The sequence below is a fragment of the Pongo pygmaeus genome, chromosome X (assembly GCF_028885625.2).
Source record: "Pongo pygmaeus isolate AG05252 chromosome X, NHGRI_mPonPyg2-v2.0_pri, whole genome shotgun sequence".
NCBI classification, from domain to species: Eukaryota; Metazoa; Chordata; class Mammalia; order Primates; family Hominidae; genus Pongo; species Pongo pygmaeus.
The window spans coordinates 154,362,288-154,506,129 of NC_072396.2; the positions used below are offsets into that span (position 1 = coordinate 154,362,288).

The 143,842-nt window shown below is 45.2% G+C and overlaps 4 protein-coding genes and 1 pseudogene across 6 annotated transcripts; all 5 read right to left on the reverse strand.

Moving 5' to 3' along the window:
* Positions 1-19,495: 19,495 nt before the first annotated feature.
* On the reverse strand, positions 19,496-20,651 carry LOC129025105 (melanoma-associated antigen 8-like; annotated as a pseudogene).
* A 19,572-nt stretch (positions 20,652-40,223) lies between these two features.
* Positions 40,224-45,550, reverse strand: MAGEA9B (MAGE family member A9B). 3 transcript variants are annotated; one of them, XM_054471739.2, is made up of 6 exons: positions 45,444-45,534; positions 44,915-45,046; positions 42,349-42,420; positions 42,114-42,200; positions 41,892-41,962; positions 40,224-41,816 (listed from the first exon to the last, which is right to left on the reverse strand). In XM_054471739.2, the coding sequence occupies exon 6, from the start codon at positions 41,749-41,751 to the stop codon at positions 40,804-40,806; it is 948 nt and encodes a 315-aa protein (XP_054327714.1). In that variant the 5' UTR covers positions 41,752-41,816; positions 41,892-41,962; positions 42,114-42,200; positions 42,349-42,420; positions 44,915-45,046; positions 45,444-45,534; the 3' UTR covers positions 40,224-40,803. The 3 variants fall into 3 exon arrangements, with proteins under 3 accessions (XP_054327714.1, XP_054327715.1, XP_054327713.1); XM_054471740.2 differs by lacking the exon at positions 42,349-42,420 and having other exon boundaries at positions 45,444-45,550; XM_054471738.2 differs by lacking the exons at positions 42,349-42,420; positions 44,915-45,046 and having other exon boundaries at positions 45,444-45,550.
* Positions 45,551-50,626: 5,076 nt separating this feature from the next.
* Positions 50,627-53,594, reverse strand: HSFX1 (heat shock transcription factor family, X-linked 1). The gene is made up of 2 exons (XM_054472179.2): positions 52,254-53,594; positions 50,627-51,416 (listed from the first exon to the last, which is right to left on the reverse strand). Exons 1-2 carry the CDS (start codon positions 52,815-52,817, stop codon positions 50,709-50,711), a joined length of 1,272 nt encoding a protein of 423 aa, XP_054328154.1. The 5' UTR covers positions 52,818-53,594; the 3' UTR covers positions 50,627-50,708.
* A 2,453-nt stretch (positions 53,595-56,047) lies between these two features.
* On the reverse strand, positions 56,048-58,700 carry TMEM185A (transmembrane protein 185A). The gene is made up of 3 exons (XM_054473225.2): positions 58,426-58,700; positions 57,678-57,801; positions 56,048-56,389 (listed from the first exon to the last, which is right to left on the reverse strand). The coding sequence occupies exons 1-3, from the start codon at positions 58,672-58,674 to the stop codon at positions 56,145-56,147; spliced, it is 618 nt and encodes a 205-aa protein (XP_054329200.2). The 5' UTR covers positions 58,675-58,700; the 3' UTR covers positions 56,048-56,144.
* Positions 58,701-101,202: 42,502 nt separating this feature from the next.
* On the reverse strand, positions 101,203-106,403 carry MAGEA11 (MAGE family member A11). The gene is made up of 5 exons (XM_054471847.1): positions 106,295-106,403; positions 105,221-105,333; positions 103,892-103,987; positions 102,791-102,864; positions 101,203-102,715 (listed from the first exon to the last, which is right to left on the reverse strand). Exons 2-5 carry the CDS (start codon positions 105,314-105,316, stop codon positions 101,695-101,697), a joined length of 1,287 nt encoding a protein of 428 aa, XP_054327822.1. The 5' UTR covers positions 105,317-105,333; positions 106,295-106,403; the 3' UTR covers positions 101,203-101,694.
* Between the last annotated feature and the right edge of the window lie 37,439 nt (positions 106,404-143,842).

A 143,842-nucleotide genomic window follows, 5' to 3' on the forward strand; every position in this document is an offset into this window, starting at 1 on the left:
CCTTTTCTTTAAACAACCAGTTAATTTATTTTAGGACAAGAATTTACCATATAACATTCTTTTTACTTAAATTCCCCCCCACCCTTTTTTTCCTAAAGATGATAACCATTCTGTTCCAAAGCGAACTTCTTTCATGTCTGTGGGCTAGACTGCCTAAGGCCATAAGATTAGAAGTTAGGATAATACATGTTACACTGAACTTTTAGCAAATTTTACTTTTGTTGAAAACCTTGCAAGTTTGGGATTTCAATTATCCTTTGCTGTTAATAAGACCTTGTTTAGTTCAGATTTACTTAGAATTGGTATAGATGGTTCCTTCCTGGTTCTTTAAGTACTTTAAGGCTTGGCTGAGTAGAAACAGCTCTCAGGTTTGAGCAGACCAATTATTAGGCCATTTTCCTAACTCTGCTTTTACAAGAGTTTCCCTATCAATTACTGAATACCTATTGTGTCTTTTTTCCCTCAGTCAGCCGGGAGGAACCATCTATTGTCCTGTCCTGAAGGGAGTTCCTCCTATGTATGGTCAGACCTTTGTATGGTAATTAATTAAGATTTAGATCCCGTGTTAGGAAACCTGCTGGGTTAAGGGAATTATCAGTGGTTAATTAATGTTAAATCATCTTTTTCTAACAGAAGAGTCCCATACTTTAAGATTTTTGAGTTAGTAAGCTACCTTTTTGCTTTTTTTTTTTTTTTTGACTTAAGATAGTTCTGAACTTGTGAGGTGTGCTCACAATGAAGTTTCCTCTAGAAGCTATTTTTCTACTTCTGCTAGCAAAGCAGTTGCTGCTACAGATTAAATGCATTTGGGCCATCCGCAGGTTAAGGATTTTAGATAGGAAGGCTACAGGTTGTCAGTGGCCTCAGTGCTTTAGGGCTATGCCCTTGTTTACACTGACAACAAGGTGGTATTGGAGTGTTATAGGGTTATGGAGAAGACCTTCAATGATCAATTATAGGTTTTAAATTTACCCTGGGCTTTTAAAGGAATAGGGTACACTGTTTCTTCTTTACTACTTCTATCTTTCTTTCTTTCTCTCTTTGACTTTCTGTCTCTCTCTTTCTCTCTCTTTGACTCCCTCTTTGTCTCTTCCTCTCTCTCTGCCTCTCTTTTTCTCTCTCTTTCTGTCTCTCTCTCTGACTCCCTCTTTGTCTGTCTCTTCCTCTCTCTCTCTCTCTGACTCCCTCTTTGTCTCTCTTCCTCTCTCTGCCTCTCTCTTTCTCTCTCTCTGACTCCCTCTTTGTCTCTCTGTCTCTTCCTCTCTCTGACTCCCTCTTTGTCTCTCTGTCTCTTCCTCTCTCTGACTCCCTCTTTGTCTCTTCCTCTCTCTCTGCCTCTCTTTCTCTCTCTCTTTGACTCCCTCTTTGTCTCTCTCTCTCTGATTCCCTCTTTGTCTCTTCCTCTCTCTCTCTCTCTGCCTCTTTTTCTCTCTCTCTCTTTCCCCCCTCTCTCTCTTTCCTCTCTGATGTTCTTTCCCTGCCTCTGCCAGCTGCTTATGCTGCTGTTCTCCCCTCTCCTTCCCCTTCCCCTAGGGGAGGGACCGGCAGGAGTGGAGCTACTCTTTCTTCCTCTGAAAAGAGGATGCCCAAGATGGACATTAACTCGACCCAAGTGTACAACTGAGGTCCTAAGAATTGGTCAATTTGGTCTGCCACTCTATAAGGGTCATCTAGTAGTGATTTAAGCTCCTTTTTTAAAATTGTAGACTTCTGAACTCGTTAGGGTAGCATTTACAAAGCCAATGCCCCTTTCCCCCCTCCCCCCACCCTCCTTGTGGTACTTCTTTCAAAGGTAAGAGGATCAGGGCTAACCCCTTAGGTACAGAGGGAAATGGGAAATTCTGAATATCTTTTTTACATCGTTCTACCTCATGCTGGAGTCCTTTTAGACAGGGGTATTTAGGTCGGGAGGGAACAGACTGATGGAATGGTAATTCCCAAGAGTCACGGTTATAAGGAGGAGGGATAACATGAGTAGAGGGGGAATTTGGAACGGGATCTGAGGTGTCAGTGGCTGTCTGAGGGGAAAGACTGGGGACACTGAATGGGGGAAGATAGTCTAGAGGATCTCATGCACTGGAATTTTTAGGCATGAGAGCTGGCTCCTCTGACTTTTCATTTTGAGGTGCCAGATTGGGTTCTTCCCTATTTGTTTTTAAGGGAAAAAGGAGGGCAGGTCCTTGTCTCCATAGCCTAGTTCTTCTTGAGACACTGGACTTTTATCATTAACATACCGGATTAGAAGCTGACACATTACATGCTCATTCAACCTAAACTTTAGCCAGAAGATTGAGGGTTTGAGGATGGGTCCCTGAGTTCAAATAAAACAGCAATATTTTATCATTTGTTGCTTTTTCCCTTTTTTTTTTTTTTTTTGTAGTCTCTTCATTATCCTTCCAGTGTTTTAGCATGAGACCTAGGGGGCTATCCGGGGGGATATCTTTGTTACCATCTTTATCCTCCTTGCTCCCTGTCTTGCTTGGGGTATTTCCCATCTTGATGGTTTTGGGGTAAGGTTCAAGGTTCAATTTCCCTTACTGGGAATTTCTCACCTTTTGGGGTGAGGCTCAATGTCCCCACTGGAAATTTCTTGCCTTTTGGGGTGAGGCTAAATTTCCCCCACTGGAAATTTCTTGCCCTTTTGGGGTGAGGCTCAATGTCCCCACTGGAAATTTCTTGCCTTTTGGGGTGAGGCTCAGTTTCCCCACTGGAAGTTTCTTGCCATTTCTACTACTGGAGATTTGTGTGAGGTTCAATCCCCTACAATGGGGATGTCTCACCACTTTTTAACTTCTAAGCCACCCCAACCAAGGAGTACTTCACCGCCCCCGCCCCACTGCAACTTTCTTACCTTGGTCCTGACCACCAAGGAAATATTTTACCAGCTCCCACAGCTTCTCCTTCCTTGGTCTGTGCACAGAGTTGTTGCTGCACTATGTAAGGATCCTTTAAGCTAGGTTTCTGGCCAGTCCCCTGCCCCCACGTTGCTGAGAGCCCAGGTTATTCCTTGCACTGGGTGGGTCTTGATTTCTCACCCCTGAGGCTGCCACAAGGGGGCAGGGGGTGCCTCCTCACAAGAGAGAACCAGAGAACGTCCCTAGAGGGGAATGTAATCACAGGCGAGCCCCCAAATTGTTATATATAAAGTTTCAGTGCAGCAAAAGGAATAGCACTCAAATATAAAATTTTATTTTTAATTCTCAGCAAGGCAAGTTACTTCTATAAAAGGGTATGCCCTTACAGGTGGAGCAATGGTGAGTGCACACTTGGACAAGGGAGGGGAAGGGATTCTTATCCCTGACGCATGTGGTGCCTGCTGCTGTGTCATTGTCCTATTGGCTAGGGTTAGCCTGCACAGGCTAAACTAATTCAGATTGGCTAATTTAAAGAGAATGTTGGGTTGAGTGTTTTGGCGGGAGTCAGGGCAGAGCAGGTAGCAGGTAATCTGAATGAGTTAGGGTGGAGCAGGTGATCAGAATGAGTTAAGGTGGCACAGGTGATTGGAATGAGTCAGGGTAGAGTAGGTAATCGAAAAAGGTTGCTTTACGAGGAAGTTAAGTTTAAAAGTAGAAGGCAAAGAATTGAACATACTGACATACTAATTATTTGAAAAGAAATTTAGAACTCATATCTAACGTCTGAGAAAAAAAAGAAACAAGAATTTAAAAAGGTAAATATAGAGCAGTTTCAAGATGGCCGAATAGGAACAGCTCCAGTCTACAGCTCCCAGCGTGAGCGATGCAGAAGATGGGTGATTTCCGCATTTCCAACTGAGGTACCAGGTTCATCTCACTGGGGCTTGTCAGACAGTGGGTGCAGTCCATGGATTGTGAGCCAAAGCAGAGCGGGGCATCGCCTCACCCGGGAAGTGCAACGGGTAGGAGAATTCCCTTTCCTAGCCAAGGGAAGCCATGACAGACAGTACCTGGAAAATCAGGACACTCCCACCCTAATACTGAACTTTTCCAACAGTCTTAGCAAACAGCACACAAGGAGATTATATCCTGCGCCGGCCTTGGAGGGTCCCATACCCACGGATCCTTGCTCACTGCTAGCACAGCAGTCAGAGATTGAACTGCAAGGCAGCAGCAAGGCTGGGGGAGGGACGTCTGCCATTGTTGAGGCTTGAGTAGGTAAACAAAGCAGCTGGGAAGCTCGAACTGGGTGGAGCCCACCGCAGCTCAAGGAGACCTGCCTGCCTCTGTAGACTCCACCTCTGGGGGCAGGGCATAGCTGAACAAAAAGCAGCAGAAACTTCTGCAGACTTTAACGTCCCTGTCTGACAGCTTTGAAGAGAGTAGTGGTTCTCCCAGCACAGAGTTTGAGATCTGAGAATGGACAGACTGCCTCCTCAAGTGGGTCCCTGACCCCCAAGTAGTCTAACAGGGAGACACCTCCCAGTAGGGACCGACTGACACCTCATACAGCCCAGTGCCCCTCTGAGATGAAGCTTCCAGAGGAAGGATAAGGCAGCAACATTTGCCATTCTGCGATATTTGCTGTTCTGCAGCCTCCTCTGGTGATTGATACCCAGGCAAACAGGGTCTGGAGTGGACCTAGGCAAACTCCAACAGACCTGCAGCTGAGGGTCCTGACGATTAGAAGGAAAACTAACAGAAAGGACATCCACACCAAAACCCCATCTGTACGTCAAAGACCAAAGGTAGATAAAACCACAAAGATGGGGAAAAAACAGCATAAAAGCTGAAAATTCTAAAAATCAGAGTGCCTCTTCCCCTCCAAAGAAATGCAGCTCCTTGCCCACAACAGAACAAAGCTGGATGGAGAATGACTTTGACAAGTTGAGAAAAGAAGGCTTCAGATGATAGGTAATAACAAACTTCTCCAAGCTAAAGGAGGATGTCTGAACCCATTGCAAAGAAGCTAAAAATCTTGAAAAAGGATTAGATGAATGGCTAACTAGAATAAACAGCATAGAGAAGACCTTAAATGACCTGATGGAGCTGAAACCATGGCACGAGAACTATGTGACACATGCACAAGCTTCAGTAGCCGATTCGATCAAGTGGAAGAAAGGGTATCAGTGATTGAAGATCAAATGAATGAAATAAAGCAAGAAGATAAGTTTAGAGAAAAAAGAGTAAAAAGAAACAAACAAAGCCTCCAAGAAATATGGGACTATGTGAAAAGACCAAATCTACATCTGATTGATGTACCTGAAAGTGATGGGGAGAATGGAACCAAGTTGGAAAACACTCTTCAGGATATTATCCAGGAGAACTTCCCCAACCTAGCAAGGCAGGCCAACATTCAAATTCAGGAAATACAGAGAAAGCCACAAAGATACTCCTCGAGAAGAGCAACTCCAAGGCACATAACTGTCAGATTCATCAAAGTTGAAATGAAGGAAAAAATATTAAGGGCAGCCAGAGAGAAAGGTCGGGTTTCCCACAAAGGGAAGCCCATCAGACTAACAGCAGATCTCTTGGTAGAAACTCTACATAGAAGCCAGAAGAGAGTGGGGGCCAATATTCAACATTCTTAAAGAATTTTCAACCCAGAATTTCATATCCAGCCAAACTAAGCTTCATAAGTGAAGGAGAAATAAAATCGTTTACAGACAAGCAAATGCTGAGAGATTTTGTCACCAGCAGGCCTGCCTTACAAGAGCTCCTGAAGGAAGCACTAAACATGGAAAGGAACAACTGGTACCAGCCACTGCAAAAACATGCCAAATTGTAAAGACCATTGATGCTAGGAAGAAGCTTCATCAACTAACAAGCAAAATCACCAGCTAACATCGTAATGACAGGATCAAATTCACACATAACAATATTAACCTTAAATGTAAATGGGCTAAATGCTCCAATTAAAAGACACAGACTGGCAAATTGGATAAAGAGTCAAGACCCATCAGTGTGCTGTATTCAGGAGACCCATCTCACATGCAGAGACACACATAGGCTCAAAATAAAGGGATGAAGGAAGATCTACCAAACAAATGGAAAACAAACAAAAAAGCAGGGGTTGCAATCCTAGTCTCTGATAAAACAGACTTTAAACCAACAAAGATCAAAAGAGACAAAGGCCATTACATAATGATAAAGGGATCAATTCAACAAGAAGAGCTAACTATCCTAAATATATATGCACCCAATACAGGAGCACCCAGATTCATAAAGCAAGTACTTAGAGACCAACAAAGAGACTTAGTCTCCCACACAATAATAATAGGAGACCTTAATTCCCCACCATCAACATTAGACAGATCAACAAGACAGAAAGTTAACAAGAATATCCAGGAATTGAACTCAGCTCTGCACCAAGCCAACCTAATATACATCTGCAGAACTCTCCACCCCAAATCAACAGAATATACATTCTTCTCAGTACCACATCACACTTATTCCAAAATTGACCACATAGTTGGAAGTAAAGCACTCCTTCGCAAATGTAAAAGAACAGAAACTATAACAAACAGTCTCTCAGACCACAGTGCAATCAAACTAGAACTCACCATTAAGAAACTCATTTAAAACCATACAACTACATGGAAACTGAACAACCTGCTCCTGAATGACTACTGGGTACATAACGAAATGAAGGCAGAAATAAAGATGTTCTTTGAAACCAATGAGAACAAAGACGCAACATACCAGAATCTCTGGGACACATTTAAAGCAGTGTGTAGAGGGAAATTTATAGCACTAAATGCCCACAAGAGAAAGCAGGAAAGATCTAAAATTGACAGCCTAACATCACAATTAAAAGAACTAGAGAAGCAAGAGCAAACACATTCAAAAGCTAGCAGAAGGGAAGAAATAACTAAAATCAAAGCAGAACTGAAGGAGATAGAGACACAAAAAACCCTTCAAAAAATCAGGTTTTTGAAAAGATCAACAAAATTGATAGACTGCTAGCAAGACTAATAAAGAAGAAAAGAGAGAAGAATCAAATAGAAGCAATAAAAAATGATAAAGGGGATATCACCACTGATCCCACAGAAATACAAACTACCATCAGAGAATACTATAAACACCTCTACACAAATAAACTAGAAAATCTAGAAGAAATGGATAAATTCCTGGACACATACGCCTTCCCAAGCCTAAACCAGGAAGAAGTTGAATCCCTGAATAGACCAATAACAGGCTCTGAAATTGAGGCAATAATTAATAGCCTACCAACCAAAAAAAGTCCAGGACCAGACAGATTCACAGCCAAATTCTACCAGAGGTACAAAGAGGAGCTGGTACCATTCCTTCTGAAACTATTCCAATCAATAGAAAGAGAGGGAATCCTCCCTAACTCATTTTATGAGGCCAGCATCATCCTGATATCAAAGCCTGGCAGAGACACAACAAAAAAGGAGAATTTTAGACCAATATCCCTGATGAACATTGATGCAAAAATCCTCAATAAAATACTGGCAAACTGAATCCAGCAGCACATCAAAGGATTACAAATCATGCTGCTATAAAGACACATGCACACGTATGTTTATTGCGGCACTATTCACAATAGCAAAGACTTAGAACCAACCCAGATGTCCATCAGTGATAGACTGGATTAAGAAAATGTGGCACATATACACCATGGAATACTATACAGGCATAAAAAAGGATGAGTTCATGTCCTTTGTAGGGACATGGATGAAGCTGGAAACCATCATTCTCAGCAAACTATCACAAGGACAAAAAACCAAACACCGCATGTTCTCACTCATAGGTGGGAATTGAACAATGAGAACACTTGGACACAGGGTGGGGAATATCACACACCGGGGCCTGTCGTGGAGTGGGAAGAGGCGGGAGGAATAGCATTAGGAGATATTCCTAATGTAATAGGAATGTAAATAACAAGTTAATGGGTGCAGCACACCAACATGGCACATGTATACATATGTAACAAGCCTGCATGTCATGCACATGTACCCTAGATCTTAAAGTATAATAATAAAAAAGGTAAATATACATACATATACACATACACATACATATATATATGTATAAAGCAAGCATATATATATATATATATATATATATATATATATATCAGGCCTTTATGCTTTCTTTCTCTTCTAGGATATTTTTTTTTTTGACAAAAAGGGATGTTTTTTACCCTCCTCAGTCAACCGAATTCTGTTTTCTCCATTTATTTCTGCCTGTCTCTTTCTTCTTGCTACTCTCTGCTGCATAAGGGACCTTAAATAATTTTGAGGTTTGTAAAATTAGATATTTTTCTAATTTCAAAAGAGCTCATTAGATATCTTATATATAATTATATATTATATATTTTATATACTTATATATAATTTATATGATTTAATTTTCTATATTTAATTGACTTAAAGACAAAAAAAGTGCTAAAAGACTTTATCAGAAAAATAGAAGCCCAGATGCTTTTTTTTTTTTTTTTTTGAGACTGAGTTTCGCTCTTATTGTCCAGGCTAGAGTGCAGTGGCACAATCTCGGCTCACCGCAACCTCCACCTCCCAGGTTCAAGCGATTCTCCTGCCTCAGCCTTCCTGAGTAGCTGGGATTACAGGCATGCACCACCATGCCCAGCTAATTTTGTATTTTAAGTAGAGACGGCTTTCTCCATGTTGGTCAGGCTGGTCTCGAACTCCCGACCTCAGATGATCTGCCTGCCTTAGCCTCCCAAAGTGCTGGTATTATAGGCGTAAGCCACCGCACCTGGCCCCAAATGCTTTTTAAAGTTCACAGACAAAAATCTCTAAATGGACACATTGACAAAAAACATATGCAGATGGAAAATAATCATAAGAGAAGATAATCAACATTATTCTTCAGTAGAAAATTGTGAATTAAATAAAAGTGAGATACACACCTATTAGGATGACTAAAATCCAAAAAATCGAAAATACCAATGGCTGGCAACAAGGAACAAAAGACACTGTCAGTCATCACTGCTGGGAATGCAAAGTAGTAAAGCAACTTTCAAAGACAGTTTGTCAGCTGTTTCCATTACAAAACTGAACACAGTCTCTTCAATCCTAGGTATACATCCAACTGGTTTGCAAACTTATGCCCATGCAAAAATCTTGCATACAAATATATGTGGCAGCTTACTTCATCATTGTCAGAAACTGGAAGCACACAAGATGTTCTTCAGGAGGTAAATGGAAAAACTGTGTTCCAACAACAACAGAACATTATTCATCAACCAAAAAAATGACCCCTGAGGCACAAAAAACATGAATGAATCTTAAGTGCTTAGTGTTAAGTGAAAGAAGCCAGTCTGAAAATGATAGATAGTATATGATCTAATTTACTTGACATTCTAGAAAAGGCGAAGCTATAAAGACAGTAAAAATGTCTGTTGTGGCCAGTGATCTGGGGTGGGGAGAAGGTATACCTTGGATAAGCAGAAGGGATTTATTAGACTGGTGAAATTATTCTCTAGGATACTGCAATGATGAATTACATTATGTATTCTAGAAATAAACAGTCCTAGCCATGAGTGATCAGATAAAACCCAAAACCAGAAACTCATTTGTTTTCTAAAATGCTGATACGGTTTGACTCTGGTCCCCACCCAAATCTCATCTTGAATTATAATCCCCACATGACAAGGGAGGGACCTGGTAAAAAATGATTGGACCATGGGGGCAGTTTCCCCCATGCTGTTCTCATGATAGTGAGTGAGTTCTCATGAGATCTGATGGTTTAAAAGTGTTTGGCAGGTCCCCCCTTGTGCTCTTTCTCTCCTGCTACCATGTGAGAGGTGCCTTGCTTCCCCTTCACTTTCTGCCATGATTGTGTTTCCTGAGGACTCCCCAGCCATGCGGAACTGTGAGTCAACTAAACCTCTTTTGTTTATATATTGCTCAGGCTCAGGTAGTTTATTATAGCAGTGTGAAGGTGACTAATACAAATGCTTTGTCTGAAAGATTTTCAAAAGAAAAGAGGGAGAAATGTGAAAGAAACATAAAGATGTGGGACCCTAATGCATTATGCCAAAAGAAGAAAATGAATCTGAAAGGTGAGTCATGTAAGAAGCTGCCTTTCCTTTTGTTCCTAAGCAGATAGCTACAGATAAAAGGTTAAATATATCCACAGGTAGCTACTCTACGTTCACTTTATCTTATGTAAAGTGCCAGTTTAATGAGGGAGAGAGGAATACATAACTGGTTATGCCCCTACCTGCTCCTATTCCTCTTGTAACATGTGCATTCAGTAATGTGACCACGGCCTCCCTCTATCTCCTCCAGCTTGCTTTTCCCCTTTAAATATTGAAGCCCTCAAAATCATCTCTGGAGAAAGGCACAGACCTACCTCCTGGGCATGCCCTTAACATTGGCAAAATAAACTTCCAAATTGATTGACACTTATCTCAGATACTTTTTAGTTTTCAGATGAAATTCAGGGAAACAAACTAAATGTAAGAAATTCCCAAGACACATGTCTTTTCGAGAGCATACCTCTCCTAGTCAACAGGATATCTACCAAAAGAAATGTAATAATGAAAAAATAAACTGAAGATTCTTTTCTCAACCTCACAAAGAATTTTAAGATTAAAAAAAATTAGACTACTGAAGAGAAGGGAAGAACAAGGAACAACTTTAATCTCTCCCTTTCATTTTTTATTTATTTTGGTTCAGCTTACGCAAGATTTTGTATCCATGAAAGAATTTAAGTTTATTCAATAAAAAGTATTGATGATTTAAAGCCATTAAAGCAAAATAAATTGCTAATGGGGTATCATTTATTGAGTTAAGTAATACAAGTTTTTCTGTATTAGTAATTGATATACATTTAACTTTTTAAAAGACACCGTTTGAATAAGGTCACCACAAGACATATTTACATACAACTGTTTATTGGAAAAAAAAACATAAGAAGGTATATTATGTGATCTATACAGATGTACTCTTTCCTTGATCATATGAAAATGCAGTCTTTTTAGAAATTTAAAGCTATTAAATTTAGAGAAGTACCAAACAACAAATCACTTTAAGCAAAACTCTTCATTTTTCAGAAAACAGTATGATTTCACATTTTCTATTTTGGCATAGATTTTAATTCTTTCCAGTGGAACCTAAACCTTCTGAAGGCCTTTCAGTTTCATCCAGAGCTTGAACTTCTATTTATGGATAAAAAATCCATTCACAGAAAACTTGTGTAATTTGATCACTTTTTTTGACTTCAAACCTTTCTTTACCCAAATTAAGCACTACAGCACCACCATTTCCTCTATAAACTTCGTCTGTGACACCAGCTCCTGTATCTGTAAAGTGTTTTGCAGCCAGGCCAGACCACTGAGCCACTCATCCATTGCAGCCAGCAGGAAGAGCATTTTTCACAAGAGCTTATTCCGTAGATGGTATTGTATAATTGTAGGCACTATACAGGTTATAGTCTGCAGTCAGCCAAGACCCCTGGTTCAGGGCCATGGCATGCTTGGAGAGCAGGCAAAGCACAGCTGCATGCTGCCCTCCTGGTAGGTCAGGCCTGCTTACTGGGGGAGAAATGGCAGAAGTCTTTTCAGAGCAGGGCATAGCAGAGCAAAAGGAAAGCAGAGGAGACAGTCCAGGGAACAAGAGAATACAGGATGAGCCAACATTTGCTTTGATTAAGTGACAATTAGCACCAGTGTCTCCATTCTGTATTGGTCTGTTCTGCTAGGGCCTGGAGACAGACCTTAGTCCAAAACAGTCACCTAACATGAGTTCACTTATCACAAATAACTAAATTTTGTAAGCGGGGAAAAGATATCAATAGATACTTCCCCTAAGTGGACATATGCATGACAAAGACATGAAAAATTATTGTTCATCATATCTATTAGAGAAGTGAGAATTAAAACATAAAGAGATAGCATAACACATAGTTTAAAATGACTGAAAATTTCTCAAAAAAGATATTACTAAGTGCTAGCAAGGATGCAGACCAACTTAAAATCTGATATGTTGCCAGTGGGAATTATGAAATAGTACAACCACTGTGGAAAATGATTTGGAAATTTTTTTTCTGGCTTTACAATCTTTACTGCATTTATTTTTTAAAAAATTTTAATTATGTTTTGGTTCTTTGGTTCTTCCCAACTTTTATTTTTGTTTCAGGGGGTACCTGTGCAGATTTGTTGCATGGGTATATTGCGTGTCATAGAGGTTTGGTGTACTGATGACTTATCACTCAGGTAATCATCATAGTATCAGATAGGTGGTTTTCAAATTGTCACCCTACCCCTAGGCTCCACTCTCCACATTGGTAAAGTAGTTTCCAGTGTGTCTATTGTTCCCTCCTTTGTGTCCACATATGCTCAATGTGTAGCTCCTACTTATAAGTGAGAACGTGTGGTATTTGGTTTTCTGTTCCTGCATTAATTTGCTTAGAATAATAGCTCCAGCTCCATCCATGTTGCTGCAAAGATCATAATTTTGTTATTTTTAATGGCTGCATAGTATTTCATGGTCCATATATACTACGTTTTCTTTATCCAGTCCACCATTGATGAGCATCTCAGTTAATTCTATGTCTTTGCTACTGTGAATAGTGTCTTTATGGTAGAACAATTTATATTCCCTTGGGTATATATCCAGTAATGGGATTGCTGGGTCGATTGGTAATTCTGATTTAATTTCTTGGAGAAATCTACAAACTACTTTTCACGATAGCTGAAGGAATGTACATTCCCACCAGTAGTGTATCAGTTTCCTCATGACCTCAGCAGCATCAGTTTATTTTTTGACTTTTTATTAATAGCCATTCTGACTATTGTGAGATGGTATCTCATTGTAATTTTAATTTGCATTTCTATATTAGTGATGTTGGACACTTTTTCCTATGCTTGTTGGCTGTGTGTATGTCATCTTTTGAGAAGTGTCTGATCATGTCCTTAGCCCATTTTTTAATGGGGTTGCTTTTTGCTTGTTAATTTGTTAAAGTTCCATATAGATTCTGGATATTAGACCTTTGTTGGATGCGTAGTCTGCAAATCTTTCTCCCACTCTGTAGCTTTTCTATTTGCTGGGTTGATAGTTTCTTTTCACGTGAAGAAGTTCTTTAGTTTACTTAGGTCTTATTTTCAATTTGGGGGTATTTGCAATAGCTTTTGGAATCCTCATCATGAAATCTTTGTCAAGGCCTACATCCAGAATGGTATTTCCTAGGTTTTCTTCTAGGACTTTTATCGTTTTAGGTTTTTCATTTATGTCTTTAATCCATCTTGAGTTGACGGATTAAAGATGAATTCACCTTGAGTTGAAACTGGAAGGGGCTCAGTTTCAATCTTCAGGGTAGGGGCTAGCCAGTTATGCCAGCACCATTTATTGATAGGAACTCATTTCCTCATTGCTTGTTTTTGTCAATTTTGTTGAAGATCAGATGGTTATAGCTATGTGGCTTTATTTCTGGGTTCTCTAACCTGTGTTAGAGAAGAGTATCATGTTTTGGTTACTGTAGCATTATAGTATAGTTTAGAGTCAGGTCCTGTGATGCCTCTGGCTATGCTCTTTTTGCTTATGATTGCTTTTGACTATTCAGGTTTATTTCTGGTTCCATATGGAATTTAGAATAGTTTTTTTCTAATCTGTGAAAAATGTCATTGGTAGTTTGTTAGGAATAGCATTAAATCAGTAAATTGCTTTAGGCATTATGGCCATTTAAATGATATTGATTCTTCCTATGCATGAGCATGTAATGTTTTCCCATTTGCCTGTGTCATCTCTGATTTTTTTCAGCAGTATTTGTAACTTCCATTGTAAAGGCGATTCGCTGCATTCCTAGGCATTTTATACTTTTGTGACTATTAGGAATGTGATTATATTTTTGATTTGGCTCTCCACTTGGATATTGTTGGTATATAGAATTGTTGCTGATTTTTGTACATTGATTTCGTATCTTGAAACTTTGCTGAAGTTATTTATCAGATCTAGGAGCTTCTGGGCAGAGACTATAGGGGCTTTCTTGGTGTAAAATCATATCATCTGCAAGGAGAGATAATTTGACTTCCTCTCTTCCTATTTGATTGCCTGTTATATCTTTGTCTTGCCTGATTGCTCTGGCTAGGACTTCCATAATACGTTGAATAGGAATGGTGAGAGTGTGTATCCTTGTTCCGGTTCTCATGGAGATCACTTCTATCTTTTGTCCATTCCATATGATGTTGGCTGTAGGTCTGTACATAGATGGCTATATTATTTTGAGGTATGTTCCTGCAATGCCTAGTATGTTGAGGGCATTGTCCAGTGTGGACACATGCATGACAAAGAAGCACATGAGAAATTATTCTACATCACAGCTATTAGAGAAATGCGTATTAAGGCATAATGAGCTACAGTAACATATATTTGAAAATGACTAAAAAATTTTTTAAAAGACATTACTACATGAATGTTTACAGCAACTCTAGTCATATTTTAGAAAACCTGAAAATTACACAAATATATTTTTGTGGATAAATGGATAATGAAATTTTTGTGCATCCATACTATGAAATAACTACTCTGCAATAAAAAGGAATGAACTGCTGGTATGCACAAGAAGGTGTATCAAACTCAAAGGTGTCTTGCTGTGTGGAAAGAGCCAGTCTCAACCAGGTACATATTCTATTTTTTCTATTCATGTGATATTCTTGAAAGAGAAAACTGAAATGGTGAGTACAGATGAGAGGTTCCTACTGTTAGTTGTAGACGTGTGGGTATAACTATAAGTGTATAGCAAGTAAAAGGGGTTTCTTTTGGAGAGGAGGGTGACGGAAGTGTTTGTATGAAGATTGTGATGGTAGTTCCATGAATCTACACATGAGCAAAACCCACAGAACTGGACAGAAAAAGGAAAAAAAAACACTGTCCATTTAAATAATAAAATTGAAAATTAAAAAGAAAGCTGGAAAAACAGAAAAGTAAACTTTTAAAAACTTTATGGGAAGGAAAATTACCCTGGATAAATAGGGACATTATGCAATGATAAAAGAGTCAATTAACAAAAAAATACATCATAAACCTGTTAGTTCACCTAAAAGCATTGTTTTAAAATACATGAAACATCTGATAGAATTGAAAGAATAAATAGTCAAATCTACACTTGCATTTGGAGATTGCAAAACTCCTCTCTGAGTAAATGATTAAAATACACAGAAACTCTGCAAGGTTATAGACCAACCCGAATAACACAAAGAACCAACTTGAGCTGACTGGCTTTTACTGAACACGTCACGGAACAACAGCAGAATAAATATTCTTTTCAAGTGTATGTGGAATTTTTACCAAGATAGACCATAAAACAACTCTTAACAAATTTAAAATAATTGAAATTGTACAAAATATACATTTTAATATGAAAAAAGTATGCATTTCAAAGTATACATTTCAATTTAATAATTGAAATTGTACAAAGTGGAAATTTTAAAAATCCAGAAAAAAATAAAATAAAAATATAACAAAGGACATATTTGTAAAGTCTCCATGTAATTTTAAATAAACAACACATTTTTACTCTTCTTTGTTTAAAAAATTATTAAGGAAAATGAGAAAATATATTCTGATAAATAAAAATGGTAATATGATGTTTTAAAATATGTGGAAATCAGCTAACGTAGTGCCTAGAGGAATTTTTATCTCCTTAAGTGCTTATGTAAGAAAGTAACAAATGGCTCAAATAGAACATCTAATCACTAATGTTAAATAATTAGGAAAAGAAAAGTAAATTAAACCTGAGGAAAACAAAAGGATGGGGATGATACAGACAGGAAGAGAAAAATTATGAAATTGAAACTTCAGAAACTTCTGGAAACAAATGCAATTGATGAAACCAAGTGTTTTTTTTTTTTTTTTCAATAGATCAGACTAGCTAAAATGTCCCATGTCAATCCGAGAAATTTGAAATATATAGTGTGGAGAAACAACGGTTATGAACCCAGCCAGAGGTAGAAGAAACTACATACAAACTCTAATTTGTTATGATAACTACACTCTTCATTTCTTATAGACGGTTCTGAGAAGACCAGTTTTGCCTTGAAATTCTCTGAATTTGCAAGTGTCTACCACGTAGCAGATGCTTTCAAATGCATTAACCCATCAAATTGAAGAAGATCCTGCAAAAGTTAGCAGGGAGGTTTCACCTTCCATACTCCATAGCATTTACTGCACTTCCCTTTGCAGTGCCATCTATCATCTCAGGAGGCTGCGGATTTCCTCCTTCCATCTGATGAAGGGGCAGAATCTTACCTGACATATCTGCTTCTCTCCACATAACTGTTCTTGCCTGAACACCTGTGCACGTGCCACTAGTCACACTGAAAGCCGGTATGTCCCTGGGTGCAGATGCCAGAAAGGAGGCAGTGGAAGAGTGATTCATTATTCTTTTCAAATTCCAGCTGGCATGTCCATCAAGGACGCATTTCTCATGCCCCGGGAGGAGCCCAGTGTTTGTAAGAATTCACCTTTAGGGGATGGGTGCTCCTCTTCTACCTCTTATGAAGGAATGGAATTTCTGAGCACTATCTATTTGTTTGCCTGTTCAGTTCCCAGCTTCAGATAAGAAGCTCGTTAAAATCCTACTGCAAATATGTGAGTGGCTTAAAAATCTACTCTCCACCTTCAGGGCTGTTTCCCAAGAGTCAGGAGATTATGGGCAAAATATAGACTATTCACAGCCCATTGGGAAAACAAAGAATGTGTATAGAACTCCCAGGGAGGGAGGACCAGGTGGCTGTGGCTGTGGGACAGGACCGAAGGTGAGCCGTGGGAAAGCTAAGGGGATTCTGCAGGGGATAGGGATGCTCCATGTTCTGGGGAAAGCAGGGTATTCTGTGCAGCCTCCTGAGGCAGCAAGGAAGAGCAAGCACCAGGCTCGGCCTCTGAGTTGGAATGGAGGGCACGTGAGGGTGACCAGGGGAAGGGTGTTGTAACTCGGGAAAGTGTTGGGGCCAGACAGACATGCTGGCTGGGAGTATGCTTGTCCCTTGTGCCTTTGAAAAAGAGAAGCCAAGATGTGGATGAGCACTTGTAGGCTCTCCCGTAACATCTTTCATAGTAGGTGCTCAACAGAAAGCACCCAGCAGTCAGCTCCCAGGGGCCCCAACACATGCCACCCAAATTCTGTTTGATTCTCATTGTCACCTTCTTTTGGCCTGCTTTTAGTACTTAGTCCCCAGGGTCCTTCCTTTTGTCACCCGAGAGACATGATGCAGTGGTGAGAAATGAACTACTGCTCAGGAAGTGGGCCTCAGGCTGGGAGGAGTGGGAACAGCATGGGCTGCAGGGGAATCAGACTAGAGATCTGGTTCCAGCCCTGTTACTTACTACCCTTGTGATCCTGGGACATTCTCAAGCCCTGTGAGTCTCAGATTCTTCGTCCGTGAAGCATGGGTAATAAGCCTTGACCAATAGGGCTGCTGGAGTGTATGTAATGTAAGTGATGCACCTGGCTCAAGTCCTGACACAAATAAGAAGTTTACGGAATGGCAGATGGCTTTTATTTCTAGTATTTGACCCCTGATCCTAGTATTCTGGGATTTTGTTATTGTTGTTGTGGTTCTCCAGGACTTATCAGAAACTATGCAGGCGAATAGGACATGGAACAATTACTCAGCCAAAAAAAAAAAAAGGAAGTTTTGTCAATGAATTTCAGTTAGTTTACCCTCTCAAGGGGCATACTTCAAAATTTCAGTGTGCGGGACTCTCCCTCAACTGGAATACAACTCAAAGCTCTTAGAATATGAGTCAAGAATAAACTCCTCCCCTCTCTCTCAGCTTCTTTTACATCCAAACCACTTTTTTCATTGATTATGTCATGACCCAAAATCTTTCCCTTGTTATAATTGGCCAAATTGCACTTCAGATAAGCTAGTTAGAATGTCTCTTTAATAGAGTCAGCTCTGGCTCTCACAACCAGGAAGAAAAGCACCTGGCCAGTGGCATCTGAGCTTCACATCCCGGGAGATTCACGCTTCTCTCTAAGGAAACCGTTCCGGATGATGGGTATCCATCATCAACTTCGTGTGCTGTGTTCAACTGCACTGAGACAAGAGTGCAGGACACCTCCCATTCCTGCCCCAGGAGGAGATGCCTCTCTGTTTCATCCACCATCCAAAAGGAACTGCTGAGCAGGTTTCCCTTCCAAGCTTTTCTCTCATCCTCTGAGAATCTGGCTCTGGTCCTACCACATTTCACTAGAATCAGCTCTCCCAAAAGGTACTGCAGTTTCCCAAAGCCCAAAAGGCCTTGTCTCAGGGCATGTACGCTCCGCCACTCTCACCTGCTGCCCCACACCCTCACCCCTATCTTATTTTTCCTCTAGATGTTAGAGGACATCTCTCCACCTTAGTTATATGACTGCAGATCCTAGACTCACCCACCGTAAGGTTAGGGGTGGGACTGGCTTACCTTAGCATCTCCAGTACTAACCCAGGTTCTTCCAAATAGCAGAAGCTCAATGACTCAATGAATGTTTCAGGATGAAATGAGCCAGTGAGCAGGGGAACATATTTATTCATATTTAATTCAATTACATTCTCAAAGAAGCCAAGCTAATCCAATATATATTAGCCAAGCAAATATGTATTTCTTAACTACACAGAATACAAGAAAGACAAGAATTAACTGTAATTTAATTTTTTTTTTTTTTTTTTGAGATGGAGTCTCACTCTGTCGCCCAGGCTACAGCAGTGCGATCTCGGCTCACCGCAAGCTCTGTCTCCTGGGTTCACACCATTCTCCTGCTCAGCCTCCCGAGTAGCTGGGACTACAGTCACCCACCGCCTCACCGGGCTTTTTTTTTTTTTTTTTTGAGACGGAGTCTCGTTCTGTCGCCCAGGCTGGATGGAGTGCAGTGGCGCCATCTCAGCTCACTGCAAGCTCCACCTCCCGGGTTCACACCATTCTCCTGCCTCAGCCTCCCCAGTAGCTGGGACTACAGGCACCCGCCACCACGCCTGGCTAATTTTTGTATTTTTAATAGAGATGGTGTTTCACTGTGTTAGCCAGGATGGTCTCGATCTCCTGACCTCGTGATCCGCCTGCCTCGGCCTCCCAAAGTGCTGGGATTACAGGCATGAGCCACCGTGCCCAGCCAATTTAATTTCTTTATTTCTTTATCTCACCCATTTTACCACTTTGTTCTTTCACATTATAAAAGGTACTTAATCCCCTGCTATGTTATGTTGTCCCAATTCAAGAAATAACATAGATTTTCTTACATAAATAAAAAACAATGCACTTACTTTTAACTATATAAAAAACGGTAAGTCTGCCTACTGTCATACATGAAGTGAATGTTGAAGTTCATTACACCATCCATTAGAAGGAACATTTGAACGACTCCGAAAGGAAACAAAGATAAACCTCCAAATCGCCCAAGAGAACAGGAACTGAGAGATGGCCCACCTTGTATTCCCTCACACCCAACACGCTCCCCACTACTGAGAACATTGACTGCTCTCTTCAAACACAGAGTGAAGAATGGGCCTCATGTAACAGGACAGGGAAGGTGGTGGATGTGGCTTTGGAACATGCACTGGCCCAGGCCCTCCCCCAACCTGCCCCCCTGGCCCTGGCTGCAACTTCTGCTCAGACTCCCTCTTCCTCCTCTCCCAAAGACTCTTCATGCAGGGATGGGTAGGAAATGCTGTCTCTAGTACTGACCCTGGCTGCATACTCCAGGACTTTCACATAGCTGGTTTCAATGAGGGCCCTTGGACACCACAGGAACTGGTAGCACGGGGGATCACTGCTGGGCACCTGGCGGTATTGCAGGTAGTTTTCCTGCACCGAATCTTGGGTGAGCAGCTTCCTCAGCTCCCCAAAGAAATTGCTCCATCCCGTCATACACCTCCATTACACTCAACGCTTCCCAGATTGCCTCCTCAGGGGCACAGTGGCCCTCCATTAAGATCATGGTCAAGACCATAATCAGGAGGCCGGTCTTGGGCATGCTCTGATCATCACCCAGCAGGCCATCTTAGGAGAGGCCCAAGCAGGTGACAAGGACGTAGGAGTGGCCGGCAGGGTCCACTTCCTTCACGTCAATGCCAAACATCAGCTGCATGCACTCTGAGGCTTTGCCGTAGATCACAGGAAAGTAGTGCTTGTAATTTTTGATGACACTCTCCAGCATTTCTGCCTTTGTGAGCAGCTCCTTGACTCGATACTTGTGGAGCAGGAAACGAACCACCTCAGCCACCTTCCCATTGGAACAAGGACTCCAGGTGAGCAGGGTCTGGCGAGGTGGTTGGCCCCGCCTCTTCCCGGCTGCTGGTGCCCTCACTGGATTGGCTCCATAGAGTGTTGTGGCTGATGGTCAGAAAAGAGGAGGAACCCTGAGACTCAGGGGAGGACTGGGGGACCCAGCAGTAGGCACCTCCTCCAGGGTGCCTTCAATCAGAGTGAAGGAGGAGGCAGCCTCGTGCTCCTCAGTGGCAGGAGCCTGCGCACCCACCAGGCCCAGAGCCTCCTGTCCTTGGGCCTCAAGGCCTTCCTCAGGCTTGCAGTGCTGACTCTTCTGCTCATAAGACATGATGACTCTGGTCAGGGCAGCAGGCTGGAGTGTGGGCAGGAGCTGGGCGATGGGGAGGAACCCACAGATCTGGGGCGAGAAGGAGCTTGTGAGGGGCCTCATTTGCGAACCACGCCCTGGAGGCCCTAACAAAGGCCTACTTACAGATCTTCTCCTTCGGTGCTCCTCTGGGGCCTCCTGGGGCTTCTAACCTCCCGGTCGGCCTGTCCGCTGAGAACCTGAAGGAGGAAGTGAGAGGGCACCTCAGGGTACAGCCGGCCAGCAGAGGCTGAGGCTGCAGGACTGACAGTAGGGAGGGTGAGGCTGGGCTCTCTGGAGTCCCTTCTGTTCTGGGGAGTGTGGGGCCCTTGTTGTCCATTCAGATCAGAACCTCGCCTTGACTGCTAACACTGCCTGCGACTCCTCTGCTCTGTGACCTGAGCACAGTACCTCAGACCAAGGCCTAACTGCCTGGTTCCTGGAGCTCCTAAAAGAGGAATCGAGGGGCCCTCAGGGTGCAGACCGCAAGCACAGCCCCGGCTTTCCAGTGCTGTCAGAAGGGTTGACCAGACTCTGTGAGGTCCCTACTCTCATGGGGTACATGGTCCCCTCTGTGCTCACTCACCTTTCTCTTGGAGGGGCCTCATCCTGCCCGTTTGCTGGCTCGAGAAAGTCAGATAAAGAGTTCACAACCCTGATATGGAACAGAAGGGTATGAGGGGACCCACATCTGGCCACACGTGCCTAGGTCCACTGGGAGAGACAGCAAGAGATATCCAAATTCACTGGACACCATGTGTCCTGGGCGAGGAGCCTGCTGGGTCCTCATGTTGACTCCTGGCAGAGTCTAGGGCCCTCCCTCTACTGACCTGAGTGCAGCCCCCTAAGACCAAGGCATCCCCCTCCCTGACACTGATGATCCCAGGATAAGAGAGGGACCTCAGCTGACAGCCCTGCCTATGCTGTCTGGGGTGACATCGGGGCAGGGAAGATTTCTGTGGAGCCCCCGTTTGCGTTCTTGCCTGGGGGTACCCTCAGTCCTCCCTCAGGTTCCTCACCTGGACACCTGGCAGATCCTGAGACCACTGTGTCAGTCGATCAGACTGGGGTCCCTGTGTTGACCTGAGTCACCCTCTGAAAACAAGGTCCTCACCTCCCTAAGATCTAGAAACAGAAGTGAGGAGGCGGAACATCCCATAACCCTTGGGTGGAGTGTCCGGGGCTCACTCCAGGAGCGGGCCCCTTTGGTTCTGGGGTGAGGCTTCCCATGTCTTCCGGTGGGTTATTCATCTTTACTCTTCCTGGCGCCTGCCCTTCCTCAACCCCCAAACTCCTGAGAGGAGCAGCCATCTCGCCTTTACACCAACACCCCATGTCTCCAAGGGTTCCCCAACTTCCTATCTGTGGTACAAATGAGATTGCCAATTAGGGACATTCCTGATCTGGTTGTCCCAGAGCTAAGAACAAGTGCCAGCCATAATCTGTGGAGTCCTTTCCTTCTGGGCCAAGGGTACCGCCAGTCCTCATGAAGGTGGCACTCCTTGGGTCCTGCTGATCCTGGGACCCCTCCCTCTGCTGGCCAGATGTGGCTTCCTCTGTTGAACTGTAAGTGCCACTAATACCAAGGTGTTCACCTCCCTGAGACCTCCCACCTCCTGCCATGTGGCAGAAAGGAGAGCATGCCACATGGTACCTATGCCTGGGGCCACCTGGGGCTGAGAACAGTGGAAGCCAGGTTCTGCGAGTTCTCTTCTTCTTGGAGGTATGGAGGTACTTTCTTGCTTTCAGTCCTCACCAAACTTTCTCCTCTTGACTCCTGGCAGACTGGACCCAACCTGTGCTGACCAGGTGTGGCTATCTCTGCTGAGCTGAGGACACCCCTCAGACGGAGGCCCCGACCTCTCTGAGGCCTGGGAGGCAGAAGTGAAGGGGCACTACGCTGACACCCCTGAATGAGATTCCCAAGACTGACAAAAGGTGCATATTTCAGGAGTGCCTCCTGTGTCTGGGTGTCCTATAGATATTCAGATTTATTTCTGACGGGGCCTGGCCCTTTCCCTCCTGCTGAACTTTGGACGGTCTTGCAGGTCAAGGCCACCATCTCCCTGGGATCCCTAATGAGGAAGTGGGGGTCAGGTCCGTTCCCCACAGTCCTGCCCGAGGCTCCCCAGGACTGACAGGAAGGGCAGGTGTCCTACCTCTGGGAAAGAAGCTCTGCTGAGTCTTCCCTCAGGGTCCTGAGACTCCTCCCTCTGCTAACCTGAGCCTCCACTCTTCATACCAAAGCCCTCTCCTCTTCGTGGTCTCTAAGGCATAGGCAGGGATGCACCACATGCAGCCATCGTGCGTGGGACCTCCAAGGGCGGAGGTCCCAAGTGATCTGGAGTCCAAGGTCTCCTGAGTCCTCCCTCTTTTTCCTCCCCTTGACCCTGGCAGGGCTGCATCAGAGCTCCCCTCTGCGGACCTGAGTCTATCCGTCGGATTCCTGAGGCGAAATGAGGAGGTGCCTTAGTCTGAGATGGGGGCGGGGCGGGTCCCCTGTCCTGTGTTGGTTGTCCTTTAAGGCCTCCGTGCTCTCCCGGCAGGACCTGGGCCCTCCGTCTACTCCTCTGAGGTGATACTCATGGTATCAAGCCCATTCCCTCCATCAGCCCAGGATGTGGACAGCAGCATCAGCGTGCCTGGTCCCCATTCCCAGAATTTCCCAGCGCTGACAGCAAAGACAGAGCTTCCTTCTATGGGGACTCAGCCCTCCCTCAGAATCCTGACCTTGATGCCTGGCAGAGCCTGGCCCCTGCCCTCTCCTGACCAGCCCTGCCCTGGTCATACCAAGCTGTGATTCCAGAGTCCCCTGGGGCTTAAGGGGCGGGGTGGTGAAGGGTGGCCCAGCCTGAGAAGTCCGCCCCCGGGTGGTCCAGGGCTGGCAGCAGGGGTGGTGCTGGATTATTTGGGGTCTTCCATCTGGGGCGGGGGCGTCCTCAGTCCTCCCTCAGGGCCTCACCTTGCCTCCTCATGGAAGCTGGGCCCGCTTCCCTCCAACAATCTCAAGCCGCCATCAGAACCAGGCCCTCACTTCTCTGTGATCCCCAAGGCGCTCAGCACAAGTGACCCCATTCTGGTCAGGTGTGGTCAGCTGGGGCTTAGGGCAGGAGGCTAGTCCACAGCAGTGGCCTCCCCTGAATGTTGTTTCACACAGGCCCCCGAGTTAATGAGCCTTTCTAAAGGAGACAGTGCTAGCTTTGCTTAACACCGAGCTTTCCTCCCTTGCTGTAGACAGGGATACTTGGATGCTCTTGATTTCCACTGGTTTTCTTTTCTACAGAATCTTAAAAGCCTTCTGTAGGAAACTTTGTCCGTGAGGAGTTATAGTATTAACACTACTCTCAATCAATCTGTATCTAGTGCTTGGATTTGCTTTCACGCTCTTTCTCTCTAAGTCTGCGTGTGTGTTCGCGTTAAGCTTTTCAAGTATGGGAAACAGGAAGTGTTTCTGAAGGTGATAATTCTTGCCTCCTGGGATCCCTGGAGAAAGGAAGTCCACATGGAAAAAGAGACGGTCTCCAGGTGGAGATACATCTTCAGAGATTTTAAAAACAGTTTTCAGCTTGTGTTCGATAAATGAACCAAAGATGACCTGTGCGTGCAGCCCCTAGGCTGGAGGAAGGCCTTGCTTATTGTTTAGACGTGGGATGTGGCTGGCGAAGGGCCTTGCAGTAGCATCTCAGCTGTCGTGCAGCACTGCTGATGTTTCTCTACTGTTTTTCTTCGCAAGACTGAGACCTGTTGGCTCAGAAGCCCATCAGCACAAAACTGAATTTTTCACACATTTGATTGTTTGAAACGTGGCACAGCTAAGCACGTTTTTAGGCATTCAGAGCCTTCCTCGCTTGTATACCCTGCTAGTCCTCACCTAACATCGGCTAACCGTAGATAAGATAGAACCTTATGGTTACGAGACTCCCCAGCCACTTGGCCCAGCTGCTGAGCAACATCACCTATACTCATAAGGTCCTTCTCCAATTCCCATCTGCACCATCAGTTCTCCTGCCTTCCTTCCGTTCTGATGGGGACCCTGGAAACATACATTCTGGAAAGTCTGTCCCCTCCCTGCATTCCCTGTCCAAGCAGCACCCAATAAAGCTGCTTGTATGGTACAGCCTCTGGTGATCCTGTCATTCTCCTTGATCAACCCCCAGTCCCAAACAGTGTGAAATGAGCTCTTCTGAACTGGGATGTCAGCCACGTATAAGCTGATGACTGTCGGAGCTAAGGTGCGTGATTTGAGGTGCATGTTTGGACTGTAAGACTGGCAAGGCCTAAAGGCCATAGGAAAGCATACCAGGCAGGCGTCTCCCTGCCTCACTGTTGTCTGGCCTTGCAGCATGCTGGCTATCCTGCTGCTACAGAACCCCTTCCTCCCACCCCCGACTGTTTTGGAATTGCAAAGTCACAAATCTCAATAGGCTGGCCTTGACTCTAAACTAAAACCAAAGTATCTGCTCTGGGCTGTTTCAGACGCACCACAAGCTGTGCCAAGCAGAAAGCAGGCATAGCTCAATGCAACAAAGGCATCTTTGACTCTGGAACCCTGGCAGGTTTTAAACACCTGTTAGTGGGGTTCGAAACGGTCACCACACAACACAGATGCAGCCCTGGACCTCCCACATCTCTTGCAGATGCCCATGATGAAGGGCTTGTTCTCCGGTGGGGTCAACTGGAGTGAAGCTGCTCATGGGCACTGTATTTCTGATGCAGACAGGTTGCACTTCTAACTGGTGCGATGTCTGCTGAAAGCTGCATGTTGTGGGATGGCACCCCCCACCGACTGTGATTTCTCCACCCACTCGTGACAGATCAGTCTCAGATCTTCTCTCTAGCATGTCCACTGCCAGTCACTTGTGTCCCAGGACCCACTTCAGTTGCAGTTTTTGATAGTGGACAGACAGCCTAACTCTGCTTCCTCTCCTTCCTCCTGGTCCACACGCCAGGCCGTAGGATTATCAAATGCAGCTGAGCCCAGGAAGGGATGGAATTTTTTTTTCTTTGTATCGGTATTGTTCTACACTGTTTACTGCATAAATGAGCAGGATGAAAAGGGGTATGCAAACTCATTTTGGAATCTTTTGGAAACACAGGATTTTTTCCTGGCTGCTTCCTAAACATGACGGGTCTTTCTATTCACATCTTGTTTTATGACAGTGTTTTACTGTGAAAATGGTTTTGTCCCCATGACACACAGCCCTGCCAGGTGAGAAGGCCTCGGGCAAGGTAGGGGATGATTGAAGCAATGTAAAGCTTTTATTATTGAGTGGGCCATGCTGATTTAGTAAGGACGGAGGAAAAACGCAACATCTGGGGAGGTGTGAGGAGGGCGTTGTGCTCTTGGTGTTGCAGAACTGTTCCTGGAAGCTTTCTTGTCTTGCTGAAGGAAAACTCCCCATACTGCCTTTGCAAGCAGCTGCAATTTCTGTGACCCCAAACTGATGGCTCCACCCACGACAACATCTGACCTCGCTCACTAGGGGACAGAGGGAGAGACCCCGGCTTCACTGTGTTCCCCACGGAGTACCTTCAGGTGCCCTCCCTAGCAGTCATGGAGAAGCCAAATTGTCTGCAAGTGAAACCAGGGACCGAACTGGATTATGTGTCCTGTACTGGATACCCCTGTAGCTGGCAGGAGGTGCCATGGTGATATATCACAGTGAGGCCTTGATATTCTGTGCTTCCTGACTCAGTTCGGCCATCTTGGGGTGCCCAAATTATGGTACCGTGTGTGTTTGCAGGGGGACCACATGTGCCCTCGGGGTTGTAAGTCCCATGTGTGCCCTGCCTTTGTGACATGGCCTCAGCCCTGGATGGATTTCAGGTCAGGTCACAACGGTCCAGAGCTGTGTCCTGCCTGAATTGATGCCCCAATTGATTGAATTGGCCAAGTATAAAGAAAAAGTTAATACTGAAATTTAAGAGGGAAGCCACGTGGCTGTCTAAGATGCACCTCTATGGTTAATGGGGTTTGTGTTAAGTGGTTCAGTCCAGGACCCCTAACGGCATATGTGACATCTATATGCAACTCAGTTTCGCCCTGCTGTGTCAGGTCCTACTGATAATTTCCTGTAAAGACGCCTTGTCCAAAAGGGTGCGTGGTTCAGAAAAGGAGCACTGCGCAAAGAAACGAGAAGTTGAAGTAAGGTCAATATGGTGGAGAAATTCCTGTGCTATTTCTCCCTCTTGTATCTCCAAGCGTGGACTCAAAGGCAGCCTACGTTTGAGAATTGCACAAGGATAGGAAAAGCTGTATGTATGAAGGTCTCTCTTTATGGTCCAAAAGCTAGGAAGGCAGGCCCATAGAGGACATGGGTAATGAAGGAAAAAAACCTTTCGATCCTGCTGGACCTGCCTCCACACCAGCCCCAGTCCTGAATCTGTAACCCGCGGTTACAGCATCAACCACAGCTGGGCAGGCAGGCACCTAAAACCCTTGAATAGGTGATTCCTGCTCTCTGACAAGAAATTTCAACCAAAAAGTATGGGGAGAGTTGGGGGGTAGGAAATGAAAAGCACTTGTGCAGGTCATAGCACAGTGGCAGAGGCCAATAAAAAGACTGAGCCCTGCTCATAGGTGTGTAGAACACTTCCCCTCCCCCACACCTTACCACGATGTCAGTAGGCTCCTGTGCAATAGCAGGGGAGCAGCACTGAAACAAGTGCACATTGCAGACTTCATTTAAGAAGAGTCCCATGCCAGGCACAATGGCTCCCACCTGTAATCACAGCATTTTCGGTTGACAAGGCGGGAGGGTGACTTGAGGCCAGGAGTTTGAGACCAGCCGAGGCGACATAGAGCGACACTGTGTCTAAAAGAAACAAACAAAATAGAAGAAGGAAAAGTCTCTAGGGAAATCCAAGACAGGAGAGAAGAACAAAACAAGGACACCTGAGTGAAGTTTAACCTCTGACACCTATAGCTCCAGCAAACAGTAAACACCGTCTACCACATAGTGAGACAAAAATAAACTCTCAGCTGAAAGGCCCGTTCTCTTCCATTCCATTTACTCAGGACATTACTCCTGGCTTTCACCAAAAATGTTACAAGGCATAGTGAAGGGGGAAAAAAAATCACAGGTTGAAGAGCAAATATCAGGTACATATGCAGGTTTAGCGGAGATGTTGGAATTACCAGCTTGAGAATTAATACAACTACGATGAACAGGCTAAGGGCTCTAATGGAAAAAGTGGACAACATGCAAGAACAGGTGGGTAATATAAGCAGGGAGATGGAAACTCTTTAAGAAGAATCACAAGAAAACACTAAAAATCTAAAACACTGTAAATAGGCAATAAAAGAACACAGACAAATTAGACTTCATGAAAATTAAGAACTTTTGTGCATCAAAAACACAATGAACAGAGTCAAAATGCAACCAAAAGACTGGGAGAAAATATTTGTAAATCACATATCTGTTAAGGGATATATATCCAGGATATATAGAGAACTCCTGAAACATGACAAAAACAACAACAACAACAACAAAATCAAAAATGGGGAAAATATTTGAATAGACATTTCTCCTAAAAATATACACAAGTGACTGATGGGCACGAGAAAAGATACTCAACATCACTAATCATTAGGGAAATAGGAATCAAAGGCACGATGAGGCACCTCCTCCCACTCACTGGGATGGCTACTGTTGAAACAAATAAAGCAACAACCAACCAGGAAATAACAAGTTGGCAAGGATGTGGTGTTATTGGAATCTCTGTGTAGGTTGGAATATAAAATGTTACAAAATTGCTGTGGGTAACAGTATGTGATTATTCCTCACAAAATTCCAAATAGGGTTACCATATTATCTAGCAATTCCCTTTCTGAGTGTATACCCAGAATAATTAAAAGCAGAGTCTCAAAGAGATATTTGTAGACCCATATATATAGCAGCAATGTTCACCATAGCTAAACTGTGAAAGCAGCCTAAGTGTCCCTTGACACATAATTGGATTAGGAAAATGCAATATACATACAATGGGAAATTATTCAGCATTCAAAAGGAAGGAAATTCTGGCATAAGGTACAGCGTGACTGAACCTGAGGACATTATGCTAAGTGAGATAAGTCAGGCATGAAAAGACAAATGCTGTAGGATATCATTTACACACGGTACATAGAGTCGTCCAATTCATAGAGACAGGAAACAGAAAGCTAGTTACCAGATGAGAGGGAGGAAAAATGGGGAGTTATTGTTGAACGGGTGTAGTGTTTCATTTTTGTCAGAGGAAAAGAGTTCTTCAGATGAGCCGTGGTGATGGTTGAATAAGAGTATGGATGTATTTAAGAGCCTTGAACTGTGCACTTACCATGGTTAGGAGGGTTTATGTGATAGGTGTTTTATCATGATGAAAATAATTTATTAGGAAAAATAAAACAACCCCCACTGTAACAGAAATGAAGGATATCTTTGATTAATTCATCAATAGGCAGGACATGGCTGAGGTAACAGGCAGCAAGCCTGAAGAAATGTCAATCAAAAATCCAAACCTGAAATGCAAAGAGAGAAAAAAGGAAGGAAAAATAACAGAAAATTCAAGAAGTGTGAGACAGTTACAAAAGGCACCACTGTGCCTAACTGAAATACCATGCTCAGAAGGTGAGAAAGAAACAAAGGAAATATTTGAAGTGGTAATGGCTGAGATTTCCCCGAATTAATGACAGACATGAAACTGCAGAACAGGAAACAGGATAAATACTAAGAAGTATACATCTATGTACATCATATTCAAACTGCAGAAAATCAAAGAGAAAAAAAATCTTGAAAGAAGCTGGAGGAAAAACAAGTGTGAGAGAAATCCTTTCTCTGTCTATCCTCTCAACACCTGGCTGCCTAGCCTGACCCCTGAAAGGGAAATGCACAGCAATGTGAGGACACGAAAGACTTACCTTCTAGCTAGAGGATCAGAGAAAGTCCCCAGGGACCCAGTGAGCTTGGGAAAAACCACTGAGAGTAGCAAATGTAAGCAAGAGAACACATTAAATTGAGCAGAAATTCCTGGGCTCAACCTAAGGTGCTCACGCAGAAACCTTCATAGTTACCAAGGACTGGAGGACTGAACTAGTGGTAGACCATCATCCAGTTCTCAGCCATTATTCAGGAGGACTCAGAAATACTATGGATTCAAATATCACAGCACCACCAACATCCAAATATGCCTTTTTTCAAGCACACATGGAAAACACACCAAGCTAGATTATCTCTTGGGTCATAAAATAAATATATATATTTTTTCTTAAGACAGAGTCTTGCTCCATTGCCCAGGCTGGAATCCAGTAGTGAGATCTCAGCTTACTACAGCCTCTGCCTCCCAGGTTCAAGGGATTCTCCTGCCTCAGCCACCCAAGTAGCTGGGATTACAGGCGCACACCACCATGCTTGGCTAATTTTTTTTTTTTTTTTTTTAGACAGAATCTTGCTCTGTCACCAGGCTGGAGTGCACTGGCGTGATCTCGGCTCACTGCAACCTCCGCCTCCCAGGTTCAAGTGATTCTCCTGCCTCAGCCTGCCAAGTAGCTGGGACTACAGGCACAAATCACCACACCCAGCTAATTTTTTTTTTTTTTTTGTATTTTTAGTAGAGACAGGGTTTCACCATGTTCGCCAGGATGGTCTTGATCTCCTGACCTCATGATCTGCCCGTCTCAGCCTCCCAAAATGCTGGGATTACAGGCGTGAGCCACCACACCTGGCCGGCTAATTTTTTTATTTTTAGTAGAGACAGGGTTTCACCATGTTGGTCAGGCTGCTCTGGAACTCCTGATCTCAAGTGATCTCTCTGCCTTGGTCTCCCGAAGTGCTGGGATTACAGGTGTGAGCCATCTTGCCAGTCCCTCTTTCTTTCTCTTTCTTTCTTTCTTTCTTTTTTGAAACAACAGATTTTTAAAAATCCAAATCATCAAGCGTATGTTCTTCGACCTCTATGGCACCGTATTAGAAATCAAACAAGTAACACGAGTTTGCACAGTCTCTCAGAGAAAATAGAAGAGAAGGGGATGTTTCCCAAATCATTTTACCATGTTAACATTACCATGGGATTACCAGGCTAACAGTACAAACAAACAAGGAAACACAAACCAATAAAAATTCTAGAGGTCAATATGCTTCATAAACATAGATGCAAAATCTCCAAAAAATTAGCAAATAGAATCCAGCAATATCTTAAAAGTGGGATTTATCTGGAGAATGCAAGGCTGGTTTAATATTTGATAGTTGATCAATGCCGTCCACTATATCCAGAAATGTATGATGACCTCAACTAAAGCAGACAAAAGCACTTGAGAATGTACAACGTAATCACAGTGAAAAGTCTCAGGAAACTAGAAATAGAAAGGAACTTAACCTGACAGAGTACATGTACAGAAAACCAAGAGCAAATATCAAACTGGATAGTGAAAGACTGAATGCCTCCCCCTAAGAAGAGAAACAAGAAAAGGATGTCCCCTCTCACCACTCCTATTCAGTGGTGAGTAGTGGGATTCTTACCAGTGAAATCAATCAAGAAATATAAATAAGAGACATCTTGAATGGGACAGAATATATAATGCTGTTTCTAATCTCAGAAGACACAACTGCCTATGCAGAAAATACCAAGGAAACTGCACAAAAACTCCTCAAATAAGTGAGTGCAGGCAGGTCGCAAGGTAGAAGCTCAACACACAATAATCGTATTTCATATAATGGCAATAAAAATGGGAAGTTGCTATTGCATTTCCTTAGGCTCTCTGATTTTACCTTTCACTCTGTCCAGTCCCCTGATGAGCCCAACAAAGGCATTCTTCATTTCCATTAAGGTCTATATATTTTTTTAATTTTTAACATTTCCTTTTCATTCATTCATTCATTCTTTTTTCAATTTTTAGCATTTCCTTTTCATTCATTCATTCATTCTTTTTTTAATTTTTAGCATTTCCTTTTCATTCATTCATTCATTTTTTTTTTTTTTTTTTTGAGAAAGAGTCTCGCTCTGTTGCCCAGGCTGGAGTGCAGTGGCACGATCTTGGTTCACTGCAACATCTGCCTCCCAGGCTCAAGCGATCCTTGTGCCTCAGCCTCCTGAGAAGCTGGGATTACAGGCGCCCGCCACCACACCTGGCTAATTTTTGTATTGTACTCATTTATTTATTTTTTTTTAAAGTAGAGACGGGGTTTCACCGCGTTGACCAGGCTGGTCTCGAACTCCTGATGTCAAGTGATCCGTCCACCTCGGCCTCCCAAAGCCCTGGGATTACAGGCCCCTTTTCAGTTGTTCTTGAAGAGTTTCCATATTTTGACTTATATTACTTACCTATTCTTGGATATTATCCACTTTTTCCATTAGGGCCCACAGCATGTTACTCATACTTGTCTTAAATTCCCAGTCAGATCATTCCAACATCTCTATCATATCTGAGTCTGTTTCTGATACCTGCTCTTTGTCTTCACACTGTGTTTTTTTTTTTCTATTATTATGCTTTGAAATTTCCTTTTGCAAATTTGCCACAATGTGTCAGATGAAAAGAATGGAGTTAAATAGGCCTTTAGTGCGAGGTTTACCTTCATCTGGCTGTGTTTACTGTTTGCTGTAGCTGTAGGTGTCAGAGGCTAAACCTCCCTGTGGTTTCCTTCACTTTTCCTCCTTGGTTGTGTTTGGTTTTCCTTGGAGACCTGTTCACTATGGTCTGGCACTCACAGTTCTTTCAGTTTCATTCCCCAGTTGATGTGGCAGTGAGCTGCAGAGGGAGGGGAAGACTTCTATCCTCCTATGACTACACGGCAGGCTTGAGTCAGTGTACACCGGGCTGTGGCTTTCACTAGTGCTTCCCAGTTTTGTTTTGTTTTCTCCTTGGACAGACATTAAGGGGCCAGAATGTTGTAGCTGGATATTTTCCTTACCCAATGTTGATGAGAGTCTGGAAGAAAACCAAGTAGGACAGACTCTGGTAAAACAGTTTCTCTTGAGGGCAGGCCCTCGTTTGAAGAACAGAATACTCTGGGCATATTTTCAAATGACTCCTTTCTCCCTCTGGTCCTCACTGGGGGAACCTGATAGGGCTCCCGGAGGTAAAACTCTGGAAACTGTGGTAGCCCTCTGGATGGTGCCCCTAGGAGTTTTTAGTTCTCAAATTTGTCCATAGTGAGCCCTCCACCATTCATCTTGTAAAGATGAGGTTTTCGTATCCTGGTCCTTGTTTCTGGGCATTCAGCTCCTGAGCTTCTGCTCTCCAAAGTTGTGGCTGACTGTATCTACTGTCTCTTCTGTTTTGGGTCAGCAATCAGCCCTATGGCCTCAGCTCTCTGAGGGATCAGAGAAAAGTTGTTGTTTTCCAATTTTTTCAGCTTCTTATCTTGTTTGTGTCAGAGGCAGAGAGCCATCTAGCTCCTTACATACCCGACTGAACATAAGAATTTAAGAAGATTGGAAAACTTTTAAAAAAATAGCAGTTTGACATAGGTATACACGTGGCATGGTGGTTTGCCACACCCATTAACCGGTCATCTACATTAGGTATTTCTCCTAATGCTATCCCTCCCCTAGCCCCCCACCCCCTGACAGGCCCCAGTGTGTGATGCTCCCCTTCCTGTGTCCATGTGTTCTCATTATTTAACTCCCACTTATGACTGAGAACATGCGGTGTTTGGATTTCTGTTCCTGTGTTAGTTTGCTGAGAATGATGGTTTCCAGCTTCATCTATGTCCCTACAAAGGACATGAACCTATCCTTTTTTGTGGCTGCATAGTATTCCATGGCGTATATGTGCCACATTTTCTTTATCCGGTCTATCACTGATGGGCATTTGGGTTGGTTCCAAGCCTTTGCTATTGTGAATAGTGCCACATGGCACGTGTATACCTATGTAACAAACCTGCACGTTCTGCACTATGTAACAAACCTGCACGTTCTACACATATACCCCAGAACATAAAATGTAATAATAATAATTTAAAATTAAAAGATATTCCCTGGAAAAGTAATCCCATCTCGATCACTCTGCTCCTTTAGTATCACTTCTTATGTGCTCTTTTCTCCTTTCCAAATGATCATTTGAGGCCCAGGTGATACAGCGTATTATCCTCAAAGGCTTTGTTGACTCCAGCTACACTGTAATTTCTATACTGTAAATTCTTGATTTTTTTTTTACCAAAAAAACCCCAAAAAACAAAAAACAGAAACAAAAACAAAATAGACATTTTAATATAATTAAAAATGAAATGCTTTGGTATGTATCTAACAAAACATGTACATATCAGGATGGTGAAAACTACAAAATGCTGATGAAAAATTCAAGGAAGGCCCAACTAAATAGACATAGCATGTATATTCACTGGAAGACTCAGTGAAGATATGTGATCTGTAACAAAGCGATCCATAGATCCAATGTAACTCTAGTAAAATGCCAGCAAGCTTTTTTGTACTTGTACACAAGCTGATTCAAAAAGCATATGCAAAGGTAAAGGTTTTGAAATAATTAAAACAATTTTCAAAACACAGAGTAATTGCACTAATCGTACCACTCAATTTTAAGATTTAGCATAAGCCTAAAACAATCAAGTCATTATGGAATTATCTAAGGGATACACGTATAGATTAATGGATTAAAACAGAGACTCCATAAATAGACCCACACGAATATAGCAATGGAGGTTTTAGAAAGGGGTAAAGACAATTTATTGGAAAAATATTAGTCTTTTCAATTAGAGGTATTGGAACAATTGAACATCCATGTGTTATAAAAAAGACTTGACCAAAACCTCACATGTTATACAAAAATTAACTCAAAGTGGATCACAGATCCAAATGTTACATGAAATACTGTAAAACTTTTAAAGAAGGCCAGGTGCGGTGGCTCACGCCTGTAATCCCAGCACTTTGGGAGGCCGAGGTGGGTGGATCACGAGGTCAGGAGTTCAAGACCAACCTGGCCAACATGGTGAAACCCCATCTCTACTAAAGATATAAAAATTAGCTGGGCGTGGTGGTGCGCAACTGCAATCCCAGCTACTCGGGAGGCTGAAGCAGGAGAATCGCTTGAACCCGGGAGGCGGAGGTTGCAGTGAGCCGAGACCGTGCCATTGCACTCCAGCCTAGGCAATAGAGTGAGACTCCGTCTCAAAAAACAAACAAACAAACAAACAACAACAGCAACAAAAAACTTTTAAAGAAAACACAGGGTGAAATATTAGTAGCCTGATGTGAGGTAAAGAGGTCTTAAACATGACACCAGCAGTGTGATTCATAAAGAAAAGAAACAATAAATTAGACTTCCTCAAAGTTAAAACTTTTGCTCTGAGAAAGAGAGTGAGGAGAGACTAAAAAGCCAAACGAAGTATTCACAAGTATTTGCAAATCATGTATACACCGAAGGCCTTTTATGAAAATTGTATAAAGATTCCTAAAATCTCAAAACTTAGAACACATGTCAGAACACATTTCAAAACACAAAGTTTCACCAAATTTTGTTCAAAGATCTAACTGGCTTTTCTTTATGATTCTTGAATGGGCATTTTTTCTCTCCGTCAACTTGAATGAGTGTCCCTATGTGTTGAGCAAAAGACGTTGGCTTATAGGCAGAAGAGGACTGAAAAAAGTAGAAACAGGGAACAAAACGTGGTTTGGTGATTTCAAAGTTGATTTCCTTGTAGGATTAAAGCAGATAAAACTTTCTTATCATGCTTGCTGTGGTACGGTGGGCTCCTTGTTATTGGTTGCTGTGACTATTCTGTCTTTAATTTTTTGAGAACTGGCCCATTTCAATGTTCACTTTGATGAATGGCAATTGGTACAAGGGACACTATTCTGATTTTGTCTGTTCTGCTGGGGCCTGGGGCCAGAGATTAGGGCAAAACAATGGCCTCCCATGAGTTCATTTAACACAAACAACCACATTTTTTAGAAGGGCAAAACATATCAATAGACATTTCACCCAAAAGGACATACGCATGACAAATAAGCCCATGAAAAACTATTCTACATCACAGCTATCAGAAAAATGCAAATTAAACCATGATCGGATGCCATAACACATATTTGAAAATGACTGAAATTTTTAACGAGATACTTCTAAGTGCTAACAAGGATGAAGAACAACTTGAAATTTCATACATTGCTAGTGGCAGTTATGAAACAGGACAACTGCAGAAAATGATTTGGTAATTACTTATGAACACATGCCATGTGACTCAGCGATTTCACCTAAGGGAAAAAGAAAAATTTATGTTCACACAAAAGCCTATGTACATGAATGTTTATAGCAGCTCTAGTCATATTTGCCAAAACCTGGAAATTATACAAATGTATTTCCATGGATAAATGGGAAATGAAATTTTGGGGCATCCTTACTTACTATGAAATACTTCTCAGCAATGAAAAAGAATGGACTACTGATACACACAACAATGTGTTTCCAACTCGAAGGTGTTTTGCTGTGTGAAAGGAGCCAGTCTCAACCAGTTACATATTCTATTACTCTGTTTACCTGACATTCTTGAAAGAGAAATCTGAAACAATGGAGTGCAGATGAGTGGCTGCCAGGGTTCGGCGCGCAGTGGTGGGTACAGCTATAAATGAATTGCACATGGAGGAGGTTTCTTTTGGGGAGAAGACATAATAATCTTAACTGTTAATTCACCTAAAAGCAGAGCTTCAAAATGCAAGAAACTACATCTGATAGAACTGCAAGGATAAATCGTCAAATCTACAATGATATTTGGAGATGGCAACAGTCCTCTCCAAGTAAATGATTGAAGTAGACAGAAATTCTGCAAGGGTGTAGGAGGAGCTGAGCAACAAAGAACCAATTTGAGCTGATTAGATTTTAGTGAACACTCCTCAGAACGACAGTAGATTATATGATATTTTCAAGTGTGTGTGGAATTTTTACCAAAAGAGACCAGAAAACAACCCATAAAAAATTTAAAATAATTGGAATTGTACAAAGTATCTTTTTAAAATCTATAATGGAATGTAATTCAAAATATAACAAAGGAAATATCTGTAAAGTCCTTAAGTATTTTTAAAATGAATGACACATTTTTACTAATCCGTGTTTAAAAAATTCTTGAGGAAAGTTAGAAAATATTTTCAAATAAATAAAAATGGAAATTGGAAATGTGATGTTTTAAAATATCTGCAATTTAGCTAAAATGTGCCTAGGGGACATTTTATGTACTGAAATGTTTATATTAGAAAGTAATAAAAGACTCAAATATGTATATTTTGATCTTAAATAACTAGAAAAAGGAAATTAAACCTAAGGTGAGCAAAACGATGGGGATATCATAGACAAGAAGAGAAAAATTAATGAAATTGAGGTTTCAGAAATTTTAGAAAAACAATAAATAATACTGACGGAATCAAACGTTAGATCTTTAAGTAGATCAGACAAGCTGAAAGGCCCGAAGTCAATCTGAGAAATTTGAAACACAGGGGTTTGGGCCAGGTGCGGTGGTTCAAGCCTGTAATCCCAGTACTTTTTGAGGCAGAAGCAGGCAGATCTATTGAGGCCAGGAGTTCAAGACCAGCCTGGCCAAGATGGTGAAACCCTGTCTCTACTAAAAATACAAAAATTAGGCAGGCGTGCGGTGCATGCCTGTAATACCAGCTATTCGGGAGGCTGAGGTACGAAAATGGTTTGAGCCTGGCAGGCAGGGATTGCAGCGAGCTGTGATCTTGCCACTGCACTCCAGCTTGGGCAACAGAGTGAGACTCTATCTCACAAAATAAAACAAAACCCCAGAAAACGTGGTTCTGGAGAAGCAACAGCTTTGAACACAGCTAGAAGGAGAGGACATTTTACAGAAACTATAAACTGTTGTGACAACAACAATGTTTGTTTCTTAGAGAAGTTTCTGAGAAGACCAGATTTGCCTTGAAATGCTCAACGTGTCTGCTATGTTACAGATGCTTTCAAACGTATTAACCCAGGGGTCCCCAACACCCCCGGCCATGGATAGGAACTGGGCTGCACAGCGGGAAGTGAGTGGTTGGACAAGCAAGTGAAGCTGAACTCCACCTCCTGTCAGATCAGTGGCGACATTAGATTCTCATAGGAGCAGGAACCCTATTGTGAACTGCACACGTGAGCGGTCTAGGTTGCGTGCTCCTGATGAGAATCTAACGTTTGGTGATATGTTACTGTCTCCAATCACCCCCAGATAGGACCATCTATTTGCAGGAAAACAAGCTCAGGGCTCCCACTGATTCTACATGATGGTGAGTATGCAATAATAATAGAAATAAAGTGCACAATAAATGTAATGTGCTTGAATCATCTTGAAACAATGCCCCACCCCCACCCCGTGCTCATGGAAAAATTGTCTTCCAGAAACCGGTCCCTGGTGCCAGGAAGGGTGGGGATCGCTGCATTAACCCATCTAATTTGAAGAGGATCCTGTAAGGTCAGCATGGAGAGTTCACCTTCTACACTCCATAGCATTTTCTGCACTTCTCTTTGCAACACCATCTATCATCTCAGGAAGCTGAGGATTTCCTCCTTCCATCTGATGCAGGGGCAGAATCTTACCCATCATCTCTGCTACCCTCCATATGACTATTCTTACCTGAACACCTGTATAGGTGCCACTAGTCACGCTGAAAGCCGGCATGTTCCTGGGGACAGATGCCAGACAGGGAGCAGTGGAAAGCTAGTTAATTATTCTTTTGAAACTCCAGCTGGCATGTCCGCCATGGAACCATTTTTCACCTCCTGGGAGGAGCCCAGGGTTTGTAAGAATTCAGCTTCATAGAATGGCTGCTCCTCTTCCACCTCTTGGGGGGAAATTTCTGAGCACCATCCATCTGTTTGCGTGTTCTGTCCCCAGCTTCAGATAACAAACTCAATAAAATCCTACTGCAAATAGGCAACTGACTGAGAAAACACTCTCTCAATCTTCGGGGCTGTAACCCAACCAGGAGCTTATGGGTCAAATTGGACTCTTCTCATAGCCCACTGGAAATACACAGAGTAGAATTCTCCCAGGGAGGGAGGACCAAGTGTCTAAAGTCACCGTCCAGAATGGTTGCGGCTGTGGGACTGGACTAAGGGCGAGCCATGCGAGAAGCAGGGGACTACTTCAAGGGCTAGGAATGCTCCATGTTGCAGGAAGGGCAGGTGGGTCTGCCCAGCCTCCAGGGGAGGCAACAGTGAAGAGCAAGCAGTAAGTCAGGTCGCAGAGTCAGAAGGGAGGAAACATGATAGTGACCGGGGAAGGGCACTGTGACACGGGAACGTGCTGGTGCCAGACAGAAGTGCTGATTATGTATTCGTCCCTTGTGCCCAGGAAAGAGAAGACAAAAGATGTGGATGGAGCATTTGTAGGCGCTCCTACAACCTGTTTCATAGTAGGTGCTCAACAGGCATCACCCAGCAGACAGTTCCCAGGGGACCCACCGCATGCCATCCCCAAATTGTATTTGATGCTCATTGTCACTTTCTTTAGGCCTGCATTTAGTACCTTGGCCTGAGAGTCCTTCTTTTTGTTACTTGAGAGAGATGATGCATTGCTGAGAAGAGAAATGAAGTACCAGTGAGGAGGTCTGCCTCCGGCTCAGGGGAGTGGGAACAGCACGGGCTCTAGAGGAATTCAGATCAGGGATCCGGTTCCAGCTCTGTTCCTTACTAGCCACCTGATCCTGGGAAATACCCAAGTACTGTGAGCCTCTGCTTCTTCATCTGTGAAGCAGGTATGATGAGGCCCTTCCACTAGGACGGTTAGAGTGTGTGCAATGTAAGTGAAGCATCTGGCTCGGGGCCTGGCATTAAGTTAGAAGTTTAAGGAATGGCGGATGGCTGTCATATCGAATACTATTTGACCCTAGACCCTAGCAGTCTGGGATTTCGTAAATGTTGTTGTTCTCCCAGACTTACCAGAGAATATATAGCTCAATAGGACAAGGGATAATTAGCCCAAACAGGAAGTTTCGTCAATAAAATTAAGTATTTCCTCTCAGCGAATGTACTTCAAAATTTGGGTGTGCTGGAGTCTTGCGCAGCTGAATGCAGCTCAAAGCTCCTAGAATTTGAATCGAGGATCAACTCCTTTCCTCTCTCCCACCTGCTTTTTGATCCAAGACATGTTTTCACTTATTTTGTTAACATTTGAAATCTCGCCTTTGCTCACAATTGCTCAAATCCCACCTGAGATAACTTGATTAGAATGCCTTTTAAATATGATCAACTCTGGCTCTCCCAGACAGGCAGAAAAGCACCTGGCCAATGACTTCTGGGCGTCCCTTCTGGGAGATTCACCCTCATCTTGCAGGAAACCCTTGCAGATGATAGGTATCCATCACCTAGCCCCTGCACTGTGTTCAACCGCACCGAGACAAGAGCGCGGGACAATTTCCTTCTATTCCTGCCCCAGGCGGAGACTCTTCTCTGTTCATCCACCATCCAAAAGGAACTGCTGAGCAGTCATCCACTCCAGGCCTTTCTCTCATCCTCTGAGAATCTGGCTCTGGCACCGCCCAGCTTCAATAGAATTACCTCCCCCAGAAGGAACTGCAGTTTCCCAAAGCCCAAAAGGCCCTGGCTCAGGGCATATACACTCGACTGCTGTCATCTAGAGCCCCAAACCCTCACCCATGTTTTATTTTCCTCTGGTTCTTAGAGGACATGGCACCACCTTAATTTTAGGATTGTAGCTCCTGGACTTCACCACCCTATGGTAAAGGGGTGGGTCTGGCTTACCTAGCATCTCTACTACTAACCCAGGGTGTTCCGAATAACAGAGGCTCAGTGCATGTTTGAAGAAAAAATGAGCCAGTGAACAGGAAAAATTATTCTTTCAATTTTTATTTCTCTTACATTCTCAAAGAAGCCAAGCAAATCCAGGTATACATGTATATATTTTAATTTTACAGGGGAGAGAAAGAGGTATAAGGCAAGAATTAACTACATTTTCATTTCACTATTTCTTTATGAGCTCTATTTTGCTGCTAAGTTCAAGTTTCAAAAAAAATTATTAATTCCTCTGCTATGTTATCTTGTCCCAATTCACAAAATAACAGGGATTTCCCCATGTGAATCAAAAGCAAGAATCTTACTCCTAAATAACATAAACAGCAATATGTGTGACTACTGTCATTCATTAACTTCGATGGTGAAGTTCATTAAACTGACCATTAAAAGAGCATTTGAACAATTCCAAAAGGGAGCAAGGATAAACCTCCAAATCACCCAATAGACAAGGAACCCAGAGGTGACATACAGTGTGCTCACTTCCACCCACTGCCACTGAGAACACTGATTGCTCTCTTCAAACACAGAGTGAAGAATGGGCCTCATGTCACATGGGGCAGGGCAGCTGCTGGATGGGGCCCTGACCCCACAAACATTGGCCCTGGCTGCGGCTGGTGCTCAGACTCCCTCTTGCTCCTCTCCCAAAACCTCTTCATAAAGGGATGGGTAGCAAATGGGCTCTCTTGCATTGACCATGACCAAATAATTTATGACATTCTCATAGCTGGTTTCAGCGTGGGCCTTTGAACCCCACAGGAACTCGTAGTGCGCAGGATCACTGCCGGGCACCTGCCGGTACTCCAGGTAGTTTTCCTGCACCCAATCTTGGGTGAGCAGCTTCCTGGGCTCCCCATAGAATATGTGCTCCGTCCCAACATACACCCCCATCACACTCAACGCTTCCCAGATAACCTCTTCAGGGGCGCAGTTATCTTTGGTTAAGATCACACCCAGGATAATGATCAGGAGGGCGGCCTTGGGCATGCTATGACCATCACCCAGCATGCTATCGCACGAGAGGCCAAGAGCAGTGACAAGGATGTAGGAGTGGCCGGCGGGGTCCACCTCCTTCACATCAGTGCCAAAGATCAGCTGCAGGAACTCGGAGGCTTTGCCGAAGATCACAGGAAAGTAGTGCTTGTAATTTTTGATGACACTCTCCAGCATTTCTGCCTTTGTGACCGGCTCCTTGACTCGGTATTTGTGGAGCAGGAAACGAACCAACTCAGCCACCTTCAATTTCAGTGCTTCTTGGAACATGAACTCCAGGTGAGCTGGGTCGACTGAGGTGCTTGGCCCTTCCTCTTCTTGACTGCTGGAGCCCTCATCGAATTGGCTCCATAAAGTGTAGTAGATGGAAGTGGAGGAGGAAGCGCCTCCCTGAGGACTCTGGGGAGGACTTGATGACCCAGCAGCAGACACCTCCTCCTCCTTGTTGTCAGAGGAGGAGGTAGTCTCCTGCTCCTCGCCTGTGGGATCCTGTGCACCCATCAGGCCCAAGTCCTCTCCTTGGGCTTCAAGGTCTTCATCAGGCTTGCAGTGCGGACTCCTCTGCTCAAGAGACATGATGCCTCTGGTCAGGGCAGCAGTCAGGAGCGTGGGCAGGAGCTGGGCGATGGAGACCCACAGGCCTGCGGAGAGAGGGAGTGTGTGAGAGACTTCAGCTGAGAACCGAACCTTGGAGGTTCTAACAAAGGCTGACTTACAGGTCTTCTTCAGTGCTGCTCTGGGGCCTCTTGGGGCTCCTGTCCTCCTGGTCAGCCTGTCCCCTGAGAATCTGAAGGAGGAAGTGAGAGGGCTACTCAGCTAGCCTGCAGAGATCAAGGCTCTATGAGTGACAGTAGGGGGGATGGGGCCAGGTGCTATGGGGTCCCATGTGTGCTGGGGCAGGTGGGGCCCTTGGTGCACATTCAGGGTGAACACTTCACCTTCACTGCTGACACTGCCTGGGTCTCCTCTGCTCTGTGACCTGAGGACACCGTCTCAGACCAAGGCTTGCCTGCTTCCTGGAGCTCCTGGAAGAGGAATCAAAGGGCCCTTAGGCTGCAGACTGCAGGCAGAGCCCCGGTCCCTCAGTGCTGTCAAGAGGGCGGGCTGGACACTCTTGAGTTCTACACACTTTTGGGGTGGATGGTCCCCTCTGCGTTCACTCGGGGCCCTCACCTTTCTCCTGGCAGGGACTGGACTCCACTCCTCTACTTGCCTGAGAGTCTCTCAGATCAAGAGCTCACATCCCTGATGTGGAACAGAAGGACATGCCCCAACCAACATCTGCCCACACCTGCCCAGGGTTTCCTCAGAAGTACAGTAAGAGATGTCCAAATTCAATGGGGTCCATGTGCCTGGGGTGAGGATACTGCCTGGTCCTCATCTTGATGCCTGCAGGGTCTGGAACCCTCCCTCTGTTGACCTGAGGCCCTATCTCCAGGAGACACCTGAAGAGGAAGTGAGGGGAGTCCATCCACCCAGCGGCTTCCCTCAGCTGACAGAAGGGGCAGGGTGGGGCTAGGTCCTCTGTGTTTGGTGAGTGGGGTCCCCTCAGTCTGCACCTGGACTCCTGGCAGGGCCTGGGACCCTCCCTCTGCTGACATGAGTGCAGCCCCCTCAGACCAAGGCCAGCCCTCCCTGACACCAGTGATCCCAGGATAAAGGAGGGACCTCAGCAGACAGCCCTGCCCGGGCTCTCTGGGGTGACAGTAGGGGCAGGGCAAACTCTCTTGATCTGAGAGTTTCTCTGGCCTGGAGGTACCCTCGATCCTCCCTTAGGTTCCTCACCTGGACTGCTCTCCAATCCTGGGACCACTGTGTCTGTCGAACACAGGGCCTCCCTGTTTTGTCCACACACCCTCTGAGAACAAAGTCCTCACCTCCCTGAGATCCAGAAACAGAGGGGAGGAGGCCCCACATCTGTCACCCCTGCGTGGGGTGTCCGGGGCTGACCCCACCAGCTGAACCCTTCAGGTATGAGGTGGGTGTTCCAAAGTCCTCCTGCGGGTTATTCATCTTTACTCCTACTGGGGCTTCTACTTCCTCGACCCTCAAACCCTTGAGATGAGAAGACATCTCCCTTTACATCAACGCCTCATCCCCCTGAGGGTTCCTCAACTTCCTGCCGTGGTACAAGTGAGCTTGCCACTTAGCGCCATCCTTCATCAGGCCCCGCCCCCCCCCGTCCCCAGATCTAAGAACAGAGTTCACCTAGACTCTGTGGGGTGGCTTCTTTCTGGGTTGGGGGTACCTCCATTCCTCATGAAGGGGGCACACCTTGGGTCCTGCTGATCCTGGGAGTCCTCCTTCTACTGACCAGGTGTGGAGCCCTCTGTTGAATCTCTCAGTGCCCCCTGGCATCAAGGTACTCACCTCCCTGAGACCTCTCACCCCCAGTCACGTGGGAGAAATGAGAGCATGCCTCATGCCATTCCTGCCTGGGGCCACCTGGGGCTGAGAACAGGTGACACCAGTGTCTGTGAGGTCCTTTCTTTTTTGAGAGCGTGGAGGTACCTTCTTACCTTCAGTCCTCACCAAACTTCCTCCCCGTCACTCCTGGAAGACCCTGGATTCCACCCTGTGCTGACCAGGTGTGGCTCCCTCTGCTGAGCTGAGGAAACCCCTCGGACCAAGGCCCCCACCTCCCTGAGACCCGGGAGGCAGAAGTGAGGGGCCACCTCATGGTCACTCATGCATGAGATACCCAAGGCTGACCAAAGGAGCAGGTTCCAGGGGGCCTCGTCGGTCTGGGTGTCCTCTAGGTATTCATATTTGCTTCTGACAGAATCTGGCCCCTTCCATTTTGCTGAACCAGAGATGAGTCTTGCAGACCAAGGCCAATTTCTCCCTTAGACCCTCTTTGAGAAAGTGTGTGTTGGGGGTGGAGGGGGCACTTCCCTTCCTCACAGTCCTGCCTGGGGCCTCCCAAGACTGACGGCAGGGGCAGGTTTCCTAGGTCTGGGATGAGAGGTCTGGTGAATCCTTCCTCAGGCCTCTGGGACTCCTCCTCCTGCTCACCTGAGGCCCCACTCCTCATACCACAGCACTGTTCCCATTGACACCCGATCCCAGCAGCCACAATGCACCACGTGCGGCCACCGTGCCCGGGATCGCCCAGGCAAAGATCCCCACTGAGCTGGACTCCGGGGTCCCCTCTGTCCTCCGTCTTGTTCCTTCCCTGGTCTCCTAGAGGGCTGGGCCCCACCCCTCAGTGGACCTGAGTCTCTATCTGTCAGATTCCCGAGGCTGAATGAGGAGGGGCCTCGGTCTCAGATAGGGGCGGGGTGGGCCCCTTGTCCTGGGGTACTGGGTCCCCTCAGGCCTCCCTTGTCTCCCAGCAGGACCTGGGCCCTCCCTCTGTTCTCCCGTGGCCATGCTAACGATACCAAGCCCCTTCCCTCGGTCAGCCCAGGATGCAGATATCAGGATCCGCTTGCCTGACCGCCATGCCCAGAACTTCCCAGGGTTGACTGCAGGGGCAGTGACTCCCTCTATGGGGCCTCAGGCCTCCCTCAGGGTCCTGGCCCTGATGCCTGGCAGAGCCTGGCCCCCACCCTCTCTTAACCAGTCCTGCCCTGGTCACACCAAGCTCTGGGGCTTAAGCGGTGGGGTGGCGAAGGGTGGCCCAGCCTGAGAAGTCCGCCCCCGGGGTGGTTCAGGGCTGGCAGCAGGGGTGGTGCTGGATTCTTTGGGGCCCTCTATCTGGGGTGGGGGCGTCCTAAGTCCTCCCTCAGCGTCTCACCTTGCCTCCTCACAGAGCCTGGGCCCGCTTCCCTCCGCCGATATCGACTCACCCCTCACAGCGAGGCCCCCGCTACTCTGTGACCCCCAGTGCCCAAGTCACTGGCCTTACATCTGGGCACCTGGGGCTTTCCTGGGTTGACAACAGGGGCGGAATCAGATTCTGCCGCGGGAGAGTTGGGGGTGGGGTGGAGTGGGGTGGGGTGGGGCTGAGGTTGGGGCTGGGGAACCTGGGGCTGTAGGTCATGGTTGGGTTGGGGGGGCCCAGCCCTCCCTCAGGGTCCTGACCTTGATGCCCGGCAGAGCCTGGGCCCTGCCCTCTCCTAACCAGCCCTGCCCTGGTCACACCAAGCTCTCACTCCAGAGTGCCCAGCAGCTTGAGCGGCGGAGGGAGGGGGTCGGCCCAGCCTCACAAGTCAGCCCCAGATCGGCCCCCGGGTGGTCCAGGGCTGGGAGCAGAGGCGGCACTTGGTTCTTTCGGGTCCTCTATGTGGGGTGGGGGCATCCTCAGTCTTCCCTCAGCACCTCACCTTGACTCCTCACAGAACCTCGGCCCGCTTCCCTCCACCGGTATCAAGCCGCCCCTCAGAAGGAGGCCTCTCCCTTCTCTCTGACCCCCAGTGCGCACGTCAGTGAGCGCACGTCAGTGACGTCACATCCAGCCTCCAAGCCTGGGGCTTCCCTGGGTTGACAGTAGGGGCTGAACCGGGTTCTGGCGGAGTAGGGGTGGGGATGGGGATAGGGGCCCTCAGTCATCCCTCAGGGGGTCCTGACCTTGATGCCTGGGTCTGGATCCCCATTCTCTGCCGATTGGGTCTGCTCCTCTCGGACCAAGTCTCTGACTCCCAGACACATGAAGTGGCAGTGAGGGGAGGGGTGTGGTCGGGGTGACAACATTGCCAGGGTCTTCCAGGGCTGACAGGAAGGGCTGAGCTGGATTCTGTGGCCCCTCTATGTGGGGAGGGTGGACCTTCAGTCCCCTCTCAGGAGGGTTCTGCTCCTGGCTCCTGGCTCCTGGCTCTTTGATGAAGTGATGGGTGGGAGATGATCCGTTTATGTCACCTTTGAGCATTTGCCCAGCTGCACGCGTTGCAGAGAATGGCTGCGGGTCCAAGGCTAGATGCTCCCTGGGGGGCTGCAGCATCTGTGATTGTAGGACCTGTGAGAGAAGATACACACCTTCCCATGGGGGCGCCTCCCCAGCCAGAGCTAGACTTTGCAAACCTTTTGTCGCAAAGGATTTATTTTTACACGGAAGAGGCTGAGCAGCAGCAAGAGATTTGGAGAAGCCATGTGTTTTGAAGGGATCGAACACAGCAGAGTCCAGATTAGCGATTTTCATATTTTAATCCTCATTCATATGGTAATAAATTTTACATTGTATGTGTACATTATATATGGTATATGTACATTTTGTTTATATCTACGTTTATATACATACGTGTTTTAGACATTATATATATTTATGCTTATATGTATATACACATGCATATATATCTTTATATCATATATGTATAATTATATGTACTTACATGTATATATCTTTAGATACATATTTGTTTGTATTTGTAGACTTTATACTATATATATGCACACATATTTTATTAATATCTACTCACAGTATGTGGCCTTCACACATACTTACTATTCTATTCCTAGTTCATTCTTTATATTCCATTAAAATAATAATTTTTTGGAAGGCTGGTCTTCTCCTACTAAGTTTGTTTCAGGTGGTTGTTAGCAGAACTCTGGAGCCATAGTGTCTCAATCAACTCAAATTTCCTGGTGTCCTGATATTACCCCAGGGCTACTGGCATCAGATTTTGTGGTGCTGCCTGAGATTGTGCGATGATGTGGGGTGGAATGTTAAACACTTTCTCCTATCCATCCTGTAATCTGCCATCTGTGCAGGGTACAGACCTCCTCGATTTCCCTGCTGCTCTCTGGACCCAAAACACAAGTACTAGTTTAGCACAGTCTTCAGTCATCCTCAGGGCTTTCCCTGTTTTGATGGTTTTTTTGTTTTTAATCTTTTCCCTCCTATATTTTTCCAGGGTTGATTTGGGGAGCAGAGCACAGCAACCTGAGCTTGGTTGTCACTTTGGCAATGACAGTTAAGGCACTCACTCTGTATTTAATTTAAGTAGCATTTACATCTTTGCCATATTCTGTTCCCCATCAAGGAATATGGTAATATGGTATACAGATCCATTTACTTGAGATTATTTCCTGAGTCTATCAGCAACTTTGCACAGTTGCTTCCATGAAGGTCTTGTTAGGCTCTTCTTATTTACATTTTGGATTTTAATGCTGCTGTGAATGGTATATTTTCTATTTTCTATTTTATGCACTAAGTTGCTTTTGTGTGGCAAGGCTCTTGATTTTGCTGTAATGACCTTCTATATGATGTTTTCTGAAGTCTTTTATTCATTTGAATATTCAATGTGTCTATTCCTTTGAATTTTCTATGTAGATAATCATATAGTTAACAAATACTATCTATTTCTTTGCAGTCTTCATATCTCATTTTCATTTTGACATCCATAGCTCTGGCTCTTTTTCATTTTGATATTCACTGCAGATGTAGGTGGTAGTGGTGACAGCATATGTCAACGACTTGTCACTGCCGTGAATGGCAGAGCTTCTGACATTTCACATTTATGTATGCTTGCTGCCGATTTTAGGAAATGGAAGTTCCTTTTAATGTTAGTTTGCTAAACATTGTTAATTTGTACTTACACAGAATTCATTTCAGAGCCTTTTCCTGTACCCATTGTCGTGACTGAATGTTTTTTTCTAGTCTATCTTGTATGCAGGGAATTAGAATTGAATTTTTTTCTAACATTTAATCGTATTTTTATTCCATGCATACAGGCGGCTTGTTCGTTTAATCCACTGTTGTGTTGGATATGTGATTATCTGTTTATGACATTTGCTGCGATATGTGTGAACACTTGCCTCACAAATTCTTTTCATGAGCGCTCGGGTGCCTTCATCTGTTTATGAATCTAGGAGAGCGAGCCTGGGAGAATGAGTTAAACAATTGCCCATTTTGGGTGCATTGGAAGGGGTGAGATAAGATGGTGATTCATTTTCCCTTGCCACTTGGCTGAACTGGCCTCCAAAATTTCCTGTCCTGGAATATTTGAGGGTAGATTGAACTTTGAATACACTTTCAGTTTGTGGAAGTACCATTGGTTTTATCCATTCACCTCTTCAAGGACATCTTGGTTGGTGATTATGAATAAACTACTATATACATTCGTGTACATGATTTTCCATGTGAGAACCAAAGTTTCCAATTCACTTAGGTAAAACCTAGGAGTACGACTGATGGATCTAAAGGTAAGTCTATGTTTTACTACATAGGAAAGGGCCAAAAGGCCTTCTAGAGTGAATGAAACATTTTTCTTGTATACCAGCTATGAATGAGAATTCCACATCCTCTCCAGAATTTGATATTCTCAGGTATTTGAATTGTATCCATTGTAATAGGTGGGTAGAGGAATCTTAGTGCTGTTGACATTTGCATTATTAGTGAATAATTGTGCTGATCATCTTTTCATGTGTGTATCTTCATTGGTGAATGTATGTGTATTTCTGCGTGTCTTCATTGGTGAATGTCTTCAAATCATTTACATCTTTAGTTGGATTCTTTGTTTTCAAAGGTTGAATGTTAAAAGTTTGGTATTTACTCAGCATATGAGTTCTTTATCGGACATCAGATTACTAATATTTTCTCTCCATCTATATAGTTTTTTCCATTCTTATAACAGTTTTTTTTTTTTTTTTTTTTTTTTTTGGAGATGGAGTCTCACTCTGTCGCCCAGCCTGGAGTGCAGTGGCGTGATCTCCACTCACTGCAATCTCTGCCCTCTGAGTTCAAGCGAGTCTCCTGCCTCAGCCTCCCGAGTAGCTGGGATTACAGGTGCCTGCCAACGTGCCCGGCTAATTTTTGTATTTTTAGTAGAGACAGGATTTCACCATCTTGGCCAGGCTGCTCTTGAACTCCTGACCTCGTGGTCCACCTGCCTCAGTCTCCCAAAGTGCTGGGATGGCAGGTGTGAGCCACCGTGCCCGGCTGAGATTCACAGGAAAACCATGATCGGAGGGGTGTAAGTTTGTAGGAAAGAGGTTTTTAAGTGGCAGCATCTTTGCATGATTCAAACTCTGGAGGCTTATGTATAAAGTCCAAGAAACACATGAGAAAATTGTACTTCTTGGAAACTACGGAGCTCACAAATGATGAAATGTGATTCACACCGATTTGTAAATGAGCACCCATTTGTAAGTGAGCAGGCCGAGACAGGGAGATCCACCTGCAGACCATGGCTGGACTCTGGATTAATCCATTCCCATGTCTGCATTCTCTTATGGCCTCTTCCCACGTCTCCCAGGACTCTGCCACCTACTGTCAAATTAAAAATCACAGGCAGGGATACCTCTGGGTTCTGGTGTGTGGGTGTTGGGGCTCTCTGCATGCCCTGATTTCAGAGCTCTTTTGATGTCTGTGCCCAGTTGTCTCTACTGTAAGAACTTGAATCTATTTCCTCTGATCGTTCAGTCAAAGAGGTTTGTCGATGATAGCATGTGTTCTAAGATGAACACCCCAAGTGACCAGAAAAGGCTGCTTCCTAAGTTAAAACATGACATGACATCTTTTAAATTAATTTTTGACTCCAAAAGAAAGAAGGAGAAGGAAGGAAAGGAGGGAAAGAGAGAGAGAGAGAGATGGAAGGAAGGAAGGCAGGAAGGAAGGAAGGAAGGAAAGAAGGAAGGAAGGAAGAAGGAAGGAAGGAAGCAGAGAGAGAGAGAAAGAGAGAAAGAGAAAGAAAAAAGGAAAGGAAAGGAAAGGAAAGTAGGAAGGAAGGAAAACAAGAAAGAAAAAGTGGGGGCATAGTGGAGGAATCAAGGAAGTAAAAAACCCCACCGGATCCAGTACAGACATAAAAGCCAAACATAAATCCTGTCCACCAGACACTAATGAGCACCCTCTAAACTGCAAACCCGTAGGACTCCTTGGTAGTATGTGTAACCTCCACAACTATCAAGGGCACTTTTTAACCCAATGAAAAAGCCAGACGTGATCTCATCTGTATGTAAAGTGAAGATCCTGTTATATAAAGGCACTGCCATGACAAGGAATGGCCAGCAACACAGTGTCATTGTGAACCCTCGGCCAGCAATGCTAGCAGCACAACTGGCACTCAGCGAGCAACTCCAGGTAATTTTTTTTTTTTTTTTTGAGACGGAGTCTTGCTCTGTCGCCCAGGCTGGAGTGCAGTGGCGCGATCTCGGCTCGCTGCACGCTCCGTGTCCCAGGTTCATGCCATTCTCCTGCCTCAGCCTCCCGAGCAGCTGGGACTACAGGCGCCCACCACCACGCCCGGCTAATTTTTTGTATTTTTAGCATAGACATGGTTTCACCGTGTTAGCCAGGACCGTCTCGATCTCCTGAGCTCGTGATCCGCCCGCCTCAGCCTCCCAAAGTGCTGGGATTACAGGCGTGAGCCACTGCGCCCGGCCGGCTCCAGGTAATTTTTAATGAGCAGAGGCAGGATGTCTGAGGGGCTTCCTAAAACCCAGCACCTGCTCGAGTATCTCCTGGGCACTTTTCCAGGGAGGCGTGTTAGGCTGAAGTCTCTATCATGCAAGCCAAAGATGTCGGAGGCGGGTACTCAACTGCAAAGAAAGAAAAAGGACGGAGACCACGAAGACTTTTTTGTGCCGTCAGAAAATTACTCATTTTCTGACACATTTATTGACCAGCACATATTCTGCCCAAATGCTCGCCTCTATGTGCTCTGGTCTGCGTAGTCTGGGTACGCCTGGGGCCCATCGCTAGCTGGCATGTACTGTGACGTGTGGTGGCTGTGGGGGCAATGGTGGTGCAGAGCTGGGGGATGGGGGAACATGGCCATGGAGGCAGCAGGCTGTGCAGTCCCAGCAGCCACTAGGGTCACCGGTACCCAGAGATGGCAGAAGGGCAGCACGCCGGGTGCAGGAAGTCCTGTGGTGTCCATGACAAGGGTACTAGGGGAAGCTGTGGGAAGGGCCACCACAGGCCCATAAGAATTCATCTGAGTGGGAGATCCGGGGACATAGAGGAAGGGCAGCGCTGCAGGCTCAGGGACAGCGGCCACCAGAGTGACGTGAGCCTGGCTGCCCTCTGACCACTCGCCGGCCGGCTGGGTCGCTGGAGCGTTGTCACTCGCCACGGTGGGATCGGGCACCATCACAGGAGTTGCTGGTGGAGCAGAGCCACTCCTGATTTGGGTGTTGGGACCGGCCGGTTCCTGGTGTTGTGGTGTGACCTGGTCATTCTCATTCGGAGACGTGTGATCTTGTTGCTCAGGGTCTGCTGGTGCCAGACAGGATCCAGCAGCTTCTGGCTCGTCCTCTTCCTGATGTCTTGGTGCAGACTTGACGCCCACTCTTCTCTTCATCCTCACGAGGAGGTGAGGGGCGTCTCTTTGAAAGTAAGGATGGCAGTAGAACTCTAACTGTAAGTCAAAGTTTAAATAAACAAAAGGAAACTGCAAGTCACAAGGATGGACTACAACTACCAACCATCTACGCCCCTGTGCAAGAGAACTCTACTGGCCCAGGAGGCCTTTCTGGAAAAGGTCCCAGTCCCCAAAGGAAGCTGGCGACTCGCGTTCACATCGTCAAGGTTTACCAAGTTGTGGCGGGCCTTTCCGTCTTGGAAAAAGCCTCAAAATGGCAGATTAGGGTGTCCACGGCCGGTGGAAAGGGTCTTTGAAGTTGCAGACCAGGAGGGAAGAAGATTCTGGGCCTCCCCCATGCAGTGGCAGCTGGCAACAGAATGCACCCCGGCTGGGCTGGAGGCCCTGGGCACTGGCTCTTCCACACCAGGGGCCCACCTACTAAGGGCAGCAGGAGCATCTGCACCTCCTGCGCCAGGCGCCCTTCAGCGCTTCAACTTGAGCACTTCTCCAGACACCAGCTAGGGTGACAGTGGTACAAATACCAGACTCCCCTGGCCTGCTCACCTCACAGGGTGAAGCGCTATGGAGTCAGGGGGACACAGCCACCACCAGACGACATGACTGGCCCCGGGCAGGAGGACATGCAGATACGGCTACTTAGCACCTGTGATATTTTACACACTCGAGAGGGGCCGGCACCATTCTCAGCCCTCTCCCCACATTCACTTTTAGTTCATGCCACCTCCACCCAGAGGGGGACACAGGCCCACAGCGATGGCTCCACACCCTGCCTGAGGTCGCCCACTTCCCAGGAGGCAGTCTTGGGACTTCCACCCGACCAGGCCCCAGAGCCCACCGACTTAACCCCTCCAGAGGCTTGTTGTTCATTACCTTATTCAAGATGGAGCCCAGCCTTTTTGCGGAGACAATGCGGGTGAAGGTCCTGAAAGTGCATTGACGCCGTTTTCGGAAGCCGTACAAGTTTAGCTGGCGGAAGAAGCTGGTTATCGAATTTGTGGCAAACACTTTGTGTGCGACGTCCCTTTTGAGAATCTCCTTTTCAAAGAGTTTTTGACTGATCACTATACAAGCCCCACTGTCATCCCACCAGATGGACAAAAACTGGTTGCTGCTGACCAGTCTCCACAGTTTCTGCGGAAAGGGGAGGGAGAGGAGATTATCTTCTCCCTGGGGCGGGTCGTCACCGTCAGGGTGTGGCCTTCTGAACGAAGCTTCCTCGGCCAGAGGTTGGAAAGCGATTTCTTCTGTCAGCAGCCTGAAGTTAGGGCTCCCAGTGGACACTGGGTCATCCCAGGCAGGGGAAGGATCTGCTGGGTGAAGGTAGGTCTCTGAGTGCAATTGGGGAGGAAAAGGCACCCTTTCCAAGCCATGACCCTGTCCTCTCGAATGTCTTTCCTCACAGCGAGCCATACTCAATGATGGCTTGTCCTCCATCTGGCAAACTTGCTAGTGCAGTGTGGCCAGCAGCACCCCTTGGCAGTCATGTAACCAGCCCCACGACATCATAAAGGGGCTCTGACTGCGGGGGGTGGGGGGGGTGGCATCTCCACACACCCAGCAAGTTATGTAATAAAGGGCCAAGGCAGACAAGTAGCTGCCCATCTGCATGTGCACATTCTGGTCCTCACAGTCATTTCAATGGGAAAGATGACACTAGTGCACAAGAGTGCCGAGGGGCCCTGCCACACCTTAGATGCAGACCTGGAGCAGTCCCCTTGTCCTAGAGCTCCTGAGCCAGACAGAACTACAGCAAAGCCCTGGCTCAGGAAGGTCAGAGCTCACCGTCTGAGTCATGGGCCCACAGACCCCAGCACATGACTGACACTTTGAAGCACAGAACAAAGGGTAGGACGGTGCCCATGGGTCAGGCTGTAGCCACGCCACCCTTTCCACCCTGTCCTAGCCAGAGGCAGCAATGTGCTCCATACAGATCCTCCTAACACATCCACACTGTCGGTCCCCAGCACGCAGATGCCCGACAGCCACTCAGGCAAATGGCTTAGCTGACTGCCCCACCACACACCGTCGCCATGCAGTCCAGTGGGGAGTCGGAGGCAGCCTTCTTCCTGCCTCTCCTCGGCCTGCACGTGTCCTCCCACCAAGCAGAGACACCCTTCTACACCCCGGGTCTCTGCGGTCACGTCGTGGTGGGGCATGCAGCTGTTGGCCTTCCAACATGTTTTGTTTTCCTTGGCCAGTGTCTCCAGAGAAACGCACGTGGGTTTGTGTCCAGCGGTCCATCTCTGCAACAGTTGTTCCTTTGGGATTGGATGCTAGGAGGTCACGGGAGAGGTGTCCATCCAAAGCAGTGTCTGTGTCACACACTGTCCCCACACACAGGGCCACCTCTGCACAGACTCCCCCGACTCGATTCTGGGCACAGAGCTCAGTGACCCTCCAGAGACTGCCACGAACCGGTGATGCCTCCACGCTTGAGACATCCTGACCGCAGGGCCCAAGACGCACTGGCTCAGGGGGTGACAGTGAGGGGTCTGCAAACAGACTGCTGATGCTGGTGTCTCAACCTGGCCGCTGCCGAGCTGTGTGACTTGGGCACGTCACTTAACCTCTCTCGGCCTCTGTCTCCTCCCGGGGATAAGAGTAGTAGCACCTGCTTCCCGGGGCTGTGAGGATCCAGTGGGACGTACAGGAACCAGCAAGGCACCGGCAGTTGGGTCACAGCTACTGTTGTCACTTCACAAGGCATTTTCTTGAACAGCAAGTCGGAAATCTCATGAGCCTAGGGCAGAATCCACCTGTGGCCTCTGGTTACAACCCACAGGACTGAAAATCCTTCCAGCCACAGCAACTGGTGGATTTCCTGGTCAATTGCCGCAAGTCATGAGCTGAACCCCACTTGAGTTTCAGTTCAGGCAGAACTCTAGAGACGGCCAGGGCGAGCTAGACAGCAATTGCAGAGCCTTTTGTTGCAGCGTGAGCAGTCCTCAGCTGTTGACATCACTGGGGAGCAAACCAGGACCAGGAGCGGTAAAAGGACAGTGTCTGCTGCAGATTGTCGTAGCACCCAAGGAACAGTCCAGAAAGCCTCCTAAGCAGTAACAAGTGTGGCACGGTGTAGCCCAGCCAACAGTGGCATCTGCGAGGCGTCCCCTCCTTCCTGCAACTACCCCGTATACCCTGGGACCTGTGCACTGAAGGACTCATTCTAAAGGCTGTGCCCCTGCAGCCGCCAGCCTCACTCGGCTGCCTGTGCCAGCTAGAGATTTCTTTCCTCTGAGGCTGGCTGAGAGGACCATTCCAGTTTCCTGGGCCATCCAGCAAATAAGATACACATCATGCACGTGTAAAACGAGGAACCGGTTTATTGAACAGCTTAAGAGAGCAAAAATAGTGGCTTTCTCTACATTTTTTACACACTGAGCAGGAAAGGCTAAGCCATCCCGTTCCCCCGTACCCCAAAGAGAACAGGGCTTGCTGGAGGCCAGTGCCAGGGGCGGAGTCGTGTTCGCAGCAGACTTGAATTAACCCCATGTAGGCCGGCGAGCAGTTGCCCGCGTGAAAACGCCACACTCTTCTCCTGGCTGAGACGATCAAAGCTCTTTTTTTTACCCTCTTTTCAGCAAAGTACCTATTTGTTTTCAGGCAGGAGGATGTTAAACTTGCAGCCTCTGACACACGGCGGAACCTGCAGTGCTTGGAGAAACGGCACGCACATGTGAAAACATCGTGCCTACCCCAAAGCCTTCTTGTTGCTGGCAGGAGGGAAGCTTGAGACTTTCCCACGCATAGTCGTCACCCGCGTGGCCGTTTCTGCCCTCAGCAACATTCTCTAGTGTTCCGGCTTCAAGCAGCGCTTGTCAGGTTTGAAGCTAGCCACTATTCTGAGAACGTCAGAAAAGCATGGACCATCTCTTGCTTGGCATTGCTGTTCTGGCAGTAGCAGCTACTACGTACCTGCACGAGTTCCAGAGCAGAAGTGGCAATGTCCCATGAAGGCGTGGCACTCCACTGGGGCAGGGTGGGTGTGCCACGGGCGTCCACTTCTGCAGCAGAAGGCATGTGCCTACAGCACAAGCTTGTAAAAAAAATACTTGAACAGAATATGCTGTACAGGACTAGGGGTTAACACCGCATATGAAGATGCTAAAACATTTGTATAAATACTCTGTATACAAGCATGGAGTCACTCCCGTAGAAAGGGCTCATCGGTGAGGCTATGAAAAACTGCTGTCAGCATGCCCAAAGAGAAACTACTTCCACAGTAGGAACAGAAAAAAGGACTGTGCTGTGTCTAAACACGTGGTGCATCAGAGACATAGTTACAGTTCCTACTGACTGCCCCAGCCACGACCTGGGAGTGCTGAGGCTCTGGGAGTGCTGAGCGAGCTGCAGGAGGTCAGCCCTGTGGAGAAATACATTTCTAAACAATACTTTTGATTGGGATTTCAGCACCGTGTAGACAGATGTTCCTTCCGGGGGCCTGGCAAGCAGCCATCCCCCAGTGGGTCTGACGGGGAAGAGGGGTACCTGGAGCCCCTCCCAGACAGATGGAAATCCCACCCCTGTTCTCACACTCTTCCTGGCGTCCGCATCTGCTGGCACACAGCCCCGTCACCTGCCACTTCCACGTCCCGTCGTGGTGAGTGGCTGATAGGCGCTGGATGCAAACAAGGCATGAGATGGACGTACCTGGAAACCCAGCTCCAGTTCTGGTTCTGGTCTGCGGGGTGAACGAGGAGGCAGAGGAAGGCGGAGAGAGTGTGTCCCAGTCCACTTAAGCTCTGTCCCCGGAAGTGGCATCTAATCTGGCATTTCGATATTTAATTTGGGAGGTGGGAGCACATACTTCCCAGGACTCTGGGTAATGACCACTCTGGCCTTCTTTCGAAACATGGGTGCGATTTTAGGAGGCTCCGGAACTGGGGTCTCCTCGGTTTCTTCATTATCTTCGTGATGGAGCTCATAGGAAATGTTTCCATATTCTCGTAGAAATGGGAAGATTTCAAGCAGAAACTGACAGAAATCTTTGCGGATACCAAACCACCCTGAAAAATAAGAATGTTTTATTTCACACACGAGGCTCAACTGACCTTCCTGTTAACTTTCTTTCCATAACAAGAAGTTTCACTCCTACAATGTCATAACATACTTTATCCAGACTCCTGAGTCACAAAGCCTGAACAGGGCTTGAGTACCCAAAATGGGGAAGAAGTGCAAATGCTAGCTCTGTGGTGCTCGGAGTGGGGTTCCCGGACCGGCAGGGACAGCGTCCCCGGGGCTTAGTTAGGGATGCCATTCTCCGGCCCCAGCCCAGACCTCCAGAAACTGAGTCGGGCTAGGGTGGGCTCCAGCGGTCCCCTTTTCCTGGCCCTTTTGGGATTCTGCTGGGTGCCCAAGTTTCAGAACTATTGCTCTAGTGAGTCTCAAAATATCTGTTGTGAGTAGACTATGGTGTCTTCCGCTAATCTTCTCCAGCCAGGATAAGCTCATGGATGACAGTGCAACCCAAGAACAAGATTTCTGTCACCCTCTAGAATCCGCGAGGGCGGTAGTCATGCGTGGGTCCTGGGCAGGAGGGGGCCTGAACTCATGGAGCCACCTTAAAGCCACTTTCCCAGTCCCGCTATTCCTCTCTGTAGGCTACTGGAGTGTCAGCTCTGTGCAAGCCCTCCCTGCTCCCGGGGGGCGCAGAGGCACAAACAGCAAGCATAGCCTGGGCTGCTGGGCTGCAGTGAGGCCCTGCCCCCAGACCCACTGGCTTTCGGAAGGGCAATGCTCTGGGCTTCCATGCCATGGAGCTCACAGCCTTGCCAGGAAGGCACCCTCTGCAGAGATCATTTTGGAAGTGTCTGCCTCAGCAAGCAGGTGGAGGGGAATAGAGTGTTAGCAAGGCAAGATAGGCAAGACTCGGGTGATGGCAGCAAGGATATGGGGGAGGCAGAGGGGCCAACAGGGACCTAGGATGAATCCCAGGTTTGGGTGGGAGATGTGGATTTTCCATCAAACCCTCCCGGGCCTGGGAAGAATCTGTCTTGATCCCCATTTTGCAGAGGAGGGAACGGGATCTCTGAGAGGTTGCCTGCCTTGTCTGGTTCTACCTCAAATGGCAATGTGCACTGCGAGAAAAGTCCCGGTGCAGGCCAGCAGAACACCAGAGTTATGGCATGCCCTTCCCTTAGAAGGTCCCAGAATTTCCTCAGCCCTCACTTTCCCACACAAACTTCTAAATTGGGGCCCTCGGGGACTCATCTCTTCCTAGACTTCTATCCGCCGCCCACCCCCTGGTCCCACCCCAGACACACACCAAGGACTTCTGAAATGTTGAGTACATACAGTGGTTTCCTCCCTTCTGTCCAAATGTGGTTGCCATCAGCGTGATCAAGGAGAGCCAAAGGGGCACAAAGATCGGGATGCAGGAGAAGGCGTTGTGGCCATCCAGTTTGTGCACCAGCAGAATCTAAAGAAAGAGACATAGTCCCGGTAGAGCCAGCACCAAAAATGGACAGAGGCGGAAGCCAGACCTCATTAGGCAGTTCCTCCCCACCACCCCACCCCCGCGTGTGCTCCCACGAAAGGGAACATCAGCACCGCCAGAAAAAGGCAGGAAACCACCTATCACTGGGGAAAGCTCGAAATGAGCTTTTATGTCCCTCTTCAGAGCTCGGCAATAGCCTATCCACTTGAAAAGTTCCCAATGCCAGCAGTTTTATGGCAAACTCCTCCCGGTGTTTGTTCTAAGGAGTCAACGGCTCCCATTCGAGAATTCTCCACGTGACTCCAATACACAAATCTGACATCCAACTCTGCTTTTCCAAAAGTGGAAACTGGAGCCATACAGAGGCACCATGGCTAAAAAGGTGCAGTCTTCTCCCTGCCAGCCCCACGCGCTGCCTCCAAGAAAAAGGAAGGATGCTCTCCTTTCACCGAAGCTCCCTCTCAGACACGGCCGTGTTCTCTCCCTTCCCCTGGAGTGGGCTCACTGTGAGCTCAAGGGACAGAGGCTGCCTTTCTAGGGGTGCAGAATCCTGTCAGGGGAAGCGCAAGCTTCAGGGGCTGAAGAGGCTTCCCGTAGAATGCTTACCTCAAATGTAAGAAAGGGCACGATGATGGTCATCCAGCTCAGGGCCATGGCTATATGTGTCCTGCGCTGCTCCGCAATCACATCCACAGAGCGCAAGAACAAGACGGACCACACGATGTAGTAGAGGACCACCAGGCACAGAAAGGACATGAGAATCCACAGCGGGACACACACAACCTGGGGGTGGGTGAGAGAACAGCGAGAGAAAGTCTCTTTGGAGCTTCCAACCTGGCCTCTGATGGAAGGCATCTTTAGCACCTTGCTGTTAAGGCGGTCCTTCCCGTGAGCCGAATAAGGACCATTCCATCTCCCAGGACTGCTGGGAGCATCGCTCAGGACTGAAAAGGTATGGTATGTTCACTATGGGGCCTGCTGCCACCAAGGGACACACACACTCAGTGAGTCATCAGTCCCTCTTCCTTTGGGTGACAGCCAGCCCTGCATCTGGCTCCGCAGCCTCTACTCTTCCAGAGGCCCGCCCTCCCACACTGTCTCAGGCTCCCCTAGGTTCTGCTGCCATCACAGCTTCCCGGGAAACGGGACACAGCTGTCACCCTGTGCACACACACAAGATCTCACCCCAACAGACTCTCTTCACAGGCAACATTCCCACAACCTGCTGGGGGTACTTTGGCAACACAAATGGGAACGGGCTCCCCAGAAAGTGTGGCTGCCTGGGCTCCTAAGGATCCCTAACCTCACCCCTACCAAGTTAGTGAACTTGGCGGGTTGATGCTGGATACAGGTTGATGCTGGATACGTAGTGCTGCCGGGTCCCCGCCTCCGTGACAAGGGGGCATTCCAAGTATATCGCTGTCGTACCAGGTAGACCTTGTCTCATCCACACACAAGCCCAGAGGATGAGTTCTGGGGGCGCCACTTGGCCAGGCTCCCCTGTGACACGTCTTCGCCCTCCTGCCCTGCCCCCTGGGACGACACTCCTCCGTTCTCCCTTTTTATTAATTATCTATCATACAGTAGGAAAAGTGACTGTCTTCCTTTGGTGTGATTTCCCTCTTCACACAAGTGTAGATTCGCACAGCCGTAGACAGGATGCAGAAGAGGTCTGTCACCCTGCAAAACTCTCCGTGCTGTCCCTTCACTATCACACCGTCCCACCATTAGCCCCGGCAAACACTGATCTGTTCTCCGTCACTGTACTTTTGTCTCTGCTGGAACTTTATGTAGATGGCATCGCGAGACAAGTAACCTGTTGAGACTGGCTTCCCGCCATCCACATAATGTCTGTAATGAGATTTGTCCAAGTTGTTCCCTCCCAGTATCCACAGGTCGTTCCCTCTCAGTTCTGAGTGGTATTCCATTGTATGGATGCCTACAGTTTATCTGACTGTCTGCTGAGGGTGGTTTGTGAAAACCAAACAAGGCCGCTATCCAAAATGCAAACAAGACTGCTACAAACACTGGTGTGTGGGTTTCTACCAGGCTGCGCTCTTTCACTTCTCTGGGATAAATCTTATACCCAGGAGTGGGGCAGCCAAGTTCCACGGTAAGTGCGCTTTTAACTGCATCGGAGATGGCCAAACCATTTTCTACAGCGCCGGTACCACCTGCCTTCCCGCCAGTAACACTGGAGTGTCCCAGTTCCTCTGCATCCTCCCAGGCACGTGGCCTTGTCAGTGTTGTTGAGTTTCACCATTCTGAAGCCATGTGTTTCGGGCCCTTATCCTGGTTGTAGTTTGCCTTCCGTAACCTGTAATGACGTTGAGCATCTTTTCCTGTGCTGTTTCCCCATGCATATATCCCCTTCGCAAATTGTCAACTCTTTTGCCAATTTTTAGGTGTTTCTTTTTGCAGTTTTGAGTTTTTAAGAGTTCTCTGTATGTTGTGGGTGCAAGTCAATGTTTTGATGTGTGCTTTGCAAATATTTTCTCCCAGTCTGTGGCCTGTCTTTATTTTATTTTATTTTTGAGGAAGTCCAAATTTATTTATTTATTTGGTTCTAGGACTGGGGCATGGAAAATACAAAGGGAGCTTAGCATTTTGTGGTGCCAGAAAATAAAGAAGTGCTTAAGAAATGATGCAGTATATAAAAAGAGCACAGGAGCTTCCAAAGACTAAAAGGGCTCCCAAAAGCTGGAAAATTTGAGCAACAATATAAATAACGATGGTACTGAATTATAAGCAATAGAAGAAAAGAACAATTTAGATTTTTCTCAGATATGAGCATGGATTATCTCTTCATTTATTTAGATGTTTTCAAATTTTTCTGTCATATTTTGTAGTTTTCAGTGTACAGGTCTTACAAATTTTTCATTAAATGTATTCCAAAGTACTTTATGTTTTGCTATTCATAAAGCACTTGCTTTTTGTCATTTTCATGTGTTTGCTGTTAGTATAGAGCTATAGTATTAATTTCTTTGTATTAAAAGTGTATCTTCTAACCGTGGTATATCCACTTATTAATTGCAGTTTTCCTTTTTTCTTTGTAGAATCCTTAGGATTTTCCACACTGATCATCATGTTGTTTGCAGTAAAGGCCATTGTATGTCTTCTTTTTCAATCATGTTTTTCATTTCTTTCTCTTACTCTATTGCAATAGTTTGAACCTCTAATAGAAAAAGTTGAGGAGAAGTATGAAATCCGTTATTTTTGCCTTGATCCTGACCTTAGATGGAAAGCATTCAGTATTTCGTCATTAAGCATATTCTTAGCTCTAGTTTTTTTGTAGATTTCCTTCAATGAATTGATAATGCTCACATATATTTTTAATTTGCTGAGAATTTTTAAAAATGAAATGTGTTGAAATTTTCAAATGATACTCTGCATTTAATGGTCATTAGATCTTCTTTGTTCTTACTGATTTTCTATTTTTTTCTAACAATTATAGGAATCTTATATAGGTCCTAAGTTTAGGTCTACATAAAGAAAGAATACCAGAGAAGAAATAAATAAAGGTAAAATAAAATGCTTTCTTATTCTTAACTGACCTAAAAGGTAACTATTTAAGTTAATAATAGTAACAATGTATCAGACAATTAGTGTATATGGATAAATGAAATAAATGATTGTAATGTTACAAGCAATGCAATGAAGGAACTGAGTATATACTCTTTTATAAGGTATCTATACTACATATGAAGCAGTATAGTGTTGTTTTATGGCATGTTATTAAAATATATATTATAAACTCTAAGACAAAGACTAATTTTTTAAAAAAGGTGTATTTTACATCTACTAAATGTTCTGTAAAGTGAAAGAAGACAGAAAAGGAAGAGGAATAAAGAAAAATAAAATCATAGAAAACAGTTACCTACATGGTAGATATTAATGCAATTACATTAATAATCTCTTTAAGTTTGAATGGTCTAAATATACCAATAAAAGACAGGTTGTCAGAATTAATAAAAAAATACTCAAGAACATGTTGTCTATAAGAAACCCATTTTAAATTATAAGGACTCACATAAGTTCAATGTAAGGAGGTTGAAAAAGGTATTCTAACACTGACAAAAGAAAGCTGGAATAGCTACATTAATTTCATATTTAGAGTCTCTAAAGTTAAAAAAACAGACAATATCAATTGCTGGCAAGGATGCTGAGCAAAAAGAATCACTCATCGCTGGTGGGAATGCAAATAGTACAGTCACTTTGGAAGACAGTTTGTGAGTTTCTTACAAAGCTGAACACAGTATTACCATGTGATTCAGAGAACACACCCCTAGGTATTAATCCAAGTAATTTGAAATTTTATTTCTACACAAAATCTTGCATATAAATTTGTATCATAGCTTATTTTATAATTGTCAATAATGGAATGAACTAAGTTGTTTTTCAGTAGGTGAATGGATAAACAAACTGTGGTACAACCATTTAATAGAACACTATTAATCAATAAAAAGAAAAGAGTTATCAAGCTATATTAGTCTGTTTTCATGCCGCTGATAAAGACACACCTGAGCCTGGGAAGAAAAAGAGGTTTAATTGGACTTACGGTTCCACATGGCTGGGGAGGCCTCAGAATCATGGCAGGAGGCAAAAGGCACTTCTTATATGGCAGTGGCAAGAGAAAAAAAATGAGGAAGAAGCAAAAGCGGAAACCCCTAATAAACCTGTCAGATCTCTTGAGTCTTATTCACGATCACAAGAATAGCATGGGAAAGACCAGCTCCCATGATTTAGTTACCTCCCCCCTGGGTCCCTCCCACAACACATGGGAATTCTGGGAGACACAATTTAAGTTGAGATTTGGGTGGGGACACAGCCAAACCACATCACAAGCCATACAAAGACATGGATAAATATTAAATGCCTACCCCTAAGTGAAAAAAACCAGCCTGAAAAGTTTAGATGGTGTATGATGATACAATTTATTTGGCATTCTGGAAAAGGCGAAACTATAGAGACAGTAAAAAGATCAGTTGCTTCCAGGGGTTGGGTGGGTGAGGGGGAAGGATTGAATAGGGTAAGCACAGGGGATTTATTAGGGTGGTGAAGCTATCCTGTATGATACTGTAATGGTGAATATAACACTATGCATTTGTCAAAATGCTCAGAACAATTGTGACCCCTAATGTATGCAAATATAAAAAAATAATTTAGGAGGTATGAATATCCCAGGAAAGAATGGACAATATGACAAAACAGAATAACTATATTCCAAACATATGAAACAACCTCTTTAATGAATATCAAGAGAAAAGGTGCTGGCATAAGTAACTGTGGAAGTGAGTAGAGCCTGTAAGAATAAAGTTAGAAGGAACTCAACACTCCAGAAAAGAAGGGCCCTCCAGGATTCTGGCTGTTGCCGATTGTCAGCCCTACTATGACCCTTGCAAGAGGCTGGATGTGGCATGCTCTCACTTCTGCAGTGGGGTGAGAGTGGGGCTTCAGGGAGGTGAGGCCTTGGTCTGAAATGGAGAACTCAGATAATCAAGGGCTAGGTTTGGGATAGGAGTAAAATGAATGAAAATAGTGGTTTGGATGGAAAAGCAGCTGGGAGGGAGAGAATGAGTTGGTCTTTCACCCAGATTTCAAGATCTTTGAGCTGCATCCACATGGGGAAGACTCTTGCACACCCAAATTAAATAATAGGCCATCTCGGAGGGAAATTTTACTAACTTTTATTCACAAAGCTTCAATTTTGACTAATTTGGTATTATATGTTCTATTGAGCTGCATATTCTCTGAGATATTTCAGATAACAACAAAGTAATTCCCAAAGGAGATTATAGTAAGCTATGGTCTAAAAATAATATTTGAAAACTACCATTTATTAAATATTCAAAATATGCCAGGCACTGTGTCAGGCGATTCAATACATTTCTTACAACAGTCTTACAAAAAAATGATCTAGCAAATAGAATCTTGTTGTCCCCTGTTCTTGGCTCTACGGAGACCTGATCATGGGTGGCCCTAAGTGTCAAGCTCACTTGTACCACAGGCAGGAAGTTAGGGAACCCCCAGGGAGATGGGGTCTTGGTGTAAAGGGCAGATGTCAGCTCATCTCAGGGATTGGGAGTCGAGGAATGGCAGGCCCCGGCAGGTGTAAAGATGAAAAACCCACAGGAGGACTTTGGAACACCCATCCCAGAACCAACAGGGCCAGCCTCTAGCTCTGGTTGGGGAGAAGCCCCTGCAGGAAGGTGTGGGTCTTCTCCCAGAGGTCACTACAATCACAGGTGCTGAAGACCCCCAGGAAGCACCTAGCCTGGGTCCCGCGGCCATTCTCTGCAAGGGGTGCAGTTGGCAAATGCTCAGAGGTGACAGAAACAGAGCATCTCCCACCCATCACTTCATCAAAGAGCTGGGAGCCAGGAGGAGGAGTCTCCTGAGTGAGAAGTGAGGGTCCACCCTCCCCACATAGAGGGGCCACAGAATCCAGCTCGGTCCCTCCTGTCAGCCCCGGAAGACCTTGGCAATGTTGTCCCCCGACCTCACACCTCCCCCTCACTGCCACTTCAGGGGACTCAGAGTCAGAGACTTGGTCTGAGGAGAGGAGACACCATCGGCAGAGGACGGAGCTCCAGGCTCTGCAAGGAATCAAGGTCAGAAACCTGAGGGAAGATTGAGGCACCTCCATGACCCCTGACCACATCTGCACCCCTCGCCACTACTCTTCCCCCCGCCCCCACCCCAGCAGAATCGAGTACTGCCACTGCTGTCAATCCAGGGAAGCTCCAGGCGTGGGGGCCAGATGTGACCTCCACTGGCTTCTGCCTCTGGGATCTGAGAGAAGAGAGGGCATCTCTCTGAGGGGTGTCTTGAGAGTGGCAGAGGGCAGCGGGCCCAGGCTCCGTGAGGAGGCAAGGTGAGAGCTGAGGGAGGACTGAGGAGGCCTCCTACCCAGATAGAGGGCCCCAAATAATCCAGCACCAACCCTGGAGCCAGCCCTGAAACAACAGGGGACCAAATTGTCAGGCTGAGACAATCCCCCACCTCAGTGCCCAAGGAGACTCTGGGAGTCAGATCTATGGTGTGACCCGGGCAGAGGCAGTTCCATAAAGGGTGGGGCCCCGGCCTTTCCAGACATCAACATCAGGACTCTGAGAAATTATGGAGAGGTTCCACCCCATCCTGATAGAGGGGCCGTAGAATCCATCCTTGTCCCTACAGTCAACGCAAAGGACCTCCTGGCTTGGTACTGCGGACTTGCACATTAGGGGGTCAGAGAGAAGTGATAGCCTGGTTCTGAGGGGCGGCTTGTGATCTGCTGAGGGCAGCGGGCCCAGGCTCTGTGAGGAGGCAAGATGAGACACTGAAGGAGGACTGAGGACGCTCCCTGCCCAGATAGAGGACCCCAGATAATCCAGCACCGCCTCTGCTGCCAGCCCTGGATCACCCCGCGGGGATGGAATTCTCAGGCTGGACCTTCCCCTCCTGCTGCACCCCCCACCCCCTTCTGCCCCCCGCCGCTTAAGCCTCAAGGGACTGTGGGGTCAGAGCTTGATGTCACCAGGGCAAGGCTGGTTAGGAGAGAGCAGGGCCCAGGTTCTGCCAGGCATCAAGGTCAGGACCCTGAGGGAGGGCTGAGGCCCCACAGAGCGAGGCTCACTCCCTGGTGTCAGCCCTGGGAAGTTCCTGGCATTGCTGCCAGGCAAGTGGATCCTGATTTCCGCATCCTGGGCTGACCGAGGGAAGAGGCTTGGTATCATGAGAACAACCTAGGGGGAGCACAGATAAGGCCCAGTCCCTGCTGGGAGATGAGGGAGGCCTGAGGGGACCCAGCACCCCAGGACAGGGGGCCGATCCCGCCCCCATCTTAGACTGAGGTGCCTCCTCATTCGGCGTTGGGAATCTGAGGGATGGAGACTCAGGTCCGCAGAGGGGATCTCTGGTTCAGCCCTGCCGGGATCAATGGGAGGAGGAGGGAGGACTCAGGAGACCTTGGACTCCAGTTCAGTGGGGACCTTGGCCCTTGGAGTTCCAAGGCACAGTGCCCACATGTGGTGCATCCTCACTCTGCCTTTGGGGTGTCAGAGAGGAGTGGGTTGTGGTCTGAGGAGTGGAGCCTCAGGGCAACCCCGGGAGAAGTCCCAGAGCACTGAAGGAGGACTCAGACAACAAGTTATCCCTGAGGTAGAAAACCTGCCCCTGCCATCAGTCCTGGGAGGCCCCAGGCAGGACTCTAGGAAAGAGAGGCAGCTCCCCACTTCCTAGTTGGATTTCTCTGGGAGATGGTGGTCTTGGCCTGCAAAACCCATCCACGATTCAGGGATACCCAAAAAGGACAGCAGGAGGTGGTGATAGTCAGCTGGGTCCATGTGTGCTGGGGTAAGGAGCCTGTTTGGTCCCTGTCTTTGGTGCGTATCTGGGCCTGGGACCCTCCCTCTTTTGACCTGAGGCCATCTCCTTAAACCAAAGCTCTATCTCCAGGAGACACCAGAAGAGGAAATCAGGGAAATAGAAACACCGATGGTTCCCGGGGACTTCGCATGGCTGACAGAAGGAGCAGGGAAGCGCTGAGTCCCAAGTTTTTGGTAAATGCTGTCCCGTCAGCCCATCATGGTCCCAGGCCTTGATTCTGGTCATGGCCTGGGACCCTCCCACTGCTGACCTAAGTACAGCCCTCTCAGACCAATGCCTCCCCCTCCCTGAGACCAATGATCCCAGTATAAGAGAGGGGTCTCAGCAGATAGTCCTGCACATGGTCTCTGGGGAGACAGCAGGGGCAGAGCAGATTTCTAAGCAGCCCTCTGTGTTCTGGCCAGGAGGAACCCTCAATCCTCCCTCAGGTTTCTCACCCGGACTCTTGGCCGATCCTGGGACCACTGTATTTGTGGACCATATGGGGCTCTTTCTGTTGACTGGAAGTCGTCCTCTGAGAACATAGTCCTCACCTGCCCAAGATTCCAAAACAGAAGTAAGGGGCCCCACGTCCCATCACCCCATCATGTGGTTGTCCAGGGCTGACAGCAGAGGCTGGACCCTTCGGTTCTGGAGATTCCAAAGTCCTCCTGTGGGTTTTTCATCTTTACTTCTGCCAGGGCCTGTCCTTCCTCAACTCCCAACCCCTGAGATGAGCAGACATATCCCTTTACACCAAGACCTCATCTCCCTGAAGATTCCCCAACTTCCTCCCTGTGGTACAAGTGACCTTGCCACTTAGAGCCACCCATGATCAGGTCTCCAAAGAGACAAGGACAGGGGACAGAGAGACTCTGTGGGATCCCTTCATTATGGGATGGGGGTATCTCCAGTCCTCATGAGGGGTTCACATCTTGAGTCCTAAAGATCCTGGGACTCCTTCCTCTGCTGACCAGTTGTGGCTCCACTGCTTACCTATCATCACCCCCTTGGAACCAGATGCTCACCGCCATGAAACCTCCCATCCCCAACCACCTGGCAGAAATGTGAGCATGGCACATGCCTCCCCTATCTGGGGCCTCCAGGGGATGAAGGGAAAGGGACAGGCATTGTCATGAGTAAATCTGAATACCTGGAGGACACCCAGAGAGAGAAGGCACCCCTGAAATCTGCTCCATCTGTCAGCCTTTGGCATCCCATGCAGGGCTGTCCGTGTAGTGCCCCTTCACTTTGTGCCTCCCACAGCTCAGAGAGGTGGGGCCCTTGGTCTGAGGCAGGTTGTCAGGTCAGCAGAGGGATAGACACCTGGTCAGCACAGGGTGGAGTCCAGGATCTGCCAGTGTGTGCGGAATTGGTGGGTTCTTGGTCTCACTGACTTCAAGAATGAAGCCATGGACCCTCGCGGTGAGTGCTACAGTTCTTAAGGGCGGTGTGTCCGGAGTTTGTTCCTTCTGATGTTCGGATGTGTTCGGAGTTTCTTCCTTCTGGTGGGGTTCGTGGTCTCGCCGGCTCAGGAGTGAAGCTGCGGACCTTCGCGGTGAGTGTTACAGCTCTTAAGGTGGTGCATCTGGAGTTGTTCATTCCTCCTGGTGGGTTCGTGGTCTTGCTGGCTTCAGGAGTGAAGCTGCAGACCTTCGCGGTGAGTGTTACAGCTCATAAAGGCAGTGTGGACCCAAAGAGTGAGCAGCAGCAAGATTTATTGCAAAGAGCAAAAGAACAAAGCTTCCACAGTGTGAAAGGGGACCTTAGCGGGTTGCCACTGCTGGCTCCAGCAGCCTGCTTTTCTTCTCTAATCTGGCCCCACCCACATCCTGCTGATTGCTCCATTTTACAGAGAGCCAGAGTGGTCTGTGTTGACAGGGTGCTGATTGGTGCGTTTACAATCCCTGAGCTAGACACAAAGGTTCTCCACCTCCCCACTAGATTAGCTAGACACAGAGTGTTGACACAAAGGTTCTCCAAGTCCCCACCAGAGTAGCTAGATACAGAGTGTCGATTGGTGCATTCGCAAACCCTGAGCTAGACACAGGGTGATGATTGGTGTGTTTACAAACCTTGAGCTAGATACAGAGTGCCGATTGGTGTATTTACAATCCCTGAGCTAGACATAAAGGTTCTCCAAGTCCCCACCAGAGCAGCTAGATACAGAGGGTCGATTGGTGCATTCCCAAACCCTGAGCTAGACACAGGGTGCTGATTGGTGTGTTTACAAACCTTGAGCTAGATACGGAGTGCCGATTGGTGTATTTACAATCCCTTAGCTAGACATAAAGGTTCTCCAAGTGCGCACCAGACTCAGGAGCCCAGCTGGCTTCATCCAGTGGATCAGGCACTGGGGTCGCAGGTGGAGCTGCCTGCCAGTCCAGCGCTGTGCGCCGGCACTCCTCAGCCCTTGGGTGGTCGATGGGACTGGGCGCCCTGGAGCAGGGGGTGGCGCTCGTCCGGGAGGCTCGGGCGGCACAGGAGCCCACGGAGCCAGGGGGAGGCTTAGGCATGGTGGGCTGCAGGTCCCGAGCCCTGCCCCGCGGGAAGGCAGCTAAGGCCCGGCAAGAAATTCAGCACAGCAGCTGCTGGCCCAGGTGCTAAGCCCCTCACTGCCCGGGGCAGGCAGGGCCAGCCGGCCGCTCCGAGTGCGGGCCCACCCAGCCCACAGCCACCCGGAACTCGTGCTGGCCCGCAAGCACCGAGCGCAGCCCCGGTTCCCTCCTGCGCCTCTCCCTCCACACCTCCCCGAAAGCTGAGGGAGCCGGCTCCAGCCTCCGCCAGCCCAGGAAGGGGCTCCCACAGTGCAGCAGGGGGGTGAAGGGCTCCTCAAGTGCTGCCAAAGTGGGAGCCCAGGCAGAGGAGGCGCCGAGAGCGAGCGAGGGCTGTGAGGGGTGCCAGCACGCTGTCACCTCTCACCAGTAGTCAAGGAGAGGAATATTGGTGAAGACTGAAGGTAAGAAGGTACCCTCCCACATGCCAAGAAAAAGGGATCTCACAAATCCCAGCTTCCTCTGTTTCCCTCGGCCTCTCCTATGATGGCATACTGGGTGATGAGCAGAGCATGCCCAAGTCTGGCCTCCTGATAATAGTCCTGGGTGTGATCTTCATGGAGGGGAACTGCGTCCCTGAAGAGGTTATGTGGGAAGTCCTCAGCATTATGGGGGTGTATGCTGGAAGGGAGCCCAAGAAGCTCCTCACCCAAGATTGGGTGCAGAAAAAGTACCTGGTGTAGCGGCAAGTGCCTGGCAGTGATCCTGCATGCTATGAGTTCCTGGGAGATGAGGGAGGCCTGAGGGGACCCAGCACCCCAGGACAGGGGGCCCACCCCGCCCCCATCTTAGACTGAGGTGTCTCCTCATTCGGCGTTGGGAATCTGAGGGATGGAGACTCAGGTCCGCAGAGGGATGGGTAAGAAGTGGGACCCCTCCCATTGGCATTGGCTATGTACTCAAGAACTTTCATCTTGCTGGTCTCAGCGTGGGCCCTTGGACCCCACAGGGGACATTGGTGGAAACAGCAACACCACATGTCCCTTATTGGACAGAGCAAAGGAATATGGAGAATGCTCACCCTGTGTCTCCTAAGGACTGCAGGGCAGCAGCGGCTAGGACGTTCCATGCACCCCACATCCTCTTCTACAGGCATTTCAGGGTCCACCATCCTCCACAGCAGCCTTCTGTATGGACACACATCACACGGTACTGGGACAATTCTGAACATCACAGGGCAGAGCAGATGGGAGCATCCCTGTGCCCATCCGTGGATAGGTCTTGAGGGTTTCCAGGTGCCCCAAGCCTGCCCCCCGAGGGGCTGGTGAGAGGCCTCTCAGCCATGGTCTCACTTCCCTGAGAAACCTCCCTGTTCCACCAGCCATGGCTAAACCCCCTACTCCGAACTCCAGCCTCCTTGACAAGGGGCTGATCTCCTGCCTGGCTCTTGCCAGCCTTTCTCTGTGGCAATTACCCCTGGTAAGTGTTCTATAGCCCTTCTTGAGCAAGTATGGGGTCCCAGAGCATCTAGCCTTATTAGGGGGCTCTGGTCACAGTCCAAGTGAGAGGAATTGTGAGGCCAAATTAGGGCAGTGGTTGAAAGGCTGGAGATGAGGGATGGATTTCCGAGGTATCGCACAGGGGGAAGAGGCTGGTCTTGTGGGCGAGTCCAGCTTAGAGGCTTATGGGGAGGAAAGGTCTGTGGACAACTCAGAAATGGTTGGTGTCACATTTCCTAGTTCTCTGTGCTTGTGTATGGTTTCTTTTATAAAAATTAAATTCATCACTCTGCAAAGTTTCCTTTTGTTATATCCATTTTTAAAATTTCATAGCCTTTATTTATTTTGAGGTATTTTATGCTTGAAAATAATTTTCAAAGATAGTACAAAGTTTCTATATGCCTCCTCCTTCAGTTTCAGGTTCCCCTATTGTTAACATCCTACACGAGTATAGTACATTTGCTACAATTGTTGCATTATGTGTTACTAACTAAAGGTCACTCTTTATTGAGATTTATTTCATTTTTACCTAGTGTCCTTTTGGTCCTCCATGATTCCATCCAGGATGCCACATTATATTTAGTGGTAAGGTCCCTTTAGATTCTTCTTGGGTGTGATACTTGCCTTGTTTTCGATGATCTTGACAGTTTTGAGGAGTATTGGTCAGGTATTTTGTAGAATGACCCTCAGTTGTGGTTTGTCTGGTGCTTTTCTCATGATTAGGCTGGGGTTATGGGTTCTGGGGAAGAAGACAATAGAGGAGAAATGCCATTCTCATCACTTCACATCAAGGCTACATACTATCGGCATGACTTATTACTAATGATGTTTACCTTGAACACCTGGCTGAAGCAGTGCTAGCCAAGTATGGTTACTGTAAACTTTCTCTTTTATTCCCCTATTTCATAGTGTTCTCTTTGGAAGAAAGTTACTCTGTGTAGCCCACACTATGAGCAGTGGGGAATCACATTCTGCTTTCTTGTGAGAGTGAGAGTATCTGCATAAATTGTTTGGAACTCTTTCCCATGAGAAATTTGTCTGTTCACCCTCATTTTTGCATTTAAGTAATCATTTATTTATCTCAATGTGGACTTACGGATACTAATTTTACACTTTGTTGAAAATCCAATACAACTTTTTATGTTCTGTTGTTAAAATTACTCCAGGTTTGGCCATTGGGAGCACTTTCTCTTAGTTCTCTTTGTACATGTCTTTCTTATACATTTGTCAATGTGTTTAAATTTCTTTTTTTTTTTTTTTTTTAGTATTTCTTTACTGTCAAGCACAATAAGATGTTCCGGGATTAGACTGCATATTTCCTGATCTGCTTCAACCATCAGCAATTTCTCCACTGAGCCCATTTTTTAAAATTGGAGAATGGTATTAGAAATCTAGATCTGTATATTAGGTATGCTCATTCCTACTGGGGTGTTTGTGGCATCTGCTGACAGAGCAAGAAATTATATGTGTGTATAGTAACCTGTTTATATTAATATATCTATGTGCAATGATCTGCATGAATATCAAGTCAACAGTGAGTTCTTCCTAATATCTCTAACTCAAATCTGCTATCACAGAGATCATTACAGCCTCCTCTCCTTGTCTGTCTGGAAATTTTTACTTAATAGTAAGAAAGCTTGAGGTTGACAACTGGTTTGTGTGTCAGTGTCATGTTGCTTTTGCTAGATAGCCTCTGGGGCCTGGACAACTCTGGGAGAACTGCTAAAACTGAATTTGTGGGCCTGCAGAGCAGTGGTTCAGCTCCAGGACTCCCTGGATCTCACTAAAATAGCGTCTGCCCTCAAGGCTCTAGACTCTGAGGAGCTTGAGTGGTTTCCATCTATGAAGCTCTTGAAAAGGCAATGGTGCCTGTTACTCAAGTGTCTGAACTGACAAGCCATCTCCTCCTTCATGCCTGCTTGGGGCATGATCACTGGTAATAAAGATGATGCTGTCCATTAGGAACACCGGCAAGCAGCTCTTTCTAACAGTGTGGGCTGCAGGTTCAGCTAGACCCTGAGTTGCGTCTGTGCTCCTCCACCCTTACTTGCTGGGTGGCTCAGGACCTGTTACACAAGCTTCTCTGTGCCTTAGTTCCTCGTCTGTATTTGAGTGTTCATTGAGAACCACCTCTGGGCTACACATTGGACTTTACCCAGAGGATGAGAAAGGAAGCTGGACCCAAACATCTGGGGCAGGGTCCTAATGCTTCAGCAGATGAAAACTTGATTTGGGTTACTCATCTTTAAAATTAGCTTGTATAATAATATCCATTCCCCAGTGGGTGTTGGGGAGCTTATTTACCATTTATGACTTTTTTTTTCGTTCTCAGAAGAAAGGTGATGCATCATGGCTAAGTATGACTATCACAGTTGTGATTCTCTCAAGCTGCCCTTGGGGCTAGCCAGGATAAAATTGCCCATTGTGAAAATGTACTATTACATAAAGTATGCCTATTTTCCACAATGATACTATATGGATATTCAAGGTATTGCTATCATCATGAAAAACTCTTAAATTGGCCAAAGTGAAGATAGACTAGCTCATCTTTTGAGGTATTATGTGCTCCAACACGGACACACGCATAGCATCTAAAAATACTGGGATTTTTTTAAATTCCATACATTTAAGAAAATCTCTATCAAATCACTAGGTGGCCGCTAAGCTAATAAATTCAGAGATGGCAGTGTCTGTACATGACAAAGAATACAGACTTTAAAATATAGTCCAGAAAAGTCACTAAACAAACAACAAAGGTGTGTGTAGAACACAAATGTACAATTAGAAACATGTTTGTTTCCAAGTGAGAATAGTTTAGCCGGACTTAGGTTTAAGGGACACAGCTGGAAGCAGGGGCTCTGGATCCAGCCAGCCTGGATATGAATCTTGGCGCTGCCACTTCCTAGTTGTGTGATCATGGGCGAGCTTCCAAACTCCTTGTATCTCAGTTCCCTCATCTGTCAAACATGAATAGCAGTAGTATGTACTTCACGAAGCACGTATAAGGACTGCATCAGGTAATGTCTTTCAAGCACATAAACAATGCCTGGTACATAGTAAGTGTCATAGGAGTGTTTATTAAATCAGCAGCTCCTGACCTCAGTAGTCACTGGTGTGTGTGTGTGGCCTCAGGATCCAGTAAGACAGCTCATGGAAGATTGGTAACATATGACCGAAACTTGTCCTCCACAGGGCTGTGAGGAAGTTGAAGCATTTATCCCACTGCCTGGCACAGTAAATGATCTGTCAACGGTGTATAGTTATCCTCGTCCTTAAGGCTTCCCCTGATCCTCGGGTGCTCCAGAGGGTGCTGTTGCATCTGCCAAATGTTCTTACTTTCTGCAGCCTCCTAGTGTCCAGTCCTGGTGAAGCCCCTTAACATCCTGAATGGCTTCTGCCATTATTATGCAGTGCTGGGCAGCCCTGGGTGGGTCACAGGCATTTTTTCAGTGGAGCTTTCAAATAACAGGTGTTTTGATTTCAAAGCTCAGTTCTTATCCACCACACTGGCTTACTGTGGGATGCAGAACTATTGCTGTGACAGCAATAGTAGCATCCTCTCACTAGTACTTTACAGTTTATTCAGTGGGCCACAGAGGTTATCTCATCTGCTGAAACAAGTAACAGGACACAGTAGGCTTGAGATTCTGGCTTTTGATTGAGCCCAAGTCAAATTCCTGGGGAGTCTATTTTTAGAGTTCCCGACAGAGGACAGGGACGGCCCCTGCCCATGGCTTAACCCTCCAATAGTGATGATATCTCAGGGTCTAACTTCCACTTCATTCTGCTGTCATTTCGGAGCACAGTAGTCACAGTAATTTTTGAAAACAGAAAGCAACCGGGATAGCCTTGAAGAAGTAACCCCATACGAAGCAGGGGGATGGGGGCTTCGTACTCCTCCCATTGATTCCTTGACTAGTCACTAGAAGGAAGCTGACCCCAGAAAGGAAGTTTCCTACAACTGAGGGCCATCCATGGAGAGGACCCTGGTTATCGGTCATCAACAAACAATACCTTTGGGGGAATGAGCGCCTCAGTTATAAAGGAAAGATCTTGGCAGCACTATACCATCCACTACAGTCCATTTTCTCTTGCAACACTTAAACCTACATTTTTTTCTAATAATGCTTTGCGTTACATAGTAGCTGCATATATACTTATGGGGCAGATGGGATATTTTGACACAGGCATACAACGCATAATCACATCAGGGTAAATGGAATATCCATCACCTCAAGCATTTATCCTTTCTTCGTGTTACACGCATTTCAATTATACTGTTTTTTGTTATTAAAATGTACAATAAATTATGGTTGATTGTAGTCACCCTGTTGTATGATCAAATATTAGATTCAGTCAATCTAACTGTATTTTTGTACTCATTAAACATCCTTTTCCCCCCCACTCCACTACCCTTCTCAGACTCTGTTAACCATCCTTCTACTCTGTCTCTATGAGTTCAATTGTTGCCATTTTTGGCTCCCACAAATAAGTGAGAATATGCAAAGTTTGTCTTTCTGTGCCTGGCTTATTCCACTTAACATAATGCCCTCCAGTTCCACCTTGTTGTTGTGAGTGACAGGATCTCATTCTTTATTATTGCTGAATAGTACTCCATCGTGTATATGTATCACATTTTCTTATTCCATTCATCTGTGGATGGATGCTTAGGTTGTTTCCAAATCTTGGGTTTTGTGACCAGTGCTGCAACAAACATGGGAGTGCAGATATCTCTTCAATATCCTGATTTCCTTTCTTCTGGGTATATACCAAGCAGTGGATTAACCCTACTTTTTCATGTAGAAAGTTCACCTCATTTGAGCACAACTCCTCAAGGATTCTGGTGATCTCTTACTAAAGAAGTTCACATGCGAAAGAAGAGTGGACAAACGATAGGCCCTCTGTTGCAGCTGGCCTCTAAGCCACAACTGATGATAATTCTGTTCCTTGTCTACTATCCATTCTAGAGTACTGTCAGTTTCAACCAGAATCTTTGCTGTTCTCTATTACTTACCCAGGAGAGTAGCGCAAACCCTCATCCCGGAAGGTTCTGGGCTCCTGGTCCTCCACGACCTTCTCAGGCTGTGGCACTTACAATTGTCCCTATACTATAGAAATCTGGCAGGGGACTATGAAGACACATTCAAGTGGTCACTCGAGAGCCAAACATTCCTCTCTGTTCCCATTGTATAAGGGCAGCCCTACCTCCTCCTGATGATCAGGGCCAATACCCCTGCAAGCATGGCAACTCCTTTTTATGCTTGCTGGTCCTATAGCATGAGAAGCTCAAAGTGCCCAGATGGGAGCAATAGCTTGAAGTTTAATGGAAAGAGTCCCATTAAATTGTTTTTTTCCTGGTGGAAGTAATCTTACTTTGGGAACCAATATATCTAGCCAGCACTGTCCAATATGGTAACCAGCAGCCACATGCGACCATTGAGTATACAAACGTGGTTAGTGTGACTGAGGACCTGAACTTTAAATTTAATTTTAAATAGTTTAAACTTATGTGCAAATAGCTAAATGTGGCTAGTGACACCTTATTGGAAAGCACAGTTCTAGAACTACAGAACCTAAACTTATGTAGCAGAAAGTACAAATTCCCATATAGGTCACAGGGAGTGACAGTAAGTGAGGTCATTCCACCTTTCGGTATCTGCATCATGTCTTCTGTCTATTGATGGAAGAGAATGATAATAGATTTAGGGTATATACAGTACACAGTAGAGAATGACACCCCATCCTCAAGGCTGTGATCTCCAAATTTGCACCTCATTTGCATTGTGAAGAAGCCACTCCATTGTTCCAGTAGACCAGTGGCTTTTGGGTGGCGCAGTATGAGATAACAACTTTAGATCATACGGTCATGTGCCCACTGAGCACTTCCTTTGCTATATGTGGGTCCCTTGATCCCAGCTGACCATATGCAGTATCCTGGCTCAGTGTATCCAACATTCTGTAAGCCCTCTGTTAGTGGTGCCCGGCAAAGAAATGTGAGCAGGAAAGTCAAACTTATACATGTAATGTGTACAAATTCCAGTAAAGATGAATCTCTGCTCCTTCCAGGATGGAAGTCGCTGGACGCAATCAACAAGCCACAAGGGGCTGATTAGTCTCCTTAAGTAATGGTGTCGTGCTGGGTATTCAGCACTGGCCTCTGTTGCTGGCAGTTTAAACATTTGGCAAAAATAGCTGGATATGCCTGGGTGAATGGGGACCCGTGCTGTTGAACACATGCATAGCATCCACTTCTTCCACTGTGGCTATTCCACACATAGGGCCACCGTGTAGCATTAATGTGGCCAGCGAGTGAGGCTGGCTAATGTCAACTAGTTAGGTCATTTTTTCTTCATTAAACGTTTAGTGTCTTTTCCATGGTGAATGCTCTCTTGAGCCTTAAGACGTGATACAAACATCTTCACATATAGTGTCCCTTCTCATACGTCCATCAATAAACCTCCTTCCCCAATCCTGCTTATTGCAATCTGTCACTATTTCTAAGTCCCTGAGCAGCTGTCCAATTTATTTTTCACTGTCCATAAGTCTATTCGTAGTTTGGGTCACTTCTTTTTTAGATATGAAGTGGATCATCAGATGCACCATTTGAAGCTCTGCCACCTGGGGATTTCTGCTCAGCGTTGTATTTCTTGACCGGATGTGATTGAGGTAGTATTACAACAGAAGTTCATTTTCAGTTTGCGCTCTAAATCCGGCCAAACCATCTATTGTCTAAGCTCAGCACTTCTACTCCTCCAGCAGCTGGTCATAAGAGAACTTCCTGGTCCATTAATCTATAGGAATAAATAAAGAACTGAAGGAGAGACACAGACACAACATTGGCAGATGACATTGGGGATTATGTCACCTGCTTGTAATCTATGGCCGTGCTGGTATCTGATCCTGGATATACTACTTCTATCTTATCACAGATTACCTTTGGAATCACCTGACTTTGCGGGTCTGACAGAACCTAGCTCATGATGATCAATAGCGACATGCCATGTGCCTGAGGCCGTGGTGATCCGTTCTAGGGAAGATAACAAATCTGTTAAGGCTCTTGCCATTGAGCTTGCAGTAGTCCAAAGTTGCAGTAGTCCCAGTGACCCATCAGGTTTTTGTAGGAGCCAGGCTGCTAACTTAAATTAAGATATGATGGGGATCACCACTCCTACATCCTTTAGGTATTAAGGGTGTCAATAACATTTTCCATCCCTCAAGATGCAATATTGTTTATTGCTTACTATCGTGGCCAAGGTGCAGGAGGTGCACTTGGCCTTCTCTACTCTGCTAGCTCTTCTACTAACAGCCATGGACCCAATCAGGGTTTGTGCCCATTATCGAGTAAGTCCATTTCAATTTCCCATTTGGAAACTGGATAAATGGGCACTCTGGGTCAGACCTAGGCAAGAACTCCATTTATTCCTGGCCCACATTTGCTTCCACTCTAACAAACACGGGGCCATGATGAAGCTTCAGGTCCTAGGTGTCAGTGTCAATGCAGATTCTGTGTCCAGTGGTCCTTGAAATGTTTGGGTGTTTTCCCCCTTCCCAGTGTTCAGTTACTGAGGTGAATAGACATAGGTTCCTTGGGAAACTGGGCTTGGAAAACCACTATTGTATCAACTTGCCATAGTATTGCAGGTGGTTTCCTCAAGAGGACTCTACCGTTGTATTATCTTCAGTTAATAAATTCTGTGTCTGAGAATTGGCTGAGGTCTGGAAACTGGGAGATGGATTAAAACTTTATTGGAGCAGTTTACCCAGCCTACTGCTTATTGAGCCTTGATTTCATGTGCGTATCTAAGTTAAGCAACATACTTGTTGTCTGTTCTTCTATCTTGGCTCTAAAAGCACTGTGTTCTCTTAACAGAGTCTACTCCTCTCTGCAGATGAGATTCCCTGGTTGCCACTCAAGTGTCCTGCTCATTATGATCATTGTGGCCATCTTGCTTTTGAAATTTAAGTGCCACTTCCGGAGTCAAAGGGGCAGGTGGCCCAAAGCTTCCAGTTTGGGGTGAAATTGCAAGAAATAGAGACTCTGTAGACAGCATCTGCATATCACCAATTCCAGAATTCACTGACCACAGGTGATGCTGTGGGCCCTGACCTCCCGTGGCTTCCCAGGGTCTGGACTAGGGGAGAAAGTATAAATTTCAGCAGAGCACTATTCATGAGCACACATGCGGCAGCTCCAGAAATAAAAAACAAACAAACAAACAAACAAAAAAAAACTGAGTCATATTTACAAGAGGATAGATACCCCGTGCCATGCAGGAGTGAGTGCAGTCAGTGAAGACTGAATTGTTAATGTTAACCCAACTTGGAAGAAAAAAAGTGCAATTGATTTTATTCATTGACATGATCCCGTATGCAGAAAATTCTAACAAACCCACCAAAAAGTATTAGAACTATTAAATGAGTTTAGCAAGTTCACAAGAGACAAGGTCAATACAAAAAATTAGTAGCATTTCTATATACTAACAATGAATAAACCCAAAGTGAAATTAAGAAAATAATTGCATTGAGAATAAAATACTTAGGAAGAAATCTAACAAAATGAGTGCACAGCTTATACACTAAAAACTAAACAACATTCTTGAGAGGAGTATAAGGAAATCTAAATGAGAGAGATGTATGCACTGTGTTCATGAGTCAGGAGATGCAATATTGTTAAGATGTCAGTTCTTTCCAAATTGATGTGTAGATTCTACACGATACCTATAAAAATTCCAGCAGATCTTTGTGTCGAACTTGACTAGCTAGTTCTAAAATTTATATTAAAATTCAAAAGACCCAGAATAGCCACACGCATTTTGGAAAAAAAAAAAAAAAGCTGGAGAACATTTACTTGCCGATTCAAGATATAGTAATCATGACTATATGGTTTTGGTATAGGAGTAGACATACAGATCAATGTAACAGAATTAAAAGTCCATAAATAAGCCCACATATCCTTGTGATCAACTGATTTTTAACAAAGGTGCTAACATATTAATTCCATGGGGGAAAGAATACTCTTTTCAACGAATAGCACTGGGAAAATTGAACATCCACCTGCAAAAATATGAATTTGCACCCTTATAGCAGACCTTACAAAAATTAACTCATAGGAGAAAATCTTCATTACCTTGGCTTAGGCAAAGTTTTATTAACATCAGCAAAGCAGACTTTTGAAAAAAAAAATCAACAAATTATACTTCATCAAAATTTAAAACTTTTTTTACTGGAAAAGTCACAATTAAGAAAATGGGCCAGATTTGGCGGCTCATGCCTGTAATCCCAGCACTTGGGAGGCTGAGGCAGATCGCTTGAGCCCAGGAATTCGAGACCAACCTGAGGCATATGGTGAAGCCTCCTTTTTACTAGAAATACAAAAATTAACCCAGTATTGTGACACGCGCCTGTAGTCCCAGCTCCCTGGGAGGCAGAGGTGGGAGGATCCATTGAATCTGGGAGGTTGAGGCTGCAGTGAGCCATGTTTGCACCACTGCACTCCAGCCTGAGCAACAGAGCAAGACTATCAAAAAAAAAAAAAAAAAAAAAAAAAAAAAAAAAAAGGCCGGGGGCAGTGGCCCACGCCTGTAATCCTAGTACTTTGGGAGGCCAAGACAGATGGATCGCAAGGTCAGGAAATCGAGACCATCCTGGCTAACACGGTGAAACCCCATCTCTACTAAAAATACAAAATAAAAAATTAGCCGGGCGTGGTGGCAGGTGCCTGTAATCCCAGCTACTGGGGAGGCTGAGGCAGGAGAATGGCATGAACCTGGGAGGTGGAGCTTCCAGTGAGCTTAGATCGCGCCATTGCACTCCAGCCTGGGCAACAGAGCGAGACTCCAACTCAAAAAACAACAACAAAAAAAAAAAAAAAAAAAAGAAAGAAAAGAAAGAAGAAAGAAAAAAAGAGAAGCCACAGACTCACAGACAGGGAATAATATTTGAAAAACATATTTTTCGTTACTTTTTCCCAGGATGTACAAAACTCTTAAAACTCAATAATAAAAGCAACTGAATGTCTTTAAAATTTACACATAAAGCTACCGTATAAGAAGCAATTCTACTATCCAAGAGAAAAGAAACATAGGTCTGGCCAGGTGCGGTGGCTCAGGCCTGTAATCCCAGCACTTTGGGAGGCCGAGGTGGGCGAATCACGAGGTCAGGAGTTCAAGACCAGCCTGGCTAACATGGTGAAACCCCATCTGTACTAAAAATACAAAAAATTAGCTGGGTGTAGTGGCAGGCGCCTGTAATCCCAGCTACTCGGGAGGCTGAGGCAGGAGAATCGCTTGAACCCGGGAGGCGGAGGTTGCAGTCAGCTGAGATGGCGCTACTAAACTCCAGCCTGGTGACAGAGTGAGACTCTGTCTCAAAAAAAAAAAAAAAAAAAAAAAGACTCATACGTCCGTACAAAGACTAGTACAGGAATGTTCATAGAAGCATATTCACAGTAACTGAAAAGTTACAACAATCCAAATGTCCATCAACTAGTAAATGGATAAGCAACATATGCTGCATCTTTGCAATGCTGTTCAACAATAAAAAGGAAAGGGCTACGGGTACATGGTACAGCATGGATTAAACAAATAAGCCATGTGATATCATTCCTTTTATATGAAATTTCCAGCAAAGGCAAATCATTAAAGATAGAAAGAAAGTGGATTAGTTGTTGCCATGGAGTGGGCTGGGCACATGAATTAACTATAAGTGGGCGTAGGAATCTTATTGTGTGATGGAAATGTTCTAAAACTAGGACTGCGGTGATGGTTGCATGACCTGGTAAATCTAGTAGAAAATCATTGATTTATACATTTCAAATGGGTGAATTTTGTGGTTTGTAAATTATACATCAATAAAGTTTGAAAAAACCCAACAACCTAAGACTGGGCAACCTTGAAGATTTTACTCTCAAGTTTGTCCACACTGAGCCTCCAGCAGTTCATCAGTTACAGTTTAAGTTTTCTACACCATTACTGGCTCCAAAATGATTTCTGTTTCAGGGCTTCTGCTCCAGTAAGCTGTGATTCTCTGTATCCACCTGTCTAACTCTCCAATTTTGGGGGCACTGGTTTGCTCTGTGACCATAGTTCTCCGATGAATCTGAGAAGAGTTACTGATTTCTACTTTGCTCAGTTTCTGTTCTTGTTGTGAGGATGAGAGTGATGATTTCTAAGCTCCTTCTATGCCAGAGCAGAGACCAGAAATTTCCAATAAAAAGATATTTTCTTGTTTAATTTTGAAAGGTGATATTAAGCCTCTGCCTGGCACAACCTCCCTGGTCCTCCACAAGCTTGGGCCAACTCAGGACCCCGGTGTAGCCAGCCCTGGAGGGCCTCCACACCCTGAAGCATGAGGGACATGCCTGGAGCCAGCAGCTTTACAGAAGAGCTCTGGGGAGCAGGTATCTGGGTGGGGGTTATAGAAGCTGTGGCTCAGCATCTACAGCTGGAAGCTAACAAATTGATTCATTCATTTGAGCTATTATCACAGAATGGACTTGTGTACCTTGCAGCTGTCATCAAAAGCCATCACTCTTCCAACAGTAACTTGTCCACAAACCGCATTTCGTCTTTGCCTCTGGAGCTGCATGAACTAGTAGTAGACTAGATTTTTGCCTGGATTCTATCTCTACTTGTGAACAAGCGTTTTCCTTTAGTTGAAATTCCTTTATTCATAATTGCCAAAAATTGGAAGCAACCAAGAGGTGCTCAATACGTGAATGAATTAATAAACGGTGGTACTTACAGACAATGAAATGTCATCAATAAAAATAAGTCAGGTCAGGTACGATGAGTCACACCTGGAATCCCAGCACTTTGGGATACCAAGGTGGAAGGATCGTTTGTGGCCAGGAATTCCAGACCAGCCTGAGCAATATACTGAGACCCTGTGTGTACAAAAAAATTTAAGAAAATAGTTGAGCGTGGTGGTGTGTGCCTGTAGTCACAGCTACTCAGGAGGCTGAGGCAGAAGATTTCTTGAGCCCAGGAGTTCAAGGTTTATTATGGACAGTGAGCTATGATGGTACCACTGCACTCCAACCTGGGTGACAGAGCAAGACACTGTCTGTTAACAACAACAGTAAAAACAAACAAATAAACAAACAAACAAAAAACCCATGGAGGAACCTAGTGAAGAAGCCGGTCTGAGGGGACAACATACTGTGTGATTCCAACTGCATGACTTTCTAGAAAAGGCAAGCTGGAGAGACAGTTACAAAGATCAGTGGTTACCAGAGTTTTGGAGGCAGCACGGGAGGGATAAATAGGTGAAGCACACGTATTCATTGGGTGGTGAAACTGTAATGGTGGATACACAATATTATGCATTTGTCAAAACCCAAAGGTCCTTGCAACACAAAGAGTGAACTTTCATGTAAACTACGGACTTTAGTTAAAAACAATGTATCAATAATGATATTAGTTCATTAATTGTGAAAAATGTAGCACACTAGCAGAGGATAATGATCGAGAAAACTTTGTACAGGGGACAAAAGGAGTATATGGGAAATGTATTGTCTGCTCAATTTTCTAGCAATCCAAAATTTTTCTAATAGTAAAGCCTATTCATTAAAAAAAAAACTAGAACTAAATATACAACTAAGAAACAACCCAGCAATCACACACCTGGGAATTTATTTCAGAAAACTAACAACTTATATTCACACAAAATCCTGTACAAGAATGTTCACTGCAGCTTTATTAATCAGCAAGTACTGGAAACAGCCCAGATGTCCCTCAACAGACTAATGGTTTAAAAGACAACTGCCGGCCGGGTGCGATGGCTCGCACCTGTAATCCTAGCACTTTGGGAGGCCGAGGCGGGTGGATGACCTGAGGTCAGGAGTTCGAGACCAGCCTGGCCAACATGACGAAACCCCGTCTCTACTAAAAATTTAAAATTAGCCGGGCGTGGTGGCGGGTACCTACAATCCCAGCTACTTGGGAGGCTGAGGCAGAAGAATCAGTTGAAGCCGGCGGGGAGCGGAGATTGCAATGAGCTGAGATCACATCACTTCACTCCAGCCTGGGTGAAAGAGCGAAACTCCATCTCGAACAAACAAACAAGCAAAACCTGTGGTTCATCCAGATCCCTTGGAATACTACTCAGCAATGAAAAGAAATAGACTGTTCACACACACAATAAGCTGGATGAATCGCCAGACAGTTATGCCACATTTTTAAAAAGCCAGTACCAAAAGCTTACATAATTGTATGATTGCATTCAAATAACATTCTTGAAATGATAAAATTATAAAAATACAGAACAGATGAGTGGTGTTTCTAGGGCTTGAGGAGGAGGTGGTGTAGGAAGAAAGTGGCTGTGGCTACAAAAGGGTAACATGAGGGACCCTTGTAACATGACACAGGCAACATGACTGTATCATGTTAATATCCTAATTGTGATACTGTACTACAGTTTTGCATGATGTTATCATTAGAGGAAGGTACATAAAGGGTGCACAGGCTCTATCTGTATTATTTCTTACAACTGCATGTGAGTCTACAATTGTCTCAAATAAAAATTGAATTTGAATAATAATACGTAGACAATGCTCCCCTTTATTGCCTGCACGAGGGATGAGGCACTCCCACACCCCATCCTTGGTAGCCAACTGCTCCATTCCAAAGGCATTTTTTAAGCGGGAGTGTTGCTGAATCAGTGTTGGATTCTCAATGTCCAAACACCATTAATTTAGTGCTTCAGAGTGCTGTTCATGATTTTTAGTGGGAAGGTTTTCGGTTTTTATGAGGGCAATTCCTTTGCGTGCCTTTTATGGGGGGCGATGCTGGAACCATACACGTAACTCCTCTCCCCAGCTGGGTCCACAGCCCTGCAAGCACACACGGATATACCAACCTTTTCCTCTTCTCCCATGGGCCGACGTGTTAAGGAGGAAATTCCTTTCCAGAATTCAGCCCCGACCGAATCCTTCTCCTATGTGGTTGGCTAACTGTGAATCAACCTGGCTGGGGTTGCCCATGTGACCCCAGCCGGACAACACCCACCTCCATCTCTTCCCACACACTACCTCTTCCCTCCTTCCTCTCTCCCCACCATCTGAGAACATGTAGACACACATATCAGTTTACAACAGACTCATTTAGTTTTCTTTTTTGATTTAGATTTATTTTTATTGATAAGGTTTATAATAAGAAATTAAATATTTAAAATCAAAGGCCAATTATTAGGTCTCATTTAGTTGCTTATTTCATTCAGTTTTATGTACCTTTCCCTAGTGTCTGAATAACTATCAAGAAACAAGTCAAACCTGTGAAAATACCTGTTAACATTCAACATATAATTTATGTATTTCTGTTCTATGATTCATTTAATTTTCATCACCACGGAGCATGCCCTGCTGGGTATAAAATGTACCCTAGACCTTGTTGGCTATTTCTCTGGGGACTAGACCTCTGGTGACTTTGCAGATAGATCTCAGGTCTCTGGTATTGCCCTGAACTTACTGGCTGCCCAGGGACACACTGGAGATGGTTTTGGTCCCGCTGGGGCTCATTTTGATTGAGCTCCTCATTCAGCTGGTCACAGTGGCCTGATAGTGTCGGCCCACTCCCTTCCTGGAGTTTTCTTGAAGCAGTGGTCATTTTGGGAGAGGTTTCTTTTCTGGAACTCCATCAAAGGGTTTCTTTTCCCTTGCTGGCTGTTTGGGAACCTGGAAGGACAACAAGGAGATCACAGAAAGGCATGGGTTTTGGGGAAGTGGGTGGAGGAGGGGTGGAAAGACGGGTTTCATGAGAAGGGATACAGGCTGGGGTGGGCGGTTGTGTCAGGCCGGGATAGGGTAGAAGTCTTGGGAGGGAGGAGTCAAGGGGAAGACGAGGAGGAGCTTGGGTGGGTTCCTCACCTTGATAGGGCTTCTGGACCTTGATTGAGAAGGAGTTTTCTTCTTCCTCGCCTCTTTGGTGTTGGCAGGTGGTTGTTCCACAACTGGGCTGGAGGCTCATGGTTTCCTAGCCATCTTCCCCTTGTCCTCGTTTCTCAATGGTCTACTCCAGGCCACCTGGCCTCCCCATATATACCCCTCCCCGGACAATGACGAACCACATCCCTAAGCTTTGACTAGTCAGAGAGCCACTACCCATCCAGTGGTGGCTCTGGAAGGCTTAAATATACAAAGCACCGACCTGACACCTCTGTGGTGATGGTGGCGGAGGGGTGGCAGTGAGGGACCAAGACGCTCTGGTTGAAGAAACGTAGCATTTCACTAGCAACCCTATACAGCCATCCAAACTAACCTGCTACCCTCTTCATCTCTCCATATTAAGTTCTGGTGGGTCACATCGTGGGGAGAGAGTGTTCCCTCCAAGCCTTCCCCCATGGCCACCTCATTCAGTGGCTCGCTCCATTCTCTCCTACCCTTCACGATTACCTAATGTTTGTACATCTTACCAAAAATCCCTCCAAGGTAATATGGCCGATTTAGCTGTACGCAGAGATGTGAATCATCCCACTTCCCTCCTAAAAATTTATCCTATGTAACTTGAAGACCACTCACTTCTTGGTTACTGTCAGGGAAAATTTCCATCTCGCATTCTTTTCCTAGTGTCCATAGAGGTCCCTTCAGTTTTCTGTTTTCCAATCTGAAATCGCTGCCTTCAGGCTGTCAGGCTCTCATGCTGTAAATAGCCTTGTTCTACTGAGTATCTTATTAGTCTTGTTTCAGCTATGGGCATTGTGTTCATCTCAGTCTGTGTAGTAGCAGATTTGGGTTTTAGCAGGAGGGATGAGGGAGATATTCATTTGCCAGAAGTTGTGTGGGGTGTTTGCATGCAGGAAACTACAACCTAAGACGTTTGAGTTCACAGAGGTGGAGTGGTTGTTCAACATTATGCTTGTTGCTCAGTGCAACGAAGAAAGAAAAAGACCTCCAGATTGGAAAGGGAAAAGCAAAACCGTCTTTAGTCTATGCAGAAACTTGTACAAATCTAAAATAAAAATCCTTCTAGAACTAATAATTGAATTCAGCATGGTCACAAGATAAAATATCAATACACAAAAATTAATTCTGTTTTATATGCTAGCAATGAGAAATTGGAAATTGAAATTAAAATCAGTGTGATTTAAAAGTAACACTAGGCCAGGCGCGAAGGATCACACCTGCAATCCCAGCACTCTGGGAGGCCGAGGCGGGCGGATTACTTGAAGTCAGGAGTTCGAGAACAACCTGGCCAACATGGTGAAATCCCGTCTCTATGAAAAATACAAAAATTAGCAGTGCGTGGTGGCGGGCACCTGTAATCCCAGCTACATGGGAGGCTGAGGCTGGAGGATCATTTGAACCCGGGAGATGGAGGTTGCAGTGAGCCGAGACCTCGCCACTGCACTCCAGCCTGGGCAGCAAGAGCGAAACTCCGTCTGAAAACAAAATAAAAAAATAAAATAAAAGTAACACTAGAAAACATGAAATACGTAGACATAACTATGATGAAATATGTAGAAGATCTGTACACCGAAAACTACGAAATATTGCAGTGATAAGTTAATGAAGGATAAATGCCTAAATAAAGTTTATTTTGGTATTTGTCTCTTTTTTTTTTTTAACTATTTATTGATCATTCTTGGGTGTTTCTCGGAGAGGGGGATGTGGCAGGGTCATAGGATAATAGTGGAGAGAAGGTCAGCAGATAAACACATGAACAAAGGTCTCTGGTTTTCCTAGGCAGTGTTTGTGTCCCTGGGTACTTGAAATCAGGGAGTGGTGATGACTCTTAACGAGCATGCTGCCTTCAAGCATCTGTTTAAGGAACCACATCTTGCACTGCCCTTAATCCATTTAACCCTGAGTTGACACAGCACATGTTTCAGAGAGCACGGGACTGGGGGCAAGGCCGTAGATCAACAGCATCCCAAGGCAGAAGAATTTCTCCTAGTACAGAACAAAATGGAGTCTCCTATGCCTACTTCTTTCTGCACAGACACAGTAACAATCTGATCTCTCTTTCTTTTCCCCAAATTTCCCCCTTTTCTTTTCAACAAAACCGCCGTCGTCCTCATGGCCCGTTCTCGATGGTCGCTGTCTCTTCGGAGCTGTTGGGTACACCTCCCAGACGGGGCGGCCGGGCAGAGGCGCTCCTCACATCCCAGATGATGGGCGGCCGGGCAGAGGCGCGCCTCACCTCCCAGACGGGGCGGCCGGGCAGAGGCGCTCCTCACCTCCCAGACGGGGCGGCCGGGCAGAGGCGCTCCTCACCTCCCAGATGGGGCGGCCGGGCAGAGGCGCTCCTCACTTCCTCCCAGATGGGGTGGCGGCCGGGCAGAGGCGCTCCTCACCTCCCAGACGGGGCGGCTGCGCAGAGGCACTCCTCACCTCCCAGACGATTGGCAGCCGGGCAGAGGCGCTCCTCACATCCCAGACGATGGGAGGCCAGGCAGAGACGCTCCTCACTTCCTATACGGGATGGCGGCCGGGCAGAGGCGCTCCTCACTTCCCAGACGGGCAGCCGGGCAGAGGCGCTCCTCACTTCCCAGACGGGGCGGCCGGGCAGAGGGGCTCCTCACTTCCCAGACGATGGGCGGCCAGGCAGAGACGCTCCTCACTTCCTAGACGGGGCAGCGGCCGGGCAGAGGCTGTAATCTTAGCACTTTGGGAGGCCAAGGCAGGCGGCTGGGAGGTGGAGGTTGTAGCGAGCCGAGATCATGCCACTGCACTCCAGCCTGGGCAACATTGAGCATTGAGTGAGCGAGACTCCGTCTGCAATCCCAGCACCTCGGGAGGCCGAGGCGGGCAGATCACTCGAGGCCAGGAGCTGGAGACCAGCCCGGTCAACACGGCAAAACCCCGTCTCCACCAAAAATACAAAAACCAGTCAGGCGTGGTGGCGTGCGCCTGCAATCCCAGGCACTCGGCAGGCCGAGGCAGGAGAATCACAGGAGCCCGAGGCAGGGAGGTTGCAGCGAGCTGAGATCACGGCAGTACAGTCCAGCCTCAGCAACAGAGGGAGACCGAAGAAAGAAGTAGAGGGAAACTGAAGAAAGAAGGGGGGAGAGGGAGAGGGGGAGGGGAAGAGGGAGGGGGGAGGGGAAGAGGGAGAGGGGGAGGGGAAGAGGGGGAGGGGAAGAGGGAGAGGGGGAGGGGAAGAGGGAGAGGGGGAGGGGAAGAGGGAGAGGGGGAGGGGAAGAGGGAGGGGGAGGGGAAGAGGGAGGGGGAGGGGAAGAGGGAGGGGGAGGGGAAGAGGGAGGGGGAGGGGAAGAGGGAGGGGTAGGGGAAGGGGGAGGGGGAGGGGTATTTGTCTCTTAAATAAATGGAGATAGGTATCTTATTCATGAGTTGGAAGACACTACTGTTAAGATGTACATTCTTTCCAAATTCATATATAGACTCAATAAAATCCATATCAAAAACCTGAAAGACTTTTTAAAAAAATAGAAATTGACAGACTGGTGTTCACATTCATGTATAAGTACAAAGAACTTAGAGTAGCCAAAATAACTTTTAAAAAGACAACAACACTTCTATACCTATGTAAGAAACCTCCACATTCTGCACATGTATCCCAGAACTTAAAGTGTAATAAATTAAAAAAAAGACAACAAAAGTTGCATGGGTTACACTACTTATTTTCAAGGCTTATTATAAAGTGACAATAATCAGAAGAGTGTAGTATTGTCATAACAACAGAAATGTGTCAATGGAACTAAAGAGAGAGTCCAGAAATATTCTCACACATATATGTATTTATAGATAATTTATTATTGATTTGAATAGGCAGTTCTCAAAAGAAGACATACATATAGCAAACAAGCATGTAACAGGTGCTCTGCCTGTTTGATCATCAGAGAAATGCAAATCAAAGCTACAATGAGATATCATCTCACCCCAGTTAGAATGGCTTATATCCAAAAGACAGCAACAACAAATGTTTGCAAGGATGTAGAGAACAGAGAACTCCCATACACTGTTGGTGGGAATGTAAATTAGTATAACCACTATGAAGAACAGTTTGAAGGGTCCTCCAAAAACTAAAAATAGAGCTACCATATGATCCAGCAATCCCACTGCTGAGCAGATACTCAAAAGAAAGGAAATCAGTCTATCAAAGAGATATCTGTATTCCCATGTGTGTTCCAGCACTATTCAAAACAGGCAAGATTCGGAAGCAACCTAAATTTCCATCAACAGATGAATGGTTAAATAAAATATGGTACATATACACAATGGAGTGCTACTCAGCCATCAAAAAAATGAGATTCTATCATTTGCAACAACGTGGATGGAACTGGAGATCCTTTTGTTAAGTCACAACAGGGTGACTATGGTCAATAGTTTTTAGTTATTTTAAAATAACTAAAAGAACATAATCGAATTGTTTGTAACACAAAGAGTAAATGCTTGAGGGGATAGGTACCCCATTTCACATGATGTGATTATTACACATTTCATGCCTATATCAAAACATCTCATGTACTTATGAGATGTATAACTACTATGCACTCACAAAAGTAAGAATTCTTTAAAAATGACACATAAAATGTTTTAAAAATGCTGTTCCCACAATTGATTTTCCTTGTCAAATATTAATGGTACCCATTTTAGTCTAAACATCCCTGATAAAAGAAAAAACATAAGAAGACTCACACTTCCAGATTTCAAAACTTATGACAAAGCAACTGGTCAAGACAGTACTGGTACTAGGATAGAAGTATAGATCCATGAACTAGAATTGAGAGTCCAGAAATAAACGCATGTCTCTGGGGACAACTGATTTTAATAAGGGTGCCAAGAGAACCCAATGGGGGAAAGAATAATCTTTTCAACAAATGGTGCTGGGGCAGCTGGATAAGCACATACAAAAGAATGAAGTTTGACCTTACCTCACAGTGTATACAAAAATTAACTCAAAATGAATAAAAGACCTAAATATAGAGCTATTACTATAAAATTTGCAGAAAACAACATAGGGGTATATCTTCATGACCTTAGATTAGGCAAATAATTCCTAGATACGACACCAAAAGCATGAACAGAAAAAAAATAGATAAATTGGACTTCAGAAAAATTTTAAACTTTTGGGCTTCAAAGGACACCATCAAGACAGTGAAATGCCAACCCAGCTGATGATGATTATTCTCAGATTTCTCAAAACTACTCCTGTACATTGTCGTATACTCCCTCCCACTCTGGCTCCTTTCCCTTGGGTTCCTGGGTCCGTGTCCCCACTGGGCTGAACTCTGGATTCAGAGCTCTGAGTGCCAGCCTGCCTGGGGCTCTGTGGACTTGGTTTTGCATGTGGTCTCACTCATGAACTCTGACAATTGCTCTCCCCTGGATCCACCCAATGCCCCTCACGGGCTGAGCGTGTCCTGTCTGCTCTCCTTCCCTGCCTCCTGGTCAGTCTGACTGAATCTTTCTTCCTCAAATGAAAAACATATGTTGACATTTCAAAATTTTACATTTTAAATCATGCCCAGAGGAATAGTCTTACTTAGAACACTGCAGAAATCCAGCTTCATATGGGTAAGAAATTAACTTAGTGTTCTAATTAACCTAACTAGAAAATGCAGACACAAATTAAAGTAACATTGAGAAAATATTTTTCACTCATATTTTTGATCAAAATTTTAAAATTAATATAGTAAAATGTTCACGAGAGTATAAAATATTCACATACATTAATGCCAGGTCTGACTGGCAGACCCTGACCAAGTGATGGATAAAAAATGTACTCAGACACAGGTATCCAGTGAAAGAGAGGGCTAGGGGACCAGGCCACTCACAGAAAGAGTTGTAGCAGCCATGGCCCCGACAAGCCGGCACTGCGGGCAAATATTCACTACAGATTTAATGACAAAGGCTTTGAGTCAACACATCTTGTGGGTAATTAACATGGTCGCCCCCCAGAGAGAGCAGTCCTGCACACAGATGATTAACGGCCAGGTTTCGGGCCTAAGTAAACTAACTTATCTAGATCAATTCCTTTACACTTCCTTGTTATCTACCTTTTGCTCTCTGGCTCTGGATAAGAGACTTTGGCTGCGTTCAGCCAAATTTTTGAAGCTTTTGCAAAACCTCCTGGCCTTCCAAGGTTTGTGTTTTTCCTATAATTCCTTCTTATAATTTCTCCCACCACCCTGACCGATCTCTTACATCTCCCCCTTTTCTGTTTTTTGCATCAGGTTTTGTTGATTGAGGAGCACAGATGTGTACAGCAACATGTTTGTCTGGCACAGCGGTTATAACTCATATTCTGGCTTTGAATCCTAGAATTAGTAAATAACATAAGGCAAACATGAGTATAATTAACAACGTTCTTTTCCAATCAAGGAGTGACCCCCAGGAGTGGGGATCTATCCAGGAGAGGTGTTGTCGCATACCCTTCCATATGGCTATTTGTTGGGCTTGTAGATCTATGGCGTTTAGGGATTCTAGAATTTTAGTTTTAAGTTGCTTTACATCTGCTGTTAAATTATCATGAAAGGTTCCCCAGAGGTGTTGTTTCACCTCATCCCAACTATGTATTGATTGACTCCAAGGTAGAGAGGTAACACAGATGTGCCTAAGCTCCCAGTCACAGTTTAATTGCTGTTGGAATGCAAGTGCATCTTGTCACTCCCCTACATATTCCAAGTCAGCCTCAAGGGCTTGCAGATGTGCAAGAATCTTCTGATCTATACCCTGCTGTAAGAGAAGTACATCAGACACATTTCTGGCCAAATTATCTACAAAAGTAGCTGTCTGTACTGATTCAGTAATAGATGCTACAGCAACACTAGCAGTTGTTAGGATGACTATGGCTGAGACCATAAAGGCTATAAGTGTAACTATAAATCTTTTGCGTCTGACCTGGGACAGGGCACATTCTAAGGTGGCAAGGGCAGAGGAACCTTGCCAATTGCATGTTAAGTTGACTGGTAGGAAAGCCTCAGGTTGTCTCCTCAATACCATGACACTAGCAATATTTAAATTAGATATATTATAATTAGTGATACAACAGATGAACCAAGCCTGTCCCTGCATTCGAGTCACAAACGTGAAGTTTTGGGGTGTAATAGAAATATTGGTTCCCATAAGGAAAACATATGGATGGGTAGTGCAAATCAGGCACTGATCAGTGGGATTATGAAAAAGGTCATAGTATAATTGTGACTGGAATTATGATATGTCCCATGCCAGGTGTTAAGGGAAGTGCTAAGATGTCCCAGGTGCCATAAAGTGTCTTGGGGTGGCATGGACTCTACTTGGGGTCTGGGATATCCCTCCCCTCATCAGCCCAAATTATAGGGGAACGGGATGTGGCTACAAAACTGCCATTGATGCCAAGATAGACATGGACATCAATACGATCGCCTTGCAAATGGCTGTGGGGACTCCAGTCTAAGATGTTATAATTGCTTAACTGGAGGCTACAGGCCTGTTCCCCGTGACAGACCTCCCAGCTAAAGTGGAATCCATTACTTTCCCAGCTTTGTTCTTCAGCACAGGGAGGAATGTTTGGGAAAATGGCATTGATTGCATTGCCCGGTTTGAGGCTACCTGCTACTAAGACTGTTAAAGCATTTCCTTTGCCACAATGTAGCCAAAATTGTGTTTGGGCAGGTACACAGTAAGGGTTAGAACTTTTATAACTTACACACAGTGCGAGGATAGTGGAGTGATACGTAGTGTTACCTGGCACCTTAGTCCACTGTGTGTCATTAATGAGGGACCCCACTAGGGGTAAATCTATCTCTCCCAGCCAAGCAGTTATGTTATTAGAGGCTGGGAAGGGGGTGTCTGCCCAGGTGACGGGGCAGAAGAAGGGCAGATCTAAGCGATGAGCCCAATAGAGTATAGCAGGTACAGGTTGCAGACAAAGCGAGAGCATAAAAAGGATCAATGCCCTACGTGAGTTGCAATGTACAACAGAGAGCATAGCAAGGAACACATTATCTGGAGTGAATGGTGTCTGTGTCCGGAGCAGAATTCACTCGGCCTCCTGAGTTGTCTTCTTCAGCATCCCCCAGGTAATGTCTGGGGCTTGTGTCATCCGTGGAAGCAGTATTGTCTGGGGCTGCAGGTCCTGCAGGGTCATTTTCTTCATTTCTGGTACTGGGTTGGGTCCTAGCCATGCCATGGTATAGTTTGATGCATCCTGCTGGAATCCAAAAAGGATCTGAGGGGGTGTGAACACAAGCATATCCTCTCCCCCATGTTAGCAATTCATTTGGACCATATCATACATTACTGTTTACATCTTTCTGTAAAACAGCAGGTTTTATGTCTTGAGAGGTTTTAGTAAAGTACTTTTCTGCAGCTGATTGAAATTTATCATTTAAATTTAAAAAATTAAGGGTAAATAAGGCTTGTGCCAATAGTGTTGCAGGGTCCTTACTCATATTCCCCCTTTTTTGTTTTTTGAGCATATTTTTAAAGGTGAAATGGACATGTTCTACTATGGCCTGTCCTTGGGACATTATACGGGATGCCTGTGGAATGTTGGATGTTCCACATGTGACAAAATTGTTGAAGTTGTGAGCTGGCATAAGCCAGACCGTTATCAGTTTTATTTTTTGTGGGCCGCCCCATAAATGCAAAAGTTAAAAGAAGATGTTTAATGACATATCGGGTGGACTCTCCAGGAAAGGCATGAGCACTAATTAAGTGAGAATTGGTATCAACGGACACATGTACATATCTTAGTTTTCCAAATTCAGGGATGTGTGTAACATCCGTTTGCCGTAACTGATTAGGTTCTAGTCCTCTAGGGTTAACACCTGTAGAAGGAAGGGACGTGCCTGTGAGCTGGCAATCTGGGCTTTGCAGGATAATTTGTCTAGCTACTCTCTGGGTAAGTTGAAATCGTTTAGATAAGTTTCTCCAATTTTGGTGGAAAAATTGATGCTATTGGGTGGCTTGGTTAAGCCGTGGTGTCACAACTTGTAGATCTGCTTGTTCATTGCCATAAGCCAGTGGGCCAGGCAGTGAGCTGTGGGCTCGAATATATGTGATAAAAATAGGATGTGTACGTTGATCTAGCAATTGCTGAAGTTGAACAAAAAGTGCACACAGTGTGGGCTCCAGAGTGGACTTAATGAGGGTTGTTTCAAGGTTCTGCAGTAAATAAATAGAGTAAGCAGGGTCACTAAAAATATTGATGGGCTGAGTGAAAAAATTCTCGAAGGCCAATATTAAGGCTCCAACTTCAGCTCTCTGAGTGCTAGTAAATCCAGAACGAATGAGGGAATTATGCGGTCTCCACCAAATAGCCGCTTTTCCATGTTTACCAGAGCCATCGGTAAACAGTGTTAAAATGTTAGGTATGGGGGAGTGAGCTATTTTTGTAGGCAAAACCACAGAAGTATGAGATAAGAACTAAAGTAGTTTATCAGCAGGAAGGGCATGCTCTACATGGCCTGTGTAATCAGAGAGTGCTGTTTGCAGGTCTAAAGATAAAGGCAATACTGCTTCAAATTTCTTTTTACTCAAAAGAATTCTGATGACATCAGGATCATAACCTAGCAACATATTGCATTGTCTGCGGCCTGAATGGATGACTTTACTAACTAGCTGGATATATAGAGAGAGTGTTTTAGTCCTATTATGTGAGCAAAAAACCCATTCTAGGAAGTGCACCCCTGGGGCCATCTGTCCTATTAATCCTCTTGGGGAATGTTTAGTGGGAAAAACAAACAACTGAACTGAATATCGTGGATCTATGCAATCTAGTTGCCTGTGAGAAATAGCTTGCTCTACTCCCTCAATTTCCCTTTATGCTGCAGGAGTTAAGTGCCTAGAAGAGTCTAGGGCAGCATTGCCTTTTAAGATAGAAAACAGGTTTTGTAACTTATAAGTAGTTATGCCTAAGGTGGGGCGAAGCCAGTTAATATTGACTAGTAATTTCTGATCATTATTTAAGGTGTGTAAGTTGCTAGTATTTAATTTAACCTTTTGAGGTTTTGCTGACCTGGAAGTTAGTATGTACCCAAGGTATTTCCAAGGAGAGGACATTTGTACTTTTTCAGGTGCTATGATTAAACCTCTTAACTGCGTGTTCTTTACCACAGAGGCATATAAACTTAAAAGTACTGGCTCTGTTGGGGCTGCTGGTAAAATATTATCCACAAAATGAATAACCTTGCAATTAGGAAATTATTTTCTACTGGGGAGCAAAGCTTGATTTACATATACTGACACATGGTAGGACTGTTCAGCATTTCTTGAGGAAGCACTTTCCAATGAAATCTGCGAGCTGGCCTTTCATTATTGATAGCTGGTATTGTAAACGCAAATTTTTCTCTGCCATGTTTTGCAAGGGCAATAGTACAAAAGCACTCTTTTAAGTCAATAACAAGTATAGGCCAATCTTGAGGAATCGCCTCTGGGGAAGGGAGCCCCTGTTGAAGGGGCCCCATAGGTTGCAAATTAGCATTAATAGCACATAAGTCATGCAAAAGTCTCCATTTACCAGACTTTTTGGGAATGACAAAAATGGGCAAATTCTAAGGGCTATTTGATGGTTCTATATGGCCGGCTTTTAATTGCTCCTCAACTAATTCATGGGCTGTTTGTAATTTCTCTCCCTTTAAAGGCCACTGTTCTAACCAAATCGGATCTAGAGAGAGACACGTCAGGGGTAGCGGAAGAATTACAACAGTGGCCATTATTAGAAAGGGGTCTGTAGAGTGATCCCCACATAGGGCTAATAGGTCCCGACCCCAAAGAGTAACAGGGATGGGCATGACTAGAGGTTGTATAACTGTTTTTCTTCCCTCCAAATCGCAACATATTAGGGGGCGTGTGCTCTGCTTGGCTGTGTGCGCTTCCCCAATGCTGACAATTTTTTGTTTCTGAGTGACCGAAGGCCAAGTTTCTGGCCAGTTTTGATCACTAATGATTGAAATATCCACCTCTGTGTCCAATAAGCTAGTAACATTTTTATTTCCAATTTTTAAGGTAATCATGGGTCTCCGATAAGTGATTAATTGGTTCCAATATACTCCTGTGGCTCCCGTGCTTCCAAAACTTCCCTTTCCCCTTTCTTTTCCCTGGGCTTTGGGGACCCAGTATGGTAAGAGTATTAACTGGGCTATCTTTGATCCAGGGAGAAGAATATGCAGACCTTTACGTTCCATCATAACTAATATCTCACCTTGATAATCACTATCAATTACCCAAGTGAGCACATTAATTCCTTTACTGGATAGCCTTGATTGCCCTAGGACTAATTCCACTGTTCCCGGAGGCAGTGGGCCCCAGATCCTGGTTGCAACCCTTTTAGGGTCTTCTCCTTCTTTTAGCACTAATTCGTTGGGGCAGAGTAAGTCCAGTCCTGTGCTCCCAGTGGTGGCTGCTCTGAGAGAGAGGACTGTGGGCTTTCCATCTGATGGAAGAAAGCCGTTGGCATTGCCCCAGTTTGGAGCGGGGCCTGGGCCTGGCCCCTCATGAAGTTTCCTGCCTGATTACTTAGGGGGTTGCTGTTTTCATCAAATTTGTACCCACACTGATTTGCCCAATGTTTCCCCTGTTTACATCAGCGGCATATAGAAGGGGGTTCTTTTCCTGAATTACCTTGGTCTCTACTACTGGGGCATTCCTGCTTCATATGGCCTGGCTCTCCGCATAGAAAACAATTTGGGTTTCTCTCCTTTTTCACTTTAGGCGGCCTTAATGCCATAGCTAATATTTTTGTTTTGTGTGTTTCAGTCCCCACCAGTTGACACGCTTGTATATGTTCCCCAACTATGGCTGCCTTTCCTCTGATTGCCTGCATTGCTTGCTGGTAGTTGATGTTAGCATTTTCATAAGCCAACTGCAACAGTAAGATATCAGTGGCCTGGGCATGACTAATTTGGCTCTTAATTGCTTGGGTTAACCGATTGGTAAATTCAACAAATGGCTCCTGAGGCCCTTGTCAAACATTTATAAAAGATCCCTGTTGAACTCTGCTCTCAAGAATTCAGTCCCAAGCCCTGAGAGTGCACAGACACTTGTGCATAGACCTGGGGATCAAAATTTAGTTGTTATTGTGCATCAGCAGGGGACCCCTCGCCTGGAGCATAGCAGCTGTTATGTTTTGCCTGGCCAATTGATTCTGGTTGGCTTCTTGTTCGCATATTCTGCCCTCCAGAGGAGGTATTGGTTGGGCCCCAAAGTTGTTTTAGCTAGCACTGACCAGTCCCATGGGGTCATACAGAAGTTGTCTGACATGGCTTCAATTATTCCTTTCGTAAATGGGCTAGTGGCTCTGTTTTCTTTAATGCTTTTTCTTATCTCTTTATAAGCATTAAAAGAAATGGGTTCATATACCCGATTGCCTTGTTGATTTTGCATTACCAGGCAGGCCAAGAGCTCACCTTCAAGTGCCACTTGCCTAAGACAGGGTCCCATAGCTGTAGCGTATCCCTTGTCTTTTTTCCAATTTATTGGAGGAGAGGGCTTAAGCAAAACCTCCATTTCCTCTTTGGTACATTTGCCCAGAAACAGCGGGGCTGAGGGAGATAGAGGCGGTAAGGTAGGTGATGGTTCCTCCTCCCTCCCCTTTTTAGGCTCTTCTGTGTATAGCGGGACCAAAGCAACCCTAGCTAAAGCCCATAACGTTAGAGATGTTACTGGGACCCGCTGCCCTTGTGCATGATGTTGTTTAAGATTTCTCCCAACTTGTTCCCAGAGCTCTATGTCTAGCGTACCTTCTTCCGGGAACCATGGGTTATGGGAAGCAACAGTTTGCGTTAGGTCCCTTAACTGAGCCTGCGAAACTGAGGCTCTGCTAGCTTTAAGCAGCTGTGTCAATACTTTTATATACTGTTGCTGTTGCGCTGATACCTGTTGTCCGATGATGAAACCCTAGCCTGAACAATTCCTTCGAACTTGGAAATCCCGAGCGGGCACCTATGACTTACTGACTTAATGACTGCGCAGTCTCTTCACCTTCGTTTTCGAGGGTTCCGTTGTGATCCGTTGCAGTGTTCCTCACACGGGGCACCACCTGCCTGGTCTGACCGGCAGACCCTGACCAAGCGACAGATGAAAAAATGTACTCATACACAGGTATCCAGTGAAAGAGGGGGCTAGGGGACTGGACTGTTCACAGAAAGAGTTGTAGCAGCCTCGGCCCCAACAAGCCAGCGCTGCAGGCAAATATTCAGTACAGATCCTTTGAGTCAATACATCTTGTGGGTAATTAACATGGTCGCCCCCCACAGAGAGAGCAGTCCCCGTGCATGGATGATTAAAGATCAGGTTCTGAGGCCTAAGTAAACTAGCTTATCTAGATCAATTTCTTTACACTTCCTTGTTATCTACCTTTTGCTCTCAGGCTCTGGATAAGAGACTTTGGCGGCCTTCAGCCAAATTATCTTTCGAAGCTTTTGCAAAACCTCCTGGCCTTCCAAGAAGGTTTGTGTTTTTCCTATAACTCCTTCTTATAATTTCTGCCACCACCCTGACTGATCTCCTACACATTAATCTGTGAGAACACGAATTGCTTCAGATTTTGGATTGAAAGGTCTGCAATATTTATAAAACTGTAAACTGTTTCCATCCTTTCCTCTTTAACCTAATGTTCACATTGTTAAGTATTTCTTAGTAAAAAAAATGCACATTTGCACAATAATTCATGTTCAATGATGTTGACTTTAGTTCTATTAATCATAACAACAAGTAGAGAACAATTTATTTATCTGTCAGGTATAGAATGGTTTAATTAATTATGGCATATTAATGCTTTAAGATTCTAGAGAGTGGTTACAAAATCGAGGGAGATACATACGTACTGTCGTGGTAAGATTCTGTATCCATTTTATTAAGTGGTAAAGGCAAGTAGCATATCAATATATACATCATTATCAAAATGACCAATATGCTAGTATTTTCATAGCACATCTATATATAAGAAGCCTAAAATCAGCTTTAAAACAATACATATCAGGTTAATAATTATGGTGAACTCTGTGATGGGCTTTAAATTGTGGAAGGACTTTGGAAAGGGAGAAATTACAATATATCTGTATATTTAGATTGTTTGCAACAAGAATACATATACGCACTGCTATTTTTGTGATGAGACTCTTTAAATAAGAAAAACAGCAAAAATAGTTGCTGTGTATTAGTCAGTAAAAATAACCGCTAGTTGATTCAACAGACAAACCCTAAAATTTGAATGGATTGACACAAGAAAAGTTTATTTTATGTGTCCATAAGTTCTGATGCGGTTTGGCAGGGGCTGTCCACTCTCACATGACCCAGGGATCCAGGCTGCTTCCACCTTGTGATTCCATCATCTCAAAATGAAACTGCCATGTTTACTATTGGATGGAGGAAGAAAACTTGGAAATGGCACACTGGTTCTCAAATGCCTGGATGTGACAAACACCACTTCTGCTCATGTTTCAGTGGTAACAAGTGGTCACATGACCCTTCCTAACTGCAAGTGGGCTGTACTGTTCCCATGTGTCTGGGAAGGAGACAAAGACAAAATGTGAGTGAGTGGTACAGTCTCCCCCATAAACTGTTACGTAGGAGGTGCTCAAAAAAAGCAATTATGATAATTTGGTATTACACAACCTTTCTCATTGCTAGGAGTTTCTGAGAAGCCCACATTTGCCTTGAAGTTCTCTAACGTTTTCAAGTGCCTGCTACGTGACTGATGCTTTGAAATGTAGGATCACAACTGTCCAAGAACTTTGAAAGTCTCAGCAGGAAGGCTCATCAGGGAATCTTCCCTTTATAATACCCTTTAAACAATTAGTAGGCTTTGAACTTTTCCTCCATTTGATTCCTGGTCAAAATTTTAACCTGTGAGTTTCTGCTACCCTTCACGTGCCTAAACACCTGTCAGGTGCCTTTAGACACAATGAAAGCCCATATTTTCCTGTGGGGCAAGTACTAGACAAGAGAAAGTAGAAACTTGGTTAATTATTCTACTAAAATTTGAACTAGTACTCCCACTAAGGCAGCATTTTTCACCTCCTGGGAGACTCTGGGGTTTTAGTTCAGCCTCAGTAGATGTTGACTCCACAGTGATTTCCATGTTCTTTCCTCATCTCCAGCTTATGCGAGAGTTTAGATTTTCACCACCAAGGTAAGGTCATTCATCCTTGTATGTGTTCAGTGACCAGTTTCAAATAAAACACCCCATTAAATTCCTATTACGAATAACAAAATGGCTTAAAAAAACTCTCTCTGTAACTTCATATCTCAAGAATAGTATATCATGTGCTAATCACATTCCACTCACCATCTATTTAGAAAAGTTCGAGGGTGTATTTAGACACACAGTTGGGATGACAGAATGTGTAAAGGGGAAGGCAGGTGATTCCGCTTAGCCTTCACAGCAAGCAGCAGGGAGGAGCAGGAAGCAGGCCAGATTCCAATTGGAAGAAAGGGCACATGGGGGAGACCAAGGGAAGGCCTCTGTGATGCGAGAAAGTGTTAGGGTTGGACAGAAATTCCTGCACTTGGGTAGAGTCAGCTCTCAGGAACCCTAGGGCTCAGGCAGGAGGACCCTAGGTTAATAAAGCCCACAGACTATCCCCAGATTATGTTTCATTCTCATTGTCACCTTCCTTTTGTAGGCCTGCTTTCAGTACCATGTCCACAGGGTCCTTCTTTTGGCCACTTGAGAGACGTTATGCAGTACTGAGAAAACAAATGAATTAAGGGACAGAGGTGTACTTCAGGCTGGAAAGGGTGAGAATAGAATGGGCTCTAGATGAATTCAGACCAACCTTGTGGTTTACCAGTGATATGATCTTGGGAAAGTTACCAAGCACCATGAGACTCAGGTTCATCCAGAAAATGGGTTTGATAGACCATTTTTTAAGGACTCTTGTAATGTATAAAATGTATTAAAACACCTGGGATGATGCCTGGCATGTAATGGATATTTAATGATTGACAGCTATTTCTAGTATTACTTTGACCCCAGGTGCTACCACTCTCTACTTTGGAATATTTTTTATTGTCCAGGACATCTCAGAGAATCTGCAACTCAATGGGAAACTGCATTTCCTTGGTGAATATGTATGTGGGGGGAGGGGCGTGTACATGTGTGTATGGGTGTGTACTTTCATAAAACAACAGATTAATATGAATAAGAAGAGAAGAATTAATGACCTTCTCCTTTTATTTCTCTGTTTCACAACACCAGTTCAACTTTATTGCTAAGTTCTTACATTCTTCAAGAAAATACCTATTGCAAATCACAGCAAGATGGAAGATTTCCCATAATGTTTTACAAAATGGCAAACACTTGCACTTGAAATGGATAAGCAAAACAACATGTGTGGTCAGTATCATCCATACACTTAGATGTTGAAGCTAACTAAAACTTTTATTACAGGAACAATATTTGAAAATTACCAAAAGGAAACAAAAAGAAATCTCCAAGTCACCCGATGGAAGAGAAACCTAAAGGCAGTATACAATGTGTTCCCTTCCATTCACTGTGCCTTCTACTACTGAGAACACTGACTTCTCTCATCAAACACAGAGGGAAGAATGGGCCTGATTTCACACAGGACAGGGAAAGTGCTGGGTGTGGCCCTGAAGCATGCATTGGCCCGTTTCCCTGCCCGCTGGCCCTGGTTGCATCTCACGCTCAGACTCCCTCTCCCTCCTCTCTCAAAGCATCTTCATACAGGGATGGGTAAGAAGTGGGATCCCTCCCATTGGCATTGGCTATGTACTCAAGAACTTTCATCTTGCTGGTCTCAGCGTGGGCCCTTGGACCCCACAGGAACTCATAGCATGCAGGATCAGTGCCGGGCACCTGCCGGTACACCAGGTACTTTTCCTGCACCCAATCTTGGGTGAGGAGCCTCTTGGGCTCCCCAAAGAGGAAGTGCTCCCTTCCAGCATACACCCCCATAATGCTCAGGACTTCCCACATAACCTCTTCACGGATGCAGTTCCCCTCCATGAAGATTACACCCAGGACTATTATCAGGAGGCCAGACTTGGGCATGTTCTGCTCATTACACTGTATGCCATCATAAGAGAGGTTGAGGGAGGTGACAAGGACATAGGAGTGGCTAGTGGGGTCCACTTCCTTCACATCAATGCCAAAGAGCAGTTGCATGCATGCAGAGGCTTCCCTAAATATCTCAGGAAAGTAGTTCTCATAATTTTTGATGACACTCCCCAACATTTCTGCCTTTGTGATCAGCCCCTTGACTCGATACTTGCGGAGCAATAAATGAACCAAATCAATTATCTTGTCATGTAGTATATCTTGGGAAAAGGACTCAGGGTCTATCAGGTCAGGCGAGGTACTTGGCCCCTCCTTTTCTTGGCTGCTGGAGCCCTCATCATATAGGCTCCCAAAGATGGCGCCCATGGCAGTGGGAGAGAACTCTTCCTGAGGATTCTGGGGAGGACTTGGTGACTCAGCAGCAGGCAACTCCTCTAGAGTGCCCACATTCAGAATAGAGGAGAAGAAGGCAGCTTCCTTCTCCTCAGCTTGGAGAGCCTGTGCACCCACCAAGCCCAGGTCTTCTTTTTGGGCCTGAAGGCCTTCCTCAGGCTTGCAGTGCTGGCTTCTTTGCTCAAGAGGCATGATGACTCTGGTTAGGTCAGCAGGCCGAACTGTGGGAAATATCTGGGTGATGGGGCCCCACAGCCTGGGGAGAGAGGGAGCGTGAGAGCAGACTCAGATGAGATATGAACCATGGAGAATCTAACAAAGGCCTACTTACACTTGTTCTCCTCCAGGGATCCTCTGGGTTCTCCTGGGACTCCTGTCCTCCTGGTTGGCCTGTTCTCTAAAAATCTGAAAAAAGAAGTGAGAAGGCTGCTCAAGATGCAGCTGGACATCAGAGCAGGAGGCTCCAGGACTGAGGTAGGGCAGGTCAGGCTGCAAGCTGGGAGTCCCTTTCTGTACTGGGGCAGATGGGGCCATTTGTAGGTTAAGGGTGAACATCTCATCTTGACTGCTGGCACTGCCTGGGCTTCCTGAGTTCTGAGACCTGAAGACATTGCCTGAGACCAAGGCCTCACTGCTCAGTTTTTGGAGCTTCTAGAAGAGGAATCATGGGGCCATCAGGCTGCAGACTGCAAGCACCCATCCTGGCACCCCAGCACTGTCAGAAAGATGGGCCAAACTCTGTGAGTTTCTCACTTTTTTGGAGTGGATGGTCCCCTCTGTGCTCAGGGCCCTCACCTTTCTCCTGCCAGGGCCTGGAAGACACAACTCTCCTGACCTGAGAAACTCTCAGATCAATAGCTCTTTCCTGATATGAAAGAGGACATGTGGGGATACATATCTGGCCACATGTACACAGGGCTACTCAGGAAGGACAGCAAGAGATGGTGACAGTCAGCTGGGTCCATGTGTCCTCGGGTAAGGAGCCTGTTTGGTTCCCATCTTGATGCCTATCTTGGCTTGGGACCCTCCCTCTGTTGACCTGAGGCCATCTCCTTAAACCAAAGCTCTATCTCCAGGAGACACCAGAAGAGGAAATCAGGGACATAGAAACACCCATGGTCCCAGGGACTTCCCATGGCTGACAGAAGGGGCAGGGAAGGGCTGAGTCCCATGTTTTTGGTAATTGCTGTCCCGTCAGCTCCCACCTTGATTCTGGTCATGGCCTGGGACCCTCCCACTGCTGACCTAAGTGCAGCCCTCTCAGACCAATGCCTCCCCCTCCCTGAGACCAATGATCCCAGTATAAGAGAGGGATCTCAGCAGATAGTCCTGCACATGGTCTCTGGGGAGACAGCAGGGGCAGAGCAGATTTCTAAGCAGCCCTCTGTGTTCTGGCCAGGAGGAACCCTCAATCCTCCCTCAGGTTTCTCACCCGGACTCTTGGCCGATCCTGGGACCACTGTATTTGTGGACCATATGGGGCTCTTTCTGTTGACTGGAAGTCGTCTTCTGAGAACATAGTGCTCACCTGCCCAAGATTCCAAAACAGAAGTAAGGGGCCCCACGTCCCATCACCCCATCATGTGGTTGTCCAGGGCTGACAGCAGAGGCTGGACCCTTCGGTTCTGGGGATTCCAAAGTCCTCCTGTGGGTTTTTCATCTTTACTTCTGCCAGGGCCTGTCCTTCCTCAACTCCCAACCCCTGAGATGAGCAGACATATCCCTTTACACCAAGACCTCATCTCCCTGAAGATTCCCCAACTTCCTCCCTGTGGTACAAGTGACCTTGCCACTTAGAGCCACCCATGATCAGGTCTCCAAAGAGACAAGGACAGGGGACAGAGAGACTCTGTGGGATCCCTTCATTATGGGATGGGGGTATCTCCAGTCCTCACAAAGGGGACACACACACCTTGAGTCCTAAAGATCCTGGGACTCCTCCCTCTGCTGATCAGGTGTGGCTCCACCTGCTGACCTGTCATCACCCCCTTGAAACAAGGTGCTCACCTCCCTGAGCAAGGTGCCACCCCCAACCTCGTGGCAGAAATGTGAGCATGGTATATGCCTCCCCTACCTGGGGCCTCCCAGGGATGAAAACAGAGGAAGCAGGGATTTGTGAGGTCCCTTTTTCTTTGGCATGTGGGAGGGTACATTCTTACCTTCAGTCTTCGTCAATTTTCCTCTCCTTGACTACTGGCAGATCCTGGACTCCACCCTGTGCTGACCAGGTGTGTATCCCTCTGCTGACCTGAGGACTTGCCTCAGACCAAGGGCCCCACCTCTCTGATATATGGGAGGCAGAAAGTGAAGGGGCACTACACGGACACCCCTCATGGGATGCCAAAGGCTGACAGATGAAGCAGATTTCAGGGGTGCCTCCTCTCTCTGGGTTTCCTCCAGGTATTCCGATTTACTCCTGAGAAAGCCTATCCATGTCTCTCCTGCTGAACTGTGGATGGGTTTTGCAGGCCAAGACCACCATCTCCCAGAGAACCCCAACTAGGAAGTGGGGAGCTGCCTCTCTTTCCTAGAGTCCTGCCTGGGGCCTCCAAGGACTGATGGCAGGGGCAGGTTTTCTACCTCAGGGATAATTGGTTGCCTGAGTCCTCCCTCAATGCTCTGGGACTCCTCCCTGGGTTGACCTGAGGCTCGACTCCTCAGACCACAATCCACTCCTCTCTGACACCCCAAAGGCAGAGTGAGGATGCACCACATGTGGCCACTGTGCCTTGGAACTCCAAGGACCAAGGTCCCTACTGACCTGGAGTCCAAGGTCTCCTGAGTCCTCCCTCTTCTTCTTCCTCTTGATGTTGGCAGGGCTGCACCCGAGACCCTTTCTGCGGAACTGAGTCTCCATCCCTCAGATTCCCAAGGCTGAATGAAGAGGCACCTCAGTCTGAGAAGGCGGGGCTGGTGGGGGGGGGCTGTCCTGGGGTGCTGGGTCCCTTCAGTTGTCCCTCAGGCCTCGCTCACCTCCCAGCAGGGACTGAGCCCTGTCTGTGCTCCCCCTGGGTCGTTCTCATGATACCAAGCCCCTTCCCTCTGTCAGCCCAGGATGAGGAAATCAGGAACTTCCCAGGGCTGACAGCAGAGAGGGAGCCTCGCTCTGTGGGGCCTCAGCCCTCCCTCGGGGTCCTGACCTTGATGCCTGGCAGAACCTGGGTCCTGCCCCCTCCTAACCAGCCCTGCCCTGGTCACACCAAGCTCTGACCCCACAGTCCCCTGAGGCTTAAGTGGCAGGGGGCAGAAGCCGAGGGGGGTGTCGGGAGGGGACGGCCCTGCCTGAGAAGTCCGTCCCCGCAGGGTGATCCAGGGCTGGCAGCAGAGGCGGTGCTGGATTATCTGGGGTCCTCTATCTGGGGAGGGAGCGTCCTCAGTCCTCCCTCAGTGCCTCATCTTGCCTCCTTACAGAGCCTGGGCCCGCTGCCCTCAGCGGATCACAAGCCGCCCCTCAGAACCAGGCTATCACTTCTCTCTGACCCCCTAATGTGCAAGTCCGCAGTACCAAGCCAGGAGGTCCTTTGCGTTGACTGCAGGGACAAGGATGGATTCTACGGCCCCTCTATCAGGATGGGGTGGAACCTCTCCATAATTTCTCAGAGTCCTGATGTTGATGTCTGGAAAGGCCGGGGCCCCACCCTTTATGGAACTGCCTCTGCCCGGGTCACACCATAGATCTGACTCCCAGAGTCTCCTTGGGCACTGAGGTGGGGGATTGTCTCAGCCTGACAATTTGGTCCCCTGTTGTTTCAGGGCTGGCTCCAGGGTTGGCGCTGGATTATTTGGGGCCCTCTATCTGGGTAGGAGGCCTCCTCAGTCCTCCCTCAGCTCTCACCTTGCCTCCTCACGGAGCCTGGACCCGCTGCCCTCTGCCACTCTCAAGACACCCCTCAGAAAGACGCTTTCGCTTCTCTCAGCCCCCAGAGGCGGAAGCCAATGGAGGTCACATCCGGCCCCCACGCCTGGCGCTTCCCTGGATTTACGGCAGGGGCGCAACCCGATTCTGCCCGTGTGGGGGCGGGGCGGGGAGGGGCGGGGCGGGGGGAAAAGTAGTGGCCAGGGGTGCCTCAATCCTCCCTCGGGTTTCTGACCTTGATTCCTTGCAGAGCCTGGAGCTCCGTCCTCTGCCAATGATGTCTGCTCCTCTCGAACCAAGTCTCTGACTCTGAGTCCCCTGAGGTGGCAGTGAGCGGGAGGTGTGAAGTTGGGGGACAACATTGCCAAGGTCTTCCGGGGCTGACAGGAGGGACCGAGCTGGATTCTGTGGCCCCTCTATGTGGGGAGGGTGGACCGTCAGTCCTCACTCAGGAGGGTCCTCCTCTTGGCTACCGGTTCTTTCATGAAGTGATGGGTGGGAGATGCTCTGTTTCTGTCACCTCTGAGCATTGCCCAACTGCACCCCTTGCAGAGAATAGCTGCGGATCCCAGGCTAGGTGCTTCCATGTGGCTTCAGTACCCGTGATTGTAGTGACCTCTGGGAGAACATGCACAACTTCCCAAGGGGGCTCCTCCCCAGCCAGATCTAGACTTTGCAAACTTTTGCCCTGAAAGCTTTATTTTTACACTGAAGAGGCTGAGTGGCTGCAAGAAATTTGTGGAAGTCCTGCGTTTAGAATTTATCTAACACTTCATAGTTCATTTTAGTGATTTTCATTTTTTAATTCTCATTCAGTGTCAAAAATCATACTTAACCTAACTATGCCTATTTCACTCTAATGGTCAATACTCTAATTTAATCCATTATTTATCTTCAATTAAAATGATAATTTTTAAAAAGCCAATCTTTATCTACTGACGTGGTTTTAGTGGTTATTAGCACAAATTCCAGCCGTATTCCTTTAATCAACCAGTGTTTCCTCCTGTCCTGAAGTTACCCCATGACTACTGGCACCCGTGGTCTGAGACCCTACCCGAGTTTTCCACAGTGAAGTAGGGGCAGACTTTTAAACAGTTCTTTCTTCCTATCCACCCCAACTTCCCTGCCACTCTTCCCCCCCAATCACAAGTATTCCTTCAAAATACAATGAAATTCTCAGGGCTCTCTCATGTTTTTTTTGTTTAGATTTCTTTGTTGATATTGTTTGTTTGTTCCTTTATTTATTTATTTTTATTCTTTAGTTTTCCAGGGTTGTTTTGGGGTGTCTAAGATAGAAGCCCAAGACTGAACGTGGTGGTTCACACCTGTAATCCAAACACTTTGGTAGGCCAAGGCAGGAGGATCACTTGAGCCCAGTAGCTCAAGATTAATCCGAGCTACATAACAAGACCCCATCTCAAGAAAAAGAAAGAAAGAAAGAAAAAGAAAAAGAAAAGAGAAATGAAAAATTAGCTGGGTGTGGTGGCGTGTGACTGCAGTCCCAGCTGGTAGGGAGGCTAAGGTGGGAGGATCACCGGAGTCCAGGATGTCAGTGCTGCAGTGAGCTGTGTTCACACCACTGCACTCCAGCCTTGGAAATAGAGTGAGGTCCTGCTCAAAAAAGCAAAACCAAACCAAACAATCAAAAACCAACAGATGCCTGAGCTTGACAGTCATCTTGGCTGGTTAAGGAATTACGTCTGTCAATTTTTGAAAAAATAGAATTGCCATCTTTGCAATATTCTATTCCCTATCAATGATATCATATACTGCCTTGTTTATTTGGGTGCTCTTTGAACTGGATATATCAGTACTTGTATAGTTGCCTCAGTAGAAATCATACATGCTTTTGTTAGTCTTCTTGTTAGGTAATTTTTGGATATTGTTGCTGTTGTGAATGGGGTATTTTCTATGACCTGTTCTTAATAGTTATTGTCTGTTTTGCAAATCTTTTGATTTTGCTTTATTGATCTTCTGTTCACTATTTTTCACTTGTCTCTTATTCATTTGACTATTTCAGGTGTGCATTTTTTTGAATTTTCTAGATAGACTGTTGCATTACCCTACCAAATATCACTCTTTCTTTCCAATATACGTACCTCTTATTTATTTTGGTATCCATATCTGTGGCTTTGTATTCCAATACAACTTTGAAAAATAGCAATGATAGCTACATTTACGACCTGTCCCTGACACGAATGCGTCCAACATTTTACAATTAAGTATATTTGCTATTGATTTGATGAAACAAAATTTCCTTCTACTCTTAATTTTCTAGTTATTTTTATCATGGATGATTACTAAGTTTTTCAAAAGATTTTTCTTTATCCACTAATATGATCTTATGTTTTGCCTCTATAATCTTGTTAATACAGGGAATCACACTGAAGGTGTATTTTAATGTCAAATTGTATTTTCATTCTTTGGATATATCCCGTTTTTCCATTTAGTACACTGCCCTAATGAATTGGCTATTAATTTATTTAGGATATTTGTTGCTATGTGGGTAACTTTGGTTTAAGTGTTCTTTTCATGGTGAGGTCCTCTTCTGGTATTTGAAACAAAGAACACTAGTCTCAGAAAATGAGTTCCACAATTGCCCATCTTTTTGTATGGTTTTTAAGAGTTTGCTTAGGATGGCAATAAGTTCTAATTACTTGGTAAAACTGGCCTCTGAAACTTTCTTTTCCGGGATCATTTGTGGGTGGCTTGAACTGAGAATACAGTTTTAGTTTGTAATGTTTGATTAAAGTTTCTGTTTCTTTATGGTCCAATTTGATCTTTTTTTTTTTTTTTATTTTCCGAGACAGAGTCTCGCTCAGTCGCCCAAGCTGGAGTGCAGTGGCGTGATCTCAGCTCACTGCAACCTCCGCCTCCTGGGTTCAAGCAATTCTCCTGCCTCAGCCTCCTGAGTAGCTAGGATTTCAGGCGTGTGCTACCACACCCGGCTAATTTTTGTATTTTTAGCAGAGACGGGGTTTCACCATATTGTCCAGACTGGTCTCGAATTCCTGACCTCGTGATCCACCTGTCTCGGCCTCCCAAAGTGCTGGGATTGCAGGCGTGAGCCACTGCGCCGGGCCATTTTTTTTTTTTTTTTATAAAATACAGTTCATTTCACTTAGGATTTCAAATTTAATGGCATGATATTATGATGAAATAACTTTATTATAGAAAGTGTCAGACATGTAAAATAGTATAGTATAATATACCCAATATACCTGATATTCAGCATCAAAAATCTTCAATCCATTACTAATCTGTTTCCAACTATACTTCTACCTACCCCACGTCTCAAATGCTGGAATAATGTAAACCAACTCAGTAACCTTGGATAGAATCCTGGATCCAATAAGCCAGTCCATGGTACAGTGCAGCTGACCTGGCTCTGAGACAGCCTATGGCTCAGAGAAAAGGGTCTGGCTTCAATAGACCAGCCTCCCTAGACCCCTACCTCCTACTCTCTGTTCCAGGGCCCTGAGGTACTGCACGCCTTTGTTCTCTTCTAGACACATGCTCCTATAATACTGCTAGCTAATACTGCTTTCCAGACACCCTTGGGTCTCTCTCCAAATATCTTCTCTGTGAGGCCTTCTATGAATAACCTTTCTTTTTCTTCATAGAATTTGTGTCTTTATTATTTATTTTTGTAATTTCACTTTCATTTTAGATTCAGGGGATACGTATGCAACTTTGTAACATGGGTATATTGTGTGATGCTGAGATTTGTGATATTATTGATCCCGTCCCTCAAGTAGTGAGCATAGTACCCAATAGTTGGATCCTGACCTTTCATCATATACAAAAATTAATTTGACATGGATTAAAGATTTAAATGTAAGACCTCAAGCTATAAGAATCCTAGAAGAAAACCTAGGAAACACCATTCTGGATATCACCCTCGGGAAATAATTTATGACTATGTTCTCAAAAGCTATTGCAACTAAAACAAAAATTGACAAGTGAACCTAATTAAACTCAAAAGCTTCTGCTTCGCAAAAGAAACTATCCACAGATTAAACAGATAACCTGCAGAATGGAAGAAAATATTCCCAAACTACACATCTGACAAAGGTCTAATATTCAGAATCTATAAGATGCTTAAACAATTGAACAAACAAAAACAAATAACCTCATTAAAAAGTGAATACCCTTTCTAAAATTGCAATCCTTCCTCTTAACTCATCCCAAACACTTATTCAGTTCTCTAGATTCAATTTGTTTCCATAGTATTTATCACCATGTCGACCAAAATTAAGACTGGTTAGGCAAAAATAAGAGGATAAATGTTTATTGGAAGCCAAATGTGAGGACTGACCTGGGAGGAGAAACCAACAAAGTTGGGAGTGTTCTGGAGAGTCTTACAAGTTGGAAGGGTTTTATGAGAGTTTAGAAGAAGAGAGAACTTTTTATATGGCAGTTGTCATTTTTTATTAGAGGATACAATACGGAGGTTAGAATCATTGTACCAAATTGCAACATACAGGCTAAAATGTCCATGTGCAAAACAACCAGTAAAACTTCATGATTTAAAATAAATCAGCAAACTTTTCAATGTTGGTACATTACATATTAATCCATATGTAAACAATTTGTGGAATGCAGGATAAGACACTTTACTGAGGGACAGGATGGCACCAGAAATCACAAGACCTCCCCCAGGTGGGTTCATTTGGAAGCCTACCAAAGGTGATTTGGAAGTTAACCATTAAATCTACTGCACCTTTAAGTTTGTTTCATGATTTATTGTGTGCCTATCCTTTACCTCACTAGAATATAAGTTCCACCTAGGGAGGAAATGTGTTCAATGTTGTATCCTCAGAGCCCAGGACAGTGCCTGGCACACAATACATGCTCAGTATTCATTTATGGAATGAATAAAGAACTGCCAGTTCTATGGTCCTAGTATTTGGAGCTTCTCTGGTACTAAAGTCTCATGGAATTTTCAATCTTTCCAACCACCAAACAGCCAAAGTTTGAATGCTCCAACTATCTTCTAATTGTTGGCTCCTGGACCAGGTAAGCATCTGAGTTTCAAGGGGACTCCAAAGGCCTGCTTTCCCAGCTTCTGGTTTGTGCTCCTGGCATCCTGGGTAAGTCAGCATGGCAGGGCTCTAGCCACCCAGGGCTATCTGAACACTCTCTCCTGTCAGGAGGCAGATGTGACCTTTCCCTGATGCCCTGTTTCTTTTTCCATCTTGTTTGGATCTGCAAGTTAACACAGTAGTCCTTGCAAGGTGGAATCTAACAGCCTAATTGTACCTGTTGGGATTTGGGGTTTCCTTCTCCTGAGGCCCATCTCTGAGCCCCCATCACCTTTGCTGCAGTGCCCACACTTGCCCACAGTCTCCCATATCTGACTTCAGTCTTGCCACCTGGGGCTTGGAATTGCAGCTCTCCAATACAACTACTCAAGACTCAGTGCTGAGGCTTATGAACAGTTAATCTTTTATTTAAAATCTCTACTTAGAAATCCCCTTCCAAAGTATTATGCTTCAGATAGAACTGGCAGAAGATGAGGTAGCCATTTGGTGAGTTTCCTAGGGGTTGGTAAATAATAAAAGAATGCTGTGTGAATCAGTGACAAATCACTATAATGATGAGTTACTTTTCAAATGATCCCCTGCGTAATGCCCACGCATTAATTAAACTAATCACCTCGTTAAGGTGCTTGTGAGGTTTTGCTTTCTAAACTTGATCCAGAGAGGTGATGCCGAACTGTTTTGTCAGCTACCCAAAGAACCATCTAGGATCTCGGTGTACCCCCAAAATAGTTTGAGAAGACTAATGGGTGAAGCCGACTGTGAGGTCTGTGGTCATTAGTATACTCCTCCAGGTCCCAGAATATCTTCAAGTCAAATTAGGATTTGGAAAGGAGCCAGGAAGGGTAAGGCTTTCTTGTTACCAAAGGATGTAGGCTGTGATGAGTTTGGAAAAGTGTGAGAAGGATCATCTGCTGGATCCATCTATACTGCCTTAGGCTGGCCACAGGAGGAATGTAGAAGTAAAATGGGACTGGAGGTGAGCTGGAGCCCTGCAAGATGTCATGAACCGAGTGCTTCCAGAAAGAGCTCCAGAGCAGACTGCTTTGTCACACTCCAGGATGACAACTGGGACACTTAGCGCCCTTTGTTGGAGAGAAATGATGGATGGGGAGAGTGCTGACTCTAGGATGCCTAAGTGCTGCAGGACTAGAGCAGCTAGGGGGTCTCACAGCACCCCACCAACAGCCTCTTCTGGAGGCATTTCCAAGGTCTAGCATATTCCACAGCAGCCTCCTGTGTGGTTACACACCACAGAGGATGGAGGCAATCCTGACCAGGGTAGGGCAAAGCAGATGGGGGCCTTCCTGTGCCCATACATGGGAAGGTCCTGACTGTCTCTGGATGTCCTGAGCCTGCCCACTGAGGGACTGATGTGAGGCCTGTCAGCCATGGTCCTGCTCTCCTAAGAGACCTCTCTGTTCCACCAGCTATGACTGAAGCCCTGCACTTAACTTCAGCTTCCTTGACAAGGGGCTGACCTCCTGTATGCTTCTTGAAAGCTGTATTAGTCCATTTTCATGCTGCTGATAAGGACTTACCTGAGATCTGGCAATTTAAAAAAGAAAGCGGTTTAATTGGACTTACAGTTCCACATGGCTAGGGAGGGCTCACAATGATGGGGGAAGGCAAAAAGGAGCAAGTCACATCTTACGTGGATGACAGCAGGCAAAGAGAGCTTGTGCAGGGCAACTCTCATTTTTTAAAAACCATGAGATCTCGTGAGACTCATTCACTATTACGAGAACAGCATAGGGTAACTGCCCCCATGATTCAATTATCTCAAACCGTGTCCCTCTCACAACACATGGGAATTATGGGAATTATGGGAGTACAATTCAGAAGGAGATTTGTGTGGGGACACAGAGCCAAACCATATCACCAGCTCTTCCCTGTGCCAATTACCCCGTCAGCCTTTCCTGAGCAAATAAGGAGTTCTGGGTCTCCTTTTATCCTTGATCCCAGGGCTGGAGCTGAACACAGGGATAGCGGGGGCTAGTGGCAGGATGCTTGTTATGTCCCAAGGGAAATCCACAAAATAGCATCAGAGGACAAAGCCAAGATTGCCCATCACTCAGACTGAGGGTCAGTGCAAACAAGCCCTGCAGACACTGACACCTACATGGATGCAGTGAGAGTCCACATGTCTCATGGGCACTGTGCTTCGTCCTACTTGCCCCACCATGTATCTGGTTGCCAGCCTGCTCAGTGGAGTTGGTTCGAAGGAAATTGTTGAGTCACCTAATCTGCTGAGAATAAAAGAGACCAGGCCAGGCAGGTACACAGCAAGGCAGGGCACATGTCTGGACGTAATAGCAGCCTCTGGAAGACTGGACTTCTGATATCCATGTCAAATGGTCGCTGTAGCTTAGCGTGGGCAACTTCACTTGGGCCATGAGCTGCCAGGGTACCCTAAAGGTCAGTGGAAGTCTTCCTGGAGGCTGGACTTCCTGGCACATATTTGAGGTTCTAAGCCTGCTTCAGGCTCCACCATCATCTCACTTGATTTATCTCTGGGATCCCTTTGTTTTATTTGTGTGTAAGGCATTTTATCTTGCTGTGTTACGTACTTCTTTGTAGCCTGCCCCAAATATTTTCTGAATGAAGCAGGAGTGAAAAAGAGGGGGAGGAAAATAGTGAGTGAAGTCCCTTCTCATTCCCACTTAACTCTTTAATGTCTTCACCTCATCTGCATTCCCCTCTGGATCCCCAATGTCCTGTTAATGGAGCACAAGCTCATTGCAGGGGTCGTGGTTCTGAACTGCAGCCCATCTGGAGCTCTCAATGCAGAAACTTCTCCATCTTCACACCCTTTATCCTAGGACCCACCTCTCCTCCACGGCATTTGTCTCCATGCCATATGGATAGAACAGGAGAGAGGCCATTGGGTAGGATTCTGTTTCAAGCTCTCACTGACACCACCACTTGGCTCCTTTAAGATCAGTCCTAGGGGCATATTGATAGGGCAATAGTTAGCAGTGGAAGATGGCTGGCACTCTCTTGTTTGTGGGTTGCAGCTCAACCCAGTACAGAGACAGGCCTTTGAACCCATAAGAAAGTAAGTTTGAATATGAGCTGTGTCGCTTATAAGCCCATACATCAAGTATCCTTTATGTACTTCAGTTTTTCTCATCTGTAAAATGGGAGTAATAATAGTACAACTTCAGAGTGTTTATGTGAGCATCATATAACATGCCACTTGTATGTAAAACGCTTGGCCCTAATAACGTGGTCTTTAATAAGTGGCTATTATTATTGTGTGCCCACGATGTACCTTCCCCCACATTTTAATATTCCTGAACCTGTATATGTCTTATGATCCACATGTGCATTAATTACTGCATTTATTTTCTTTTCCCCTTGAAAATCTGTTACCATGGATTGTTTAATCCCACATCTTTGAACTGTATAGACATGATATAACTTGTTCTAGTCCTGCTTGGGGCAATAACCAGGGCTACTGAACCAGGACCTGGATCAACACATAGGTCTGTGAGAGTTGCTTTCAAGACTTCCTCCAGGCTCGCCCTCCCTGCATCCAGTCTCACACCCCAGAGCTCTGCAAGGGAGAGTCCTCCAGGTGAACACACTGAATGCCAAAGAAAAGGTCCCACACTGCCTGATCCTGGCTGCCCAGGTTCACATCTCTGAGGAGTACTAGAGCCACATTCCCGATTCTCCACACCACTGCTTGCACTTGATTGGGATGGCCCAATGGTTATTTTAAAAAGTACATTGTTCCTTGCACAAATGTTTTTGTATTTTGAAAAAGCCTAGAGTTACCTACTTTCCAAGTATAAATCTCTTTTTGTGCCTAACATGTTCTGAATTTTCTTTTCTCCCTATCTTAAATTTAAAGGAGCAGATAAAGGCACTCTTATGTGCCCAGAAAGAAAAGAACCAAATATTTGTGACCAGCCCTGATATGCACAACTGAGGTCATTTTAGAGGAGGACGCTGAGGCCCCTTTTCTCCATCTACTTGTCATTGCTCTAGTCTAGGCCTGCTCTTATCCTGTGGGAATCCTCAGCCCTGGACATTCCAGCCTCTTAACAGTTACTGTATGACAATAGCAACACAAAGAAGTAGGGAGAGAATGGAACTGTATGTGAACAAACCCATTGTATACTATTTTAATTAAGTTGGTATTAATTTAACTAGATTGGTACAAGTTAAACTGTCAATTGTAGTCCCCAGGACAACTGCTAAGAAAATAATACCTTAAATGACAATGGGATTAAAATGGTAGACTAGAAAAACATACATTTTTCACAAAGGAAGGTAGTATTGAAAATATAAAGAAGGAAAAATACATATGTGATATAAAGAGTAAATCACTGACTACAACACAGAAATATTACCTTACCAGTAATTTTAAATGTAAATGGATTAATCACCTCGATTAAAGTCAGGGATTGGGGAAATATATTTTGGAAGCCTGTTCTAACTATATACTGATTATAAGAGATGTATATAGATGTATACATCTAAACACATAAATAGGATGAAAGTAAGTATATGGGAAAAGATATGTCATACAAGCAGTAACCAAAAGAGAGCTGGAATGGCTATGCTAATATCAGACAAAATAGACTTTAAAATAAAAGTTGTTACTAGAGAAAAAGGAAGATATTTTATAATGATGATAAAGTTTTAGTCTATCAAAAATATGAAACATTATAAACATATATGTATCTAATAACACAGACCCCAAAATATAGAAAGAAAGAATTAAAGAGAGAAATAAATAATTCAACAATAATTATTGGAGACTTTAAACCCTAATTTCAATAAAGGTATAACAAGATAGAAGGCCACCATGAGTACAGATTATTTCAACAACAATATAAACCGGCCAGACCTAACCCCCAATTATAGAACACAACACCCAAAACAGCAGAATATTTTTCTCAAGCATACATGGATCACCTTTCAGGATAAACAATATGTAAGCCCGAAAAACAAGTCTCAATAAATATAAGGGGATTGAGATTCTACAAAGTATTTTATCTGTCTGCAATGGAGTAAAATATGAAATTAATAATGTTGGTACATTTCAGATATTCACAAATTTGTGAAAATTAAACTATGTACTCCTAAACAACCAATGGGAAAAAGAAAAAAAAATCACAAAGGAAATTAGAAAATATTTTGAGATAAATGATAATGAAGATATATGTACACACATGGTCATGTACAAATGAACACCAGCTCATCACATGGTTCAAGTGCACTAGCTTGCATTGTTGATTGCACAGTTTTAGAGAGACGTGGTGATGACCCTATTTTGCCACTTCCACAGACCAGATGTACTATGCAATTAACCAGAAAACACTGATTTATAAAGCATGGAAATAATCTCTCCTGAGCTTATAACTAAACATATCTAAAGTATAATAAACACTAAATTCCAAGGACTTGATATGGTTTGGATCTGCATCCCCACCCAAATCTCATTTCGAATTGTAATCCCTACATGTCAGGGGAGGGACCATGTGGGACGTCATCAGATCATGGGGGAGGGTCCCCCCATGCTGTTCTCAAGATAGTGAGTTCTCATGAGAGCAGATGGTTTTAAAGTGTAGCACTTCCTCATTTGTGCAAACCCTCCATCCTGCAGCCTTGTGAAGAAGGTGCCTGCTTCCCCTTCGTCTTCCACCAGGATTGAAAGTTTCCTGAGGCCTTCTAGCCATGTTTCCTGTTAGGCCTGCAAAACTGTGAGTCAATTAAACTTTTTTCCTTTATAATTACTCAGTTTCAGGTAGTATTCTTTATAGTGGTGTGAGAATGGACTGATACAGGACTACAGCTGTGCCTGAACAGGCTACATCAAAAATAATAATAAACAAAAACTACTCCAAAAGATGAACAATGGCTACCTCTGCCAAATGGAAGAGTTTAGATGGGCTGCCTTCTCAAGTTGGGAACACAATCCTGTACATACGTGCTTACCAGTGCCACACCATAGATTACAAGTCAGCATGGGTAACCCAATCAGAGACTATAAGATACCCCTCAATAAATAATTTGCTGCACAGCTTCAATAAGTGTGCTTATCTGACAGCCTAATATCTCTTTCAGGGACTAACTTTACAGCTGAAGTCACAATCTTCTATGGGTGGCCACCAATCAATGATTAGGCAATGCAGTTGTAGTCAAGACCATACACTTCTCAGAAAGGCCACCAGCCAATGACTGAGCAAGTCAAGGGTAAAATGGCTTAGAAAGTCCCACAAAAGGGACCCCTCCTCCAAGCAATCTTTGCTTCAGAGCTCCAAATTGGACTAGCAAAGACTTTGTGAGATCTGCCCAAAAGACAAGAGGGAGAAATTGGGTATGTATAATTGTTAAGTACTTACATGACATGCGAAATAATATATTATTTGAAGGTAGATTGTGATTAAGTAGAGATTACATTGTAAAGTTTAGGGCAACCACAAAAAATTCACTAAAAGAGATGTACATAATTAGGCAACAATGAAGATAAAATGGAATAATAGAAAAATGAGTGCCTATTCACGATAGCAAAGACATGGAATCAACCCAAATGCCCGTCAATGATAGACTATATAAATAAAATGTGGTACATGTACACCATGGAATACTATTCAGTCACAAAAAGGAATGAGATAATGTCCTTTGCAGTGACATGAATGGAGCTGCAAGCCATTATCCTCAGCAAGCTAATGCAGGAACAGGAAACCAAACATCACATGTTGTCACTCATAAGTGGGAGCTGAACAGTGAAAACACAGGGAGGGGAACAACATACAATGGGGCCCGTCAGTGGGGCAAGGGAAAGAGAACAACAGGAAAAATAGCTAATGCATGCTGAGTTTAATACCCAGAAAGCTGGGTGGGAGCCTGAGGGCCATCAACTCATGCATTTAATCAGAACAAAGAGGTACGCATCAAGCCTGGAACAAAGAAATATATTGTCTCACAAGGCAATAAGCCCAGCACAGGCTGTGAGGGCTCTTTATCTCCCAAGAAGAAAATGTTCCAGGTACAAGGCCCGTCTTATGCAGCTGAGCAGGTTGGTCAACAGACAGGACATGACTGCCTTTACCAACAATATTAAAAGGAGAATGTATCATTATTGAGATTTGTCTCAGAAATTCAATATTCACAAATCAATCTCTGTAATTAACTGTATCAACAGACTAAAGGAAAATGCATTTGATCATATTCAAATGATTAAAAAATTTTTATGATAAAAAGTCTAGACAAGTCGAATTAAAAAATAAATAATTCAACTTGATATAGGACATGAAAAAAAAAAGAAAACCTCTACAGTTAACATCATACTTAATGATGGACTGGATAAAAAGCTGGATGTCAATTCTGACCAATCCTACCAACATCTCTGTGAAAGTCCAGACCAATGTGATAAAGCAAGAACAAGATATTAAAGGCATACTGACAGGAAAAGAAAAAAATGAAACCATCTCTATCTGCAGATGACATTGATTGTATTTGTCCCTTTTCACACTATTATAAAAAAAATACCCAAGACTGGGTAATTTAGACAGGAAAGAGGTTTAATTGATTAATAGTTCCATGTGGCTGGAGAGGACTCAGAAAACTTACAATCATGGCAGAAGGGGAAGCAAACATGTCCGTCTTCGCAAGGTGGCAGGAAAGAGAAGTGCAGTGTGAAGGGGGAAGAGCCCCTTATAAAACAATCAGATCTTGTGAAAACTCAGTCAGTATCATGAGAACAGCATGCACCTGCAGGCCCAATACCACCTGGAAACCACCAAGGCTTGGAGCTTGCACTCTCTGAAGCAATGGCCTGAGCTGTACATTGGCCCCTTTTAGCCATGGCTGGGATGCAGGGCACCAAGTTTTGAGATCGCACAAAGCAGCAAGGCCCTGGGCCTGGCACACGAAACCATTTTTTTTTTCCTTAGGCCTCAAGCCAGCCAGGAGTCCTGAATTCCTAGCCTTCCCACCCCTAGGAACCCCCTGCCCCTGGTAGGGGCGAAAGCATCTGATGTCAAAAAGACTCAAGGGCATCATGGACCTTCCATATGGGTACAGGACTGCAGGACGCCCATCAGCCTCCAAAAGACCTCTCCACTGCCTTTCAGTTGCTAGCTTCTCAGACTCATAGGCCCAGGGGAATTACAATGGGGCTGCCACTGGCCTGGGAAGAGCAAAAACTGTGGGGCCTTGCACGTAGCAGGAAAAGACTGGAAGGAGACTCAAGACCATCACAACTCCTTTCTGTGAGGAGCCCTGAGAGGGCAAATAGGTAATGATGGAGGGTGCCAAGTGAGAGGAATGTAATGAAGGGATGGTTGTGAAATTTGAGGAGAGAGGCGGTGAGGTCAGGGAAGAGATGTGGGGTCCTCAGGAGGGTGTTGAATAGGGAGAGGGCACGGGGTCAAGGGGTGTGGAGAGTGGGGTCTGCAGAGGATGTGGGGTCAGGAAAGGGTCTTAGGATTTCAGATGTGGGGACACACAGTGAGGTCCCAGAAGTCGGGCCCATTGAAGTGGAGGCTCTGTTGTATCTGCAGTCTTGGTCCACACTCCTTAAGATTAACCAGAAAAACACGTAGAGGACAACAAGATAGTGAATATGGACAGAGCAGTGAAGATGCCAGTGGCCACAGAAAATACTGTTTCTTCCATACTCTCTCCAGGGAGTGCTTGCTGCGGTGTTTGATGGAAGGTACAGCAGTAGGAGTGGTGTCAACTTCGACCTGCCAGAGCAGAGGGACAGTACTTGAAGGAAACGCTAGGGCCAGAAGCCATGTAAAAGCTTCCAAATGCACGCGTGTCAGGGCCAGCAGTGGCAGGAGGTGCCAGCAACCCAGACCCCATGACTCCTTCTGTGGGGATCAGTCAGATGGCCTTGGCATTGGTCAGACAGGAAGTGAGGTGGGTTAGAACTGAGAACTACCAGGAGTCAGCAGGGCACCACCAGCTTGGATCCTGGGTCTGGAAGAAGACCCTTACCTGAAGCAGTGCCCCTCCTCCCTCGGATTTGCCCCAGGTCATCCCTAGGAGGCCATCCCATTCTTCTCCTGCCATCTCAGGAAAGTACATCACAGTGGAGGGCATAAGCCAGACCAGCACCCCCAACCAGCTGCCCAATTCATGAATTGCTGTTTGCTGAAATAAACTCTTTACAATTTTAATTTTTCTAAGTTTATCTTGTAACACAACTATTTTCAGTTTACTGTACATGTTGAAACAAATAACTGATCTCTGAGTGATGAGAGATGGAAAATAAAGTGAACCCTAAAATTTCCTTAGCTTACTGCCCGGAGGGCAGAGTACAGAGCAGGAAAGCCTTGATGTTTTTTGAGTTGAGGAGGTAGAATTGAGAGGACAGGGAGATTAAAATTTGCAGAACAAAATAATGAAGAGGAGAAAGTGGTACAGAGAGAAATCTCCAGAGCTTACATGGGTATGAGGATAGTTCTTGTTTCCTCTATTCAGAGTGAAAAACCTTATAAAGCATGGGACATCAGCTAAAAATCTTAAGAGGGTTTTGTCCAGGTTATGAGGCATTATAAGCTATAGACTAAAAACTGCTCTGATCTCACCTAAAAAGTTAAGAGCAGGACTTGAAAAAAATGCCACTATTTTCAAGAAACTTACCCATGCTGAAGAATAAATCCCAATAATATTTTATAGAAATACAAAACTATCCAGCACTCAACAAAGTAAAATTCACAATGTCTTCCATCCAATCACAATGATCAATTTTGTAAAAAAGCAGAAATTAGGATCAATAGTGAGGATAAAACACACACATGACACCGAATAGAGATTGTAGGCAAGCAAAGACATTTAAAAAATTATGAATGTATATGAGAACCACAAAGCAGAGGGGAAAATGAGGGATAAAAAAATACTTGAGGAAATAATGAAAAGTTTCCAGGTTTGATAAAAGCTATAAACCCCAAAATCTAATAAAGTAAAAAAAAAGTCGCAAAACAATAAACATGTATAAAGGTATACCAAGGCACTTGATAATCAAATTGTTTAAAATCACTGAGATTTTAAGAAGAAATCACAAGAAACTTTTAAAAGTAACCAGAGATACAAATTATGTACATTACCTACAAAGGAACAAAGATAAAGATGACAGCAGATTTCTTTTGAAAGATAATGAAAGCCAGAGGAGAGTACTTATTTAAATATTGAAGGAAACAAATACTAAAGATGTAAACTTCTATACTGATGAAAATATATTCCAAGAATAAAGATGAAACACTTTTGTTTCAGGAATGCAAAATTAAAATGAATTTATCACCAACATACATGCACTAGAAGAAATGTTAAAGCAAGTCCTCCAGGCAGATGGAAAGTGATGCCAGAGAAAAATCCGGATCTACACAAAGGAATCAAGAGCCCTAGAAGGTGCAACTGCATGCATAAGTATAAAACATATTTTCCTTATTATGTAATGTCTTCACAGCAAAGTGACTGTTTAAAGTAACAGTACTTAAAGGTATTAAGTTAAAAATAGCAATGTATAATGTGGCTTACAACATATGTAAATGCAAAATGTATGCTTAGAATAGACCATAGGATGAGAAGGGGGAAATGGAAGTATACCATTGGTTTTTATGTATCTGACTATTCTAAGTGCCAATGGGTAGAGCTGAATAGAGATGACTGTTTTCCTCATTGCACATGAGGTATACTAGTAAGGTGAGCCTGCACATAACAGACATTTTTAAAAAACACTCATCATTTGTTATGTGAACAGAGAGAGTGCTGTGAACTCCAGACAATTACTCTGTAATATTCCTTAAATGAGAAACTCTTATAGAAAGAACTTTACCTTGTTTTCTTAAAGGAAATTAAGAGACATATCTCTAATAAATTTTGGTTGAGATGAAGCCATCTGAACATCAGTCAAGGGGATTGTGCACCATGTGCGGAAGCAGAGGCAACAGGTAAAAGTAAAATGAGTCAAGATCCTTGCTCTTGTTGAGCATGCTTGTACATGGTCTAAGAACACTCTCAAAAGAAGGAAACACAGTGAACATGCCCATAGTGCTGTTTGGTGATGATAGGCAGTAGCAGGGGCCTCTTTCCCAGAGGAGAGGCTGAAGCAGGGCTAGGAATGAGGTTAGAGACAGAGATTGGGGCCAACACTAAGGAAGATCCTTGCAAAATTCTCAGAGGGATAGTGGATTGGAGGGAGGGAGGGTAAACAGTTCCATTTTGAGAATAGAGAATAGATAAATATGTAGAAAAACAGTGTGTGCCTACGTGTGTTTAGGTCAGGGGTAGGACAATGAAGAACTTGGGTAAACAAGAGGTGACATGGTGAAGTATGCTGACGATAAAGAGATTGGGGGCTATCAGTTGTTGGCAGGGCTGGAGAGCCAGGAGGCAAAATTGGGATCCAGTGCATTGGGCAGAATGGCATCCACATAGATATGTGCCTGTGCAGGGGCATGATGAAGCCCACCTTTGAGGAAGGTCTTCTAGCACTGAGCTTTCCCAGCAGTGCAGGGGCATCCCCAGTGTTCTGTAGCAGGTAAGGCATCAGGGCCCACTGCCTAAAGGAGGGAGAAAGGATGCTGGGCGAACAGGACTCTGGGACTAGAGTGCTCACTTCAACCAGACTGCTCTGCCTTCTAATGTTCATAAATTGGGGTTCTATGGAAGGCTCCAGTTAAAATAAGGGATTCTATGTCTAAAATTTGGCAACCATGGTCTACTAGTGAGATATGGGATGCATTGTGGTGTCCTGGCATCCTCTACTTGTGCCTAATATTGCTTTCAGCCCTTTGCTTCACTGACTTTAGTTACTCCAAAGTTGCCAGCTGCCTACAACACACTAGGTTAGAGGAGGTTTAACAAGGAAGTGTGTACCATCTCCATGGGTTTCCCATCTACCCTCCAAATATCTGCACTTTAAACCAATCCTCTATTCCAGACATTATCTGCTGATATATAGACCCACTTTTATAGTCACAGGACACAGGTTCTCTGTTGTGACAAGGACGCAGAAACCATGGGAGGCATTCTGAGCTGGGAACATCATCTGGATCATTTTTCATAGCCCTTTATCTATAGTTACTGAATTAGTTGCTCCTGGGCATTCCCACTCCAGCTTACCCCTCCTTGCAGATGCACATTACCTTACCTTGCTCATTGGTATTCCTAGCCTGTATCAATGGTCAGCCATCAGTCACCAGCTCCACTTGCATAGCACCCACCTCTATGAAAGGGGTCCAGTGTACACAGGAAAAAAATTGTCAGCCTCCACTGGGGGTCAAGACAGCTCCCTTCCCTGGTGAGAGTGCACAGGATTACTAGAGTGGTCAAGAGAATGACTCAGGCAGCCAGCTATACCCTTCCTGACAGGAGATAGGGAAATTTTAATGTAGGCTAATTGTATATGTATATGTACGTGTATATGTATATGTATATGTACATACATATATCACTCCATGGTTCCTGACATTCTTATAGATCTTGTTATTTCCTAAGTGAGTAAAACAACAAGAATATCTTTCATTAAAATATTTGTCCTGTTGTCTTTGGTTCCTGAAGCAGCTTCAGAACAGCTTCGGAATAGTAAAGGTGGAAGACAGTCTTTTGTTGTAATGTTGGAGTGCTTTAGGCCTCAGAAGGAGATCTCGGAAAACACAATCTCGCTCTCTAACTTTCTTTTGCCCCCCTTTCACCTTCTTCTTTTTCTCCCTAAGACAAGCCATAGAAACTAAAAATATAGTCATCTCCCCTCACCTGTCTTAGAGCTGGTCATAAAGAAATTCTCTGACCTACCTTGTCTGATTGTAGGTCTTAAACTCCCATTTCAGAAGAGGTCCTGACCCATACCCTGGAGGACTCAATGCTGCTCAGGGAGAACAGGAAGAATCTGAACAGACAGGCCTTGCTGATTTCCCAACTCAGTCTCTTAGTATTAGGTTATATCTTTCTGTCCAATCATATTTCTACACATCTGTCCATGCTTCAATCATGCCTATCCAATGAAGTCTTAGTAAAAGGGTCAGGAGGACACGATATTGAGAGCTTCTGAACAGCTGAATTCATGGAGGCTTCCAGAAAGGTGCATAAGAACTCATCCATGTGCCAGGAGAGTGCTGCACCCCAGCTGCATGGGAACAGAAGCCCTTGCAGGGCAGACCCTCCAGAACTCGCCCTATGTACCTCTTTATATGGCTGTTTCATTGTGTCCTTTAAAATATCCTTTGTTATAAACCAGTAAACATAAATGTGTCCCTGAGTTTTGTGAGCTGATCCAGCAAATCAAGCCTAAAGAAGGGGTCATGACAACCTGAAGTTGAAGCCAATCAGTTAGAAGTTCCAGAGGCCTGGACTTTCGACTAGCATCTGAAGAGAGGGCACTGTTGTGGGACTGAGTCCTCAACCTGTGGATCTGATGCTATCTCCAGATAGATAGCGTCAGAATGGAATTGAATTAAAAGGCACCTAGCTGGTGTCTGCTGTAGAATTGATTTCTTGCTTTTTGGTGAGGAGAAATCCCCATACATTCGGTCACAGAAGTCTTCTGTGTTGATTGTTGTGGTGTGAAAGCAGATGAAAACAGATGAAAGCAGATGAAATGCCCTGGTGCATTCAGCTATCAGGCCTGCTCACTCACATCACGTGGCCATGTCCAGCTGGAGATGATCGTGCCCAGATTTCCCAAGCCTATTCCTGCTCATTGTCCTGTCCTCCCTCCTCCCTTTCCCCTTGTCTCCCTCAGGTCCCTGATCCCACTGGGCTGAACTCTGGATTGAGAGCTCTGAGTGCCAGCCTGCCTAGGGCTCTGTGGACTTGGTTGTGTGCATGGTCTCTCTCATGGACTCTGGCAGTTGCCCTTTCTTGGATCCTCCTAATGCCCCTCATGAGCTGATGGTGTCCTGTCTTCTCTCCTTCCCTGCCACCTGGTCAGTCTGACTGCATTAGTCCATTCTCATGCTGCTATAAAGAACTGGCAGAGACTGGGTAATTTATAAAGGAAAGAGGTTTAATTGACACAAAGTTTCACAAGGCTAGAGAGGCCTCAGGAAACTTACAATCATGCAGGAGGGGAAACAAATATGTCCTTCTTCACATGGTGGCAGCAAGGAGAAGTGCTGAGCAAAAGGGGAAAAAGCCCCGTAGAAAACCATCAGACAACTCACTCACTATCACAAGAACAGCATGAGGGTAACCATCCCCATGGTTAAATTACCTCTCACCATGTTCCTCCCATGACACATAGGGATTATGGGAACTACAATTCATGATGAGATTTTGGTGGGACACAGCCAAACCACATCATTCTGCCCCTGGCCCCTCCCAAATCTCATGTCCTCACATTTCAAAACAAAATCATGCCTTCCTGACAGTCTCCCAAAGTTTTAACTCATTTCAGAATTAACCGAAAAGTACAACTTCCAAATCTCATTTGAGATAAGTCAAGTCCCTTCTGCCGATGAGCCTATAAAATCAAAAGCAAGTTAGTTACTTCTTAGATACAGTGGGGGTAAAGACACCCATTCCACCTGGGAGAAATTGGCCAAAACAAAGGGGCTACAGGCCCCATGCAAGTCCAAAATCCAATAGGTCAGTCATTAAACCTTAAATTTCCAAAATGATCTCCTCTGATTTCATGTCTCACATCTAGGTCACGCTGATGCAAGAGATGGTCTCCCATGGCCTTGGGCAGCTCTGCCCCTGTGGCATTGCAGGATACAACCCCCTACCCAACTTCCCTCAAGGGCTGGCGCTGAGTGTCTGTGGCTTTTCCACGTGCGCGGTGCAAGCTGTCAGTAGATCTACCATTCTGGGATCTGGAGGACTGTAGTTCTCTTCTCACAGTTCCACTAGGGAATACCCCAGTGGGGACACTGTGTGGAGGCTCCAACCCCACATATCCTTTCATCACTGCTTTAGCAGAGGTTCTCCATGAGGGCCCCACCCCTGCAAGAATCTTCTTCCTGAACATCCAAGAGTTTCCATACATCCTCTGAAGTAGGCAGAGGTTGCCAAACCTCAATTCTTGACTTCCCTGGACCAGCAGGCTCAACACTACAGGGAAGCTGCCAAGACTTGGTGCTTGCACCCTCTGAAGCCATGGCCTGAGCTGCACCTTGGCTCCTTTTAGACACGGCTGGAGGGGCTGGAACACACGGCACCCAGTCCCCGGGCTGTACACAGTACGGTGGCCCTGGCCCAGGAAACCATTTTTCCCTCCTCAGCCTCTGGACCTACGATGGGAAGGGCTGCCGTGAAGGTCTCTGGCATGCTCTGGAGACATTTTCCCCATTGTCTTGGTGATTACATTTATCTCCATGTTACTTATGCAAATATCTGCAGTTGGCTTGAATTTCTCCCCAGAAAACGGGATTTTCTTTTCCACTACATTGTCAGGCTACAAATGTTCCAATTTATATGCTCTTTCACCTTTTGAATGCTTTGCTGCTTAGAAATTTCTTCTGCTAGATACACTAAATCATCGCTCTCAAGTTCAAAGTTCCACAGATCTCTGGGGCAGGGGCAAAATGCCACCAGTCTGTTTGCTAGCATAGCAAGAGTCGTCTTTATTCCAGTTCCCTACAAGTTTGTCATCTCTATCTGAGACCACCTCAGCCTGGACTTCATTGTCCATATCACTATAAGCATTTTGGTCAAAGCCATTCAACAAGTCTCTGGAAAGTTCCAAACTTTCCTGCATCTTCCTGTCTCCTGAGCTCTCCAAGTCTCTAGGAAGTTTCAAACTTTCCCACATTTTCCTGACTTCTGAGCCCTCCAAACTGTTCCAACCTCTGCCTGTTACTCAGTTCCAGATTCGCTTCCACAATTTTGGTATCTTTACAACATCTCGCCACTACCCGGTACCAATTTACTGTATTAGTGCATTCTTATGCTGTTATAAAGAACTGCCCAAGACTGGTTAACTTATAAAGAATAGAGGTTTAATTGACTTAGTTTCACAGGGCTGGGGAGGCCTCAGGAAACTTCCAATCATGGTGGTAGGGGAAGCAAATATGTCCTTCTTCACATAGCAGCAGCAAGAAGTGCCCAGCCAAAGGGGGAGAAGATCCTTATACAACCATCAGATCTCATGAGAACTCACTCACTATCACAAGAACAGCAGCATCTGGGTAACCACTCTTATGATTCAATCACCTCCCACGGGTACCTCCCATGACACATGGGGATTATGGGAACTACAATTCAAGATGGCATTTGGGTGGGGACACAGCCAAACCATATCACTGACCAAACCCTTCTCGAAGTAAAGGTAAATGGGAATTTCTTGTCAAAAGATGTTTACTGCACAGTGATTTCCATGGTCTTTCTTCATGTACCACTTGTGAGAGAGGCTATGGTTTTGACCACCTAGGAAAGTTTGTTTATATGCTCAGTACTCAGTTTTAAATAAGACTACATCAAAGGCATTCTTCATTTCTGTTACATTACCTTTGAATTCTAGCACTCACTTTAGATTATTTAATACAGTTTTCACCTCTTTGCTGTCATTTCCCATCTATTCTTGTGTGTTGTCTACTTTTTTCATTAGACCTTAAACATATGAATCACTGATATTTTATATTCATATTTTATAAGTATAAAATTTGTGTTATACTCAGTCTGCTTTTGCAACCTGCTTTGTCACCTCAGGCTCTTTTTCCTTGCCTTGCATCATGCTGTGGAAGTTTTTGTGAAAAACTGAATATGATGTATTTGGTAATAGTAAACCAAGATGAAAAGCTTTTAGTGTGATACTTTCTGTTAATTTGACTAGGTCTTGGACAGGGCTTAATGTTTGCTGCAGCTGTAGGTGCCAAAGCCTTCAATGCCCTGCAGTATTCTTTTTTGTCTCCCTCCTATTGTCTTTGGTTTTCTTAATAACTACCAATTAAATTAAGCCTGTGTCTTCTAGCTCTTCATCCATTGTAATCCACCGTCGATGTGGTTGTATCATCCATTGTAATCCACCGTCAATGTGGTTGTAAGGTGTTAGGGAAAGAATTGAAACCATCTTTGTAAATGTTATACAATTAATCAGGGAAGAAGAGAGGAGGAGAAATGAAAACAAACCAAGCTTTCAGCACAATCAGCATTAATCATTAGGTTAGCTTGCTCTCTGACCCACTCCTCATAGTCATTTGTCTCTGCCTCAAAATCACACAGACCTTGTTATCAGATTATAGGTCCCCATAATTGCTCTATAGATAGCAACTTAAACATTCTGAAACGTTAAGCTTTCCTTTTGAGATATTCCTTCCAATCCTTCATACCAGTGAAACCTACTGATTGTAGCTGGTCTGAAGGACCCCAGGAGGAGCTGACTCACGGAAGAATGCAGTTTCCACATCTTGATGACTTCATCCCTCTTTCCCCAACCAATCAACGACTCCAACTTTCAGCCCCTTGCCCTCCATGATCCTCTTAAAAACTGTCACGCGTGTCCGTGTGAAAAGACCACCAAACAGGCTTTGTGTGAGCAATAAAGCTTTTTAATCACCTGGGTGCAGGCGAGCCGAGTCCAAAAAGAGAGTAAGTGAAGGGAGATAGGGGTGGGGCAGTTTTATAGGATTTCGGTGGGTAGTGGAAAATTACAGTCAAAGGGGGTTTTTCTCTTGCAGGCAGGGGCGGGGGTCACAAGGTGCTCAGTGGGGCAGCTTCTGAGTCAGGAGAAGGAATTTCACAAGGTTAATCACTCAGTTAAGGTGGGGCAGGAACAAATCACAATGGTGGAATGTCATCAGTTAAGGCAGGAACCAGCCATTTTCACTTCTTTTGTGATTCTTCACTTGCTTTAGGCCATCTGAATGTATACGTGCAGGCTTGGGCTCAGAGGCCTGACAAAAATCTCATCCCAGAACTCCTTGGGGAGATGGATTTGGGGGTCTCCTCCCATCTCCTCACTCAGGGCCCCGTGATGATTAAACTCTTTCTCTTCTGCAAACTTTGCTGTCTTAGTGTAGTCAACTGTTACTGTTCAGTGAGCACATGAACCTGTTGGTCCTATAACAGGATCATTCTTAATCTTATGATTGAATTGCAGGAATTATTGAACATGTGTCTCTGAGTTGTGGCCTTCGTGACTGTTTCACCAGCAGTATAGTTTCTTTGCCCCATTTCCCCCAACTCCTTTTGCTAGCTCCTGTGTTCCTAAGCAAAGAAAGATCGTCAAATCAGGCAGCTCCAGAACCAAAATAGGTTCAGAGCAACTCCAGGGTTGCCACGTGGTGAGATAATATTTGTGAACCAATAAAGGATAGTAATATACAGAAAACAGAAATGACGTACAGAAAGAACTGGATTGGCAACAGCTGGGCATTTGCCTTGTTTGAACCTGCTTTGAACAGTTGGCTGCCTGTGGTTGACTAAGACTCATTTGCTTGTTACAAGGTATATTACAATCTGTTTATACTTCAAGTTAGGTTATACTTCACTATGTGTAGAGGAATCTTTAGGCCAACCTTCAAATATGTAGAGGGGAAGCTTTAGATCAAACTCGATTTGATATCCTTTAGGTAAGACAAGAAAGCTAGAAGTTTGCAGTGGGAGGAATGCCATTCCCCAAGCTTGGATGACGCTATGGCAAAGCCTTTTACTGCTTGAGAACACCTTTGTTATGGAGAAGGCTCTGAGTGTTTTTCACAATGGCTATTTTTCTCCTACTCCTGCCCAGATGAATGAGAGAAGCTTGCTCAGATCTTCACGGTGAGAATTGGCTGGTGCTCCTGGAGGTAAAGCACTCAACAATTTGCCTCCCAAGACTGTGGCTGCCAAGTAATTTATCACTCTCATGGTACTCCACATTCAGCATCTAAAATTTCATTAAATTACCATTTAAAGGTTTTTTACTAGGTTACAGACCCAGAATCATCTACCCCTGATAAGTATATCTTAGCTTTGCCTCTTTGCACCTGACTCTCCTGATTTTGGGTGGTAATTTGCCCTGCAACATCAATTCTTTAGTATGTGTGAGAAAAATAATTGATTTTCAGTTTGCCAAGCATATTTTTGTAGTAAAAATGACAATGTCAGTGTTCAACACCTTTACAGTCAGGGCTGCAGTTAGAAGCCCTGTATTAACTTTTTAGTTACCAATTTATATTATGTATACCTGTTAGAGTAGGCAGATAGCCAGAAATGAGCAGGCAAGGGAGTCCCTGGGAAAAGAAGTCCTGGGAGACACTGCCCACTGACAATCAGAAAAAAATAAAAATAAAAATAAAAACCAATGGCTATATTGGCTACACCTGGCCTTGTGGTTAGGCTCTTCCAGCCCAGAAGGGGTCTTACTAGGCCCTAACTGGAGGCAACAATGGTAGGGACTTTTCCTACTGAGGAGCATGCACACTCCTCCCATAAATCACCCTGGAGTAGCCTTTTGCTTATTACAACAGTGAAAAACACACCCTGGGGTGGAGACTTCAAATGCTAATGAGACATGCCACATGTGTACTAGTATGCACAACCACAGAGCATGTGCGGTCAAGGAGACCACCTAAAACATGATTGCAAGTGACATTCCGTCATGCCCCTTCATGAATAATCATGTAAGATTCTCATAAAGAGAGTCCCCCAGCACTAGCTGCTGCTGGCTCATTCTCTCTTTCAACAGCCCACTCTGATTTGTCTTTCAGAGTGTACTGTCTCTTTAAATAAACACTGCTATTGCTCTTTTTCCAGCCAAACCAGCCTGGAACTATTTTCCACAGAGTCAGTCTGCTCCTCTCTAGAAGTAATCTCTTATATCCTTAATAAACCTTTTGCTTACATTACTAATTACTAATTTGCTTACAGTACTAATCTATTGGCCAAATTCTTTTCCCCAAGTTAGACAAGAACTGAGGATTCCTGTACTTCCCAGGAAAATACCTACCTTATCAAGATTATCCCAATTATTCATTTTCTATTACTAGATAGTGCATTTTCATTGTATCTAAGTAATTGTTGACTGCTACATAAATGAGCCAAAGGTGGCCCCTGCATTTTGCCCTAAAATGACTCCCATGGCACTTAGTTCTTCACAGCAAGTTAAGGCCATTAGCCCAAAGCCAACTAGTGCTAAACTTAAATTCTTATGCATCCAATTGCTTTCAATGTAGTCCAGATAAACATATTTTAACAATTTCGAACCTATCTATTTTGCATACCCCACAAAAATGCACCAATATCTGCTAACCATAGAAAATCTGCAGGTGTAAAAGACCTCCAAGCTGCTGTTGTCCTTTGTAACTCTCCTCTTACCCAGAGATTCCAACCTTGCTATTGTGTAACATTTCCTAGACATGTAAGCCACCTCGCCAATTTCTTCTTTCCTGGAAGGTTACTTGCCTTATTCATCTTCCCAAGATGATTCTCTCCCCTCACGCAACCTTGTCCAAGTGCTTCCCAATAAAACTGGCTGTATGTTACTGCATCTCATGGTCCTGCCCCTTTCCTGATCAACTGTCAAATCCTTAAATTAACCTCAGTAATCAAAGGTAACAAAGATTTTTCTCCGACATATTCTTCAAGAATTTTTTATTTTAGACATGCAGGTTTATGATCCATTTGGAGTTGCATTTCTCTATGAATCAAGGTACGGACTGAAATATATTCTTTGCATATGGATATCAACCTATTCCAGACATGAGTGTTAACTATTCTTTCTCCTTTAATTTTCCTTTGTATCTTGTATCAATAATGAATTCTCTATAAATACATGTATGTGTGAGTATATTTCTAGACTCTCTTTAGTTCCATTGATATATTTCTGTTGTTATGACAATACCACACTCTTCTGATTATTGTCACTTAAATAAGCCTTGAAATTAATTAGTGTAACCCCTGCAATTTTTGCTGTCATTTTAAAAGTTATTTTGGCTACTCTAAGTTCTTTGTACTTATACATGAATGTGAACACCAGTCTGTCCATTTCTATTTTTTTAAAAAGTCTTTCAGGTTTTTGATATGGATTTTATTGAATCTATATATGAATTTGGAAAGAATGTACATCTTAACAGTAGTAAGTCTTCCAACTCATGAATAAGATACCTATCTCCATTTATTTAAGAGACAAATACCCCTCCCCCTCCCCCTCCCCCCTCCCCCTCCCCCTCCCTCTTCCCCTCCCCCTCCCTCTTCCCCTCCCCCTCCCTCTTCCCCTCCCCCTCTCCCCCTCCCCCTCTCCCTCTTCCCCTCCCCCCTCCCTCTTCCCCTCCCCCCTCCCTCTCCCCCCTTCTTTCTTCAGTTTCCCTCTACTTCTTTCTTCGGTCTCCCTCTGTTGCTGAGGCTGGACTGTACTGCCGTGATCTCAGCTCGCTGCAACCTCCCTGCCTCGGGCTCCTGTGATTCTCCTGCCTCGGCCTGCCGAGTGCCTGGGATTGCAGGCGCACGCCACCACGCCTGACTGGTTTTTGTATTTTTGGTGGAGACGGGGTTTTGCCGTGTTGACCGGGCTGGTCTCCAGCTCCTGGCCTCGAGTGATCTGCCCGCCTCGGCCTCCCGAGGTGCTGGGATTGCAGACGGAGTCTCGCTCACTCAATGCTCAATGTTGCCCAGGCTGGAGTGCAGTGGCATGATCTCGGCTCGCTACAACCTCCACCTCCCAGCCGCCTGCCTTGGCCTCCCAAAGTGCTAAGATTACAGCCTCTGCCCGGCCGCTGCCCCGTCTAGGAAGTGAGGAGCGTCTCTGCCTGGCCGCCCATCGTCTGGGAAGTGAGGAGCCCCTCTGCCCGGCCGCCCCGTCTGGGAAGTGAGGAGCGCCTCTGCCCGGCTGCCCGTCTGGGAAGTGAGGAGCGCCTCTGCCCGGCCGCCATCCCGTATAGGAAGTGAGGAGCGTCTCTGCCTGGCCTCCCATCGTCTGGGATGTGAGGAGCGCCTCTGCCCGGCTGCCAATCGTCTGGGAGGTGAGGAGTGCCTCTGCGCAGCCGCCCCGTCTGGGAGGTGAGGAGCGCCTCTGCCCGGCCGCCACCCCATCTGGGAGGAAGTGAGGAGCGCCTCTGCCCGGCCGCCCCATCTGGGAGGTGAGGAGCGCCTCTGCCCGGCCGCCCCGTCTGGGAGGTGAGGAGCGCCTCTGCCCGGCCGCCCCGTCTGGGAGGTGAGGCGCGCCTCTGCCCGGCCGCCCATCATCTGGGATGTGAGGAGCGCCTCTGCCCGGCCGCCCGTCTGGGAGGTGTACCCAACAGCTCCGAAGAGACAGCGACCATCGAGAACGGGCCATGAGGACGACGGCGGTTTTGTTGAAAAGAAAAGGGGGAAATTTGGGGAAAAGAAAGAGAGATCAGATTGTTACTGTGTCTGTGCAGAAAGAAGTAGGCATAGGAGACTCCATTTTGTTCTGTACTAGGAGAAATTCTTCTGCCTTGGGATGCTGTTGATCTACGGCCTTGCCCCCAGTCCCGTGCTCTCTGAAACATGTGCTGTGTCAACTCAGGGTTAAATGGATTAAGGGCAGTGCAAGATGTGGTTCCTTAAACAGATGCTTGAAGGCAGCATGCTCGTTAAGAGTCATCACCACTCCCTGATTTCAAGTACCCAGGGACACAAACACTGCCTAGGAAAACCAGAGACCTTTGTTCATGTGTTTATCTGCTGACCTTCTCTCCACTATTATCCTATGACCCTGCCACATCCCCCTCTCCGAGAAACACCCAAGAATGATCAATAAATAGTTAAAAAAAAAAAAGAGACAAATACCAAAATAAACTTTATTTAGGCATTTATCCTTCATTAACTTATCACTGCAATATTTCGTAGTTTTCGGTGTACAGATCTTCTACATATTTCATCATAGTTATGTCTACGTATTTCATGTTTTCTAGTGTTACTTTTATTTTATTTTTTTATTTTGTTTTCAGACGGAGTTTCGCTCTTGCTGCCCAGGCTGGAGTGCAGTGGCGAGGTCTCGGCTCACTGCAACCTCCATCTCCCGGGTTCAAATGATCCTCCAGCCTCAGCCTCCCATGTAGCTGGGATTACAGGTGCCCGCCACCACGCACTGCTAATTTTTGTATTTTTCATAGAGACGGGATTTCACCATGTTGGCCAGGTTGTTCTCGAACTCCTGACTTCAAGTAATCCGCCCGCCTCGGCCTCCCAGAGTGCTGGGATTGCAGGTGTGATCCTTCGCGCCTGGCCTAGTGTTACTTTTAAATCACACTGATTTTAATTTCAATTTCCAATTTCTCATTGCTAGCATATAAAACAGAATTAATTTTTGTGTATTGATATTTTATCTTGTGACCATGCTGAATTCAATTATTAGTTCTAGAAGGATTTTTATTTTAGATTTGTACAAGTTTCTGCATAGACTAAAGACGGTTTTGCTTTTCCCTTTCCAATCTGGAGGTCTTTTTCTTTCTTCGTTGCACTGAGCAACAAGCATAATGTTGAACAACCACTCCACCTCTGTGAACTCAAACGTCTTAGGTTGTAGTTTCCTGCATGCAAACACCCCACACAACTTCTGGCAAATGAATATCTCCCTCATCCCTCCTGCTAAAACCCAAATCTGCTACTACACAGACTGAGATGAACACAATGCCCATAGCTGAAACAAGACTAATAAGATACTCAGTAGAACAAGGCTATTTACAGCATGAGAGCCTGACAGCCTGAAGGCAGCGATTTCAGATTGGAAAACAGAAAACTGAAGGGACCTCTATGGACACTAGGAAAAGAATGCGAGATGGAAATTTTCCCTGACAGTAACCAAGAAGTGAGTGGTCTTCAAGTTACATAGGATAAATTTTTAGGAGGGAAGTGGGATGATTCACATCTCTGCGTACAGCTAAATCGGCCATATTACCTTGGAGGGATTTTTGGTAAGATGTACAAACATTAGGTAATCGTGAAGGGTAGGAGAGAATGGAGCGAGCCACTGAATGAGGTGGCCATGGGGGAAGGCTTGGAGGGAACACTCTCTCCCCACGATGTGACCCACCAGAACTTAATATGGAGAGATGAAGAGGGTAGCAGGTTAGTTTGGATGGCTGTATAGGGTTGCTAGTGAAATGCTACGTTTCTTCAACCAGAGCGTCTTGGTCCCTCACTGCCACCCCTCCGCCACCATCACCACAGAGGTGTCAGGTCGGTGCTTTGTATATTTAAGCCTTCCAGAGCCACCACTGGATGGGTAGTGGCTCTCTGACTAGTCAAAGCTTAGGGATGTGGTTCGTCATTGTCCGGGGAGGGGTATATATGGGGAGGCCAGGTGGCCTGGAGTAGACCATTGAGAAACGAGGACAAGGGGAAGATGGCTAGGAAACCATGAGCCTCCAGCCCAGTTGTGGAACAACCACCTGCCAACACCAAAGAGGCGAGGAAGAAGAAAACTCCTTCTCAATCAAGGTCCAGAAGCCCTATCAAGGTGAGGAACCCACCCAAGCTCCTCCTCGTCTTCCCCTTGACTCCTCCCTCCCAAGACTTCTACCCTATCCCGGCCTGACACAACCGCCCACCCCAGCCTGTATCCCTTCTCATGAAACCCGTCTTTCCACCCCTCCTCCACCCACTTCCCCAAAACCCATGCCTTTCTGTGATCTCCTTGTTGTCCTTCCAGGTTCCCAAACAGCCAGCAAGGGAAAAGAAACCCTTTGATGGAGTTCCAGAAAAGAAACCTCTCCCAAAATGACCACTGCTTCAAGAAAACTCCAGGAAGGGAGTGGGCCGACACTATCAGGCCACTGTGACCAGCTGAATGAGGAGCTCAATCAAAATGAGCCCCAGCGGGACCAAAACCATCTCCAGTGTGTCCCTGGGCAGCCAGTAAGTTCAGGGCAATACCAGAGACCTGAGATCTATCTGCAAAGTCACCAGAGGTCTAGTCCCCAGAGAAATAGCCAACAAGGTCTAGGGTACATTTTATACCCAGCAGGGCATGCTCCGTGGTGATGAAAATTAAATGAATCATAGAACAGAAATACATAAATTATATGTTGAATGTTAACAGGTATTTTCACAGGTTTGACTTGTTTCTTGATAGTTATTCAGACACTAGGGAAAGGTACATAAAACTGAATGAAATAAGCAACTAAATGAGACCTAATAATTGGCCTTTGATTTTAAATATTTAATTTCTTATTATAAACCTTATCAATAAAAATAAATCTAAATCAAAAAAGAAAACTAAATGAGTCTGTTGTAAACTGATATGTGTGTCTACATGTTCTCAGATGGTGGGGAGAGAGGAAGGAGGGAAGAGGTAGTGTGTGGGAAGAGATGGAGGTGGGTGTTGTCCGGCTGGGGTCACATGGGCAACCCCAGCCAGGTTGATTCACAGTTAGCCAACCACATAGGAGAAGGATTCGGTCGGGGCTGAATTCTGGAAAGGAATTTCCTCCTTAACACGTCGGCCCATGGGAGAAGAGGAAAAGGTTGGTATATCCGTGTGTGCTTGCAGGGCTGTGGACCCAGCTGGGGAGAGGAGTTACGTGTATGGTTCCAGCATCGCCCCCCATAAAAGGCACGCAAAGGAATTGCCCTCATAAAAACCGAAAACCTTCCCACTAAAAATCATGAACAGCACTCTGAAGCACTAAATTAATGGTGTTTGGACATTGAGAATCCAACACTGATTCAGCAACACTCCCGCTTAAAAAATGCCTTTGGAATGGAGCAGTTGGCTACCAAGGATGGGGTGTGGGAGTGCCTCATCCCTCGTGCAGGCAATAAAGGGGAGCATTGTCTACGTATTATTATTCAAATTCAATTTTTATTTGAGACAATTGTAGACTCACATGCAGTTGTAAGAAATAATACAGATAGAGCCTGTGCACCCTTTATGTACCTTCCTCTAATGATAACATCATGCAAAACTGTAGTACAGTATCACAATTAGGATATTAACATGATACAGTCATGTTGCCTGTGTCATGTTACAAGGGTCCCTCATGTTACCCTTTTGTAGCCACAGCCACTTTCTTCCTACACCACCTCCTCCTCAAGCCCTAGAAACACCACTCATCTGTTCTGTATTTTTATAATTTTATCATTTCAAGAATGTTATTTGAATGCAATCATACAATTATGTAAGCTTTTGGTACTGGCTTTTTAAAAATGTGGCATAACTGTCTGGCGATTCATCCAGCTTATTGTGTGTGTGAACAGTCTATTTCTTTTCATTGCTGAGTAGTATTCCAAGGGATCTGGATGAACCACAGGTTTTGCTTGTTTGTTTGTTCGAGATGGAGTTTCGCTCTTTCACCCAGGCTGGAGTGAAGTGATGTGATCTCAGCTCATTGCAATCTCCGCTCCCCGCCGGCTTCAACTGATTCTTCTGCCTCAGCCTCCCAAGTAGCTGGGATTGTAGGTACCCGCCACCACGCCCGGCTAATTTTAAATTTTTAGTAGAGACGGGGTTTCGTCATGTTGGCCAGGCTGGTCTCGAACTCCTGACCTCAGGTCATCCACCCGCCTCGGCCTCCCAAAGTGCTAGGATTACAGGTGCGAGCCATCGCACCCGGCCGGCAGTTGTCTTTTAAACCATTAGTCTGTTGAGGGACATCTGGGCTGTTTCCAGTACTTGCTGATTAATAAAGCTGCAGTGAACATTCTTGTACAGGATTTTGTGTGAATATAAGTTGTTAGTTTTCTGAAATAAATTCCCAGGTGTGTGATTGCTGGGTTGTTTCTTAGTTGTATATTTAGTTCTAGTTTTTTTTTTAATGAATAGGCTTTACTATTAGAAAAATTTTGGATTGCTAGAAAATTGAGCAGACAATACATTTCCCATATACTCCTTTTGTCCCCTGTACAAAGTTTTCTCGATCATTATCCTCTGCTAGTGTGCTACATTTTTCACAATTAATGAACTAATATCATTATTGATACATTGTTTTTAACTAAAGTCCGTAGTTTACATGAAAGTTCACTCTTTGTGTTGCAAGGACCTTTGGGTTTTGACAAATGCATAATATTGTGTATCCACCATTACAGTTTCACCACCCAATGAATACGTGTGCTTCACCTATTTATCCCTCCCGTGCTGCCTCCAAAACTCTGGTAACCACTGATCTTTGTAACTGTCTCTCCAGCTTGCCTTTTCTAGAAAGTCATGCAGTTGGAATCACACAGTATGTTGTCCCCTCAGACCGGCTTCTTCACTAGGTTCCTCCATGGGTTTTTTGTTTGTTTGTTTATTTGTTTGTTTTTACTGTTGTTGTTAACAGACAGTGTCTTGCTCTGTCACCCAGGTTGGAGTGCAGTGGTACCATCATAGCTCACTGTCCATAATAAACCTTGAACTCCTGGGCTCAAGAAATCTTCTGCCTCAGCCTCCTGAGTAGCTGTGACTACAGGCACACACCACCACGCTCAACTATTTTCTTAAATTTTTTTGTACACACAGGGTCTCAGTATATTGCTCAGGCTGGTCTGGAATTCCTGGCCACAAACGATCCTTCCACCTTGGTATCCCAAAGTGCTGGGATTCCAGGTGTGACTCATCGTACCTGACCTGACTTATTTTTATTGATGACATTTCATTGTCTGTAAGTACCACCGTTTATTAATTCATTCACGTATTGAGCACCTCTTGGTTGCTTCCAATTTTTGGCAATTATGAATAAAGGAATTTCAACTAAAGGAAAACGCTTGTTCACAAGTAGAGATAGAATCCAGGCAAAAATCTAGTCTACTACTAGTTCATGCAGCTCCAGAGGCAAAGACGAAATGCGGTTTGTGGACAAGTTACTGTTGGAAGAGTGATGGCTTTTGATGACAGCTGCAAGGTACACAAGTCCATTCTGTGATAATAGCTCAAATGAATGAATCAATTTGTTAGCTTCCAGCTGTAGATGCTGAGCCACAGCTTCTATAACCCCCACCCAGATACCTGCTCCCCAGAGCTCTTCTGTAAAGCTGCTGGCTCCAGGCATGTCCCTCATGCTTCAGGGTGTGGAGGCCCTCCAGGGCTGGCTACACCGGGGTCCTGAGTTGGCCCAAGCTTGTGGAGGACCAGGGAGGTTGTGCCAGGCAGAGGCTTAATATCACCTTTCAAAATTAAACAAGAAAATATCTTTTTATTGGAAATTTCTGGTCTCTGCTCTGGCATAGAAGGAGCTTAGAAATCATCACTCTCATCCTCACAACAAGAACAGAAACTGAGCAAAGTAGAAATCAGTAACTCTTCTCAGATTCATCGGAGAACTATGGTCACAGAGCAAACCAGTGCCCCCAAAATTGGAGAGTTAGACAGGTGGATACAGAGAATCACAGCTTACTGGAGCAGAAGCCCTGAAACAGAAATCATTTTGGAGCCAGTAATGGTGTAGAAAACTTAAACTGTAACTGATGAACTGCTGGAGGCTCAGTGTGGACAAACTTGAGAGTAAAATCTTCAAGGTTGCCCAGTCTTAGGTTGTTGGGTTTTTTCAAACTTTATTGATGTATAATTTACAAACCACAAAATTCACCCATTTGAAATGTATAAATCAATGATTTTCTACTAGATTTACCAGGTCATGCAACCATCACCGCAGTCCTAGTTTTAGAACATTTCCATCACACAATAAGATTCCTACGCCCACTTATAGTTAATTCATGTGCCCAGCCCACTCCATGGCAACAACTAATCCACTTTCTTTCTATCTTTAATGATTTGCCTTTGCTGGAAATTTCATATAAAAGGAATGATATCACATGGCTTATTTGTTTAATCCATGCTGTACCATGTACCCGTAGCCCTTTCCTTTTTATTGTTGAACAGCATTGCAAAGATGCAGCATATGTTGCTTATCCATTTACTAGTTGATGGACATTTGGATTGTTGTAACTTTTCAGTTACTGTGAATATGCTTCTATGAACATTCCTGTACTAGTCTTTGTACGGACGTATGAGTCTTTTTTTTTTTTTTTTTTTTTTTGAGACAGAGTCTCACTCTGTCACCAGGCTGGAGTTTAGTAGCGCCATCTCAGCTGACTGCAACCTCCGCCTCCCGGGTTCAAGCGATTCTCCTGCCTCAGCCTCCCGAGTAGCTGGGATTACAGGCGCCTGCCACTACACCCAGCTAATTTTTTGTATTTTTAGTACAGATGGGGTTTCACCATGTTAGCCAGGCTGGTCTTGAACTCCTGACCTCGTGATTCGCCCACCTCGGCCTCCCAAAGTGCTGGGATTACAGGCCTGAGCCACCGCACCTGGCCAGACCTATGTTTCTTTTCTCTTGGATAGTAGAATTGCTTCTTATACGGTAGCTTTATGTGTAAATTTTAAAGACATTCAGTTGCTTTTATTATTGAGTTTTAAGAGTTTTGTACATCCTGGGAAAAAGTAACGAAAAATATGTTTTTCAAATATTATTCCCTGTCTGTGAGTCTGTGGCTTCTCTTTTTTTCTTTCTTCTTTCTTTTCTTTCTTTTTTTTTTTTTTTTTTTTGTTGTTGTTTTTTGAGTTGGAGTCTCGCTCTGTTGCCCAGGCTGGAGTGCAATGGCGCGATCTAAGCTCACTGGAAGCTCCACCTCCCAGGTTCATGCCATTCTCCTGCCTCAGCCTCCCCAGTAGCTGGGATTACAGGCACCTGCCACCACGCCCGGCTAATTTTTTATTTTGTATTTTTAGTAGAGATGGGGTTTCACCGTGTTAGCCAGGATGGTCTCGATTTCCTGACCTTGCGATCCATCTGTCTTGGCCTCCCAAAGTACTAGGATTACAGGCGTGGGCCACTGCCCCCGGCCTTTTTTTTTTTTTTTTTTTTTTTTTTTTTTTTTTTGATAGTCTTGCTCTGTTGCTCAGGCTGGAGTGCAGTGGTGCAAACATGGCTCACTGCAGCCTCAACCTCCCAGATTCAATGGATCCTCCCACCTCTGCCTCCCAGGGAGCTGGGACTACAGGCGCGTGTCACAATACTGGGTTAATTTTTGTATTTCTAGTAAAAAGGAGGCTTCACCATATGCCTCAGGTTGGTCTCGAATTCCTGGGCTCAAGCGATCTGCCTCAGCCTCCCAAGTGCTGGGATTACAGGCATGAGCCGCCAAATCTGGCCCATTTTCTTAATTGTGACTTTTCCAGTAAAAAAAGTTTTAAATTTTGATGAAGTATAATTTGTTGATTTTTTTTTTCAAAAGTCTGCTTTGCTGATGTTAATAAAACTTTGCCTAAGCCAAGGTAATGAAGATTTTCTCCTATGAGTTAATTTTTGTAAGGTCTGCTATAAGGGTGCAAATTCATATTTTTGCAGGTGGATGTTCAATTTTCCCAGTGCTATTCGTTGAAAAGAGTATTCTTTCCCCCATGGAATTAATATGTTAGCACCTTTGTTAAAAATCAGTTGATCACAAGGATATGTGGGCTTATTTATGGACTTTTAATTCTGTTACATTGATCTGTATGTCTACTCCTATACCAAAACCATATAGTCATGATTACTATATCTTGAATCGGCAAGTAAATGTTCTCCAGCTTTTTTTTTTTTTTTCCAAAATGCGTGTGGCTATTCTGGGTCTTTTGAATTTTAATATAAATTTTAGAACTAGCTAGTCAAGTTCGACACAAAGATCTGCTGGAATTTTTATAGGTATCGTGTAGAATCTACACATCAATTTGGAAAGAACTGACATCTTAACAATATTGCATCTCCTGACTCATGAACACAGTGCATACATCTCTCTCATTTAGATTTCCTTATACTCCTCTCAAGAATGTTGTTTAGTTTTTAGTGTATAAGCTGTGCACTCATTTTGTTAGATTTCTTCCTAAGTATTTTATTCTCAATGCAATTATTTTCTTAATTTCACTTTGGGTTTATTCATTGTTAGTATATAGAAATGCTACTAATTTTTTGTATTGACCTTGTCTCTTGTGAACTTGCTAAACTCATTTAATAGTTCTAATACTTTTTGGTGGGTTTGTTAGAATTTTCTGCATACGGGATCATGTCAATGAATAAAATCAATTGCACTTTTTTTCTTCCAAGTTGGGTTAACATTAACAATTCAGTCTTCACTGACTGCACTCACTCCTGCATGGCACGGGGTATCTATCCTCTTGTAAATATGACTCAGTTTTTTTTTGTTTGTTTGTTTGTTTGTTTTTTATTTCTGGAGCTGCCGCATGTGTGCTCATGAATAGTGCTCTGCTGAAATTTATACTTTCTCCCCTAGTCCAGACCCTGGGAAGCCACGGGAGGTCAGGGCCCACAGCATCACCTGTGGTCAGTGAATTCTGGAATTGGTGATATGCAGATGCTGTCTACAGAGTCTCTATTTCTTGCAATTTCACCCCAAACTGGAAGCTTTGGGCCACCTGCCCCTTTGACTCCGGAAGTGGCACTTAAATTTCAAAAGCAAGATGGCCACAATGATCATAATGAGCAGGACACTTGAGTGGCAACCAGGGAATCTCATCTGCAGAGAGGAGTAGACTCTGTTAAGAGAACACAGTGCTTTTAGAGCCAAGATAGAAGAACAGACAACAAGTATGTTGCTTAACTTAGATACGCACATGAAATCAAGGCTCAATAAGCAGTAGGCTGGGTAAACTGCTCCAATAAAGTTTTAATCCATCTCCCAGTTTCCAGACCTCAGCCAATTCTCAGACACAGAATTTATTAACTGAAGATAATACAACGGTAGAGTCCTCTTGAGGAAACCACCTGCAATACTATGGCAAGTTGATACAATAGTGGTTTTCCAAGCCCAGTTTCCCAAGGAACCTATGTCTATTCACCTCAGTAACTGAACACTGGGAAGGGGGAAAACACCCAAACATTTCAAGGACCACTGGACACAGAATCTGCATTGACACTGACACCTAGGACCTGAAGCTTCATCATGGCCCCGTGTTTGTTAGAGTGGAAGCAAATGTGGGCCAGGAATAAATGGAGTTCTTGCCTAGGTCTGACCCAGAGTGCCCATTTATCCAGTTTCCAAATGGGAAATTGAAATGGACTTACTCGATAATGGGCACAAACCCTGATTGGGTCCATGGCTGTTAGTAGAAGAGCTAGCAGAGTAGAGAAGGCCAAGTGCACCTCCTGCACCTTGGCCACGATAGTAAGCAATAAACAATATTGCATCTTGAGGGATGGAAAATGTTATTGACACCCTTAATACCTAAAGGATGTAGGAGTGGTGATCCCCATCATATCTTAATTTAAGTTAGCAGCCTGGCTCCTACAAAAACCTGATGGGTCACTGGGACTACTGCAACTTTGGACTACTGCAAGCTCAATGGCAAGAGCCTTAACAGATTTGTTATCTTCCCTAGAACGGATCACCACGGCCTCAGGCACATGGCATGTCGCTATTGATCATCATGAGCTAGGTTCTGTCAGACCCGCAAAGTCAGGTGATTCCAAAGGTAATCTGTGATAAGATAGAAGTAGTATATCCAGGATCAGATACCAGCACGGCCATAGATTACAAGCAGGTGACATAATCCCCAATGTCATCTGCCAATGTTGTGTCTGTGTCTCTCCTTCAGTTCTTTATTTATTCCTATAGATTAATGGACCAGGAAGTTCTCTTATGACCAGCTGCTGGAGGAGTAGAAGTGCTGAGCTTAGACAATAGATGGTTTGGCCGGATTTAGAGCGCAAACTGAAAA

What these genes read in the sequence shown, in the direction of transcription:
- MAGEA9B (XM_054471738.2), bottom strand. Translation starts at nt 41,751, where the DNA reads ATGTCTCTTGAGCAGAGGAGTCCGCACTGCAAGCCTGATGAAGACCTT.
- HSFX1 (XM_054472179.2), bottom strand. Translation starts at nt 52,817, where the DNA reads ATGGAGGACAAGCCATCATTGAGTATGGCTCGCTGTGAGGAAAGACAT. An exon ending in TGGGCTCCATCTTGAATAAG is followed by an intron (nt 51,417 to 52,253) that starts GTAATGAACAAC and finishes TTTGACTTACAG; the next exon opens with TTAGAGTTCTACTGCCATCC.
- TMEM185A (XM_054473225.2), bottom strand. Translation starts at nt 58,674, where the DNA reads ATGCCTTCCATCAGAGGCCAGGTTGGAAGCTCCAAAGAGACTTTCTCT. An exon ending in TGCCCTTTCTTACATTTGAG is followed by an intron (nt 57,802 to 58,425) that starts GTAAGCATTCTA and finishes CTCTTTCTTTAG; the next exon opens with ATTCTGCTGGTGCACAAACT. An exon ending in ACAGAAGGGAGGAAACCACT is followed by an intron (nt 56,390 to 57,677) that starts GTATGTACTCAA and finishes CTTATTTTTCAG; the next exon opens with GGTGGTTTGGTATCCGCAAA.
- MAGEA11 (XM_054471847.1), bottom strand. Translation starts at nt 105,316, where the DNA reads ATGGAGACTCAGTTCCGCAGAAAGGGTCTCGGGTGCAGCCCTGCCAAC. An exon ending in CAGGAGACCTTGGACTCCAG is followed by an intron (nt 103,988 to 105,220) that starts GTCAGTAGGGAC and finishes AATCTTGGGCAG; the next exon opens with GTGAGCACTATGTTCTCAGA. An exon ending in ATCCCTGGAGGAGAACAAGT is followed by an intron (nt 102,716 to 102,790) that starts GTAAGTAGGCCT and finishes CTCTCTCCCCAG; the next exon opens with GCTGTGGGGCCCCATCACCC.